The sequence below is a fragment of the Dipodomys merriami genome, unplaced genomic scaffold, assembly GCF_024711535.1.
Source record: "Dipodomys merriami isolate MVZ:Mamm:240054 unplaced genomic scaffold, mDipMer1.0.p SCAF_275, whole genome shotgun sequence".
NCBI lineage: Eukaryota > Metazoa > Chordata > Mammalia > Rodentia > Heteromyidae > Dipodomys > Dipodomys merriami.
The window spans coordinates 50,861-175,000 of NW_027204215.1; the positions used below are offsets into that span (position 1 = coordinate 50,861).

General features: G+C 48.9%; 2 protein-coding genes across 4 annotated transcripts; both read right to left on the reverse strand.

The window, feature by feature from the left end:
- Positions 1-15,928: 15,928 nt before the first annotated feature.
- LOC138837743 (protein-L-isoaspartate O-methyltransferase domain-containing protein 2) lies at positions 15,929-41,168 on the reverse strand. 2 transcript variants are annotated; one of them, XM_070036684.1, is made up of 6 exons: positions 41,043-41,168; positions 33,570-33,900; positions 29,791-29,893; positions 29,095-29,266; positions 22,119-22,242; positions 15,929-19,453 (listed from the first exon to the last, which is right to left on the reverse strand). In XM_070036684.1, the coding sequence occupies exons 2-6, from the start codon at positions 33,874-33,876 to the stop codon at positions 19,074-19,076; spliced, it is 1,086 nt and encodes a 361-aa protein (XP_069892785.1). In that variant the 5' UTR covers positions 33,877-33,900; positions 41,043-41,168; the 3' UTR covers positions 15,929-19,073. The 2 variants fall into 2 exon arrangements, with proteins under 2 accessions (XP_069892785.1, XP_069892786.1); XM_070036685.1 differs by having other exon boundaries at positions 41,021-41,168.
- Positions 41,169-53,357: 12,189 nt separating this feature from the next.
- Positions 53,358-121,542, reverse strand: LOC138837742 (myelin transcription factor 1-like). Of its 2 annotated transcripts, none has more exons than XM_070036682.1 (23): positions 121,276-121,542; positions 98,072-98,172; positions 92,486-92,540; positions 90,317-90,347; positions 85,809-85,871; positions 84,377-84,624; positions 81,817-82,734; positions 79,415-79,549; positions 78,794-78,884; positions 77,696-77,809; positions 74,831-75,045; positions 72,961-73,085; positions 71,958-72,227; positions 69,452-69,606; positions 68,556-68,618; positions 68,378-68,446; positions 65,912-65,974; positions 65,433-65,516; positions 61,466-61,687; positions 58,670-58,761; positions 58,081-58,184; positions 53,935-54,078; positions 53,358-53,550 (listed from the first exon to the last, which is right to left on the reverse strand). In XM_070036682.1, exons 3-23 carry the CDS (start codon positions 92,538-92,540, stop codon positions 53,410-53,412), a joined length of 3,402 nt encoding a protein of 1,133 aa, XP_069892783.1. In that variant the 5' UTR covers positions 98,072-98,172; positions 121,276-121,542; the 3' UTR covers positions 53,358-53,409. The 2 variants fall into 2 exon arrangements, with proteins under 2 accessions (XP_069892783.1, XP_069892782.1); XM_070036681.1 differs by having other exon boundaries at positions 72,961-73,166.
- Between the last annotated feature and the right edge of the window lie 2,598 nt (positions 121,543-124,140).

The following is a 124,140-nucleotide window of genomic DNA, read 5'->3' on the forward strand; positions in this document are numbered from 1 at the left end:
CCGGCCTGAGGAGACCCTGCGCTGGCCTGAGGAGACCCTGCGCCGGCCCCTCAGCAGAGCCCCGCCGGCCTGAGGAGACCCTGCGTCGGCCCCTCCGCCCAGCCCCGCCGGCCTGAGGAGACCCTGCGCCAGCCCCTCCACATAGCCGGATCCCTTACCACACTTCTCTCCTGCTCGGCTCCACAGACCCCGCCCTGCGCCGCTCACTTCCTCTCCCTAACCCCGCCCCTGTCCTGCTTGGCCCCACAAACCCCGCCCTGCGCCGCTCACTTCCTCTCCCTAACCCCGCCCCTCCCCTGCTCGGCTCCACAAACCCCGCCCTGCGCCTCTCACTTCCTCTCCCTAACCCCGCCCCTCTCCTGCTCTGCTCCACAGACCCCGCCCTGCGCCTCTCACTTCCTCTCCCTAACCCCGCCCCTGTCCTGCTCTGCTCCACAGACCCCGCCCTGCGCCGCTCACTTCCTCTCCCTAAACCCGCCCCTCTCCTCCTCGGCTCCACAAACCCCGCCCTGCGCTGCTCACTTCCTCTCCCTAACCCCGCCCCTCTCCTGCTCGGCTCCACAGACCCCGCCCTGCGCCGCTCACTTCCTCTCCCTAACCCCGCCCCTGTCCTGCTCGGCTCCACAGACCCCGCCCTGCGCCTCTCACTTCCTCTCCCTAACCCCGCCCCTCTCCTGCTCGGCTCCACAGACCCCGCCCTGCGCCGCTCACTTCCTCTCCCTAACCCCGCCCCTGTCCTGCTCGGCTCCACAGACCCCGCCCTGCGCCGCTCACTTCCTCTCCCTAACCCCGCCCCTCTCCTGCTCTGCTCCACAAACCCCGCCCTGTGCCGCTCACTTCCTCTCCCTAACCCCACCCCTCTCCTGCTCGGCTCCACAAACCCCGCCCTGCGCCGCTGACTTCCTCTCCCTAACCCCGCCCCTGTCCTGCTCTGCTCCACAGACCCCGCCCTGCGCCGCTTACTTCCTCTCCCTAACCCCGCCCCTCTCCTGCTCGGCTCTTCACACAAACCGAGAGGATGCAGTGACCACTGATTCCCACAGGATGGTGTTCTAGGTGTGTTCACCATGCTCCTCTCCTCAGGACCAGAGGGTACAGTGACCACTGATTCCCACCAGATGGTGCTCTAGGTGTGCGCACCATGCTCCCTTTCTCAGGACCAGAGATGCAGTGATCACTGATTCCCACCAGATGGTGCTCTAGGTGTGCGCACCAAGCTCCCTTTCTCAGGACTAGAGGGTGCAGTGACCACTGATTCCCACCAGATGGTGCTCTAGGTGTGCGCACCATGCTCCCTTTCTCAGGACCAGAGGGTGCAGTGACCACTGATTCACACAGGATGGTGCTCTAGGCGTGTGCACCGTCCTCCGGACCCGGTGTCCTCCCACAAGCCCTGCCCCTGGGCCCTCACTTCCGCTCCTGCTCCACTCTTCCGGTACTCTGACCCCACCGGCCCCGCCCTTCTTGAGCATCAGCACAGGAAGGCATCTGCACTCTTTGACCTCTCACCTTCTGGCCCTGTCCTGCCCACAGGCCCACAAGGCCCCGAGGCTTTGCTCCCAGCCCCGCCCCGCCCGGGAGCCAGGGCTGCGGCCCGCGGGGGAGGCCGGCTCCGGGCTGCTGGGCGCTGCCACGGGGCTCGGGGTCCGGGAGGGGCCGGGGGTCCTCAGGCCGATCAGGGCCGGCACCGAGGACCAGCAGGACACAGCTGCCACCACGAGCACCCCGGGCCGTGCACGGGCCGAGCGTCGGGAGCGAATGTGAATGGGATGGTTTCCCTGACTATGGATTGTTGGTGTACAAAGGCCCGTCCCTGTGCATGAAATCAGCCTGGTTCCTAGGACTCAGATCACACACCTGGATGCCCGTGTGTACAGACACAGATCACACACCTAGATGCCCGTGTGTACACACAGATCACACACCTAGATACCCTGTGTACACACAGATCACACACCTAGATGCCCGTGTGTACACACGCAGATCACACACCTAGATGCCGGTGTGTACACACGCAGATCACACACCTAGATGCCGGTGTGTACACACACAGATCACGCACCTAGATGCCCGTGTGTACACACACAGATCACGCACCTAGATGCCGGTGTGTACACACACAGATCACGCACCTAGATACCCTGTGTACACACACAGATCACGCACCTAGATGCCCGTGTGGACACACAGATCACACACCTAGATACCCGTGTGTACACACACAGATCACGCACCTAGATGCCCGTGTGTACACACACAGATCACGCACCTAGATGCCGGTGTGTACACACACAGATCACACACCTAGATACCCTGTGTACACACAGATCACACACCTAGATGCCCGTGTGTACACACACAGATCACGCACCTAGATGCCCGTGTGTACACACAGATCACACACCTAGATACCCGTGTGTACACACACCTCGGCACAGGCGATGCCAACACCAAGGAGACGCGCTGGCTCACCCTAGGAAGATGCAGAAACACACACACGCCCCTAGGGGATGTTCACCCTCCTAATCACATGGAGATGGACAGAGAAAACAAAATAGTGTCTACTTCACCAAAGTAGTGTGGATATGTTTGTTAATTTTATGTAATAGTAATAAGGCAAGGAAACAAAACAGAAGCTCCCGGCAGGGTCATATATTAGTGTAAAATGTTTTGGCAATCAATCTAGTGGTTCTTCAACTGGAGCTACTGTAAGACACATAAATTCAACTGTAAGCCTATATACCGAAGAGAAATAAAAACATATGTCCATGAAAATACTTGTACACACATTTATAGAAACCTCCTTCGTAATATCCAGTCTACAGGTATTTGCTTGACATGGATTCTATATGGTGTAAAGCTGAGGAGACATTGCAGTGACCTTCACAGAACAGTTTTCATGCTGCTTCATAAACTCATGGTGCCCCTAATTCTTCTGTGTTTGGGTATTTTCAAATACTTCTGCCCCGTGAGCAAACTTCAGAAGCCAATTACTCCAATTAAACCGTGAGGCTAAAGGGGGTGTGTAACCAACACATATCAATATGGCAGAAGTAAGTCCACTAACCTCAGGCACAAAGACACAGGTCACTCTTTGCATACACAATACTTTCTCTAATTACCTCAGAACAAAGCCCTACACATGTGCTGTCCAAAGTGTCCTTGTCTCTGGTTGTTATCTCTAGGTGTCTGCAACTGAACTCTGTACTTACCTAGAGCTAAGCAGGCTAACCAACCACACTGCCTTTACTTATGCCAGAATGGGGCCATCTTTTACCTTTTCTCTACACAAATGCCTGTGGCACAGCTATTCAACTTTCCCTGCACATCTTACCACATACTTAACTACTCTATACAATACTATTCTGTACTCTTTAGTACTACTTAACATTTTTCTGTACTATTATTATATATTGTTTAGTACTATTATTCCATTCTCAAATATACACAAATGCCCAAGTTCATACATTTATAGTCATAGTCCTTTATATCTGTATTATCATTAATTATTTAACTAGTAATGAATTTACCACTTACCCTTTCTTATCTCCCTTTTGTACAGCAAGTGAATTAGCAACTTGTGCAAATATGAGCATTACAAAAATGATACACACTTCTGAGTCCTAAATTTTTTTAATATTTTCCCAACTACTAAAACATTATAGACATAATGGTCTGTGGTATTATATAGATAGATAGATATACACACATATATATTTATGTATATGCACTTAGCTAATAGTGTTTAACATTTTTGCATCTGGGTGCATGAATAATATGTCCTGTCATGTTCCTTGGAATATTCTTTTCTCAGTTTGGTATTAACATCTTATTGAACTCATAAAATTGGGGGGAGTCTCTGTTCATCACATTTTGTTTCTAACTTAAATGTGAAAGCTGCAATATAGGAGTCTTAGGTACCATTCCCTGGAACTAGATACTTAGAAAAAGCAATAATTGTCATGAAGTTCTTGAGGTTATGTCCTCAGAGAAACCTGTGTGCATGTATGTAGGAAGGTAGGAAGTCAGAAAAGGGAGACAGCCACTCCAGAGTGTGATCTCTGGGGGAAAAAGAAAAGAAAAAGTGTTCTCTCTGCAAGGGCCCTCAGCTTAATCCCACGTGTGACTTCGTGTAGATCCTCAGATTCACGAGGGTCTCAGGCCATACAGCTGAGTCCACCACATCACTCCACTTGGCAAGACCTAGGTTTTGACATTTTCAGAATCTTGAGCAGACAGCAGGGCATCTCATGCAGGGAGTCTGGGGGCATCCCTGACTGAGCTCCAGCTCTGTGGACTCTGTAATTAGCTGGCATGGCTGGCAGACAGTCCACTCACTGGGCTTTGCAGTCCCTTCTGGTCAGGCAGAGCAGTGGGGCCAGGCCCTCACACTGTGCGTAGCCACTGCAGGCAGCTGCAGCCTGGCCTCCAGTCAGAGAGGACAAAGGCTGTGTCCAACAGCTCTGCAGGCTGCTGGCTGTCTTTCGTGGTTGGTCAGTAATTAATCCTATTTAGAATTAGCTCACAAGTCCTGGCCTACATTTATCCCAATGAGAATTCAATTTTCAGACACTTTGCTATTCTATTTTGAACAGATTCATGTGGCTCCACTCAATGTCATACTGGTCCCTGCTACACCTTTGTTTGAGGGTATAAAAAGCTTACATAGCTGGAAACTTAGAACTTACACCTGAATTCCTAATAGCTCCTGCAAGTAGAAGGTAGTAGGATAAGAATGACAAGTAGCTTTCATTATTGGAAGTTATGGGAGGATTTATGGCTATTGTACTCAGCCACCCATTACCTCCAAGAAATGGGAACCTGAGCTGCAATAGGGTTGGAAATATGCCAGCGACGGTGATTATATCATCCTGGGGCCACCTGCCCCTCGATATCTTGTGGCTGAGGAGGGGGTCTCAGGATCATGAGGGGAGGAAGACCTCAGTTTGAGGTTCTTACAATGCATGTGACGACCAGTCCATTCTTACCTGCTGTGTTTTTGGCACACATGGCATTACTGATGACACTCCCTTTCAGTCTCAGGAAAGGTAACCTGTAGAGGTTACCATTGGTTGGCAGAAGACAAGTTTTATGCAATTTTGTTTCTATTCTGACTGAAATAGCAGGTGGAATTCAGAGATAAACATTACATTAATGAATACATTGATTTAAATACAGACAGGCATGTTTTCTTAGGCCTTGTCTTGCCTCAAGATGCTGAAACGTAATTTTCTTTTTTTAGATTTTACAATACATTGCACTCACCAGGAGCTGGTGGCTCACACCAGTAATCCTAGCTACTCAGGAGGCTGAGATCTGAGGATCATGGTTCAAAGCCAGCCTGGGCAGAAAAGTCCGAGAGATTCTTTTCTCCAGTAAACCAACAGAAAATCGGAAGTGGTGTTGTGGCTCAAGTGGTAGAGCGCTCGCCTTGAGCTGAAGAGCTGAGGGACAGTGCCCAGGCCCAGAGTTCAAGTCCCACGACCAACAATAACAACACCAACACCAACAAAAACCCAATGCATTGCACTCAGAGCCATGAGATCACAGTAGCCCTAACAACTCTAACCATTAACATCATCTTTGAACACTAACAACCCTATTCCTGTACCCTATTTCTCAACAACCATAGTCCTTTACCCAATTCCTCCCCTAGCACTGGGAGATGGATTAGGGTTGCTGAATGCATTAGGTTAACAGTCATTCTATGGATCTGAGTTGGTAAATGGCTTCAAGTTAGGCCTAAGATTGTGGCTTAGAGGACATGTTAAGGGTACAGGTACCCTAAGCAAACCTTGACCCTACCATTAACATGAACATGAACTCAAACCCAAACCCAAACCAGACCAACCCTAATAACAGTAACCCTAATAACTCTTGTCCCTATTGTCACCACCCCAGACTCCTAGCAACCAAACTCCTTAACCTAAATCCCAACCCCAACCCACACCCTGATACTTACCAGACTTACCTAATCCTTGGAGGTAGATGGCCTTCTTTTATCAAACCTTCTGAATCTGGGTCTAATTTCCAAACTGAAATACATAGCACTCAATCCCCACGTACATATGGCAGGTGTGTGAACAGAGTGAAAGCACAGCTGACTACTCATTCCAGTCTCCAGTCTCCCCCAAAGTTAGGCATAGCAGGGCCCACACCATCAAGCAGGGTAGGGCAAGGACTCTGAGCAAACCAACCCCACCACTGATGAGGCCATGAGAGTGGCCTACCATACACTGTAAAGTACACAGGTTTGGAATCATGAACACTAACATGTGCCTCAAACATGCCCTAACTCTAACCCCAATCATAACCCTAAGTGATATGCTGTGTGCTAACCCTCACATGTACCTTAACCCTAACACGTACCCAAACCCTAACAAGTACTTGAACATGTACTGTAAACCACACAAGTATCCTTACATGTACCCTAACATGTATCCCCAAATGCACTCTAACATGTGCCCTAACACATACCTTAACCCTAATACATACTCTAACCCTAATGCATACCCCCAATCACTAACACATTCAGTAACAACCACCCTAACAAATGCTCTAAACCACACGGGCACCCTTACATACACCTGAACATCAACATCTTTTGTATCTTAACAAAAACCCTAACATGTGCCCTTAATATTTACTATAACACATATCTAAACTCTCACACATACCTTAACTCTAATACAAATCCTGCCATGTACTATAAATTTTACCCTCACTCTACCATGTTTTATAACATACACTCTAAACACTAACATGTACGGTAACAATTACTCTTTACATGAACTTTGAACCATACAGATACTCTTACATATACTCTAACATGTACCCCAAACACTCTAATGTATACCCTAACAAGATAAAAATTAAGATACTCTAACATGTACCCTCCATACATGTTCCCTGCCCACTGTCACATACTGTAAGCCTTACATATACCCTAACAAGTACCCTGAACTTATGAAAACACACATTCTAACATGTTGCCTAACCCAAACCATAACTGGAACCCTAACACATACTCAAACATGCACTCTAACACATACTCTAAACATGTTCATGTATCCTAAAAAGTACCCTAACATGTACTTCAAGTCATATATGTACCCTAACATGCACAAAACATATCGTTTCCTAACATGTACTCTAAACACTAACTCATATCCTAACAAGTACCCTAACACTTGTTCAAAACCATGCAACTACCCTTAAATGCACCCAAACGTGTACCCCAAAGTAATCTAATATACACCCTAACATGTACCCTAACTTTTACAAGTATTTTAACCCTAACAGATTTCCCAATAGTACTCTAACACATTAAACATACTCTAGATACTAACATATCTGGTAACAAGTACCCTAACAGATACTTTATAAAGCATACAGGTAACCTTACATGTACCCAGAATGTACCCTAACATACTCTAACCCTGACCTTAACATGTACCCTAACATATACTCTAACAAGTACCCTGACATGAACTCTAAAAAATACAAGTACCCAAACATGTACCTTAACATGTGGCTCAAATATACCCTAACATGTACCTTAACCCTAACATGTACCCTAACACATACCCTAACATACCCTAACAAGTACTGTAAACCACAAGTATCCTTATGTGCACCCTTAACATGTACCCCCAATGTTCTCTAACACACAGTCTAATATGTGCCCTAACCTTAACAAATCCCCTATGAAGTACACTAACTCTGACACATACCATCATATGAGCCCTAACACACACTCTTAACATTTGCCATAACCCTAACAAATCCCCGGTCAAGTACCCTAACTCTTACACACACCCTAACCTGGACCCAAACAAATACCCTAATCTGTGCCATTAACATGTATGTTAAACATAACAGATTTACCAATACTACTGTAACACACTAAACATGCTCTGGACACTAACCCATATGTTAACAAGTAACGAAACATGTACTCTGTAAACTATGTGTACCCTGAATGTACCCCCAACAAACTATAACCCATACTCTACTAACAAATATGGTAACAAGGACCCTAACATGTACTGTAAACCATAGTTATACATGTACCCTAACTCATACCTTCACACAAAAACTAACCCAAACCTTAATACCCTTACACATACCCTGACACATACCTTAATCTTAACATGTGCCCAACCACTAACACACAGTAACAAGTACCCTAACACATACAGGTACTCACTCTTACAAGCACCTTAACATGTATCCCAAATGTAGCCTAACACTAACCCAAACCCAAACCCTAAGCAATACACTAACACATGTCCTAAACCAAACACAAACCTTGACATGTGCCCTGACACGTACTCTGAACATTAACCCATAGCCTGAATAGTTCCCTAGCATGTGCTCTTAAGCCTAGGTACCCTTATAAGCACCCTAACATGAACACCAAATGTAACCCAATACATACCCTAACACATGCTTAAAAATAAGCAAAACCATAACCCTAACCAATACTCTAACATATGACCTAGCCCATATCCTAACCCAAACACATACTCTAACACATATTCTAGTAAATACCCTAACCACTAATAATACATTGTCTAAACTATACAGGTAAGCTTGCATGTACCCCAAATGTATGACACATGCCCTAGCAATGGCCCTAGTCCTAACACATACCTTAACCCTAACAAGTACCTAAAATGTTCCCTAATATATACCCCACCATACACCCTAACTCTGGCCCTTACTCGCTTCCTAACATGTACCCTGACCAAAATCTATATGCTAACATGTACCCTAACTCTAACATTTTATGTACCTTAAAATGTACCTAAACCCTAAAATGTATGGTAAACATTAACACATATCCTAACAAGTACCCTAACATGTACTGTAAGTGATCCTTACATGTACCCTAACATGTACCCAAAATGTACCCTTATACATACTCTAATATGTGGCCCCTAACCCTAATACACACCTTAACCCTAACAATTTTGAACACATACCATAACCATACCATGTACCCTAATGTATACCCTAATCACTAATATACACAGAATCAAGTACTCTGAGTACTCTAAACCATAAAGGTTTATGTGCACCCTAACAGGTACCCCAAACCTACCCTCAATGCATTCCCCAACATGTACCCTAATGTACCTTAAACCCAAACACTGTAACATGTTCCCTAACAAGTACCCCACCATACACCCTAACTCTGACTATACTCACAACCTAACATGTGCTCTAAGCCAAACTCATACCCTAAGACATACCCTAAGCCACTAAGCAATGCTATGCCTCACCCCAAACCAGCTGCTGACCCAAATCCATACGTAACTGCATGATTAACGCTTTCTACAATCCTAACCCCCTCCCCAAACCTACATTAACCCTTTACTACCAAGTTCCCTAATCCTTCTTGCCCCTCCATTCTGGGCTCTGCACCCCCCCCCCACAATCCCACCCCTGGACTGCTCCGTTCCTCACTCTTGTCCCACCACTCTCCTCCTTTGTCCCTCCCACAAGCTGTGTCCCTGGACCGCTCACTTCCGTGCTCTTGCCCATCCCTCTCAGACTCTGCCCCTCTACAAGCCCCGCCCTGGGACTGCTCACCTTCGTGCTCTTGCCCTTTCCTTCTCCAGCTCCGCCCCCAACAAGCCCCGCCACTGGATCACTCACTTCCATACCCTTGTCCACCCCTCCCATCCTCCATCCTCCCACAAACCCCACCCCTGGACCGCTCATTTCCTCGCTCTTGTCCCACCCCACATCCTCTATCCTCCCACAAGTCCCACCCCTAGACAACTCCATTCCTTGCACTTGCCCGCCCCTCATGTGCCCCGCCCCTGGACCTCTCACTTCCATGCTCTGCTCCTCCCACAGAACCAGAGGGTGCAGTGAGCATTGGTTCCTGCCAGAGAGTGCTCTAGGCTTGTGCACTGTTCTCCTCTCCTCAGGACCTGGGGTGCAGTGAGTACTGATTCCCACCAGAGGGTGCTCTAGGCAGGCACACCATCCTCAGCAGGACCCGGGGTGCAATGAGGGTTGTTTCCCACCAGAGGGCACTCTAGGCATGCTCACCATCCTCTCCTCAAGACCAGAGTATGCAGTGACCACTGCTTCCCACTAGAGGGCACTCTAGGCATGCTCACCATCCTCTCCTCAAGACCAGAGTATGCAGTGACCACTGATTCCCACCAGAGGGCACTCTAGGCATGCTCACCATCCTCTCCTCAAGACCAGAGAGTATGCAATGACCACTGCTTCCCACCAGAGGGCACTCTAGGCATGCTCACCATCCTCTCCTCAAGACCAGGGGATGCAGTGACCACTGATTCCCACCAGAGGACATTCTAGGTGTCCACACCATCCTCTCCTCAAGACCAGAGAGTATGCAGTGACCACTGATTCCCACCAGAGGGCACTCTAGGCATGCTCACCATCCTCTCCTCAAGACCAGGGGATGCAGTGACCACTGATTCCCACCAGATGGCGCTCTAGGTGTGTACACTATCCTCCTCAGGACCCCCGGGCCTCCCACGAGCTCCGCTCCTGGACCTCTCACTTCCATGCTCTTGCCCCTCCCTTCTCCTGCTCTGCCCTTCCACAAACTCCACCTCTGGGCTAATCACTTCCAAACTCTTGCCCCTCCTTCTCCTGCTCTGCCACCCCACAAGTCCTGCCCCTGGACTGCTCACTTCTGTGTTCTTTCCCTTCCCCTCCTGTGCTCTGCTCTCCCACAAGCCCCACCTCTGGGGTTCTCACTTACCTGCTTTGCTCCTCCCACAGAACCAGGGGTGCAGGGAGCACTGATTCCCACCAGTGGGCGCTCTAGGCTTGTGCACTGTCCTCCTCCCCTCAGGACCTGGAGTGCAGTGAGTGTTGATTCCCACCAGAGGGTGCTCTAGGCATGCACAACATCCTCAGGACCTGGGTTACAATGAGAGCTGCTTCCCACCACAGGACAATCTAGGCATGCCCGCCATCCTCTCCTCAGGACTAGAGGTGCAATGAGTGCTGATTCCAGCCAGAGGGCATTCTAAGTGTGCACACCGTGCTCTTCTCCTCAGGACCAGAAGTGCAGTGACCACGGATTCCCACCAAAGGGTGCTCTAGGTGTGTGCACCATCTTCCTCAGGACCCTGGGTCCTCCCACAAACCCCACCCCTGCACCACTCCCTCTCTCTTGCCCCCCTCTGTAGTGCTGTGCCCCCTACAAGCCCCAGTGAGTGCTGCTTGCCACCACAAGGGGCTCTAGGTGTGCGCACTGTCCTCCTCAAGCCCCAGGGTCCTCGCACAAGCCCCACCCCTGCACTGCTCACTTCCTAGCTCTTGCTCCACTCCCCAAGTGCTCCACCCCTCAAGTGCTGAGCCCCTCTACAAGCCCCACCCCTGAACCACTCACAGCTCTTGCCCCACCCCTCTAGTACTGTGCCCCCCACAAGCCACACACCTGAACCACTCACTTCCATGTTACAGGCTCCTCCCATCTCGTGCTCTGCCACCCCACAAGCCCCGCCTCTGGGGAGCACACTTTTGTGATCTTGCCCCACCTCTCTTGTGCTCTGCTCCACACACAAAACGAGAGGGTGCAGTGAGCACTGATGGCCACTAGAGGGCGCTCTAGGCTTGTGCACTGTCCTCTCCTCAGGATCCGGGGTGCAGTGAGTGCTGATTCCCACCAGAGGGTGCTCTAGGCATGCACAACGTCCTCAGCGGGACCCCCCCCGGGGTGCAATGAGGGCTGCTTCCCACCAGAGGGCACTCTCATGCTCCTCATCCTCTCTTCTAGACTAGGGAGGGTGCAGTAACCACTGATTCCCACCAGAGGGCACTCTAGGTGTCCACACCATCCTCGTCTCAGGTCCAGGGGATGCAGTGACCACTGATTCCCACCAGGTGCCGCTCTAGGTGTGTGCACTGTCCTCAGGACCCCCGGGCCTCCCACAAGCCCCGCCCCTGCACCACTCACTTCCTCGGGCTTGCTCCACCCCACCCCTCCCAGCTTCTCATTGGCTTGCTCTTGCCCCTCCTCTCTTGTGTTGTGTCCCGCCCACAACCCCTCCCTTCTTGAGCGGCAGGGCCTCTCACCTCCGGCTCTTGTCGCTCAGCCGAGCCGTGGGCGCCCGAGGCTGGGTTCTGCAGGCCTCTCCCGAGGCCCCCTGGGCAGCGCTGCCGCCAGGCCCCGGGCGGAGGGCGCTCGCTCCCAGGTCGGAGCCCGGACCTGCTGGAGCCCCGTTTAGCCAGCGCCGGGCGCCATGCACGTGTCACAAGGCAGCCTGAGCAGGCGTGAGGGGCTGGGAGGAGGCGCGCGGGCGAGGCCCCACAGACGCAGGGAAAGCCGCAATGGCGCCGTGGCTCTGAAGGGCTGAGGGCGGCGCCCAGGCCCACGACCACGACGACAGATGTGAGTGTGAAGAAGCTATTTATTTTTCTGAGCCCATATAATTGACAGGATAAGAGTTTCATTGCCTTACTACAAAGTTGATGATCGAAGCTTTTGTGTCCTGAGCCATTTATACCAGGTAAAAATGTCTATGCCAGTCATTTACCAGCTTAATTTGGTTATTTCCCTTCTGAGTTAGTTTTTTTAACTGTAACTTACATACCATCCAGTTCACCCATCGAAACTGCAACTTCGTTTGTATATAGCACATTTTTAACAACTACAGTGAAACACATGAACTAAGATTTATAGAGGGCTGGGAAGGTGGCTCAGTGGTAGAGCGCTTGCCTTGCTTGCCTGAGGCCCTGGGTTCGATTCCTCAGCACCACATAAGCAAAAAAAAAAAAAAGCCAGAAGTGGCACTGTGGATCAAGTGGTAGAGCGCTAGCCTTGAGCTGAAGAGCTGAGGGACAGCGCCCAGGCCCAGAGTTCAGGCCCCACGACCGGACCCAAAAAAAAAGATTTATAGGAAGTCATTCCATGTTCATTAAATCATTTTGTTTCAGGAGCATGAGCCCTGAAAAGGCCCCAAAAGAGCAGGTAGGCAAGAATGGCATCACTCATGCTAGTTTTGCAAACAGGAAGCTGTTAATTACCCACCAAGGGGGCAAACAGCCAAGAAAATCCCCTGAACTGGCTCGTGTCCCCACTCAGCTTTCCGTAGTGCTGCCCTGAGGCCTAGCCCGGCCACCACCCAGGGGCTGACCGCTGGGCCAACCCATCTCTTAGAAGGCCTGCTGCTGGGTCCACAAAAGTCACGCCGCTCTCTCAACTTCATTTTATGACATTTTATCCCTTGACAGATATAACTAAGTATTTGATCTTAACCACTTTTAGGTTTGCAATTGTGTCAACTACATGGATCCTAAGGAATGGCTTTCATACTGACCTACTAGGCATCAAGCCCCAGGCTGCACTCCTAAGATAAGGAACAACTCTAGACGTGGGCTCAGCAGCAGAAAATGGAAATGAAGCTGGGCGGGCAGCAGTGGGCTCACGCCTGTAATCCTAGTCACTCAAGAGGCTGAGATATGAGGATCACAGTTCAAAGCCAGGGCATGGAAGTCCATGAGACTCTTATTCCCAATCAAACACCAAAAAGCTGAAAGTGGAGTTGTGGCTTAAGTGGTACAGTGCTGTTTCTTGAACAAAAAGCCCAGGGACAGCATCCAGGCCCCGAGTTCAAGCCTAGCATGAACACAACAAAAGAAAAATGGAAACACATCCCTCTGCTTCGTTTTCCCTGAAAGGCAGTGTCAGAGCCACTGGCAGTGGACATGATCTTGGCAAAGACAGTTGATTTCAGTAAGACCTACCAAGCTTCTAGAACTCTAGGTAATTATCTAAAGCTTCTTCATCTGTTACTAAAGAGGACTTGCAGGTTCCCTGATGAGTCAATGGCCACCTCACTCCCTCTACCAGTGCAGTTATGTCTGAAACCTCCCCACTGAGCTAACCAAGGGGGAGGAAACAGGATATCTGCACAGTGCTGCAGCTCCCTGGCTGGACTGTCATCCCGTTGACAGTCACAATGGCCAGGTCAATTTCCTGTAATCCTAGCTCCCTCAAGAAGTAGCAGCAGGGGCCCAGATCCTGGGGGATCTGAACAGGAGCATGTTCAAACAGTTGCTGAAGCTTGTGGTCCACAGCCTGCAGAGAAAGGACTTGTGAGAGGCAGTGTGGTCCCAGCACCCATGTGTCCATAGAGCATCTCCTCACCCTCCTCCTGGGTACACAAACCCTGCTCCAGCCTGCCCTGCCAGGGCAAAGCCAGACACCTTCAGGAACCAGCTCTAAGAGCTCAGCATCCCTCAGGATCTGGTCAGGGACTTGGCCAGCATGGCATTCATGGGCCAGTGGCTCCTGGGCCTAGCTGCCCCACACTCCCAGCTTCGAGGCAGGTGGACATGGCCACCTCCACCAGCACCCTGGTCCACTCTTTATGCCTACGCATCCTAATGCGGCTGGAGATCTCAGATGGGCTCATACACTGCTTCGAGCTCCCCACAGCCAGGTTTCAGGATGTGAGCTACAACGTGGCCCTCGCCCTGAGGGCAGGCTCCTGAGTGGGGGGTCTGAATGTGAGGCTGTAACCTTCTCTTTAAGTGAAAAGCACAGTTGTGCTTTTTTTTTTTTTTTCTTTTTGTCGGTCACGGGGCTTGAGCTCTGGGCCTGGGCGCTGTCCCTCAGCTCTTTAGCTCAAGGTGAGCGCTCTACCACTTGAGCCACTGTGCCACTTCTGGTTTTCTGGTGGTTTATTGGAGATAAGAGTCTCACAGACTTTCCTGCCCAGACTGGCTTTGAACTGTGATCCTCAGATCTCAGCCTCCTGAGTAGCTAGGAAGACAGGTGTGAGCCACCAGCACCCAGCGTGCCTCCTTTTAAAAGTAAAACAATGGCTGGGCATGATGGTGCATACCTATAATCCTAGTACATGGGAAGTTAAGGCAGAAGGGTAGGAAATTCAGGGCCAGTCTCGCAATGATTCTTCATAAAAACTATAGAAATAACTGGGTGCCGGTGGCAAACACTTATAAGGCTAGCTACTTGGGAGGCTGATATCTGAGGGTCACAGTTTGAAGCAGCCTGGGCAGAAAAGCCCTTGACACTCTCATCTCTAATTAACCACCCAAAAGCAAGACGTAGAGCTGTGACTCAAGTGATAGAGTGCTATTCTTGAACAAAAAGCCCAGGCACAGTACCCAGGTTCAAGCCCCAGAAAGTAAAATGACCACTCAAAACATGCTGATTAGATGTTAAACTGCACTTTCCACAGCTGTTGAGTCTTTGCTCTAGGGCGTGGCCATGTGCACACAGTGGAGGTCCAGGGTCCAGGGGAGGTCAGTCTGCAGACACCCTGACCCAATGGCCTCTAAGCCATCTGCTCAGCTGTTTTCTCAAACTCTGTACTTTGGCATGGATGTGCCCCTTCTATTTTCAACCCCTGATCTCATGGAACTGGTATCTTAGCAGATGAGGAGAAACCATTACACAGTGCAAATTAAACTTGAGCACAGACTTTTGGAGAGTGGTGACCCCATAAACAGCAGGGCCACATGAGAAGAGGCAGGTGGGGGGCAGGAGGCCACCAGAGTAAGATGGGGGGGGCCTCCTTGAGGGCACGGTGTCAGAGCAGAGGCGTGAAGGCAGCCAGGGAGCACGGTGCACGGGGCAGGGGAGCAGCTGGTGCGTAGGCTGTGGATGGACATCACAAGCAGAGCTCCCCTCTGGCTGACGGCGAGTGTTAGGTTGGGAAGAGTACCTTCAGAGGACACCGACTCAGTTCGCCATTGAAGATGCTCTGGTGATTATTTTAGAAGGGTATCACTGGCCGTAGTATTGAGAATAGCATGGGGGGGGGCGTGAGGAGGAGGTGGCTGGCGAGGGCAGCCCTCTTTCATGGGCCTATTGCACGAACCTCCTCTACCACCGTCTCTTTTCTGCACCTCCCCCAACCCCCACTGCTCAATAGCTTGCAGCGAATTTTCTTACACCATCTTCACACACAGACACATTTTATTTTGCTATTATTCACCCTCCATAATTCTTTACATTTCCCTCCTTCTCCTCATCCCCCCACAGTTACAATCACGTTGCATTCTACACCTGATAGTAAGCTGTTTTTAAGAACAGGACATAACTCTGAATTACGGCATATAGGTGCACAATAGCAATAAAGACTAGGTGTTCCAAGAGGGTTTGCTTCAGGACAAGAGAAGCCAGCCACAGGGCTCCAGGACTTAGGACTGACTTTGGTTCTTATCTTTCTCTCCTCTCTCTCTCTCTCTCTCCTCTCTCTCTCTCTCTCTCTCTCTCTCTCTCTCTCTCTCTCTCTCTCTCACACACACACACACACACACACACACACACATACACACACACACACACACACACACACACACACATCTTTTTACCCCTTTCCTGGAGCTACTCATTTTTGATGCTCCCTACCATTTCTTTTTGTTTTTCCAGGTTAACTAGTTTCTAAAATCTGATTTGATCTTCCTTACAGCATAGACTGAAATATTTATATAAGAACTATGCTAACTGAAGCCAATAATAAAGTATTTTCTGCATCTTGAGATGGGTTCCTTTCTTTTAACATTCTCAAAATATGGGGAAATTGTATTAAAATATCAAACAAAGTTACTCTTCAAAGTACTTTTTAATTTGCCTATCCAATTTCACATTTATTAATTAGAAACAATGACTGAACTTTCTATCTACTTTGAATGTTAAAGAATTAAGCAACACAAATAACTAGTAAAAGAACACATGTGTTAATAAGGAAGGCAAAGGTATATTTCCTTAAAAGTATATTCTTTTAAAGAATATACTCAGGAACTTAAATCTCATACAAAACACAGAAGCAGTGCTAAAAATAAAATGCCTTAATTTTACCCATTTTTTATCCACCTCATTAAAATCACTGTTTCAAATTTCTACCAATTTTCCTTTGTAAGTTCTAGACTTGCAAAAGTACTTTTATGTACATTTGATTCTTACATTTCATACTTAATATTTATAAATTTGAAATTTATTTTGCACAGATCTATGCCTTTACTACTTTCAGACAAGAGTCACATGGAAAAATATTAACTGCTCAACACATAAACAGCTGTTTACAATAAAAATCTTGCCGACAATATAGACTACATTATGACTGATCTATTTGAAAACAGAAAGTAGTGTATTACACTGAATTATGGTTGCAAAGTGCTTGCTCACAGGAAAACATATTTTCCTTTCTTTTTATAAAATAAACACCAACCTATTTCTTACATATATTACAACTATATTAACCAAACTCTGGTTTAAAAATCACCCTATAAAATGTTAAGAAAAGTTTAACATAAAGGGAAGACTTGTCTTATTTATTATAATCCATAATACTTATGTTATTTTTAATCTACCATAAAGGCAAATGCATTTTAAAAATGCAATCCATATTCAATTATAGGAAAAAATTTAGTTAACCCACATACTATAACAAATTTCACATATATCATTCATTTAATATTACATCCAAAAAATTCAATATAACATAGCAATTGGAATAATTTCAACAAGAATCTGAAAATTACAAAAATATTAGCAAATAAACTTAACTCATGCATTTTTCTATGAGAGACAGAAGCCTGACTTTAAGAAGCAGGTAAAAGAAAGTATGAGCTAGCTTCCCGTTACATCACCAATCTAGGGATAAATATGTGTATGTATATATATATATACACGCACACACATATATATATATGTGTGTGTGTGTGTGCATACAGACTGCCTTGTGTGATAAAACGATTCTGCTAGCTAAAAAAGCAAAAAAGAGACAAAACAACCATTTAAGCTGGCCAAACAAAAGCGATATTGAATCCCTGGAGGTTAAGGTGAATCATAAAATCTCATAACTTAATCCTATATCAGGGAATTACTTACAAGTTGCACTACTCTTTTCTTTGGGCTAAGAAAGAGAAATATTTAAAAAGAGACAATGTTTCACATCAGCAATGTAACTTAAAATCTGCTGACTACTAGATTGTTTTTTTTTCCTAGACCCACAAATTCATGAAAAGCTATTGACACAAAGGCATGGAGAAAATGGATTTTTTTCACAAGCCACTGAGTTACAACGTCTAATATAATGGGGCTACTAAAATACATATATTATTCTTAAGAAAATTTACAAAACTAACAAATCTTTTTCTCCAGAATTATAAAAGATAAAATCTATGAATCAGTACTCTAATGCAATCACAGAAAGATAGCAAACTGAAGTCAAAGCACAGGATGTCTATCACATTCTGTATTTCCTGCAGTCTTTTAGAGAACACATGGTCAACGTCTTAGAAATCATCTGTTATGGTCTTTAAAGCTGGGCATTAATCATCCCTATGGACAGGGGAAGAGTAATTGAGCTTTTTACACAATTTTTATAAAAAACTTGTCTCCTTTTCAGGAGGTTATTTGACAGTGGTTCTTTTAAAGGTAAGGTGAGCTGCGGGGCCAGGGACTGCTTGGAAGTCATGGAATTCTGGCAAGACTTCCTGCAGTTTGATACTTTTACTCCTCCCTTAATCCCATTTTTTTCTTTTAAAAATTACAATTGGCAATTTTCATAAAATTTAATTATTTGAATTAAAATAAGGGAGAGTTTTTCAATAGCATTTATTTCACGCTCTAGAATATTAAAAAAAAAAGTTCAGTGGAACTCAGAGCCAATAATTAAGAGGTTGATATCATAAAATTCAAACCTGGAGGGGCGTATGTCGCACATTTGCGGATGTGTGCTTTGCGGCACACAGTGCGGTCAGACTCAGGTGTGTTTGAGATATGTAGGGTGTTCCTGGCATCAGGGACAGTTTTGACAAGAAGGCTCTAGCTTTCAAGAGAGTTTCATCAGAGAGGGACCAGCTATTGCCTACGGAAGTAGAACATTCTTCTCTGCAGTATGTGTCTTGTCAGATTGTTTACATACTCTGTCACACCACTGGATCAGTTTTAAAGGACAATCAGGAGCCAGAAATGGGAAACCACACGTGGATGAAGCCAGTGGCCCTCAGAGGCATCTGTTTCAAAACACCTAGCAGCAGGGAGTGGCAGACTAGGCTGGCTTTGCCTCTCCCTCACTTCCCTTTTTAAACAAAACTTACTTTTCTCTGTAATAAAGCAAGTAATACTTCAGGGGGTCTGGCAGCGGGAGGCCTAGGACCCTCTGTCGCAGGGAGTTGACCGGAGGCTCAGGTTTGACTTCCCGGGGGGTCCTCTCTGCTGCCTCCTGCTGCTCTTCTTCCAAGTCCTCACAGCTGGTGTCATCAGAGGGATTGGAAATACGACTAGCAAAGACCTCCTTGTCCAAAAAGACGATGGTCTCCATCCGTCGACAGCGGACCCTCCTTCGCTTAAGCCTGGGTGTGCTCTTCAGTCCATTTCCACCTTTGTTCACTGCTTCCTGGCAGATGACCTTCTTGATTGTGCTTCGGATGGCAATGCGGGCCAAGTCTTGTAGGCTTCGAACAGCTGGTGGTGCTGTAGCCGAGTGAGGGGCAAAGGCCTGTGAGTGAGGGCCCCACGGATTCAAAACCCTATGGCTATTCTGATTTGCTGGAACAGTGATAGACCCTGACCAAGAGCACAAAAGCTTTCTAAGCAAATGTTAGTGAGCGCTCTAATTTATATGTATATGTTACCTTTCAAGAGGTATTTTTAGACACACTAATTCTTAACTCCAAAAAGGAAATAAAGCATTCTTAGTAGCAGAATTAAAACCTTACAGTTTCCAACAGCTTCATTCATGCATTAATACCCATGTAGTAGCAATATCTATCTCCAATACTCTTTTATCTATTTTACGACTGCCATAGCAATTTATAAATTGAACATCTGTTCTCTTTTTTTTTATTACAGTCAGGAAAATGCAAAACTTTTTTTAAGAAACACAAAACTTCACAGGACACCAAAGAAAAAAAACACTGGCAATTAAAATTCACTATGTAACGCAGGCAACGTACGCCTATAAGGGCTTGTCTCAGTCAGAAGGGAACTGATGGCCATTTTTTAAATATACCAAACAAAAAAATCTGTATCACTTTCCCCATCCAGTACCCAATTTGTCTAGCTAGCAGTTCACACTATAGGAAGTCTCTAGTGCTGTCTACATTGACTAAAACCAAAAAGCTTGTGCACCAAACCCCCCAATCTCTTCTGTCCTAAAAGAGGCTTGCAACTGAGGCGCTCACCAGAAAACAGGGAGCAACTGTTCCCACTTTTATCAATGCCAACCTTCCTCTCCTGCTTTTCTGTCTCTAGGATGGCTCTCACACTGCTTCCGCCTGAAGTCCAGACACTTCACTGAGCACCTGTGCCGTGTCCCTCACCACTCACAACCTGTTGACTAGCCTGGCCTTACCAATTCACTTCAGGGAAGGTGAGCTCCTGCCAGCCAGCTGTCCCCTAAAGATGCTGAAATGGCCCTTCACAAGTCAACTGCTTTGGCTTCTCCAGTCCTCCCTGGGATGTTGCAGGAAATGCCCTCCCCTCGGAGGCTTCTTTCTGGCCCTTCCTCTTCCACCCAGCCCTGCAGTGCTCCCGAGGCTCCCGTGTTCGCCGTCATCCTTTCTTAGCATACCTAGTGGATCTTGGTTGCACACCCACTTTGTGGCTGTAAGGGGCACAGCCAACTTCCCAGGTGTCTATCGAGTCCTGACCAGATCCTGAACCTCCCCTAGAGCCATGTCTATGAAAGACACAGACACCTCAGACTCTCACATCCTTCCAGAAAGGCCACTTGTCCCTGAACCTTTCCCATCATCAAGACCAGTGTTCCCATATAGTGCATGATAAGGCATATGGCCTTACTGTACACATTACTCATGCAGCTTCTCTATTCCACTGTCTTCATCAACTTTCCTACTCTAGGAAAATCTGGCCTAGGAAAATGAAAGGTACAAACAACCTGAATTTCAGGAACCCTAACTAGCACTCATGAAAGTTTATCACCCAACAATGGCTTAAAAAGATTCACCTCCAAGAAGGCATCATGGGGGCCAACTATAAATGGTTCTTATCCAGGCCTAACCTAACCAAGCCCTCACAGAGAGTCACTCCTTTCCAACTCAAAAGGTCTCATAAACACCCTGACACACCCCTTCCTTCTGACTCTGCAGTGTTTGCTTACAGAACTTTCTTTGTGCTATTTTCAGAGCTCTCTGTCTGACCTCTAAGATAATACAGGGTACAGGGGTACTGAGTCTTCTTTTAAGAAACTGTAGCTCTCCTAGCCCAGTGACAAATTGGAACCTACATACCCATCTAGTTTTGCCCACAAACCCTAATTCTGACCACACTGGGGGACTGTGTACCGTTGAGCATGCCCTGCTTCTGCTCACACTTTTTCTCCACATCACTATTCTCTTTTTAGGGAATTACTTTTCACACTGATGAACAAAAACAAACATCATCCTCCAGCTAACCAACTTTTCAGGGTCCTTCCAAGACTCTCTGCATGCTCCAATACTGCCTGCCATCCAAGTTCACATGACTTATACTGAGGAAAGTGTTTCTATTTGATAAATGATTCCTTGCAAATTAAGAAACTTCAAAGGAATTCAACAAAATGTATTATCTTTGGGTGCTGGAACCATGTATGGTAGTTTTTATTTCTTCCAAACTTTCACAAATAATCAAGAGTGCATGCAGGGTATTTGTATTTTGAATCAACAGAATTCTCATTTCCATGTAAATGGTTCAGATGATAAAACATTAAGATGGATGCTGCTTTGAGGGAATAAACAACAGGGCACAGACAGGGAGGCAGCACCGTCTCCCATCTACACACAGCAGATAAAGGAAACAGGGTCTCAATCCTGTGCAGCAGCGAGAGACAGCAGCGAATGCCATCACATTCTCCTAGTGCAGTCTCTCACACAGGAGCACTAGGTCTTTTTTTGGTGAATCTACTATTCTTGAAGGTCTGAATAGTAACAGCTCTTTCTAGACCTAAAAGATGACTAAAATAACTTAGGATGGTCTAAAAAGAGATCATTTTTAAATGTTTACAAATCCCTTGTACAATTTTAAGGTTTTAATGGAGTGTAAACATTCTTTAATATCAAAATGTTTCTTGTAATTTCATTTCTTTCTAACTTTAGTGAGATTAAAAGGTCTAAAAGGCAAGTGTGGTACATGTACTCACGTAGTTGGACAAGTCTAGACTTTCCCGACTCAGAGTGGCAAGGCTGGACCAGAGGGGCAAAGGAGACCGCCAGAATCTTCTTGGTTTCCCAAGCAGAAGGACCTATGCGTGTTATCTTGGTCAACTATCACACAGAAAAAAATGAAAATGGTACAATAATCCCTATATAAAATAGAAAAATCTACAAATACAATAAAATGAAATAGTCTGACAATATGGCCCCCAAACGTGAGGTGCATGAAGTACAGCTGACTTACAAACAGTTCTGCAAAAATGCCTAGCCTGAAGATATCCAAACTTCTAGACCTACCATTTTTTTTCTATTTACAAGAAATACATATGATAAACCAGTTAAAGGACTACAAGAAGTAGCAAGCAAATCAAGAAAGTACAAATTCCGGGCTGGGATGTAGCTCAGTGGCAAAGCACTTGCCTAGCAAGTGCAACGTCCTGGGTTCGATCCCCAGTACCAAAAAAGACAACAAAACAAAAAAAAAAAGAAAGTACAAATTCCTATCACAGCAGTTTTTTGGTTTTCCAAAATAAGCGAGTAGTTGGGTATAAATGTGAGGAAGGGCTTAGATAAACAATACTCTAAACATACAGAATCTGCCAACATGTGCACTGCTTCTGGGAACACTACACAGACATCCATGCAACCAATGGGACTGTGGGAGAAGCCTGAACACTGCTTCAATTCTACTGAGACTTTCTTGACTGCAAACCACTGTCCTAACTCTCCCAAGAAGAGTATACCTGAGGAGCACGAGGCGATTTTTTGGCTAACGCACAACAATGGAAGTCATCAAAAAGAACGTGTGTGTGTGTGTGTGTGTGTGTGTGTGTGTGTGTGTGTGTGTGTGTGTGTGTGTGTGTGTGTGTGTGTGTGTGTGTGTGTGTGTGTGTGTGTGTGTGTGTGTGTGTGTGTGTGTGTGTGTGTGTGTGTGTGTGTGTGCGCGCGTGCGTGTGTGTGCGCACTCCAGTCCTTAGGTTTGAACTCAAGGCCTGTGTGCTGTCCCTGAGCTTTTTTGCTCAAGGCTAGCATTCTACCACTTCAGCCACAGCTCCACTTTTGTTTTTTTTTTGGTGGTTAACTGGAAATAAAGAGTTTCACAAACTTTCCTACCCAGGCTGGCTTTCAACCACAATCCTTGGCTCTTAGCCTCCTGAGTACCTAGGATTACAGGCATGAGCCACCAGTGCCTAGCCAGAGTATTTTTTACTTCAGTATTAGCACTGAAGAATCCAATTAGACAACACAGCCTCCATGTATTTGGTTTGACTAAGCCAGTCTCCAGTGTAATTAGGTCATAGCACTGCTAAGATTATATACTAGGTCTTTTCTAAAAATACCCAATCCAGCAAATCCTCTGAAACTGATTCTTTAAAAGGCTTACATACCCATGTACTGTAAATATAAACAGTCTACACACATTACTGCATATCAACAAAGAATTGCAATGAACACCAAATATTTAAACATAATCATTTAATGACATGTGAGACCTAAAATGAAACTATAAACTCTTACTTTATATTCTAGAGAAGCCTATGAAATATTGTAAGAATGTCCATAATCCTCAAATTAATCTAGAGAAGAAATGATTGCTATCAAAAGTCTAATTCAATATAGAACACAAAGATTTCTAGTACCATTTGTTTAAGTAAAAACAAACTCAAAGTAATGATCTGAGAATGAAAACCAAAAATGGGACTGCTCAGTGCCATCACAATCTACAGTCCAGGCAAATAGCAGGAGTCATACAGCAGTCAGAAACACTTGTACCAGCTCCTTTTTATTCTGCTAATGATGGTATTACCTTTGAAAGTGTGGTTTTAAAATGTGTAGCCTTTGACAACGCACTTCTGCTCTTACATGGAGGTTATAATTGGAGATAATGAATACAAAGATTAAGATACAAGAATAGCCAGGTGACAGTGGCTCACACCTGTAATTCTAGCTACTCAGGAGGCTGAGATCTGAAGATCGTGGTTCAAAGCCAGCCTGGGCAGGAAAGTCTGTGAAACTCTTATCTCCAATAAACTACCAGAAAACCGGAAGTGGTACTGTGGCTCAAGTGGTAGAGTGCTCACCTTGAGCTGAAGAGCTGAGGGACAACACTCAGGCCTCATGACTGACAAAAAAAAAGATACAAGAATATTCACAAAAAAGACATACAAAAGGCTCTCCCTGAGAGGGCTATTTATTACAGTAAAAATAATAGTAATAAAAAAGGCTATAAGGAGATAAATCACCCATCATTAAAACCTGTTTTTATTCACCAACAATTAAACAGCAAAAGACCAGAAGACCCAAGAACACAAGGCTCTCAATTCAAGCCCCAATTCCAGGGGGGAAAAATTGGTAAGGGGGGGCAACATGGGGGAATTTTTTTTATAAACGTACTAAATATCCAGTATTAGAAAACCAAAAAATACAAGATCTATAAGAAAACTATAAACCTTTATGTCATATAAAGAGGTATATTTTCTATTTATTTATTTATTTATTTTTGGTCGTGGGGCTTGAACTCTGGGCCTAGGCACTGTCCCTCAGCTCTTCAGCTGAAGGCAATTGCTCTACCACTTAAGCCACAGCGTCACTTCTAGTTTTCTGGTAGTTTATTTGAGATTAGAGTCTCATGGACTTTCCTGCCCAGGCTGGCCGTGATCCTCAGATCTCAGCCTCCTGAGTAGCTAGAATTATGGGTGTGAGCCACTGGCATCTGGCTCTGCTATATAGTTTTAAATAATGATAAACCAAAAGCAAATAAAAACAGTCACCTACTTGATAACTGAATTCAACAACTAGTCAAAAAAAATCATCAAATTATTCTCATCCTAAGGATGGTTCAATACAGATAAAGCAGTAAGCATAGTACAGTACATTAACAGAACCAAAGACAATAATGAAATAATCATCTCAATAGATGCAGAAAAAGCCCTTGGCAAAATTAATATCCTTTTATAATAAAAGCCCTAGAGAAGCTAGGAACAAAAGAAACATACCTCAACATAAGAAATGCTATTTATAGGGCTGGGAAGGTGGCTCAGTGGTAGAATGCTTGCTTTGCATGCATGAGGCCCTGGGTTCGATTCCTCAGCACCACATAAGCAAAAAGAAAAAAGCCAGAAGTGGCGCTGTGGCTCAAGTGGTAGAGCGCTAGCCTTGAGCTGAAGAGCTGAGGGACAGCGTCCAGTCCCAGAGTTCAGCCCCACAACTGGACCCAAAAAAAAAAAAAAAGAAAAGAAATGCTATTTATGAAAATCTACAGCCAACACCATAGTAAATGGTTAAGGACTACAATAATTTCCTCCAAAATCAAGAACAAGGATGTCTATTTCTCTCCACTCCATTTCAATATAGCACTGGAATTCCTAGCAAGAGCGATAAGGTAAGAAGAAGACATGCTGGGCGCCTGGTGGCTCACGCTGTAATCCTACTCAGGAGGGTGAGATCTGAGGATTGCGGTTCAAAGCCAGCCCCGGAAGTAAAGTCTGTGAAACTCTTCCAGAAAACTGGAAGTGGCACTGTAGCTCAAGTGGTAGAGCGCTCACCTTGAGCTGAAGAGCACAGGAACTGTGCTCAGGCCCAGAGTTCAAGCCCCATGACCAAAAAAAAAAGAAGAAGAAAGAAGAAAGAAGAAAGAAGAGGAGGAGGAGGAGGGGGGGGGGAGGAGGAGGAGGAGGAGGAGGAGGAGGAGGAGGAGGAGGAGGAGGAGGAGGAGGAAAAAGAGTGATCCAAATAGGGAAGAAGTTAAAGTATCCCTATTTCAAGAAGATATGATCTTATATCCAAAGGACCCCAGAGAGTCCACCCCTAAGCTCACAGAGCTAAACAATGAATTTGGTAAATCAACAGGATATAAAATCAATTTTTTAAAAAAAGCTTTTCTGTATACCTACAATGAAAAAATATAGAGAGAAATCAGGAAAACAATTCCATTTGTAAAAGCCTCAAGAAACATACGTAGGAATAAACCTAACCAAAGAAGTGAATGGACCTCTACATGAAAAACTAAAAAACTTTGAAGAAAGAAATCATGAAGATACCAGGAAGTAGAAAGACCTTCCATGTTTGTGGATTAGCAGAAATAATATCATGAAAATTGCCATCCTGCCAAAGGCAATCTACAAAATCAATGCATTACCCATCAAAATCCCAATGCCATTCTTCACAAAGATAGAGAAAACAATGCAAAACTTTATCTATAATCACAAAAGGCCTTGAATAGCCAAAGCAATCCTGTGTGAATAAAAAGCAATTCTGGAGGTATCACAATTCCAGACCTCAAACTTTATTACAGAGCTACAGTAACAAAAACAACTTGGTACCGACATAAAAACAGACTTAAAGACCAATGGAATGGACTAGAAGATCTAGAAATAAACCTATACGCTTAGATCCATCTGATATTGACAAGAGAGCCAAAAATATGTTGAGAAGAAGACAGCCTCTTCAACAAATGATGGTGGGAAAATTTGATATCCATATGCAGCAGACTGAAAATGGATCCCTGTCAGCTTGTACTAAATACCAATTCAAAGTGAATCAAAGACATCAATATAAGACTTGAAACTTGGAACTACTACAGGAAGGAGAAATATTAAAACTTCTTGGTATAGGCAAGAATTTCCGAATAGAATCCCAGGAAAGAGAATTGACAAGTAGGATTGTATTAAGCTGAAAAGTTTCTGCACAACAAATGACTTAGTTACTAAGCTAAAGTGACAGCCTACACAACGAGAGGTTTTTGCCAGCTATACATCTGATGAGGGCCTAAAGAAACTAAACCCTAAAGAATCAATACATCAACTAAAAATGGACAAAAGAGCTAAAGAGAGACTTATTCGAAGAAGTAAAAATGGCCAGTAAACACATGAAAAACACTCAACATCTCCGGCCATAAAGGAAATGCAAATCAAGGCAGGCACTGCTGGCTCCTGCCTGTCACCCTGTCCACTCAGGAGGCTGAGTGAGATCTGGGGTCATGGTTCAAAAACAGCTCAGAAGGAAGCCTGTGAAACTCTAATCTCCAATTAATCACAGAAAAAGTTAGAAATGGAGCTTCAGCTAAAGTGGTAGAATACTAAGCTTTGAGCAAAATGAGCTGAGGAACAGTGCCCAGGCCCAGAGTTCAAGCAAAAAAAGGAACTGCAAGCTGGGTACCGGTGGCTCACGCCTGTAATCCTAGCTACTCAGTAAGCTGAGATCTGAGGATTACAGTTCAAAGCCAGCCCAGGCAGGAAAGTCTGTGAGACTCTTATCTCCAATAAACCACCAGAAAAAAACAGAAGTGGCGCTGTGGCTCAAGGAGTAGAGCACTCACACCTAGCTAAAGACCTGAGGGGCAGTGCCCAGGCCCAGAGTTCAAGCCCCACAACAGACCCCAAAAAAAAGGAACTGCAAATCAAAACAACATTGAGGTTTCATCTCACCCCAATAAGATTGGCCACCATCAAGAATACAAACAGCAGCCAGGCACTAGTGGCTCATGCCTGTAATTTTAGCTACTCGGGAAACAGATCTGAGGATCACGGTTGGAAGCCAGCCCAGGCACGAAAGTTTGTGAGACTCTTATCTCCAATTAACCACCAGAAAACTGGAAGTAGAGCTGTGGCTCAAAGTGGTTAAGTGCTAGCCTTTAGCGCACAAGCAAAAACTCAGGGACACTGAATTTAAGCCCTACTTCAAAAAAAAAAAAAAAAAAAAAAAGGAATAAGAAAAACAACAAATGCTGGTGGGGAAATGGTGAGAAAGGAACCCTATTACACTATTGGTGGCAATGTAAACTAATGCAACCACTTTGGAAAGCAGTCTTTTTGAGATTACTCAAGAAAGAAAGAAAAAAAAAAAAGAACAGAACTACCCTATGATCCAGCAACACCATTCTTGGATATATATTCAGAATATTACAAGTCAGGATACTGTAAAGACACAATCATGTACACTGCTGCACTATTCATGATAGCCAAGCTATGGAAGCAGCCCCGATGCCCTACCATGGATGAATGGTTCAAAAAAATGAGAGATATATGTACACACACACACACACATACATATATATACATATACATAAATATGGACACACAATGTGTTTTTATTTACTCATTTTTACTCATTTGGGAATCATGTTAAGAAGTAAGGTCAGAGAGCCAAAGCAAGCACATTTTCTCTCATATGTGGAATCTAGATCTAAATTATAAACATATATGAGCACATACACAGGGCCATACATACACATACATATACACACACACACAAACACACACACACACACACACATCAACTAAAGTATGGTACACGTAGGGGAGGATTCCGATGGTGTAACATTGAACACCAAACTTATAGTTTAGCAAAATGAGTAGCAAGAAGCTGAGACATGTTTTGTCAGGGGAGGGGGAGAGACAAATTAGAGAGTATGGGTGGGTGAATACAGTCATATATTCAATGTATCTATGTGAAAATGGTATCAGGTAATTTGAGGGAATGGATAGAATTCTGAATATATATATATATATATATTTCTGATTTATTCATATACAACAATTCTGATAAGCCAGGTGTGGTAGCACATGCCTGTAATTTCAGCACTGCAAAACCTGGGACAAGAGGACCATGGATTTATAGATAGCCTGGACCACATAGCAAGTTCTAGACAACCCTGGGCTACAGAATAGCTGAGTAAAGAAAAGGACGAAGGGAAAAAGAAAGACAGGGAAAAAAAGAGAAGGAAGAAGAGAACAGGAGTTAGAATAAAGGTGAGGGAACATAACACGTGAGCCAGGTTCTCGCTTCACCTAGAGTCTGTGTAACTCAGGCACGCTTCCACTCCTATTCCCTGTCTCCTTGTTATACATCAACTGGGAGTAATACATCAAGTGGGAGTGGGTGTCACAAGAGTAAATAAACACAAACTGCCTGGAACACACCATGGTAGAAAGTAAGACCTGTCAGTTATGAAGAGAATCTTACCTTCTCCTCCAAGGGCATGACAAGGATCCCTCCAACTTTGAGAAGATTCTTCATGTACTCTTCATGTTCTTTCTGCACACCAGCCCCACAATACACTCGATCATACTGACAACAATCTGGAGAGATTTCCAGGCAATTGCCAGTAACAAAGGAAGGTTCACAGAAGTCGAACCTGAAAGGAAAAAAAAAAATCTGTAACTAAATGCATTGTTGCAATGTTGCAACAAGTCCATCCAGCAAATTTTCAAAATCCCAGAACAATCTAATAGTTTCCAGAGATAGGAGCTAAATCCACACTTGTATATTACATAAAGAGAACCCTATAAATTCCTAACAAAACAGAATGGGAATGAGTGCTATACGCACGATCCAAAGTTAAAGTAATCTCTAGTTGTTCTTTACTGTTTTTATAGCACTCATATTCAAGATGTTTTCCAACAAGTGAGAGGAAGACAGACCCCATTTTGTTGCTCTAAAAATTTGAACCCCCTTATTTTAAAATGGCAACACTTTAAAATCACAGAATATTAAAATAGCAATTAGCATAAGCACACAGATAACCAATGATCATGACCACAGTTCAACCAAGTTAACTAGGCATATGAACACTAATTAGCCGATGTCCTTATATTTGCTCAAGTTTGTAATAAATTATAATTTACATCCTCTGACTTAATGGCCAGCATCTGATCGTACTTGTCAAAGCTGTCACTTGTTCTGATGAAGAAGTCCAGTTTCTGCTTTGCATACTCTATCACATCTGAATGAAGCTCCACCCCATGGTTCACACCAAAAGGACCTGAAAGTTTTGAGAATAACAAAGCTTTTAGAACTCTTGCTTGTTTTGTTTTACTGCTTCTTTAACTGCACAACTGACTTAGCAGAAACTCAGAGGGCTATGAAATCTTAGCATATCTAAACTACTCAAGAGAACATTTTCAATACACATAATAACCACTGCTCAAAATACAATACTCGTTTGGATGCCTGGTTATCTATGCTATTAAATGTGTAAAGTATCATTTTATGGAAAAGAAAAAAAAGCCAAGAGTTCGGGGTGTTACTGATAAAAAAGAAACACATATTTGTAACAGTACTACTGTTAAAATGTCATCGAGACAAAGCCTCCCTGAGAAATCCTATACTCACTAGTTATAACACCAAGTCCAAAGTTATTCTGAACTTCCAAGACCTGCTACCAACTTGCTTACTTAAATCCTCATTACTCTGGTCTGGCACATTGTGCCAAAGACCAAAAACAGCCCATGGTTCTCATTCTCCTGAGCCCTGCCCCTCTTATTTTCATTAACACCTCACTTCACTGTCAAACATCAACTGAGCAATAACAATACTAAAACAAAACAAAACAAAACAAAAAGAACAGCCTGCTGCCAGTGTCTCACGTCTGTCATCCTAGCTACTCAGGAGGCTGAGATCTGAGGATCATGGTTCAAAGCCAGCCAGGCAGGAAAGTCTGTGAAACTCTTATCTCCAATTAATCAGCAGAAAACTGGAAGTGGTGTTGTGGCTCAAGTGGTAAAGTACTTGTCTTGAGCTGAAGACCTGAGGGGCAGTGCCCAGGCCCAGAGTTCAAGCCCCAGACTAACAAGGGAAAAAAAGTCACTAACTAGTTACTTCTAATGACAAATATAAAACATGGTCCCTATTTCTTACCAGCAAACAGCAATAGAAGAGATGCTAGAAAACAGGGGGTGGAGCTGTATTGAGGCACAGCAACAAGGTGCACTGAAGCCAGACCTCAAGGCCCCCTCCCACCTCTCTTTTAGGCATGAATCACCACTCCCTGGCCATCATACATAAGACCAAAGGAAAGAGCCTAGGAAAAAGGAAAGAATCCCAAAGAAGAACACAGAGATAGAGCTAACATGAGATAAAGCAGAGACTTGATAAAGGCAGGCTCAGAGAGGCTATCTCTGTGTTAGTAGAAACTTTCAATCTCACTTGTATAGGCCCAAAAAGGCCAATGAAGTTTTCATTCTGTAGTGATGTTTTTAAGTTGGCAATAAGGTGGAATAAACTGTAGCATCTAGAAACAGACCACAGTCCCACCAAGACACTCATGCGAGGGAGCACATCCCAAAGCGTCTTCCTCCAAATACACCACAGACATGACAGGGCTTTCTTCTTGTACATTTCTCCTCTCCTACAGCGAACACAATTCCCAGTAAGCAGAAGGTTCAGAAAGGCAAAGCAGCGGCAGTAATCATAAGCCCTTTCTCCATCACCACCCACGCCAAGCACAACAGGACACTCCAACTTCTCCCAGGCATCAGAATTCCTAATCTAGTCAGTTTTGTTATCTATTCCTTCCCCTCCACACACACAAATACCCTTTCACTAAGCCTCTTCCAACTCTTCAAGTACAATCAACAGAAACGTGCTACTACCTAGACACTTTCTTCTCAAAGCATGGCAACCATGACAGTCTAAATCAAAGACAAACTAACTTAAAAAACATACCTTTTCTTAGAAAGAAAAGCATACAAATTAAAATTTTAAAGGTAGCAATTTATAGCCTAGAGTTTAACGAGTCTCAAAAATTAATCAAACTTTGAAGGACACAAAACTCAATTGAAACCAAAATCTTCCTTTTATATCTACAAAAATCAATGTGACTGTTAGGATTTTCTGAAGTCATCATAGTAACTACAAAACGAGAAGATTATGATATACACGCCAATGAATTCTGCATATAACACATAAACCATAAAAATGAAAACTCAATACTCAGAATTTCATACTGAAAATGCTTAAACTCACCATGAACATTCTTGTTAACATTATTGTTTTGTTTCATTGTGCTGTGTTGTGCTTATACCAGGGCTTAACCTTGGGGCTTTGGTCTCTCCCTGGCTTTTTTACTCACAGCTAAAGCTGTGCCACTTGAGACTCACCTCCTATATGGCTTTTTTCTAAAGATGGAATCTCTCAAACTTTTCTGCCCATGCTGGCTTCAAACCACAATCCATAGATCTCAAACTAGTGGGTAGCTAGTATTACAGGCGTGAGCCAACCACACCTGGCTTTTTTTTTTTTTTTTTGAGACAGGCCCAGGTTGGGCTGCTCTCAAACTCTTGGGCTCAAAGGGTCCTCCCGCCTCAGCCTCTGAGTAGCTGGAAATCCTGTGTACCCTGGCACACAACATCCTTTGGCTGTTTGGGGGTGGTGAGTGCACCTGAAAATGTGTTCAAGTGTGTATGTGCACATGCTGCTTCTGGGCGCTGTCCCTCAGCTCTTTTGCTCAAGTATGGCACTCTACCACTTGAGCCACAGCTCCACTTTTGGCTTTTTTTTGTTGTTGTTGTTGTTGTTGGCTAATTGGAAATAAGAGTCTCATGGGCTTCCCCCCTCAGTAAGGCTTCAAATTGCAATCCTCAGATCTCATCCTCCTAAGTAGTTAGGATAAAGAGTGTAAGCCACTGGTGCCCTGCATCTTGGACATTTTTTTATATTTCTTCACAACCAGATCCAATCCATCAGTAACATTACAAATTCCAGTGCCGAAAGATACTAAAGGCAGGCAAGTCACACAATCCGATTCAAGCCCATCCAGCCCCGCCTGACTCCTCTTCCAAAGGGCTCCTTTAACACCACAGATGTGTTTCACTCCTCTGCAAGTCCCTTTCACACCTCACTAAGAGTAAAAGCAGATTTCACTCTCCCACTTAACACAAAGCTGAAAATCAATAAACCCTCATTTATCTGATATTGCTGTTGTTACATCCATTCTTACAATTTCTTTGTTGTGAAAAATAGCTTACATGATTCCTTTCCATCCCTGAAATTTATTTGAAAATACATAAACTTACAAGTATCACTCTTTTTTTTTTTTTTTTGGTCAGTCGTGGGGCTTCACTAGCCATGAACTCTGGGCCTGGGCGCTGTCCCTCAGCACTTCAGCTCAAGGCGAGCACTCTACCACTTGAGCTACAGCAGGAGTCTCACGGTCTTTCCTGCCTGGACTGGCTTTGAACTGCAATCCTCAGATCTCAGCCTCCGAGTAGCTAGGATTACAGGCGTGAGCCACCAGCGCCCAGCCTATATCACTCTTTTAGTATTAAACAAAAAACAAAAAACAGAAACTGATTGGAAGAAATCAACTACCAAAGGACTTTAATAACCTTCAGTGGAGAGAAAGAATGAAGGGACGATGTTGCTTAGATTAAAAAGAGAAATTACATGAGGTCAAGATTTACACATCTTTGCTGGTCCCATTCAGCTATAACAGACTGTAGTGGAGCTAGACTAGAGGAGGCAGGAAACAGGGGAGGCACCCACTATCCGGAAGTCAGGGCCCACAAATGTACGTAATCCAGCCACCCACAAGCCAGTGACTTTGCTTCAAGCAAATTGTAGGAGGTCATGGTCTTTTCTAGAGTATGCAACCAGCAAACTAGTTTCTGTCCAAGAAGACATTTCATGCACTGACCTTCAGATTCTCCTTTCACACTCACCTAAAATTAGACCCACCATAGAGCTGAGGTAGCCAGTGCCACTGCCCAGGTTCAGAAATGAGAGCCCAGGCTGCAGATCAAGAGCCTCCATCACCTCCGAGTAGATGCACGGGGCCGAGAGATGAATGTTTCCATGTTTCCACGCCAAATCCTTGTATGCATTTTCCTTAAACTCTTCCAGATAATAATCTGCACGGTCAATCGCACGGAAGGCCTGCTCCACCAGGTCGGTCCGGATATACTGCGCTTCTTTCAAGTTATCAATCAGTTCATCGTTGTCCTCACCTGCACTCACAGCACCGCCCATGTTCAAGATTACACTCAGGCAACACTATAATTAAAATTTAAAGAACTAGTTTAGTTATGAGTAAGAGAATAATAATAAAAGCTCAAAATATATACCAATGTTAAGTTCTGAACTCTAAAACTAATACAGAAGCTGCAAAATTTTAGAAGAACAAAGTATCAGTTCGGCCGGGCACCGGTGGCTCATGCCTGTAATCCTAGCTACTCAGGAAGCTGAGATCTGAGGATCATGGTTCGAAGCCAGCCACGCAAGAAAGTCCATGAGACTCTTATCTACAATTAATTACCTAAAAAGCCAGAAATGGCACTGTGGCTCAAGTGGTTGAGCACTAACCATGAACAAAAGAAGCTCAGAGACAGTATGTAGGTCCAAAGTTCAAGCCCCAGGAACAAGAAACTAATTAAATTAAAAAATACATATGTCCAGTTTGAAATTCAAGACAAGTACTAGACTTTATTTAGTGCTTATCTGTAATTCAAATTTAACTGGTGTCCTAAATTTAATTGGAACTCTACACCAAACACATACATAGATTCTTACCCAAGTTCAGCAAGCCATCCAATTCTTGATTTGGATACTTTGATATTCAATGATAAGGCAAAAACAACATCAACAAAAAAATTAACAAATAGACCACATTGTGACAAAATCTTATTGCAACAAACATTACATCAGCTTTAAGACTACAGTTTAGCAGTAGGAGCTATCCAGCCTTTTCAAGTACATTTCTTTCCTTCTTCCAAACTGCCTTTAAGGAGGAAACATGCAACCCCACTACTACAACCCAATTTGGCTTTATCTAGTGCACAGGGAAATACTCTTTTGCCTGGAGAGTTCTTACACTGAAACTATAAAAAACATCCTTCTTAATGTAATACTAACTCCAATAACTTTTCCAAAATAATGGCTTTACTTCACACAAGATGATGATGATGATGATGATGATGTAAACTTCTGGAGGAAAGATCACTTAGTCTACATGAAGACTAGCACACTTCATCAATTAAGATAGCCTCCTGACAATGTATTACAATGCTATTGTTTATAGTTACACTAGGCTCTCTCTCTTCTCTCTCCTTCACAGTCCTTTGACTCTCTAGCTGCAGAGTAAGGATAATGAGGAAACACTAGGGGAGAGATACCAGTGCACAACTGGCCACAGTGGTGGAAGCAGCCTAGGGAAGGGAACAAACCACCACCTGTGTGTCTTCTGCTTTATAGAAACAGGAAACTAAAGGTGTGCAGGGATGTCTTGACGCAAATTACCTCCCACTTTATGGTAGAATCTCAATCCTCATGATCAACATGTGAAAATTGAGACTTAGAATTTTTAAATCATGGTTCAATTATCACAGTTTTATCTTCTTTTCAAGCTGTTCTAAAGCCCTTGTTAGATGACAGAACCGGCTCTGGCCCTTCAAGGGATAGAATTAAGTGCTAATGAGGTTAGGGTTAATCGTGGGCAAGCCACTTAGTTCAAGGGCTATACTGCTAGCCTAGCACAGTCAACTTAAGACTTCGGTCACTGGTTGAAAGTGGAGTCATGTGTTTAGATGTTTAATGTCTATTTTAGGAAAAGAACTTACAATCATATATCCTCCTGGGTTCAGATCAAGAAAGACACCTATTACTCCAGAAGCCTGGATAGAATCTTGTCATGCTACCTCAATTCCTAAATTTAAAAATCTATAGAAGGTAGCTCATTGGGTATATTTCATTTTCTACTAATATCTACCATTTATTTCCATTTTTCCTCACTTTGAAAGCACCTCCCAGATCAAAAGGACAGCATTTTAGTAAAAATAGTTACAAGTGCCAGCCAAGACCTCATTCAAACTTCACAATGGGCAACAAATTAGTGCCAGAAAGTTAATTCACTCAGGATCACATAGTCACTGTGAAGAATGGCTGGACTCAAAACCCCAAACTTATGTCAAAGGCCTGTGTCTTATAAAAAAAAAAAAATTCTCAAGGGATCAGTGTGTGTGTGTGTGTGTGTGTGTGTGTGTGTGTGTGTGTGTGTGTGTGTGTGTGTGTGTGTGTGTGTGTGTGTGTGTGTGTGTGTGTGTGTGTGTGTGTGTGTGTGCGCGCGCGCGCGCGCGCGCGCACACGCCAGTCCTGGATCTTAAACTCAGGACCTAGGTGCTGTCCCTGAGCTGTTGTACTCAAGACTAGCACTCTACCACTTGAGCCACAGTTCTACTTCCAGCTTTGTGGTGGTTTGCTGGAGACAAAGAGTTTCATGGACTTTTTTTTCTTTTTTCTTTTTGTCGGTCATGGGTCTTGACCTCTGGGCCTGGGCGCTGTCCCTCAGCTCTTCAGCTCAAGACTAGTGCTCTACCACTTGAGCCACAGCGCCACTTCAGGTTTTCTGAATGGTTTATTGGAAATAAGAGTCTCATGGCCTTGGCTTTGAACCATGATCCTCAGATCTCCTGAGTAGCTAGGATGACAAGCGTGAGCTACTGGCGCCCGGCTCAATATTCTTTATATGTAACATATTGTTAATCTTTTGGCAATCAGAGTACCCTGTTGCCACTGTTAGTGTGTAAACATGTAGGGTATGATACGCACTATTAGCTGCCAATCTAACACCAAGTCATAAAAAAAAAAAAAATCACTGCTTACTAATGACATGTGAGATCATGCTATCCAAAACACCCAGAACCACTCGCCTCGCCCATCCACATCCTCTCACTGGCCCAGACTCTGCAATCCAGTGAAATCAATTTCTCAAAGCAACAGTGAAGTAAGTAGCACCCTGCAGATGTGGCTCCTGATTACACACTGCTCTTGACTACTGTCTGTAATGCTTAACAGAGTTCCTACCCAAGAGTAGCCACTGCAAGACACTGAAAAAAGAGGTACTGAGCCACGGCGGTGGCAGTATCACCATGAACACAAGAAGAGGTACTGAGCCACTGCAGCGGCAGTATCACCATGAACATAAGAAGAGGTACTGAGCCACGGGACAGCAGTATCACCATGAACACAAGAGAGGTACTGAGCCACAGGGCGGACAGTATCACCATGAACACAAGAGAGGTACTGAGCCACGGGGCGGCAGTATCACCATGAACATAAGAGAGGTACTGAGCCACGGGACGGCAGTATCACCATGAACACAAGAGAGGTACTGAGCCACGGGGCAGCAGTATCACCATGAACACAAGAGAGATACTGAGCCACGGGGCGGCAGTATCACCATGAACACAAGAGAGGTACTGAGCCACGGGACAGCAGTATCACCATGAACACAAGAGAGGTACTGAGCCACGGGGTGGGCAGTATCACCATGAACACAAGAGAGGTACTGAGCCACAGGGCGGCAGTATCACCATGAACACAAGAGAGGTACTGAGCCACGGGACAGCAGTATCACCATGAACACAAGAGAGGTACTGAGCCACGGGACAGCAGTATCACCATGAACACAAGAGAGGTACTGAGCCACGGGACAGCAGTATCACCATGAACATAAGAAGAGGTACTGAGCCACGGGACAGCAGTATCACCATGAACACAAGAGAGGTACTGAGCCACGGGACAGCAGTATCACCATGAACACGAGAGGTACTGAGCCACGGGGCGGGCAGTATCACCATGAACACAAGAGAGGTACTGAGCCACGGGACAGCAGTATCACCATGAACACGAGAGGTACTGAGCCACGGGGCGGGCAGTATCACCATGAACACAAGAGAGGTACTGAGCCACGGGGCGGGCAGTATCACCATGAACACAAGAGAGGTACTGAGCCACGGGGCGGCAGTATCACCATGAACACAAGAGAGGTACTGAGCCACGGGGCGGCAGTATCACCATGAACATAAGAAGAGGTACTGAGCCACGGGACAGCAGTATCACCATGAACACGAGAGGTACTGAGCCATGGGACAGCAGTTATCACCATGAACACAAGAGAGGTACTGAGCCACGGGGCGGGCAGTATCACCATGAACACAAGAGAGGTACTGAGCCACGGGACAGCAGTATCACCATGAACACAAGAGAGGTACTGAGCCACGGGGCGGGCAGTATCACCATGAACACAAGGGCTTAACTGTGGTTGTGCAAACAAACACCAAGCCAAGTGTTGGGAATGAGGGGCCCAACTCTGGTCTGCTCTGGTTGGCAGACTGCATAAGGGGGGTGACTATCCAACCCTATGTCACATCTTACACAGAATGTCCTGCAGAGAATGAACTGGGAAAAGAGGCCTAAACGCAGCGTCCTGGGGGCGGAATGATGTGAACGATGAGAGAGAGGGAGAGAGACAGAAAGACAGACAGAGACCAAACAAAGGGCAGAAAGGGCCACCCCGCCCAGCGTCACGGCCAAGGTCCGCACAGAGACGCTGCAGTGCGGAGAGGAGGGTCCCGGAGTGCGCACCGGGCCTGGGGCTGGAAGGGGGCCGGGGGAGGGGGATGCAGGGGGCCGGGGGGAGAGGGCTGCGGGGGGGCCGGGGGAGGGGGCTGCGGGGGGGCCGGGGGAGGGGGATGCGGGGGGCCGGGGGAGGGGGCTGCAGGGGGGCCGGGGGAGGGGGCTGCAGGGGAGCCAGCGGGGGAGGGGGCGCCAGGGGAGGGGGTGCCGGGGGAGGGGGCTGGGGGGAGGGGTCGCCGGGGGAGAGGGCTGGGGGGAGGGGGCCGCCGGGGGAGGGGGCGCCGGAGGAGGGGTCTGGGGGGAGGGGGCCGCCGCGGGAGAGGTCTGGGGGGGAGGGGGCCGCCGGGGGAGGGGGCTGGGGGGGAGGGGGCCGCCGGGGGAGGGGGCTGGGGGGTAGGGGCCGCCGGGGGAGGGGGCGCCGGGGGAGGGGGCCGCCGGGGGAGGGGCCGCCGGGGGAGGGGGCTGGGGGGAGGGGGCCGCCGGGGGAGGGGGCTGGGGGGAGGGGGCCGCCGGGGGAGGGGGCTGGGGGGAGGGGGCCGCCGGGGGAGGGGGCTGGGGGGAGGGGCCGCCGGGGGAGGGGCCGCCGGGGGAGGGGGCCGCCGGGGGAGGGGCCGCCGGGGGAGGGGGCCGCCGGGGGAGGGGGCTGGGGGGTAGGGGCCGCCGGGGGAGGGGGCTGGGGGGAGGGGGCCGCCGGGGGAGGGGGCTGGGGGGAGGGGGCCGCCGGGGGAGGGGGCCGCCAGGGGAGGGGGCTGGGGGGTAGGGGCCGCCGGGGGAGGGGGCCGCCGGGGGAGGGGGCCGCCAGGGGAGGGGGCTGGGGGGTAGGGGCCGCCGGGGGAGGGGCCGCCGGGGGAGGGGGCGCCGGGGGAGGGGGCCGCCGGGGGAGGGGCCGCCGGGGGAGGGGGCTGGGGGGAGGGGGCCGCCGGGGGAGGGGGCTGGGGGGAGGGGGCCGCCGGGGGAGGGGTCTGGGGGGAGGGGGCCGCCGGGGGAGGGGTCTGGGGGGAGGGGGCCGCCGGGGGAGGGGGCTGGGGGGAGGGGGCCGCCGGGGGAGGGGGCTGGGGGGAGGGGCCGCCGGGGGAGGGGCCGCCGGGGGAGGGGGCCGCCGGGGGAGGGGCCGCCGGGGGAGGGGCCGCCGGGGGAGGGGGCCGCCGGGGGAGGGGGCTGGGGGGTAGGGGCCGCCGGGGGAGGGGGCTGGGGGGAGGGGGCCGCCGGGGGAGGGGGCCGCCAGGGGAGGGGGCTGGGGGGTAGGGGCCGCCGGGGGAGGGGGCCGCCGGGGGAGGGGGCCGCCAGGGGAGGGGGCTGGGGGGGTAGGGGCCGCCGGGGGAGGGGGCCGCCGGGGGAGGGGCCGCCGGGGGAGGGGCCGCCGGGGGAGGGGGCCGCCGGGGGAGGGGGCTGGGGGGTAGGGGCCGCCGGGGGAGGGGGCGCCGGGGGAGGGGGCGCCGGGGGAGGGGGCTGGGGGGAGGGGGCCGCCGGGGGAGGGGGCCGCCAGGGGAGGGGGCTGGGGGGTAGGGGCCGCCGGGGGAGGGGGCCGCCGGGGGAGGGGGCGCCGGGGGAGGGGGCCGCCGGGGGAGGGGCCGCCGGGGGAGGGGGCCGCCGGGGGAGGGGGCCGCCGGGGGAGGGGGCCGCCGGGGGAGGGGGCCGCCGGGGGAGGGGTTCGCGGGGGGGAGGGGGCCGTCAGGGGAGGGGGCCGCCGGGGGAGGGGGCCGCCGGGGGAGGGGGCGCCGGGGGAGGGGCCGCCGGGGGAGGGGCCGCCGGGGGAGGGGGCGCCGGGGAAGGGGGCTGCAGGGGGGGTCGCCGGGGGAGGGGGCGCCGGGGGAGGGGGCGCCGGGGGAGGGGGCGCCGGGGGAGGGGCCGCCGGGGAAGGGGGCTGCAGGGGGGGTCGCCGGGGGAGGGGGCGCCGGGGGAGGGGGCGCCGGGGGAGGGGGCGCCGGGGGAGGGGGAGCCGGGGGAGGGGGCGCCGGGGGAGGGGGACGCCGGGGGAGGGGGCCGCCGGGGGAGGGGGCCGCCGGGGGAGGGGCCGCGGGAGGCGGACGCCGGGGGAGGGGCCGCCGGGGGAGGGGCCGCGGGAGGCGGACGCCGGGGGAGGGGCCGCCGGGGGAGGGGGCTGCAGGGGGGGCCGCCGCGGGAGGGGGCGCCGGGGGAGGGGGCTGGGGGGGAGGGGGCGCCGGGGGAGGGGCCGCCGGGGGAGGGGGCTGCAGGGGGGGCCGCCGCGGGAGGGGGCGCCGGGGGAGGGGGCTGGGGGGGAGGGGGCGCCGGGGGAGGGGCCGCCGGGGGAGGGGGCTGCAGGGGGGGCCGCCGCGGGAGGGGGCGCCGGGGGAGGGGGCTGGGGGGTAGGGGCGCCGCGGGAGGGGGCGCCGGGGGAGGGGGCTGCAGGGGGGGCCGCCGCGGGAGGCGGACGCCGGGGGAGGGGGCTGGGGGGTAGGGGCGCCGCGGGAGGGGCCGCCGGGGGAGGGGGCTGCAGGGGGGGCCGCCGCGGGAGGGGGCGCCGGGGGAGGGGGCTGGGGGGTAGGGGCGCCGCGGGAGGGGGCGCCGGGGGAGGGGGCTGCAGGGGGGGCCGCCGCGGGAGGGGGCGCCGGGGGAGGGGGCGCCGGGGGAGGGGCCGCCGGGGGAGGGGGCTGCAGGGGGGGCCGCCGCGGGAGGCGGACGCCGGGGGAGGCGGACGCCGCGGGGACGCCCTGCGAAGGCGCCCGGCGCTCGCGAGACCGGGGAGGGTCAGGCCTGCCCGAGGGAAGGGGCCGAGGGGCGGCCGCAAGCGCAGCTCTACCTCCGCGCTCCAGCCCACCGACCTGGGCCGCGACGGCAGCTCCAAGGGCGCCTCCCTTACGGGCGCGTCCCTCGCGTCCGCGGCCCCGGCACCGCTCGGACCTCCGCCGCGGTAAACATCCGCCACCGCCTCTGCGCCTGCGCGCCCAACGGCAGGACTGCGCGTGCGCCCTGGCGAGGCTGCTTAAAGGGCTACGGCAGCGGCGCCGCTACCCGTGCGCTTGTTTCTCCCCGCAGGGCCCGTCGCCGTCGGCGCACCGGCCCCCACCTTGGGTCGGCAACTGTCCCACACTCGCCTCCCTGTGAAGCCGCCCCACCCCTCATTTGTTTCTCCCTCGGGCCAGTCGCAGCCCGCGCACTTGCCCCACGTGGTTCCGCCTCTATCCGTGTACTGGTCCCCACCATAGGCCCGCCCCTTCGGATCGCCCCAAGGAGCGCTTATCCCTCGCATGGGCCCGCCCCTGTCAGAGCACTCGGCCCCCAAAGGCCCGCCCCTTCGGATCGCCCCGAGCGCGTACTTGTCCTTCACATAGGCCCGCCCCTATCAGAGCACTCGGCCCTCCTCCCCGGTAGGCCCGCCCCTTCGGATCGCCCCTAGCGCGTACTGATCCCTCGCATAGGCCCGTCCCTATCCGAGCATTCGCCCTCCATAGGCCCGCCCCTTTGGCCCGCCCCTTTGGCCCGCCCCTATCAGAGCACTCGGCCCTCCCTCCCCGGTAGGCCCGCCTCTACACGCACTGATCCCTCGCTTAGGCCCGCTCCTATCAGAGCCCTTGCCCCCCCGTAGTCCCGCCCCTTTGGCCCGCTCCTATCAGAGCCCTCCCTCCCCGGTAGGCCCTCCGCTTTCGGCCCGCTCCTATCAGAGCCCTCGGCGCACCCGTTGGCCCGCCCTTTGGCCCACCCCTCTCCGCGCACTGGCGGAGCGCTCACGCCGGTCCCTGCTCTCCAGGGGCCGGACGGGAAGGGTTAGGGGGCCGGTGTCTCGGCTGGCGAAGGGTCTGTTGGCTGAGGGCGCTGCGGGCGCGGGACCTAAAGTGGACGGATGTCTGACGAGTGTCTGCTGCAGGACAGCACAGCCCAGGCTAGTGACGGGAAGGAGGGCAAGGCCGAAGAGAGAAAGCTGTTGGGGGAGGACCCCGTCAGGCCGGCGCCTACGTTGGCGGGACCGGAAGGACGGACGGCGCGAGGCCCCGCCCCTACCAACCGCTCACCGGGGTGCGGTGGGGTGCGGTGGGCTGGGCGGCCATCTCCGAAATACGGTTGGCCGCTGTTTTCCGGGCCTGGACTCCGACCCACCTGCGAAGTGCCGTGGGTTAGTTCTCCCCGTCTGAGCGAGAAGAAGCCATCCCTGAGGGTTGTCAGTCCGTGGTGCGTCGCCCGCTCCAGCCTCCCGCCGTTGCTGCGTGCGTGCGCAGGGAGCTCGCACTCTGTTGGAGCGCCGCTCGGCCTGCGGGCATCGCGATCGGAATGAGACGCCGCGGGACCCGCATGGGAAGGCAGACACTGACTCCTGGAACTGGTAGGCCCACGCAGAAACAATTCAGGGACAAAAGGTGGTATTTGAAGTGAATGACACCGAAACAACTAGCTATTTTTTAAAAATAATAAGCCAGGCGCCATGGCTCACACCCATATTCCTAGCTACTCAGGAGACTGAGATCTGAGGATTGCAAATAGGAGATAGGAGAGATGAGGGTTCAAAGCCAGCCAGGGCAGGCAGCCTATGAGACTTGTATCTCCTAATTAATCATAGAAAAAGCCAGAAGTGGCGCTGTGGCTCCAGTGGTAGAGCGCTAACCTTGAACAAAAGGCCCTGAGTTTAAGCCCAAGGACTGGCAAAAAAAAAAAAAAAAAAGACGTAAATAATTTTTTTTTTGTCGGTCATGGGGCCTGAACTCTGGGCCTGGGCGCTGTCCCTCAGCTCTTCAGCTCAAGGCTAGTGTCCTACCACTTGAGCCACAACGCCACTTCGAGCTTTTTTCCGCTCTGTGTGGTGCTGAGGAATCGAACTCAGGGCCTCATGCATGCGAGGCAAGCACTGTACCAGAGCCAACTTCCCAGCCCCAATCAAATAATTTTTAAAAGTCCTAACACTTTCCACATAAAACTTCTAGACCATAACAGGAGACAATCTAGATGACCCTAGGGTTTTGTGATGAGTCTTTACATGTATCAATCCATGAAAGAAAAAGAATAGTAATAAGTTGATTTTTATTATAAACTTCTGCTCTGTAAAAGACACTGAAAAAATGAAAAGAGAAGCCTCCCACAGAAAATAGTCACAAAACAGGTATCTTACAAAGGATTCTTTAGGAACTCTCAAAATTCAACAATAAAACAAACAGGTGGAAATGGACAAAAGCTCTCAACTGATGCTCAGTAAAGAAATATACAAATGGAAAATGAGCTGGATGAATAGATGCTCAGGATCATGTGTCATTATGGAATTGCAAATTTATAAGACAGTGAGATATCCATACACATCTATTACAAAACCAAAATCTAAGATTCTGGAAACACCAAATGCTGGTGAGGATGTGGACCAAACAGCATCCTTGTTCATTGCTAGAGGGAATGCAAAGTGTTACCTCCACTTGGAAAGACAGTTTGGGCAGTTTCCTTCTGAGCTAAACATAGTCTTATACTATCTAGCACTTGTGCTGCTAGGAATTACCCAAATGACCACTATGGGTACACACATACATATGCGCACCACACACACACACACACACACACACACACACACACACACACACACACACACACGAGGCACATAGATCTTTATAACAAATTCATAATTGTCAAAAACTGGAAGTGACAAGGATATACTTCATTTACATTGATGAATGATAAACAATTATGGTATTAAATCAATAGGATATTAATCAGTGATTTTAAAAATAGTAAGATATTATTCTGCCAAGAAAAGACATAGGGGAAACTTAAAGTGTCTTTTGCTAAATGAAAGAGCCCAGTGTGAAGATTGTAATATCTCAAGGATATGACATTATGTAAAAATAAAAACTATAGAAATAGTAAAAAGTTTAGTAATTGCCAAAGATGGGGAGGGTAAACAGGTAGACTCAGAAGATTTTTAGGGCAGTGAAATGATTATATTATTACACATTTATCAAACCCCACAGGAACAGGTGTGTAGCTTGGTGGTAGAGCATTTGTATAGGTTCCATACCTAACACACACACACACACACACACACACACACAAACACACACACGTTCAGCACCAAGAAGGAACTGTATGCTAAACTGGGATTTAGTGAAATGTAATATATCAATATCATACATCAATTGTAACAATGTATATTAATGCAAACAAATGAGAGAAAAGATAAGGGAAGGTCATATAACTATATGCTCAAGTTTTCTGAAAGTTTATTATGCTGTATGTGTGTGTGTGTGTATGTGCATGTACACACTAGTACTGGGGCTTGAACTCAGGACTTGGGTGATGTCCCTTAGGTTTTGTGCTGAAGGCTGGTGTTCTGGTGGTGAATTGGAGATAAGAGTGTCATGGACTTTCCTGCTCAGGCTGGCTTCGAACCTCCGTCCTCAGACATCAGCCTCCTGAGTAGCTAGGATGACAGGCGTGGGCCACCGGGACCTAACAGGGTATTACTTTTTGAAAAGGTGAATGGTTTTGTTTTGTTTTGTTTGCCAGAAATATAAGCTTTGCAGAAGAATTACAGTGTAATATGTTAAAGACAGAAAGCAAATGATACCAGATGGAAATATAGATCTGCACAAAAGAATGAATGGCACTGGGGCTACATAAATATAACTATGTAAGACAATTTTCTTAGTGCATCTTAGCCCTGGGTAGGGACACTACTTCTTACCTTGGTGACCTTTGTATTGTGGTTGTTGTATAATGGGCAAGTGCTGCTTTTGCAATTACAATAATTGTAAAATAATTTTTGTCCTCCAAGAATTTTACATTCTTCTTTAGGAAGAGCTCCTTATCCCAGTAGTTGCCATGGCTTTGTCCTGCTCAGGATTTGATGGGCACCAAAGAAGATGCAACAAGGTTGGGAACAGAGAGCCATGAGAACGAGTCCAATAGATGATGCACCAGGGGGAGTGCCCATTTTACAGAGGAAGGTGACCCTTTGGTAGCCACTCCACAGTCTCAGCCCCCTCCCCTGCACCGTTCATCTGACATCTTCTCTGGGTACTTTGGGCCTCAGCCTTCAGGATACAGGGCTTCTGAGAAACTTGCTCGCATATATAAAACACTGCTCAGCCTGGCACTGGTGGCTCATACCTGTAATCCTAGCTATTCAGAAGGCTGAGATATGAAGATCATGGTTCAAAGCCCAGGCAGGAAAGTCTATGAGCCTTTTCTCTCCAACTAACCAGCAGAAAACCAGAAATGGCACTGTGGCTCAAGTGGTAGAGTGTTAGCCTTGAGCAAAAAAAGCTCAGCGACAGAGCCCAGGTTTTGAATTCAAGCCCCATGACAGAACAACAACAATAATAACAAGCCCACTGTTCAGCTTTGTTAGTGGTACTGTGGTGGAAGTGTGCAGTTGACCCTAAGGGAGGACCTCACACCTGATCCAGGGTCAATACTGGGCAGAGGGATGACAGATTTTGACCTTGGCCACAAGGTGTCAGCATTACACAGCTGCTGTGTTAGGAGAAAGTGCTAAACTAGGTCAGAAAGGAAGAAAAGTAGCTCTTCTTAAAGAGAAAAATAGTAGTTCTTCCTCCTTTTATGCTAGAAGAGAGAATAACAGTCTTTAGACAGGTGCCACATCTCCTCTGCTACCACATAGTCGCATGGTGATGCTTAGCAGGAAATATTGGTGAGCTCAAATGCACTCATTGAAGTATACAGTTGGAAAGGATTTCTTTAAAATAGTCTCTCATCTTAAACTATTTTAATAAAACATTAGCAATACTTGGACACAAGAAAGGCATCGGCAAATATCAATTTCATGTCACTTTGAATAAAAGCTACATATGTTTGACTCTGGAGAACCTGCTGACCCAGGGTAGAAGTGGTATCAGAAGGCGGTCCAGGTCCCCTGGGGTGGATTTTCCCTGATACATTTCTATCTCACTGACACTGTTGCCAATGACAGAAGCTCAGGATACCCCCAACACACCACACTCACACACACACACACACACACACACACACACACACACACACACCAACTCCTCTGCTACTGCCCACTCACTCCTCACTGTTTTTGTGAACTGTAAGAAACTCAAGGCAAGTGTTGCCTAGCAGAATTAGGGTCCATACCAGAAAATGCTACCTTAAAGCAGTAGCAGACCTGACCTGACTAAAAGGAAGTGATTGTCTCAGATCAATCCATTCTCTAGGCACCAGGTAAGTGGCAGTCAGACTTGAGATTGCAGACAAGACTGCTTTGACTGGTCCTCTAAACCCAGGGGAAGCTGTGGTCAAGTCATCAGGTGATTGGCACCCAACAGGGGTGGACTCCGCTGACTGTGGCAGAGGCGCAGATGAGAAGTGCAGAGAGGGCAGAGTTAGGCAAATGTCGAGGTGCTGAGTGACTTTGGGCTACTGTCTTTATGTGGTGAGCAGGAGAAAGGAACTGGGAGAGGTGTCCAGCGGTCAGATCTCATGAATCCAGCTCCCAATGGGCTGGCCTGAGGCAATCCAGTATGCTGAATGTGTGGGAGCAGGTGTGCTGTGTGGGCCCTCTCCCCTCTCCAATGGCGTCCCCAGCCACTCAAAGCTGGACCAGTAACTGCCCTCCTGCCCACACACCCCCTTGGTCCTGCCATTCACTCAGCACCCTGTGCTATTTCCTACAAGGAAGATCTGGTTATAGGTCCTACCGTCCAGTGATAATGTCATGGGACCTTAGTACTTTAGGCCAACAATAAGCCAGAAAATAAGTTGGCAACGCCACTTCACTGCTCATTCCCCAGCATTTTTGTATCTCATACAAAGTCAGGTTATAATGACACCCTACTCACCCCTCACTCCGCCATGCTGCAATGGCCAGCCCTATGAGTTACACATACTTGCTTACATCAGAGCTCCTGCTCCTGCCCTAGACAGCTATGAAACTTGCCTTCACTTCCCTCTGGCACAGTGAGCATTCACCGACCACCTCCATACCCCTCCCTGCTGTCTCGGTAGTTCCTCTTACCAAGTATTTCATTCTCGGATGAACAGAGAGTTAGGACTCACATCAAAGAGGCTCCAGTGTCTCTGGCCGGCCCAGCCTGCTCTGGGGCCTCGGCCTGCCCCTCCCCTCTGCTACCTGAGGGTCATGGCAGCTACTTCTCTAATCTTGGAGTCACCCACTGTGTCTGGGAGACACAGTGACTGCTCTGTAGGGATCCATCTGATCCGGTACCACCCCCTCTCCTCTTTCTGGAGCGACACATCCCAGAGGGTTGTCATCATGTGGGATCTGAGGAATCAGCCCTGGGGCTCAGTGTCCCCATCTGTAGATAGGGTGATGGAGAAGTGCATGTACAAGGGCTCAGGTCAGATGGCCCATCCTCACCACCATCAGACTTGACATATTGGTTTTGACAACTTCTACAAAGAAAGCTATGTTAGAATTAAAGATGAAGAAGACACATTTAGCAGGATGTGAAATAAACAGGCAAGAGAAGACACCCCTGGAGCAGAGGGGACTATGTACAATGAGGGTGGCAAATGCTGGGGGAGTAGCTCAACCTGTTCTTCCTGGTTCCATGAGGAGAGAAAGGCTGCCCAAGCCCCTCCCTCCCCTGTAAGGCAAGACCTCTGAACCACGGCAGCTCCTCAGGACTGAGGCTCCTCCCCTTCGGAGGCAGGATCTCCGGATGAGACTTTCAGTTGGGATTGTAAGGACTGGACCTGATGAGCCCACAGGGGCCAGCCTGGCTGCAGCCACTAGGCTACTCTGAATACCAGGACACAGGTCTTGCTGTCAAAGTAGAGTTCCAGAAGGTGCCAGGGCTAAGAAATGTAGGCGTGGGAACAGTATAGTATTCTCCATGCACAGCAAACATCAGCCTCAGAGATGAATGAAAGAGGGCCAGAATGTAGGCTAGGGAAACTACCCAGGAGTACCAAGGGACAGCTGCCAGGAGGCAGAAATAAAAAAAGAAGCGAGGTCAAGCTTCACACTGTAGACACTGAGAAGAAAGCAATGAGGCAAGGTAGCCACCAGCAGGCTAGAGAACAGTTCTGCAAAGTCAGCAGCCCAGTGTTGGCCCCAGGTCCTATAATAATAGAAAAAGGGCCCCCGTGGGCTCTACGGTTCTATCTTTAAACTGGGGCTCTTGTCGAAGTCCAAATTCCTTACAGCCAAACTCATGGAGGAGCAAAGGAACATGGTGCAGAACTTCTAACTCCCAGGGAGTGTTGCCAGCCTGTGTTGCAGGGTCCACAGCCAGCTGACAGAAATGGCTCCACACCTGTGCCTGCAGCAGTCTACGGGGCACTCAGTCTCATCTAAGCTTGAGCTTCCAATCAGTCATGGGGCAATGCTGACCTGGCCCTGAACTGCTTCCTTCTGTAAAAGGAGGTCTTGTATTTGTGAAATTGGAGCACATATATCTGGTTTTGTTCCCTCCCAAAACCCAGCTAAAAGGACAGCTTTTAAAGCATAAATTGATAGGAACAGGGAGATAGATTAGACCACACAGATGCAAGATAAATGGCCCAAGAGACCCAGAACACTGAATTCTAGCCAAAGTACAGGAAGCTCAGAACCAACACAGCCCACCCCCACACACACACACACACCCTGAACCCCTAAGAACTGTCAATACAGGATTCTGCTGGAGATGAACAACTTAAAAAAAAAAAAGACATCAAGTAGAAAGTATTTTCAGAAGCCAGAAGAAACCCAAGACCCCCCTACCCTGATCTAGGTGCTGGTAGAGATGACAGAAGCCATCCCTTCTGTCTCTGGAGGACACCTCAAGCTTCATTCTCTGGAAAGGATCAGAGAGAGGGTCTTCAGGCTTGGAGAGAAGGCCCTGCCCTGGGAGGAGTTCCTATACAAATACGAAGTAAGTCCTGAGGCACCGACACCTGTGACATCAAGACAGTACTAGCCCAGCACCCAGCAGGCCAGTGGCCCAGACAGTCCCCCTGAGAAGAAGAGAGCATCTTCTCAGGGGTGGCCAGCTCATGCCACTATCACCTGTGGAACTAACATCATAGGAATAGCCTTGGTCCCACCTTCTTGAGGCTGGATGAGCTGTTGTGCTCTCTCTGTTCTGCCACATATAAGTGAGGCCTACCAAGTCCTGTGGGCCTACCCTAAGAATCCCAGGATATTATGGTAAATGAAGAGTGAATATTTATCTGAAGGGGATAAGGACTTAGAACCCTAAATCCAGGCTCCCAGAACCTCTCAGAATCCTGAAGCTGGAGGAACAGAGCTTGGCAAACCTAAAAGTCCTGAAGGTCAAAGTAGTCTCCTTAAACTTGAGGTTCTTTAAAAATCAAGAGTTCTCTAGGGCTGGGAAGGTGGCTCAGTGGTAGAGCGCCTGCCTTGCATGCATGAGGCCCTGGGTTCGATTCCTTAGCACCACATAAACAGGAAAAAAAAAGCCGGAAGTGGCGCTGTGGCTCAAGTGGTAGAGCACTCGCCTTGAGCTGAAGAGCTGAGGGACAGCGCCCAGGCCCAGAGTTCAGGCCCCATGACCGGACCCCAAAAAAAAAAAAGTTCTCACCCCATCATTCCTTGTACCTGCTGCTCCTCTCCAGGAACTATCCCCATGCTATGCTGCCAGCCATGCCTCAAACACTGTCTCTCTTAGAAGTCTTGATAGAGCCCACATTGGTCAACTCTCTTCGGGTCACTGTGGTCACAGTAGTGCAGCCCTCACCTGCTGAGGGGTTCCACCGTGGCCAGCCCTGGGCCTGAGCCACCAAAGGTGACACTCCTACTGGAGACCCTGAGCAAGGCAAACCAGGACTCAATTTGGAGCCTAACTGGTCTCTGCTCTTGTTTTCAGCTGACCAACAGTCCTCTGCTTATGAGTAGACATCTTATCTGGGCTGTGGCCCCGCATCCCTGTCCCAACTTCCATAGCCCTCCATGCTTTCTGACTACACCCCAGCTGCAGCTGGAGACCAAATCTCCAGCGTCTTTCTCCCACCCACATCATGTTTGCAGTTCTTTAGACCACTTAGGAATTTCCCAGAGACTGTAGGCAGACCAGTATGTTGTCAGACCCCAGCAGAGCTCACTGATTATGAAGACCAACACACTGCTTTCACATGCCTCTGTGGTTCTTCATTACTATCCTTTGGAATTGTGTGGAAGCCTCTTTTTTGGGGCAGTGCTGGGGATTGAACTCAGGGCCTCACATTTGTTAGGCAGGTACTCTACCACTTGAGCCATGCCCCCAACACATGGAATCTGTTTAAGTAAACCCTACACCCATGCCCTTGTGCCATTGGGAAGAAACTCTGATCTGAGGGGCCTGAGGTGGTTGACTTCTCTGATGTGTAGTGTTTCAAGGTCTGATGGACAAAGGGAAAAGAAGCAAAGACTGTGGGCAGGACTAAGGAGCCACGCCCCCGCTGGAGCTGGGTAATGGCCCTTCACTCTAGGGCATCTCACATCTACAGTCCTGCCCTTGGTTACTTACCGTCAGCAGGCAGCCACAGTGGGTCTAGGCAGCTCTCCTTCCACTTCTTGCTCCCAGGAAGGACTGTGACAACCCCTACCTCTCTGGCCAGCAGCCCTGCCACTAGAATGATTCTCCTCTGTTAATCAGCCTTCCCTGGACATGGCCCCCATCTTAGTGCCTACTAGGCCAGCATGAGAGATTACAACTCCTGACCATTAGCTCTGTCTCCAGTGGGGCCTCAGCAAAAGGCCCTTCTTCATGGATGACCCACCAGTTTGGGCTAGCACTAGGCCCAGCCACGCTCGACAGTGAGTGCCCCAGTGCCTAGGCTCTGTCTGACAGGAGCAGAAGTGAGAAACACAGCCCAGATTTTCTAAGAATTGATCAGGGAAGATTGATCATTTGTCTTCAGACCAGAGGAGACGCCAACCTGCTTCCAGGTCCAGACTCACAAGGAAAAAACTTGACTGCGGTTCAGGAGGATATGATTTGAAGACTCACATGCAAATCTGACTCTGTCCACCTGACAAAAAAGTGTGATGACGGGAAAAGTGCTTCTGCAAGACAAAAAACTAACACACGTGAGCTCAAAGATAAAAGGGAGTCATTACCTCACACTCGGGGAATCCAAGTGTAGACTACCTTCAGACATAGGTGGGTCCAGGAGCTCTGAAAAAGTCATCAGAGATCTCTATTCCACTTTGTTTCCCAGCTCCACATCCCTCCATAATATCTGAATTCTCATCTATTCACGACTAGGAGAGATGGCATGACCAGACCAATTGTGTAATACTTTTTCCCCAACCCTAAAGAAAACTAGGAAGAATCCTGATTTGCACATGCCTGGCTTTATGGAAAGGGCTAAGATACAATGTCTTAGACCTAACAGAACCACACCTGGGGGTTAGAAATGTTAGGTGAACCAGTCCAGGAGGTCCCACATATAGAATCAGGGACAGAAGACCCCTACCCACAATGACCACCCACCCACCACTCCCAGTGGGCAAGGAACAGAGTAGCATCCTCCCTACAGACCACAGCACCAATTCACAGTCAGACTTTTATTAGGAAATCACCCTCCAAACACACCACAAAGTGCTGTGGGTCCAACGCATTTCCTGAGGAAAGAGGGTCACAGTATTGGAGCGTCAGGGGACCGGACAGCGGCGCAGTCTGTGAGTCTTAACAACTCCGTGGGGCTGACTGTGGCCAGCACTCTCTCACAGCAACATGACTCAGCCAGAAGAACCGCCACAAACGCGACACAAGAAGCACACCAGAGCACACACATCTGCTCTACAATTAAATAATAATAAATACAGAATTCTGCTTGCTGTTATTGGCCTGAAATAACGGAACCCAAAAGGGAAAAGAAAATCAGAACATCTTTCTCTCCATTTGACCAACGGGGAAAAAAAATCCCCAAATTATCAAAATTCCTCAGTTACAAAATACTTTTTTTTAAAAATTCCATTATTAAAAGAATAAATAACAAAATATATAAAAAATAACTCGATTGCATCAAAATTATAACTAGAGGTTATCAAGATTTTTTTGTGGCCTATCTTATAGTCAAATAGTTGGTTTTGCCTTGATTTTACTTATTTTGCTCTTATGGTACCCTAGTGTGGAGTCGATTTGAGATAGTATAAAATTAATAAATAAAAATGTTAAATAAATAGCAAATGTTAACATAAGAAGGTGTGAATATAAATACTTACATCCCGACAAAATTAAATAATTTACAGAATAATTAAGCTAACTACTTTCAGTGTTTTCCAGGAAGTGCAACTTCTCTACTTTTAAATACTAATTCGAAATTGCTGTCACAATCGACTTGGACTCTATTTACACAGTAGGAACATTGTGTTTTTAACATTTTAAATTAAATTTACCTTTTTTCTTCATCTTGAATGGATCTTAAAAGAAGTGAAACCTTGGCGATCTCCCACTAGGAATTTACTTCCTGACATTACTGTCTCCACCTTGATCCCCTTGGACACAGAGATGGACCTCAGCCATGACCCAAGTAAGGTGGCAGTAATGGGCCAGGGGCCTAGGTAGAGGGAAGGAAGCCAAAGTCCTGGCCTGGAGCCCAAACTCAGGGACTTAAACACTGAAGTCAGGAGAAATCTGTGCAGTCTCTGGGCACTAGCTGCCTGCATAGGAGACTTTTTAGGGACCTCTGGTTTAAAATCCCTTGAACTGACTGGGCCATAATGCTCTTCAACTGTCTGGACCATTGTCTGGAAGGCCTGTTCCTAGCTTCACCTCTTAAGCAGAGTGTTGCCCACCCTTGACACAAAGCTGAATTAAATAAAAAGAGAAAAAAACATGCCACAAGGACCTTGCTGAGCACAGACACATGGCCCAGGTATGTCTTCCAGGTATGAGACTCCCACCCACTGAGCCAATGGCTACCCTCCCAGCCTCGACAGACAAAGGAATACTGTGGCTGCAAACTCCAAAACTTCCCTGAGAACTTTGTCCGTGAGCTTCCACTGGAGACTTTGAGCTGTTCTTCAAATTTCTTTCAGAAAACAAAAATAAATCACTTTGTAACACTTCGGTACCCCAGGCACTCACGTGGGAGGTGTTGGCCTGAGCCTGGTGGGGCATCACGAGAGACACTGGTTTCCAGGTGCCCCTTTGGATAAATCCACGGAAGGCTGCACGGGGCTGCCGACGTGGACTGACAACTAGAAGTCACCAACAAACAGTCAGGTGCTCTTACTGTGAGGGGTAGGGTGGGAGCGTGAGCACCGGAGCAAAGGAGGAGTGCACCTCCACCCAGCATTGCCTAGACCTGGATGCCCCTCACAGCCTGCTTGATGGTCTCCAGGAGGCCCTTGTTCTCGGGATTCTGGTAGCAGTCCTGGTTGGAGTACATGTCAGTCAGGGTGCTCACATAGGCGTCAAAATTCTGCTCGCATATTGGCTCCTAGAGGATAGAGTCAGGTTAGCAAGCCCTGTCCACAGAGTCAGCTCCAGGAAGCAGAAAGCAGTCCCCACACTACCCTAAAGAAAGCCCAGCTAGGCAGTGCAGCAGCCATGGCTGCTGAAACACAAGCAATCTCAGCCACAGTGACCTCTTGCCACCAGAACCACACTCTGCTCCAGATTTGAGCCAGTCAGGAGGGCTGGAGCCATGGCGTACAGCTGCCCAGGCCAGTTGGAAAGTAGAGAACATCCAAAAAGGGCCCAGGACTCTTCCATTAAGACCCAGAAGCAGAAGGGCCAGGGGCATACTGTCTCCCTGCCCTCCAAAGCATCCTTCGGGTAGCTACCAGCTTTGGGGTAGTGCCAGCAGGCTGCTGTTACCTACCATGTGAGGAAGGCGGATATTGGCAAGACTTTGGATGAGGGCCTGACTCAGCCCAGACAGCTCCAGAAACAGAGCTTCATTCTGCTCCTCAATGAGTTTGTTTTCCTCCTCGATGTTCTTCAGGTTCCTCTCCATGGAAGAGATCTGCATCAGAGGGATGAGAGGTGCTGCCTGCCCTGGGCCCTGCTGGGCACACTGGCCGTACCATACATGTCTCTGAGAGAGGATGGGTTCCAGAGGTGGGAACTCTCTACCCTGTGGGGGTCCCTCATCCAAGGAAGGAGCAGTCAGTACCCAGCTTCCTGGATGGGTGAAACAAAGGCCCTCCAGGAACAACATGAGTCCAAGGAAATGGGAATGAATGCTGACTGTGCTGGGAAGTATAGGAGGCCCCACCTATCCTTAGAGCAGGACAAGGTCACAGACTCTTGGGCGTCCTGGATTCAATCTCAATCTACACCAGTTGTGTTTTTACTTCATCAAGCTCCCTATTTCTGTCTGTAGCTTGGTGGGGCTAGCTTTCCTTTCTTTGTGGGTGACCTCTGCCTCTGAGTCTTTCCATCTCTCAAAAGATAACAAAGGTCGCCCAAAAGGCTAACCTCTCCCAAGCCTCCAGACACATCTTCTCCAGGTCTCAGCCCAACCATATATTCCCGAGGAGCTCAGGGGAAGAGGGGAGGAGGTGCTGAGTTCAGTCGAAGGCCATGTGTGGCACTATACAGCAACAGCAAACTCTCTTTGGGAGTTACAGATGGGCCCAAGTAGTTTCCTACCACTGCATGATAAACATATGGCTTTAAGGACTGCATGGGATACAAACTTGCTTTCTCTTCACCTTGGTCCTTCCAGAGATAGCATGGGACTTCCTCGGGGGGATGGCAAAGAAAAAGCGATTCTAATGAAAGGCAACACAATCTGGGGTGTGTGTGTGTGTGTGTGTGTGTGTGTGTGTGTGTGTGTGTGTGTGTGTGTGTGTGTGTGTGTGTGTGTGTGCGCGCGCGCGCGCACATATGCACACATGCACACACACACCAGTCCTGTAGCTTGAACTCAGGGTCTGGGCATTGGCTTTGAGCTTTTTGCTCAACGCTAGCACTTTACCACTCGAGCCATAGCTTTTTGGTGGGTAATTGGAGGTAAGAGTCTCATTGGCTTTACTGTCTGGGCTGGCTTTGAACTGTGATCCTTACTTAGGTCTCAGCCTCCTGAGTAGCTAGGAATCCAGGCGTGAGCCAACAGCATCCAGCTAAAATCTGTCTTTTGAAAGGTATGTTATAGAGAGGGAAGGAAGGAGTGACATTACCCAAAAAGAAATGTACTCTTTACTTGACTTTTGTCACTGTAACCCCTTTGCACATCACTTTTATAATAACAATTTGAAAAATAAAATAAAAGGTATGCTTGGCTGCATTTTGTTCTGGTTTTTGTTCCATGGTATAAGTTCCTATGTTGCCCAGGCTGTACTTGAACTCACAGGCTCCCATGATCCTCTTGTCTCAGCCTCCTGAGAAGCTGGGACCACCATAGGTGTGCACCCACCCCCATGCCTGACTCTAAAGGTGGAGTTGAAGAAATAATAGGTACTCTCCCAAGGGCACTACCACTGACAAGAGCCCTGGAGACTCGGAGAGGAAAGGAGGGAGTAGCCAGCCCTATCTCCCAACCAGAGATACCGGTAGGAGATTGGGAAGATGTGGGACAGGAGGCCCTATCCCTCTTGTCCTCACACCCAAGTGGCCTGGGGACTCCACATGAACATACAGAAGGCTGTGAAAACACATCCTGAGCTCCAGAATTGGTGCTATCCAAGCTCTTGAGCACCCAGATGTCATCATGCCAGAAGAGAAATAAGCTGTGGAGCTAAACATGTCATATATCTGCTGCTCCCAGGAAGGGGCCTCGCCCCCTCACATCCATCCCCGCTGATCTAGAAGGGGCCTCGCCCCCTCACATCCATCCCTGCTGATCTAGAAGGGGCCTCGCACCCTCACATCCATCCCCGCTGATCTAGAAGGGGCCTGGCCCCCTCACATCCATCCCCGCTGATCTAGAAGGGACCTGGCCCCCTCACATCCATCCCCGCTGATCTAGAAGGGGCCTCGCACCCTCACATCCATCCCCGCTGATCTAGAAGGGGCCTCGCACCCTCACATCCATCCCCGCTGATCTAGAAGGGGCCTCGCCCCCTCACATCCATCCCGGCTGATCTAGAAGGGACCTGGCCCCCTCACATCCATCCCCGCTGATCTAGAAGGGGCCTCGCACCCTCACATCCATCCCTGCTGAGCTAGAAGGGGCCTTGCTGCCCTCACATCCATCCCCGCTGATCTAGAAGGGACCTCGCCCCCTCACATCCATCCCCGCTGATCTAGAAGGGGCCTTGCACCCTCACATCCATCCCCGCTGATCTAGAAGGGGCCTCGCACCCTCACATCCATCCCCGCTGATCTAGAAGGGGCCTTGCTGCCCTCACATCCATCCCCGCTGATCTAGAAGGGGCCTGGCCCCCTCACATCCATCCCCGCTGAGCTAGAAGGGGCCTCGCACCCTCACATCCATCCCCGCTGAGCTAGAAGGGGCCTCGCACCCTCACATCCATCCCCGCTGATCTAGAAGGGGCCTCGCCCCTCACATCCATCCCCGCTGATGTAGAAGGGACCTCGCCCCCTCACATCCATCCCCGCTGATCTAGAAGGGACCTCGCCCCTCACATCCATCCCCGCTGATCTAGAAGGGACCTCGCCCCCTCACATCCATCCCCGCTGATCTAGAAGGGACCTCGCCCCCTCACATCCATCCCCGCTGATCTAGAAGGGACCTCGCCCCCTCACATCCATCCCCGCTGAGCTAGAAGGGGCTCTACCCCCACTCCCTAGGGAGACTAGCCTGTTATTTATTCCTTTGCTCCTACAGCTACTCAGGAACATCCCTTCCATGCCACCAGCTCTACTTGGGGACATTCTTTTTTGCTTTCAAAATGAGAATGTTTTTCTTTCTGATTACAAGTGTTCATTTGGGGAAAACAGAGCAATAAGATACACTTATCTAAGGAATGTGTAACACCAGTGGGTACTCACCAATGCTCAAGCTGAAAACTTCCCTCAGTGAAGTGAGTCCCTGAACAACATAATGGAAAGGGACCTGCACTCATCTGTGCTCCACAGAGGAACAAACAGGAACAAAGAAGTGTGTGTCTGTGTTGGTCCAAGCCCAGGCACCACCTGAATTGGCTATCAAAACTAAAAGACTAAGCCAAGTGTTGGTGGCTCATGTCTGTAATCCTAGCTACTCAAGAGGCTGAGATCTGAGGATCACGGTTCAAATCCAGTCTGGGCAGGAAAGTCCATAAACTCTTATCTCCAATAAATCACTCAGAAAAAGTCAGAAGTGGTACTGTGGCTCAAGTAGTAGAGCATTAGCCTTGACCATAAAGAAACTCTGGGACAGTGCCCAGGCTCTGTTCAAGCCCCAAGACTAGCAAAACAAACTAACTAACTAACAAACACCTCTGAAGACTGGGAACTTGAACAGGATTACTAAGGTTAGTGCTAGTGGATTCACACTACTCACACAAATGAAACTAACTCAAGAGAATAACTAATACTAATGGGTCAGGCCACCTGTGGAGTGAGAGCCCCTCACACCACCACAGGATGGGTGGACAGCCTACCAGCACACATTGAGTACTGTGTGATGGGCATGGTACTGCCAGGCAGCTCAGTCCCAACCACACCAATGGATTCACAAAGTCACTAGGAAGACAATAAGCTCAGTCTCAACCTCAGAAGTGGACTTTAATGCCAGGTGCTGGTGGCTCAAGCCTATATTCCTAGCTACTCAGATCTGAGGATCGCAGTTCAAAGCCAGCCTGGGCAGGAAAAGCCATAAAACTTCTATCTCCAATAATCCACCAAAAAATAGGCAGTGGCGCTGTGGCTCAAGTGGCTTGAGCTGAAGAGCTCAGGGACAGTGCCCAGGCCCAGAGTTCAAGTCCCATGACTGACAAGAAGGAGGAGGAGGAGGAAGAAGAAGAGGAGAGGGGGGAGGAGGAGGAGGAGGAAGAAGAGGAGGAGGGGGAAGTAGACTTCCCACAGTCCCAAGGTTGGCTCCTGCTAGAAAGAGTCAGGCAAGGCCAGTGCCACCCACCTGGGACTGCAGCTGCACCATGGCAGCCTCCATCTCTGAGTTGGACTCATTCAGATCTCGGATCTCCTGGTTCAGCTGCTTGATCTCCTCGTCGTTTTCCAGCACTGCCAGAAAGAAAGCTTAGCTGTGTCTCTGGTCTTAAACCCAGACCAGCCAGTGGGATATAGAAGCCCCTGAGGCCCACCCGCCTGCCCCAGATGAACCCCGGGGCCTGGGCATGGGAAGCTTCTGTGGAAGCACAACGTGAGGCTTGCGTGGCTCCTGGCTGGAGCCAGTGGGGGGACACAGGTCTCTTTGGAGGTGTTAATGTCCAGAAATGCTGTCTCTACACTAGATGAGGCACGCTCTCCAAAAACAGATTGGCATGGACGCTGGCGCTACCAACAGATTCTCATACCAAAAGTAACCAACTCTGAGGTCAGTGCTGCCATGACCATCGAGGCCAGGTGTCGAGGGCTTTCAGAGCCAAGGTCAGTAGGCCCATCAACACATGCAAGGACATGTTCCCAGAAGACCTTGCCCTCCCCAACCCCTTTCCTGCCAGTACAAAAAGGTTAGTGAGCAGGGACATCCCAAAGCGTACCCTTACCTTCACTGGTTTTGAATTTAGGATTGAGAACCTCATCCCCTGAGAGTTTTCCCTTTTTTCCAGCAAACGTTGCTCTGGGACAGCCAGACAAACTGGAAGCAGAGGTCACACATCACTAAGCGATCCGGGGGCTGAGTCCACAGACCAGTCCAGGGTCCCACAAAATGACCAGGATCAGCCCAAGGCACATTCTCTCTCCTCCAGATGACCCTAAGGACCTCCTTATGGCAGATGGTCTCCCACTGCTCCTGCCTGCCCTGCCTGAGGACAGCACAAATACCCAGGCAGGTACCCTCAGGGCCTGTCCCATCTGGCACAACTGTGGCTGGCCACAAGGATCTGAGGGACCCGGATGTTATTCTCCCCAGGAGCTTCTACCCTAGGGCCTGAGGCATTGCTTGCTAGTGCTTTGCAGCACTGACCTCTCACAGACGACAACCCCTCACTCTGGAGAGACCCTAGGGTGCGGGAGCACTAAAATTCACGGATAATTCCTTAGATACCGATAGTCAAGCAGAAAAATGAATTGAAAGTGCAAATTTTCAAGCATGATTTCCTTTTGTCTCAATGACTTAACATCATAAAGGGACCTACCTGGTCTAGGCCCCTACAGCCTTCACTCTGGCCTTTCAGGCCTCTCCCCTGCAACCTGGAACCTACAGCCATCCTGTGGTCCAAGGGAGATCCTGTCTCTCTTCTGCTCTGCCAGGTTACCAAGGCAGCCTGGTCAGACCCTGGCTTACATGTTTCCGCCTCCTCTCCTTTGACCCTCCTCTACTTGACCCAGCAGGCCATCCTTATCCAGCTCTAGCCACTCAGACAAGCTTCTTCTCAGGATGCCTCCTTGCCTGCTTCCCTGTTGTTTTCCCCAGAACCATGACGGATATCCACCACACTAAGTAACTTCCTCTTTCATTTATAGTCTGTCAGCCTGTCCAAAACACTCTCCAAAAGGGCAAGAGCTGGTGTCCTTTTGTTCTCTGCTCTATTTCTAGCTCTAGGTTCTAGGTAGGCTCACAGTAAATGTTTTTGTTGAAAGAATGCATTTGCTGGGTGCCAGTGGTTCATGCCTATAGTCCTAGCTACTCAGGAGGTTGAAATCTGAGGATCACAGTTCCAAGCCAGCCTGGGCACAAAAGTCTGCAAAACTGTCCTCTCCAATTAAGCACCCAAAAAAGCTGGAAGCAGAGCTGTGGATCAAGTGGTAGAATGCTATTCTTGAGCAAATGAACTAAGGGGCAGCACCCAGGCACTGAATTCAAGCCCCAAGACCAGCACTGATTAATTAATTAATTAAAAATGAATAGATAATGCATTAATTATATAGGTGAAGGAAGGAGGTGGAGAGGAAAAAGAAGTATGGAGAAGCATGGGCACTGGCCCCAAGACCGTACACAGATTTGGACAAGATCTGGCACTGACGCCATGTCCTTGACCATCATTGTGACTGCCCAAGACAGAGACAGAAAGGGTGGGGGTTGCTGATGAAACCACACACACACACACACACACACACACACACACACACACACACACACACACACACACACACACAGAGTCCTGGGGCAGATAGGGGCAGGTGAGAACCAAGAGCATTGCCTAGTTCTACTGACAGACATGCCTAGTTCTACTGACGGACAAGAGTCTATTCACCAAGTTGTTAGCAAAGCAGACAGGCACCTCTGCCCAAAGTTCAAGAACAGACCCCAGTTGGGGAGGGTCGGGAGTGAGGTATGAAAAACAAACTTTTTCTGAAAAATTGGCAGTCGGTAAGAAAACTTGAACACAGACAGGGTTGTAAGAGGCAACTTAAACTGAGCTTTTAGTCAGGTGCCAGTAGCTCACATTTGTAATACAGCTACTCAGAGGCTAAGACCTGAAGATCAAGGTTCAGTGCCAAGCTGGACAAACAAATCTGTGAGACTCTTATCCCCAATTAACCAGCAAAGACCAAGAGTGGAGGTGTGGCTCAAGTGGTAGAGCACTAGCCTTAAGCAAAACAGCCAAGCAAGAGTATAGTATAGTATGAGGCTCTCTGTGTAAGCCCCATTACCAGCACATGCGCGCACGCGCGCACACACACACACACACACACACACACACACACACACACACAGAGATGTTTTTGCAGGGCTTGTGAATTAACTAAAAGCTAAACACTCAACACACCACCACTACTACCACTACCACCACTTTGCCTATCTCTGCCCTTTGATCTGAGCCATTCCAAGCTCTAGTCACTTTAAAAGCATCTCCTAGAAGAACAGGATTCACTGATAAGCATCTGAGACAAAAGACAAATATGCAATACTATCTGAGATAAGTTAACTAAGCCGCACCTATGACCTTAAAAAGCTTTAACTGTGCATATCACTCTGACCCCTGCCCCCTGGGGCCAATGTGTGGCACCAGCAAAGAGGTGGGAGATTTACTGAAGTGCTGTGTTCCCATGGCTGCTATGTAGTAAGTCCCCTCTCTCTGCCCTTTGCCATGTCTCTTTATGGCCATGTGGGGGGACAAGCAGCTACATCTGAGACTCCTGGAGCGTGGGTTTCAAGGGTTCTGGTCTGAACTTGGTCTCCAGGTACAGTGTGATACTCCCTGGAGGAACATCACAGCCTGGAGGGAGGCTTAGGAAGCAGATAGATCCTTGGCTCCCCCATTCAGTTGCCCACTTGGGCCTTGCTTTTTTCCTTCCACACCCAACTCTAGTCTTTCCCGGATCCCACGGGTCATGTCCCAACAAGGCCACACCCCTACTTGCTGACAGAGAGAGCAGGGCCTTGGGGCAGGTACCTCCGGTGGGTGAGGAAGCCACCATTGGCATGGCCAGAGCCGTCACAGCCTGGAGTAGGGCAAGTGGGGCCCTCGTTCTTCAGTGATTTCCAGGAGAAGGACGAGCCGTTGAGCGAGCCCTCTTTCTGCCGCCGGGCAGCCAGAGGGCAGCCAGATGCACTTCTGTGAGAGGCATATTTGCCGCTGATGTGGCCAAGCCCCACACAGCCTGGAACCGGGCACCTGGACACAGAAAGGCCAAAGTAACTACAGGAGTACAGGGTAGAATTTATGGAAGACCGGCCAAGCCAGACCCAGGAGACCCAGCCTCATACAGAGAGGGCTTCTGAGAAAGTCAGGAGGATAGCAGAATCCCAGAGCCGGGGGAAAGTCTGGCCTTCTTTCTCCATATACAGCAGAAAGGCCTGGAGATCAGGAAAACAAGGAGGGAGACCTGAGCTAACTAAGCAGCTCAGGGACAGCAGGGGCTGCCATCCACAATCTAGGGCTGACTGGCCAGCGTGTGGTAGCTTTTACAGCAACACAGCGCTCAGGTGGAAAACTTTGCTGAGACATCCCATAATCATCCTGCCCGTGGCTGGCCAGGGGCAGCATTTTCCTTCCTGCCAGGTATTCAAGGTAGGGAAAGAGTGATTGTCCTTGCACCTTAAGGAGGGCCTGGACTAGTGAGATCTGGGGGACAGGGCCATCCAGGGTAAGACTCCAGTCTGCACACTTCCAGTTCTCCCAACAAATGAAACCAATGAGGCACCACGTGTCACACACTGACTGACAGAGGGCACTGCTGGCCCACTCACAGAGAAGCCATGAGGTAACGAGAAGTCAAGGGCAGGGTCCCTTCAGGAAGAGTGAGAGCCAGCAGCAGAGGCTTCTGCTGTGGGACCCAGGACCAGCCCTTGAGGATGTAAGTCAACAGTTCTAGGTCACCCCAACCTCCAGTCCTGACAAAAGCTGCATGAGGGCTTCAGGCAGCTCATGTTCAATGCCCAGCCCCTCAAACCTGGATGACTCCTAGCTGTGGGCCCAGGACACCTGGGACAAACACAGCCAACCTCAAGATGAGAGTTTGACATGGAAAAAGGTTATCTGCTGATGCCCTGACATCACAAGTTCAAATGACCAGATGAGAGGTGGCTCTTTGGTCACTCTGTGCAACAAATTCAACTTCTTCTTACCCACTTCTTGCAAAACTCTGAACCTCCCTGCCAATGGTTGTTGTTGGTGTTCACTGGGATTGCTTCCACGTATTCAGGTGTGGTTCCCCTCTCTTTATGCCTGCATTGAATCCTCAGAATCACCAGGTAACATCACGTTGAGCCGTGTATGGGGCATGAGCTGGCAAACGTTCCTGCTACTCAGGAAAGCTGCCATGTACTAGAGCACATGGTGGGCTGCAGTGTGTAGTGACGTGAGATCTGGAGCAAGAACAGCAGGAGCCAGAGAATTTTACGTCAGACACAGGGCGCCGGGCAGTGACGGACCTTCTCAGGGGCAGTAGGGGGTACAGCAGTGTAAGTATCACTACCTGAGTCCCACACTAGAACATACCATTTATAAAGCTTTAGCACCTGGGATTCACCACAAAATGCTGACATAAATCACAAACAGTACAAACATGAGAAGTCAAGAATTAAAACTCGTCAGCATCTCCTACAAAATCACAGCTCCAATCAGCTAACAGAACTCATCCCTCAAGGAGACCTGGTGCACCCATTAGGATTTCTACTTTACTTGGAACTAAAGATGCTAGTGAATTGTAAATATGACTGGTTTATGGCTGAGAGAAGGCCCTACAAATTGGGGGTACTAGCAGGCACCCCGCCTTTTGCCGTGGAGCCATTAAGAACTTTGTCTATCCTACAAACACTAGAGCACCAGTCTCCACTTGGCCTCAGAACTCTTGCTTTTTGTTTTTTTTAATCAAGGCTGACAGCACACTAGAGAAGGAAGACAATTTTCCCAGTTAATATGAAAAGATGCCAAACTTTGTAAGGTCCATTCCTGGATGGCGAACAGACCCCGCCCAGTACCTGCATTACCTAGGCAACTGGGACACCTGGAAGAGGTCACATCTGCATCCACTGAGGTCACATCTGAATCTGATGTGGCCACACCTTTCTCCCACCTGGTCCCACCTCTTACCTGGTCCCATTTCCCTTTACCTGGACACACTTCCCCCCACCCCCACCCCTACCCTATATAAGGCCTAACCCAGGGCCAGACTCCCTCTTTTGCCAGCCACGTGGAGTGCCAACCTTGCCTGGTCCCAGCAGGTCTACTAAATAAACCTACCCCTTACCTGAATACCACGTGCGTGGTGCTGTTCTTACTTGGCTACCTCTTTTTAAAAACCTAACAAACTTAATCTTATCATTTGCAAATGCAGCACAATTCATTCCTATAATTCTTACCAGTAGAATTCTTACTCTGTCCATAAAGGCATTACATTCCTATGATCACAGAAAATTCTTGATTCTCGAGAAGAAAAATAATTTTTATATAACCCAGAATATAGTAAATAGCATTCATAATACCAATAACCACATTTTTGCACCATTAATTGAACATTCACTGTATTATCGTGGTAAAAATTTATATATATAAGCTTTCTTAGGCCAAACAGCAGTTAAAGGGATGAGCCCTTCTGAAGACTGTGATGTTGGCTGGCCCTTCTCTATGTCCGGGTAGATGGTGGGCACAGCAGAAGCAAGCTCTGAGGAAGAGTGAAATCTCATGCCAAGTTGCTCCTCTTTACAAGTGAATTCTTTTGCTGCCATGAGCCCCTGTGAAGACAGTAGGCCTAGCCCCAAACAAGCCAGCTCAAAGCACTGGACAACCAAGAAGCCCTGGGCAGCCAAGCCTATTGACCTACTGTTGACCCATTACCCACTCTGCTAGCAGTCAGCTCTGACGTTCCCATGCCCTGGGAAAATTAGCCAGTCGGTTGCCTTATCTGAGACTATGACACAGCCTGGGCCCCTAAACACATACTTGCGAATGGGTGCTGAAGAGGACTGGTTCCCTACAGGGGGAAGAAAGAACCCTGCGATGGCGTTAAGTCCCATCCAAGTGGGTCACACAAGGAGCCAAACACCTTTCTCAAAGACATATCATCCTCTACCCTGCCCATGAGAAGGACAGTTTCGGGCTACACTTTTTTGCCTTAGGAGTTTGGGCCATGCAAAGCCAAGGGTGTCTTCTGTCTTCCCTAGCAGGATCCAGTTAGAGACACATAACTGTTCTATCTGATCTTTCCTACCATGCAGTAGTGCACATTGCAAGCCCTGCAGGTGTCCTGGAACCATCCTTAGGCATCAGAGTAGTTAGTCTCCTCTCAGCCTCATCAAACACCTCTGACCTGAGCCTAAAAGGACCAGCACACAGGATATGATTGTAACACCCAGACATCCATATACCAGGTTCAAGCACTTCAGTAAAAAAAAGAAAGTTCCCATTATTAGTTTGGTGATTAGGTATAAGAGAAAGGGAGTTTGGTTTTTTGTTGTTGGTGGTGGTGGTGGTTGTGAGGCCTGGGCACTGTCCTTGAGCCTCTTTGTGCTCAAGGCTAGCACTCTACCACTTGAGCCACAGCTCCACTTCCAGTCTCTGAGGTTAATTGGAAGTAAGAGTTTCACAGGGACTTTTCTGCCCAGGCTGGCTTCAAACTGCGATTCTCAGATCTCAGCCTCCTAAGTAGCTAGAATTATAGGGATGAGCCACTGGCCACGGGCAGAAGGAAGTTTTTTGTTGTTGAAGTTTTTTACTTTTGTTTTTGTTGTTGAGGATCTCACTACATAACCCAGACCAGCATCAGAATCCTTGATTCTCCTGCCGCTACCTCCCAAGTGCTGGAAGGCTTGTAACTACTATGCAGGGCAGGGCTCTGCTCTGCTTGTTTTGTTAATGTAACACACAGGAAAATCTAAGCTTTGAGAAGCATTGAGGGAGCAAGCATGGCCCAACGTACTTCATCAGTTCTGGGTCCTCCTTGTCGTCCTTGGCCGGTGTGACCTTGAGTCCACTCTTCTTGGCACGCGGGCAGCCTGACAAGCTGGTTTGGGAAGAGGAAAACACGCCACCTCAATCCCAGAACAGCAGCTCCCTCACCCATCTGCCTCATCTTCCTCCCTCAGGAGAGAAAGATGACAAATGAGTCGATCTGTCGGTGAGTCAGTCCTACAGGTCCTATGGAGCAGAGTCAGCAGATATAGACTGTTCACACAGGACAGTGGATGGGGCGGGAGGTGGGGGGAAGCATCTCTGTGAGCCTCTAGCTCTGATTCATTTATTCCTGCAAAAGGCCACATGACAGGTTCTGGAAGCATCAACAATTTGGAAAAGTTGAGAATGTGTTCTAGTTGTTAGCGATATTCATGTCTTACCCAGAGCCTTGGAACTTTGTCTAAGGCAGAGACCACACACACCTTGGAAACAAGTTGCGCTTACCTCCGGTGTGAAGCATAGTTCCCTGTTATGTGGCCGGAGCCATCACAGCCAGGGGTAGGGCACCTGTAGAGGAAAGTGGGATGAGACCAGAGCCGCAGAGAAGTGTGACTCTCTGGACTCAGTTCTCACCACATCTCATACCACCCCGTCCAGGACCCCAAACCACTACCCACTGGAAGTGCCTCTTTGCAGAGAAACATCGCCAATACTGCCAGCAACAGGTATCTGACAGGGTTATCCCAGGGCCTCAGTCCTGACCCCAGTCACGCCAGGAGGGTGGGGGACTGAGGGGAAAGAACTCTGTGGGGCTCAACTTTATACCAGTTATAGGCCAGCATGTTGGGACCAGCCTTCTGGGTCCACTGCACCCAGAGAAGACCACAGGCTCTAAGTTCAGCCTGGACTAGAAGCATCCAGAACTCATCTGAGCCTTAGCTTTGAGCATGTGAGTTTAGGAAGGATGTTTATGAGTATCTTCTAGGTGGCCTCAGCAGAACTATCTGAGCTGGTGGCATTCTGGGTCTGCCATCCCGGGAGGCCTTCACCTGCCCTAAGCAGAGCCTACACCCCCTAGCAGTTCTGCAGTTGTGCCCAATGCCCTACATGAATGGGAAGCTGAGTGTCCTGAGGTAGCCTCTGGCCACACACGAACAGGAGAGTGAATGCCCCTTGGATTTGCTTACAGTACAGAAAACATATCCCAGAGTCTCAGCATCTGACATGGACAGAGAGGCCACCCAAAGAACCCTGTCTTCCCCAGCTTGGCCAGCATGACACCCACTCAGCCAGAACAAGGAGCCAGAGGAGCACCGGTATACCAGAGAACACAGGGGAGCTGGCCAGTCTCAGCAAACCCACCCACCGTTAGTGATACCATGGGATCCTCAGAAAGAGCTCTAGGACAAAGAAGAGCTTCAATATCTCAGCCAGCCAGCCACTCATTTCACAAAAAGGAAACTTTCCATTGCTATTTCTCTGTAAGTTTGGGGTTAAAGTTCTTCCCCGGCATTGGATCAGGCAAACTTCCCTCTGTCGGCCGTAATGTTCTGATTGAAGGACCACACCACTAGCTCTAATGCTATTGGAAAGCTATGAAAACTAGCCATAGTTAAGGGAAAAAAAGCAGAATTGGAAAGAAAAAAAAAAGAATACAAGGAAAATGGCAAGAAAAGAAATGGGGGCAGACTACAGGACTGAGTGTGCAAAATTTGGTTTGGGGACCAGACAGAGCGGGACAGTGAGGACATGAGTGTGAAGCTGTCAAGGTCTGACCTTCGTATTCATAGGCACTCCCAGAGAGGAAACAGAGGTGACGAGAGTTAGGCAGAGATGAGTTATGGGGGTGCTAGAAGCCCAGGAATTTGTCCCAAAGAGTCCTTCAGTATTCCCATTCCTCATCCCAGAGGGACCAGTACCCAGTTTCTTTCTGGCTCTAAAACAAAGCTCTGGCCTGGATTCAGACCATAAAAATGCAAAGGAGGAAGGGCCAGACCTGCTGGAAAGACTGAGTAACAAGAGAAGTTCTTCTCTCCAACATCTCTGCTTAGCTCCAGGCTAAAGCTGAGGCCCCCACAGCCCTGGGTCACAGCTCAACAGCAGGCATGAAAACCAAAGGCAGTGGGAACCCCAACCAGCCCCAAGAGCACAGATGCCCGGAAACCTCTGGGTGCTTACACTCCACTTGTGCAGGGCTGCCAGGCAGGCCTAAGGGTGACCACAGAGCCTGCCTGCCCATGTGTCAGGACAGGGACTCAGAAGCCAAAGGGGGGGTCAGCAAAGAGAAGGCAAAGACATGGACAACTGGGAAAGCTCCTGAAAGAGACAAAGCAGCCAGAGTGCAGGAGGAGGAAGAGAAGAAGGGGGAGGAGAAGGAGGGGGAGAAGGAGGAGGGGGGAGGGGAGGAGAAGGAACTGCGGGGGGGGGGGGGGGAGGGGAGAAGGGGAGGGGGAGGAGGGAGAGGAGGGGGAAGAGAAGAAGGGGGAGGAGAAGGAGGGAGAGCAGGGAGAGGAGGAGGGGAGGAGGAAGAGGAGGAGGGGGAGGGGAAGGAGGAGGAGGAGGAAGAGGAGGAAAGCAAGACACTTTCAATCATGAGTACCAGTTCATTTGGCAAGAGCACAACAGCCTGCAGCCACCAAGCCCCAGCCAGTGCCAGGATTTTCCCGTTCAGGACAAAGCAAGCATGCTAGGGGCCTTAGGAGAGGCTGGGGGAGGGGTTAGGCAATGCAGGGGCCTGAGGCAGCCCCACCACCACCAAGGGGAGAGGGAGCAGGGTCAAGGCAAGGGTCATAGGCACTGTAGGCAGCCCAGCCAAGCAGTCAGTCTTTCCTCAGCCCTGCCCCTCTGTCCATCCCAGGAGAGAAGGGGCCAGCCTGGGGCGGTGCCTCGGAGAAGCCTGGGAACCTCATGGAGGAGAGAGCAAAGCAAGGGTGCTGGCCAGAGACAGGAGGTCAGGGAGCGCAAACATACTTGAGGTCAGCAGAGTGGGCAGCCATGAGGTTTCTGAGGCTCTTGTCAGCAAGAGGGCAACCAGAGAGGCTGAAAGAGAAGAGATGGGATAGGGGTAAGCCACAGAGGGGGAGCAGAGGAGGACAGGAGGAAGACCCCCCACAAAGCACCGCGGCCAGGCCAGGAGCAGGGCACGAACCTGCGGTGGGAGGCATAGTTCCCGGTGATGTGGCCACTGCCGTCACAGCCGGGGGTGGGACAGCTGGACAAAGGAAAAAGAGAGTCAGGACAGAGAGTGATGCACACCTGCAGGCCTGCGCCAGGGTGAGCCAGCTACAGGCAGGCGGCTAGCCCAGGTCCCCATCCTTGAAAGACCACAGCCCTCACCTCTTGGACTGGCACACTCACACACAACTTAACTCAAGAAGGAAAAGTAGAACTTGAAGTCAGGGTGCCTCTGAAGCTTGCGCTATGTTTGTACCTGTGTGCGGTGTGCACATGTGTGTACCCACGAGCATGTCGGTGGGTATACCTTCCCTCTCCAGACAGTGAAGCAGCATGACCTTACCTTAGGACAAGAGCCAGAAACAGCCGCCCTTGAGGAGCACCAGCCCCAACTCAGGTTCTGAACACAGACCTGAGCTGGGCCACTAGTGGCAAAGGTGCCAGACATGGAGAGCCCCTCACAGTCCCCTAGGGAAAGGGTTAGTCCTGCCTGTTTCAGCCCTAAAAGGATCTTCTCAAGAGAAGGGCTGGAGTCCGGAGGCTACTGCGGCTGAGGACGGGTCTCTGTGCCTGGTGAGGGCATCTTGTGGACCTCTCTGCTCCTGCGTCCCCATCCCCCACTCCGCCCTGCACTCTGCTTTGCAGCCTTGGGTAGGAGTTCTCCCTCATTCTTAATTGATTTTAGAGGGTTGTGTTATCACCCAGCACAGCACAGGAACAGGAAGCTTCCATCACTGTGTGAGCTGCCTGGTGAAAGGCAGTCAGCTCAGGCAGGAAAAGCCCTGAACTGAGAAAACCTATTGGCATGGGCTAGGACCAGACTTATTCTTCCCAGACTCTTAAGAGGCCAGCAACTGAGGCAGAACTTACGTAAGCAGCTCCTTCTTTATGTCCTTGGAGAGAAACTTCAGCTTAAAGTTGGTCAGGGTAACTTCCCCCGGGTACTTTCGCTCCTCAAAGTTCTCTTCTGACACTTCCTGGTCATCTGCTTCAGAAGAAGCAAAAGAATGTGCTGCTGGCTCTGACTGCAAAAAACCAGCAAGGAAAGGTTTTAACAACTGTCAGACAGATACCCAACCTGGTGGGCAAGGAAGAAGGGCCCTGCGGGTAGTGTCCATAAGGCGTTTCTTATCATCTCCTACCTTACAGAGAAAGGAAGGCCAAGCTACACGCGCATGTGCGCGCGGACACACAGACACACACACACACACACACACACACACACACACACACACACACACACCTACACCACAGCTCCTAAGCCACTTCAGAGACAGGACCTTTCCTGGCCTTGGGCCACTTCCACCAAGTCACTCACAAGATGAACACCTGACTGTAGGGTCCTTTGGGGCTGGGATGGTTCCATGAAGCTAAGCTTGATGACAGTGATGACAGAGCTTGTGAAAAACTCAGTGACCTTGAGAGATAGCCCCTTCCTGGGCCCCCTCATGGTGGCTTGGCCACAGCAGGCACGTCACAAACGCATCTAAGCACTAGTTCTGGGGGACTTTTGTTCACCATGGGCAGCCTTAGCACTGAGGCACAGGGGCAAGGGACAATTCTTCACATAGAGGTCCAAGCATCCCACAGAGTCAGAACAGTAACGTCCTATAGGACGGCTGCTCAGAGGTACATTACCGCAGGTCCTGGTAGCTTGTTCAGACTCCATCTCACAAATGAGGAGGGCCTGTGAGACGCCAGCCAGCAGGCCAGCTTTGGGTAGTTAGTGCTGTCAGGAGTCCTGTCACTGAACAAGGCTCTGGGAAGGTGATTCGTTTTTCCCAAGCAATTAAATAAAGCTCCTCAGAGAGCATACTTGGCTAAGTCTCCAGGATAAGTGAGTCTCCAGGAAACAGAAGAGGGGTTCTAGAGGTCTTTGGAAATGAAGGGCCTGGAATACCTAGGGACAGTATAGAAGCCTTTAGCAGGGCTGGTTGGAGCATTTGAAACAGGAATCCAAGGCAGTGGACGAGGGACAGGAAAAGGCCTGGCCTAGGAGGCATTTCTGGAGCTGAACTGTGCCTAGGAGAGGAATGGGGAGAGAGAAGGTTTAGGGATGAGTCAAGGCTGCTGACTGCAGACTGTTAGACATTGCCAGAAGGTGGAACCTGGGGCAGGCTGTGGTGGTGAGATCTCAGGACTTCTCAGCGATCAGCCTGAAGATGGGCAACAATGCTCTGAGGCAGAGGTCTAAAGCAGTAGGGAGAGATCAGAATTGAGCCAGGGCCAACACACAGGCAAGGAAGGGGCCTAGAACATCTATCCACCAAGGAGACCAAGGAAGACCTAGCCAAGAAGTCATGACAACTAGGCTGGAATAGAGCAGGAATGTTAGAAGCTTCAAGACCCAGGATGAGAAAAGACAACAGAGACATTACACAGAGAACACCCTTACCTCTAACAGAGCCCCAACTCACCAGACCCAGGCAGACATAACTCCTGGTATGCTTCCCTCCTTTGAAGGATGAGCCCAGGACCCCTCTTCTGAGGCCTACCACCCAAGGGTACTAGAAGTTTAGGTCAGTGACTGAGCCACATGATCTAAACTAGAGACGCAGTCTTCCCCTCCAAACATGGGGTGACCCTGAGACCCACGGAAGGATGGTGTGAGGGTCTGATTAGGGGCCTGCCTCCCCCTCTCAGGGTGTCTGGCCCTTCTTACCAGAGATCCTCTCCAGAGGAGCCTGGGGAGGGGAGGAGTGTGGAGCACTCAGGCTTCACACAGGAGGCCTGGCCTCTGCTCCTGGAAACAGCCCGCTGCGGGGAAGCCCTGGGCAGCCCATATCTGAGACTCTTCACGTCATGGTTAGGAAGATAGAACAATTAGAAGAGGAATGCTCCACAATTCTGACCCTGATGCCTAGCCTATCATCGCCTCTTTCCCTGATTCTCCTTGTCTCGGGAAGTCAGGGCACTACCTGTCATGGGGACCCCGAGCCCAAGCCCCTGAGCCAAGAGTTTCCTTACTGCCTTTGTCAAGGAACCAAGTGGCCAAACCTGTCTGGACACCAGATAGGCTCCACTGGTTGGCGGAAACCAAGGGAACCTGAGCCTTTCTCAAGTCCTCCACACCACCTGAAATGAATCTCTCTTCCCCTATAGCCTCAGGAACTCACACAGTACTGGATGCCCTGTTCTCCGGGGCAGAACACCTCTCTCAACGTACCATATGACCCCCCATGACCCCCTCCCGGAAGTCAGACCCTGAGTCCCAGCTGTCCTGACAGTGAAGGACCCTATGTGAAAAGGGATGGACTCCAAAACAGCTGCCTGAATCCTCCTAGGAAGAGTTTCCTAAAGAGCAGGCACAGTCCACAGCAGCCCTGCACGCAGGAGCCACCAACCTGCTCTCCCGGCCCCCAGCCCCGGCACCCACCTCCTCCACCTCCTCTTCTCGCTGGCGGCTGGGCTTGGTGTAGTCTAGCGGCCGATCCCACTCATCCGGGCGGGAGGCCTGGCTGGACTGGGGTGAGGTCATGGAGCTGCTGGGGGCACTGGTGCTACTCTGGCGCTGGGAGACATCAGGAGACTTGAGGCCAGGGCTGCTGCTACAGCTGCTGCTGCTAGGGAAAGCATTTTCCCGTTTTCGGTGTTTGTGCATACTCAAGTCCAGAGTTCCATTTTCATCTACCTCAATATCCACAGACTACAATTGCAAAGGTGAAGAAATATATGTTAGAGAGCCCAGCCCTTCCCACCTGTGCTTCTGGTACCGCTACAGAGCTACAGACAGCCTCAAGCACGGACTCTCACGGGAGGAAGCACAGCAACCGGACGGACAGTGCCCAAGAAGGAGCCATCACGTCCCGAGGGCAGGCGAGGGAGCCCTCTGATTCCTCTCCCTCCAGACAGCACAAAGCTAGCCCCAGGAGACATGCTGCCAGGCTGGGTGACACTAGGCTCTTCTGTTGAAAAGCATGGCATCTACATGACCCTCGTAGCACAGTACACAAGGCTGTCTCAGGGAGACCCATTCATCCTGTTTGACTATTTGGACCATGACCAGGAGGGGGCAAAGTTAAGAATGGGAAGTATCGCCAGGTGCCAGTGGCTCACGCCTGTAATCCTAGCTACTCAGGAGGCTGAGATCTGAGGATCACAGTTCAAAGCCAGCCCAGGCAGGAAAGTCCATGAGACTTTTATTTCCAATAAGCCACCAGAAAACCAGAAGTGGTGCTGTGGCTCAAGTGGCCTTGAGCTGAAGAGCTAAGGGACAGTGCCCAGGCCCAGAGTTCAAGCCCCACAACAGATGGGGAAAAAAAAGAAAAAGAAAAAGAAGAAAAGAATGGGAAGTATCAACTAGACCCCACTGGAAGCCAGTGTGCTTAACTGAAAACTACCCACCCCCTCCTTCGGAGGCTCTACGGGGTCACGCCCACCTTGCTGGGGAAGTCCTGTGGCTTTGTGCTGAGGTTCTCTGGCATCTCCCAGCACCGCGTGGAGAGGTTCAAGATGGCAGTGGCAGCCATGTGGGCCGCCTCGGCGTCGTGCGAGTAGTCGAAGCCTGCAGAAGAGGGTGAAGTGCTCCTCAGATAACCACTGGGGGGAGTGCTCCCCCGGGAGGGGGCCTGTGGGGAAGGTTTGGCTGCAAAAAGGGAACAAAGCTGCGCTGACATGAACCTGAACAGACACATCAGACGCATGGTGAAGTACGGGGTGCGGTGACAGGGGCTTGTGGCCAGCCACCACCCCCCGGGTCCACCCACGCCTCTCTCACCACCCCCTTTACCAATACAAAGGAGGCATCTCACTTCTGACCTGACCAAAATTTGGAAAGAAGGAGCAAAACTCTACAAAGCACACCATGAGCACTGACCAAAAACCGTTCCTGCAAATCTAGGGCAAACAAAAATAACTTGCCTACCAGCAAATGCCTAAAGAAACTAAGGAATTCCTAATAGAGTGTTGAAAGGTCATGCACATGGAAACTTTTGTCACCTCCTCTCCATAGGCATTACATCTAGCTAACTTTGTGTCCCCAGTAATAGTCACTGCTACCTTAATAAAGCAGCAGTAGGACTCCACAATGAAGGCATAAAATGTTATCCTTTCTACCAACTAGACTTCAGCCTAAAAAAATCACTCACCTGACACCCTGAGTATCTAGGAAACAAGAAAGATCCAAGTATATGGAAAGTTCACTGTAAGTCCCTCCTTAGAAGCACTATCCATCGCACATCTCCATGTGGACCCCAGCTTCAGCCTCACTAGCAGCATCTACTGACATCAGAAAGAGACCCTCCAGCCCAGGAGCAACCAACCCAAGGAATTTTACTAATTTAGAAAATTCATTCCTGCTCCCTGGGGTAAATGCCTGGCCCAGTCCCATGTGTGTACTGGCTATTCTTCTATCTCATATGCATTTCCAAGGCTGATGGGCTTGTCATTCAAAAATGTGTATGGTAAGTTGCAAGAAAAGGCCAGGAAGCCAAGCACCAGTGGATTGCACTTGTAATCCCAGCTCCTCAGAAGGCTGAGATCTGAGGGCCATGGTTTGAAATAAGCCCAAATATTAACGTCGGTGAGACCAAAAAGCTGGAAGTGGAGCTGTGACTAAAGTGGTAGAGCACACTAGCTTTGAGCACAAAAAGCTCAGGGGCAGTGCCCAGGCCCTGAATATAAGCCTAGAACCAGCACACACATACACACACACACACACAGCACACACACACAGCACACACACACAGCACACACACACACACACACACACACACACACACACACACACACACACAGAGGGGCAGGGAAGATTGCCGTAGATTTGCAGGAATGGTTTTTTGTCAGTATACTTGTCTAGAAAATGTGTTGCCAATGTCACAAATAACATTACTTCCAGTAACAGGATCCTTCCTTCCAGGATCCTACCCTACTTAGTCCTTCAGCTTGATTCTTCCCAGCAACAATGTTAGGGAACAACTGCACTGAGAGAGAAGTTCTCCCTCGTGTCAGTAAGTTATTCACATCTATAACAGATCTGGTGTTTGCTTCACGAATCATTAGGAAACAGATGAATGTAGATGGAATGTAAGCCTTGATTTTTGCTTCACAAATCATAAAGACACATACACACTAAGTGTGTGTGAGTGAATGTGTAGCCCAGGGAGGCCTCCACAGAGCCTCGTAGGGCAGCTGAGCTTAAGGTGAAACCTCAGGTCTGCAACCCAATCCCTCCTATCTTCTCAGGGCATTCCTTCATCCTCCGAAGCAACATGGGAGGACAGACAGACAAGAGCATTCTCCCCAACTTACACTGGAAGGCTTTGGGTGAGGTTTCGCTGGTCTGAATCTTTGGGGCAAGCATACGTTTGCCAAAAACCTGAGCGTCAAAACTTGCGTAGTCGAAGGTAACCTTGGAGAACTTCTCCAGCTCCTTGGCCAGGTTGGCCCTGGGAGTGGTGGGAGCTACATTGGGACGGTAGCTCCCATAAGGAGGGACCTCGAGCTGCTTCACGAAGCACATGGGTCTGAAGAATAAGATAAATGAACAGCCTGTGAGGACGCAACCCAGAAATCCCAGGTTAACCCCTCCCATCACACCCAAGCAAGAATGGAGACCCATCTCCCATATCCTGCTCCTAGAAGCTGGTTATGAAGTATGAAGAGTATGAAGAACCCCTGAGACAGGCCTATAAACAGTATGACAAAGGGCGGCCTATAAGGAGGAAACAATAGCAACCTGGAAGAAACCATAGTATGTCCACTGGCAGCCAAAGGAAAGGCCTGAGACTTAGGAGAACTTAGGCCAGAGCTCAGGCGAGCAGGCGTCCAACAGCTCAGCAACCATTAATGAGGTCTTGGCAGAAAGCCCAACGGCAGCACAGCTGAGCACCACAGCAGACCACTAGAAGGCAGAATTCTAGGGGCAAAATAATCTAGCACTTCAGCAAAAGCAAGAATTAGGGCATGGTGGGTTAAGAGCAGAGGTTTCTATGTCCTTCAGGCAATGCCTCCGTTCTTGAAGTGGGGAGCTGCTGGAATGGTCACCAACAACAAAAAGGGACATTGTGATTACCCAGTTCATTGTTACTGGTTCAGGGAGAGTTGTTGGGAAACAATGCACCCAACACAGGATGTAGAAAGGAAGATGAGCTGTGAGGACTGAGACAGGAGAGCACAGAAGTGCTTTGGAACCAACTGGCTCAGAGAGATCAGAAAGAAAAGGGGCCCAGGTGACTTTCTAGCTCTCATTCTTTCTGACTGGACAAAGCAATACCCTTGAGCATGATGATGAAAACCTCTGAAGACTGAACACTTATAGAACTTCAGTGTGGTCTGAGAAGAGAATCACTGGGCTGGCCCTGCAAACCACAGAGCCCACTCTAAAGGACCTAGGAAGACCAGATACCAGCAGGGATCGGGTGAACCCATGGTCCAAGAAGAGTGGGAATCCATACTGGACACGCCCAGCAGGATCTGGAGAGGCTGCAAGAGCAAGGTCAACTAGCCACTGGCACAGAGACATTGGCTTTGATCTTAACAGATTCTCTTGGCCAGGCTTGAGCCAGTATCTGCACACTTCATGTTGGAGACATGCAAAGCTTTGCAGCACTAACCCTTACAACCTAGGTTAGGACTCCAGAAATATAGGCCCCAGATAGAATCAACAGTTTCATGAAAGGTTTCTGTGTTGTGCTGCCATTACGAGTCCTGGCAAGTGTTCATCACGGGGAGGAAGGCAGAATGTCACTGGAGTCTCATGAGACTTTGTTTGCTGTCTGCTTTTCACAGGTGGATATTAACGAAGGCCAGAGTCCCCGAGAGTGAAGTCTCAGAGCCTGTCCTCTCACGGACATCAAGCAAAGTCACGTCCAGGCCTCTTTTGACATTTCTGTCAGTGTCTTACACCAAAACACGGGGAAAAAATCAAATAATAACTGACAGGAAGCTAGAAGTAAGAGCATAAGACAGAGTAAAAACCGTCTGAGAGCCAACTGGTGGGACTATGCCACCGGGGACCAGCAGAGTTAAAAGTGCCAATGGGTAGGACTTGAGTGCTCCAAAGACTGGGAATACCAATGTGGCTGGAGAGCCAGAGCTATAGTGCGGGGGAATGTTCTTTGGGAGAGGGCCTCTGAAACAGGCCGGAGAAGAGCCAAACATGGCAAAGCCTAAGTGGGCAGCTCCCATCTGGCTGGAGTGTGCCAGGAAAGGAAGAGGGCGGTAGCTAGGGGGGCCTACAAGAACAGAGCAGTGGCATGCCACCCTTGTCTCCCACTCATGTGCGAGGAGACAGAAATGGAACAGGTGTCCAAAACACAGGAAAAGGAAAACATAAGTCAGTCCTAGTTTCTCAGAGAAATGAAGAGCAAAGTGTCCTCTGAGTGAGAAGAGCAAGTAGGGAAAGGAAGGAGTGTCCTCCCAGCCAACTGCACCTGTGCTTCCAGGACTCATACCCCCACACCTACAGAGACAGTAGTGGACTGCACTCCAGAGACATCTCTGAAGACAGGCTGGAGGGGGAGCCTCAAGTGAGTCCCTCAGGCTCTGATCTTATGTGTGACATCTACTTTCTAGGGTTTCCTGAATGGGGGACTAAGCAGATGTGCTCTGGACAGCCCTTCAGAATGCTCCTTGTTGGTGGAAGTACATTTATTCATGCACTTGCACACTTGTCTAAACACACTCACATGGATGCATACACAGCAAATGGTTACTCAGACACACATACACATACCTACCTGCACACAGGCCAGCAGGTGACCATACAAAAGGAGTACTTTGGGGAGCAAGGCTTATGCCCCCCCTCATCTTGTGTATGGTCAACTCTGGGATGGGAGAGAAAAGAGAGCAGCCAGATGCTTCCTGCTTAAAATGCTCCTTCCCACTGGCACAGTCTCTCTCTGCACATGGTTCCTCCAATAAAGGAACTGGTCGGGTTAGATATCTTGAAAGAGGGCAAGGTCTAAGGCTAAGGCCAGGCAGCCAGGCAGATATCTACACCTTGGTTGGGGCCCTAGAGAGCTTGACAGATGTGAGACTGGCCCTGTATGCCGAGGTACACATGTGTTTGTACACACACACACACACACACACCCCACCTGAGACTGAGCGAGGGACCCTGCCGGCAGGCATCTAGGAGGTAGTCCTTTCTATTTTGTGGCTTATCTCACCCACCTGAGAATCCGATCTGAATTGGAGCTATTCTTGGAAGGGTCTCCCGCCTGTGGCTGCTGCTTCTCATGAGACTTGGCCAATTTTTCAGCAGCAGCAATCGGACATCCAGACAAACTAGAAGAATGAAAAGGACAGACATTGAGGCGTTCCCCAGCCCAGGCCTGTTCCAGGAGCTGCAGGCTTGTGAGGCCCAGAGTCAGGAGCATAACTGACATTCCAACAGGACAGGGCTTTTTGTCCAGCTTTGTCCTATGTTCTCAACGTACAGGCTTCTCAGTCCATTTTTGCTTAAGAAAGTGCAAGCCTTGGGCAGACCCCCTCTTCTCCATGGGTCAGTCACTAAGCTCGCTCCTCCCCTCCCTCCTCCCAAGGTTGGAATCTGGAGCCAACTCTGAATCACACTGTCAAGGAAACTGACCACAACCTGGACACAGTACTTGCAAGATGCCTATCCTTCCCTGGAAAGCATCTTCCCCTCAAAAGAGAAGAAGGGAACAGGTTCATCTGTCAGTGCCAACTCCTAGACTGTGGGGGTCACACAATCACACTGACTCGGGCACTTGACTCTTTTTGAACAAAGTGGTCTTGAAAGCCCTGGCGACTCTCCCAGCTAAGAATGTGCCCACCGGGGCTCAGACACACCCTACGAGATTACCACCTGCTGCTCTCCAGGTGGGTATGGGTCTGATCCATTCTCACGGAGGAAAACAAGACAACTGAATGGACAGTGAACAGAAGCCTTGTGACCACTGGTCTTGGAATTCCTCCAAAGCAGCCCCAGAGTGCAGCCTTGGCCACTGAGTTTCCTGCTTATGTTCTCAATTGTTTCCTTCCACCCACAGACAGGAGATTTTCCAAAAGTGGACAGGCTGTGACGCCCACAAGGGCATGAGACTTCTCAGAAAAGGTGCACGTGTGCCCCAGCTCACAGGGTGCTAGCTACAACACCCTGATCTGGTCTCACCAGCTGCCACCTGCCCAAGCAAGGACACAGCATTTCTCAGGAGCTACACGTCTGCCCAGAGCCATTCCAAGACAAGGGCCCTGGGACAGATCTGGCAGCCCGCATCCCCACCTCAGCCCAGCTCAAACCAGTACCTTCTATGTGTGTTTCGGTTGCTGTTCACGTGGCCCTGGCCTGTGCAGCCAGGAGTGGGGCACTTTAGCACGTTCTCATGCATGGCCAAGACTGTAGAAGAAGCAGGGAGGACAGATGTGAGCAGGTGTGCTTAAGGGGTCAGTGCAAGGAGATCCAGGAGCCCTCCAAAGGCTTTGTCGGCAGAGGGAAGCCGTGATGGCCTGAAGCAACAACCCTGGGCAGCTCCAGACCAGAACCACAAATGCGAGCACTGTCTCCAGCCGACTTGGGTATGTGCCTTCCCGCTGTTTTGCAACTCTGAACCTAATTTCCACAATTTCTTCATCCAGACCAAGGGTTAAGCTTTCAGACACAGAGGTCACAGAAGACATAGCCATTGCCTTTCACAATATGCGTCTGTATCTATCAGGGACTCTGATCCAACCTGGAATTTCTAGGTGGAGATCTGAGCCAGTTACATCCCCTGCCTTATATGGCTCAGATTTGGGCTTATGACGCTTGAGGGAATAAGAATGAGCATTTGGGAATCCCAAAGGGACAGGGCTCTGGGCAGGCTGCCCCTTCCAGTGGACATGTCTAATACCACAGGAGCCTGAGCCTCGGGCTGTGAAGCTACTTACTCTCTGGCGGGATTCTGTCCTTGTGGGGACAGCCAGACAAGCTGCGGTGGTGAGGGTACAACCCAGTAACATGGCCAGTTCCATCACAGCCAGGTGTTGGACACTTGATCTCACGCTTCTCGGTTCTGGAAGAATCTAAAACATACAAGATACACCCCCATAGAGCCAGGAGGCTGGGTAGTGGTTGTAAGAAGAAAGAGACAGATAAAACTTCTTCCATCGTTCTAATATCCAGAAGCAAGGGGTGTGAGACTGCTTAGGAGCCAAGAGGGGCCAGAGCGGGAAAGCGGGAAAGATGGAATCATCTTTAGATAGGCCTAAGCCAGTGGCTCTCTCCTACCCTAAATGCAGGGGGGCAAACTTTTGAAGAAAACAGCCCAGGTCGTGGCTGCAAACAGCTATGGAGGCCTCGTAGATGAGTGCGTTTGTCACTCTCCCTGACAAAAGGTGACTTTGGGCTTTGATGAAGTGAAGAGAACAGAGGTTAAGTCATTTACTCAAGGCTGTGTGACAATTAAATGCCTGAACAAAAAAAAAAAAGTCAGTCATAGTTACTGACCTCTCCTGGCACTGATCAGCCCAGGCACAGGCACACTGTAAGTATGGGGACTAGAAGAGGATCCTCAGAGGGTGGCTGGCATCTGGATAGGCTAGTCCAGAGCCAAGCCCAGAAACCCAGCACCACAAAAGGCAGGCCTGGCGGAGGGCTCCAAAGAAAAGAAGCCCTGGCTCTGCCCTTCCAAATTTGAATGGACAGGGATTCAGGTTTCCACTCGTCTGGGCAACAGTGTCCTGAGGAGCCCCCAAATCTGTACCTCATACGTGCCTTGTCCAGAGCACTTACTTCATCTACCCCTAACATCAGCCCCACTGTCTGCCCTTCCACATGTGTGCAAATTCCTACAGCCAAACGGCCCTGTCTGATATTACCAAATCTACCCTCCACGTCTTCCTGGGTTATGTCCTCAAAATCTACCCCTAAATGCCGGGCATTCTATTTCTTGTCCACAAGTCTAAGTCCTTCACATACCTGGGCTCACTAGGTGTCCCACCAGAGTCTTCCCTGTTCTACAGACCCAAAGCCTCAAACCTGGCTCTGAGTCTGTCACCTTCAATCTGTGTTCCCTGATGCCCATGACCCCAAGCCTAAGCCTTCAGTTTCTATCCCCTTGTCTCATAGACATGGATATTCCCAGAAGGTATATCTCGGTATCTGTACCAACAGATCTCCTGGCTGAGATGACCATGTGTGTAGCCTATGGGCTCCCCATATATGCATCTCTTAACTTCTTGGCCCCTGACTCCTATCTGAGTCTCACACATACTCACTGCATTCCCACCCACGCACGCACGCACACACACACACACACACACACACACACACACACACACACACACACACACACACACACACACACACACACACACACACACACACACACACACACACACTGCTGCCCTTCCTGAGAGCAGGCTGTATAAGAGCACAAGGACTCCCACTACCTAACTCTATCCAGAGAAAAGAACCTAGCCTTGGAGAGGGAAAGAAGAGACTGAGGTCAAGGTAACACCCTGAAATTAGGAGAGTAGAGACATCAGGCTCAGAGAAGTGTAAGGGTCAGAGGTGGCATTTCCAAGGCCTGGCCTCCTAGCATTACAAGCTAGTTCACTTATGGAGCAGCCCCAGGCCCCTGTCTGGGTTAAGAGTACATGACATGGGCAGAAGAACACACATGACCAGCCCGTCCTTCGGATGCTGGTGGTCACAACACTTCCTCGGACCTGAACTGCTGTGTCCATCCCATCCCCAACATCAACCCAGGCCCAAACCCCTTCCAGAAGTCAGGCTGGGCTGACTCCCCACCACAGCCATTCTGTGAGGCCGAGGAATGCCATCCTCGCACCTAGGTTCTTTAAAACTAAAACCCAGGTGCAAATGCAGAGCTGTCCACAGGCTGCTACCCCCAGAGGAGCAAGAACAAACTAATAACCCTGTGTCTGCCTAATGGTCTCAACCACACAGAGGAGCAGGAGATGACTGAAGGCTGCCCAGTGTCAGGGTCTATCACCGTACGACCCCTGCCACAGACTCAGGGAGGGGTGGCACTGACCAGCCGGCAGCACACGAGCTGGGACACCAGCCCTCCTACCGCCGTCTCTCTCTCCCACCTAGCCCCTTCTACACAGCTCACCCTCATGTGTCTCTCCAGATGACTCTACTTGAAGGAGTACAGCCCATTTCCTTCCTCTTTGGCACAGTTCTGTGTGTATTGTTCCATCTGCTTTTCTATTCTTCCCTCACCCCAGCTGTAAGAACCTGTGGTCATGTCTCTCCCTAGCCTGCATGCCTGGGGTAAGGCTGCACTCCTTGGTAAAGTGCCAGGCAGGCCACACCAGCCTACCTTTGCTGTAACAGCTCTTCCGAACAGCATCCAGAGTTTTCAGCGCCTTCCCTGGCTCACTTGGGCCCATCTGGCTCTGCTCAACTGGCGGACAGCCTGGCTCACACACAGCGCGCACCTGCTCAGCCTTCAGGGCAATGGCTTGTTCCAGAAGACCCAGGTTTCCACGCGTCATCATGTCGTACATCTCTGACTCATCTGTGACCACTGACTTCTGGGATCGAGCATCTTCATCCTTGTCGTCATCAGAGCGAACCTCCACAATGACTGAGTACTCAGGCTTGGGACTGTGTGGTTCTGGACACTGGGGCTCAGGGCCCTTCTGGGCAGAAGTATGAGAGATGGCCTCCCTGAAAATCACATCAGGACCTGCCTCCTCTTCCCTGTCTTCCTCCTCTTCCTCCTCCTCCTCCTCTTCCTCTTCCTCCTCCTCCTCTTCCTCCTCCTCTTCCTCCTCTTCTTCTTCCTCTTCCTCTTCTTCCTCCTCTTCCTCCTCCTCCTCCTCTTCCTCCTCCTCCTCCTCCTCCTCCTCCTCCTCTTCTTGACTCAGAACACCTTTCTGATTACTGAACTCCTCTCTGGCCACATCCTCCAGGGACTGGGCACAGGGCTCTTGGGAATGGTCACTGGTGACCTCAATGACCTCTTCTGCATCTTCTGGCTGGATAAAGAGTTCCTTCTCACTTTCATCACTGGTAGCCCCCTCCGTAGTCTCCTCCTGGAGCAGGTGCACAACACTGGGGACTGGCTTGGCCACCTGGACCAAGTCCTCCCCAACCAGGGTCTCTTCAGCAATTTGACCCAAGTTTAGAAGAGAGGTTGCAATGATTCCCTGGTAGCTGCTGTAGCTGCTCTTGGAGGGACCAGAGGGGCTACTGGTGGGGTTAGATCCAAAATGAGGCTTGATGGGGCTCCTTCCTGCATAAAATCAGAAACACAATGGGGGCTGGAGGAGAACAGACAGAGTATCTCCAGGTCTCTGCTCTTAACCAGAAGCCACCTTTCCACCTGATTGCCCAGATACCAAAGTCTAGGAAGAGGTACAGGATCTAGGTGTGGCCCTTCCCATCAGCCCTCAGCCTGGATGCAAAGACCAGGGAGATCCTGCATGCCTCTGTCCCCTGAAAGCCAAGAATTAAGTCACTTTGATATTTTTCAGCTCCAGTTATTTCCTAACGAAAGCCAGGTGCTAGCGGCTTTCACCTATAATCCTAGCTATTCAGGAGGCTGAGATCTGAGGATCTGAGATTCGAAGCCAGCCCAAACAGAAAGTCTGTGAGACTCTTACCTTCAATTGACTGGCAAAAAGCTGAAAGTGGAGGTGTGGCTCAAATGATAGTGTGCTACCCTTGAGTGGAAAAGCCAACCAAGGGTACAAAAGCTGGAGTTCAAGCCTCAGTATCAGCATACACACATGTGCACACACACACACACACACACACACACACACATCTGTAATAATATTTAAAGGAACCAAATTTATAGCTTTTAACTCCAATAACTAAGATGAGTTGACTACACACCAGCCCCGTGGGACTCACAGTCAGTAGCAGGAGCATGTGCTGCTACTGTATGCTCACACACACTGAGGAGGCCCAGATAGCTCCAGCCACGAGACCTGACCCAGGGCTTCAGCTCCAAATAGCCTTCTCCTAACAAGCATGCATATCAGGGTCTTTTCTACCTGGAACACAGAAGCTACCTTGGTTCCATGGACCATGCTCTTGCTCCAGAGGACTAGAAGAAAATCAGAGAGGGATCAGCCTGGATGGCTTCCAAAATAAAAGGGCTGGAACCTTACTCAGTGATACAGCACCTGCCAATAAAATGGGGGTGAGCTCTACCCAGCTCCCCGGCCCCAGTACTGCCGCAAATGGCGAAAGTCCATCTCAAAGTCAGCTGATCCCAAAAGCTTGTGGGGAAGGAGGTTGAGAAGGATTGGGCCTCAATTTTCATTCCAACTCCCAGAACTCACTCTGAACTCTGCCGCTCTGCCAGGGCTCTGGGGGAATGATAGAAACTCCTCTCTGGAGATCAAGAGACTACCCCTTCCTACACTCGCCAAGGTCCAGGTCCTCCCTGTGGTTAATCCTGTGGTTCCCACAGCGCGGAGCCCCTTGACTCCCTCTCTCCTCCCTCAGCTTCCCCACGTTCCTCTGAAGCCCCCTTTGGAGTTCCCACTCCGTCCTTCATCATGTGATGTGCGACCTGAGGTACTTCCTCACGCCTCTCCTTAGTGTCTGAGCCAACGTCTCCAAAATCCATCTGAGAGCCCCCACAGACACGCCATCTTACACATAGCACAGACACTGGTGCACATGCACACCAGCTCAGGGTCTGCATGCCTTCCCACTTCTCCCTACGTGATACTTGCACACACCACAAACCCCTGCAGCCCCGGCAGCTCCTCTCTCAGGAAGCGGCCCGTGTTGGCACAACACATGCCTTGTTCTCGGGAAGGCTCTACTCACTCAGGCTAGCTCCCTCCCTGCTCACAGGCTGCAATTCTCCAGGCCACACTAAGCAGCCTTTATTCAGAGAAGAAAGAGCGACAGAGCACCTTCAGCTGGCTCCAAGCGATGAATCTGCTCCTGTCCTGACATCTCAGCATCAGCCTCCTCCAGAGGGCCTTCCGATTCGTCTGAGACAGAGGCTTCCTTCACCCCCGCATCCTCACTGCCGTCACTGTCCACACGATAGCTCTCATCCAGAGCCAGCCTCAGGGGGTGCGACTTCCTCTTGGACACCAGGTGCTCAGCCTCAGTGCCCTCCTGCTTCCTCTTCTTGGCCAGAGGACAACTCTGTAAACTGGGAGATAGAGAGGGTGAGGCAAAAGGCCAGGCCAAGGCCACAGAAGCCTCTGAGCATCTGTGAGCATCTGAGCCCTGTGAGCATCTCCTGGGGTTTTTCTCCCTCTGCTGCCACTCTCAGCTGGAAGCCCCAAGCTCTGATATATTTAAAATCTTACATCTAATTGTGTATATGTGTGTATGTATTTATGTATGTACGTATATATGTATCGGACCAGGAACTTTTAAATGTGTGTGTATGTATATAAACACACACACACACATATATATGTATGTATACATACGTATCCGTTTAAAAGTTCCTGGTTATATTTTAAATTGCATTGCAGTGGGACACCTCTACCCTTGCAGCAAGGATTCCTAGTCCTTCAGGGCCTTGCTGACCTGGGCTGCTTCTCTCCAAGTCATCCCACCAGATCCAGCCAGTATCCCACAGATACCCTAACCCAGTCTCCAATCATTTCCCCTCACTCTCACCCCTTATGTCTCATCTTCTGCCTTTTACATCCACACCAATCCTGTGAACCTGGCATGGCAGTGGGGACATCTAAGGAGATCAGGAGGATCACATGAAATGACCACACTGATAGCCTTAGCAGCAGTTCACATTAGGGCCCAGGTTGGCCCTCAGACCTGTCCAGTGCCTAAGACCCTGTAGGTCTGTCAGGGCTCTGGGGGATGATGCAAGACCCTCACTCCAAAGGCCTGCGTAGTGTCAGAGGCCAGTGTTTACCATGGTTCAGGTTCCTGTGTGCTGAGACACACCCACAGTTCAAGGGTTGCAAGAAGTTGCCAATACCCCATGCTACTTTGGACCAGCAAGACAAGGGAATTGCAAGGCATCCTGATGGGAGGAGAGGGGCAGGCTTGAGTCCTCCTGGGCTGCACCAGGCCTGCTGTAAACACTGCCACATGAACACACCCCTGTCTTGAAGCAGCCCCTGGTGAGAAAACCAAGGCACAGCTGTCTGGCTGCTTCCTCCTGGCTCACTCCCACCCAGACTCATCCAGGCAAAGGCCCCACAGGAGTATGGTCCAGAGTGAAGACAACTGGGGCCAGCCTGGCACCAACAGCCACAGACGGAAACAGAAGATGTTTAATCCATAGAAGGGCCTAGAGTCAGGGAGGGAACCCCAAATTTCCTTCACAAGAACCTCTGAGAGAGCCCAGGGGCCTCTTACCTTCGGTGCCTGGAGTACTTTCCCCGAACATGTCCAGAGCCTGTGCATCCTGGGGTGGGACAGCTGGGGGACAAGCAGAAAAGGTCACCACAGGTGTCAAGAGTCTAAGGACCCACCAGGACCAGCCTGGGGAACAGGAGATGGTCTCTGAACCATTTATCTCAGGATAAAACTGGTAGTTTGTTAAGAAAAATTAGCAAAATAACTCAGCCCATTTAAATAAATGAATAGCTCATTACAGTTTTATGAGTATGTTTAATTAAAGATCTGTATGTATAAGAGCAGGCTTCTCACACTGGCATCTGCTTGCTGGACAGCTTCCTTGCCCCCAGGCAGACATTCTGCCAGCTGCCAACAGGCATCCAGGGGCTCAGAGACAAGCCCCCCTGAGGCACCCAGAAGCAGCATCCTCTCCAGAGAGAGCTCGTGCTCATCTGGCGCAAGACCAGAGCACAAAAGTCGGCATTCTCCAGGCCCATCACCAAGGCTAGAAGGCCTGTGCCCACCAAGGGCAGTCTGTGCCCCCTTCCCTGCAAGCCGAATGGCTGCCAAGCAGGGAAAGCGCTGTGTGGCCCGAGCCAACGCCCCCAGTACCTCTGGCCTTGTACGGGTCCCGGCTACCACAGAGCAATGAGAAGCCGGGAAGGCTGCCCCCTGCCAGGTGAAGGACGTGCCAGCTGTTCTGAGAAAGGCACTGCCCCCCATGACGGAAGCTATAACGGTGTGAGAGTAAGACCCCAAGTTCCTTCCTTCAGCTATCACCTGTCTAGCAATGTGTCTAAGTCTGTGGGGAGCTCTGGAAGATTCCATTCATGGGCACTGGCCACACTACCCAACCATGGCAGCAAGGCCAGGGTTCTACAAGATCTGTCAAGTGACAGCAGCCGCAGAGGGGCCTGGGTAGTGTGTGAAGCCAGCATCCACCACACCACCGGCTCCTACGGATTGAGACATGTTCACAGTCCGCAGGCTGCAAGGCGTTGCAATGACACCATGCTACTGCGAACTGGCAAGACAGGGAAACCTCCACACTGCCTGAAAGATGGAGCTCCCCATGGGTTAGGGACAGAAACCTCCCTGTACTGGTGGAGGTACACAGGATGGGGGTCTCAGGTCTGAGCTCCTGCCTATGATCAGGCTGGGCTCTCCTAAAACATAGCACATCTACCCAGGGCCTGTACAGGGACAGGTGAAGGGCAGCTTCTGAGAGCCAGGTAAAGGACACTAACTCCTCCTGTCCGGATAACACCAATGGTAGCTAGTAGATTGGCTATGGCCTGACTTCAGATACCAGGGACCCAAAACTGGCCTTGTAGGCCACAGTTGTTGACCTCCCCAGAGCCGGTCCCAGTCCAAACAATGTCAGTAGCTGGGGCTCCTAAGGGCTTCCCTCCCCCACAGGCCACTCTTAGAAGGGCATTAAGGGGGCAGCTGCCCTTAGTGCTGGACTTTGATGCGTTAAAAGGAAGATAGAGAGGCAGAGCAGAATGGAAGAGAAACTGAGGCCACCAGGAGGGAAGGAGGAGGGAAGAGTCCGGAGGGATTTTTATCAGATTTCCTTTCTAGACAGAGGGAGTTGCCGTGACCCTGGCCCGTCTATTGTGAAACCCAGGCTCACACTTACTTTACCGTCTCAAGAACTAGCTTAGAGACTTTTCACAAAAAGCTCCTTGTTATGTAAGGCTTGAAGCTGAGGTCCCAATTAGCTGATTAATCGCTGAGTTAATCGGGCAATTAGGTGACAGCTGCTGTGGAGGCCTGTGGGGCGCTGTGTTGCCCCCTCCCCACCCCATGTCACCTGCTCTAAGCAACTCCTCCGCTGCTCAGAAGGGTCCTGGTCCCCAGCCAACACCTCTCCACCCAACCTCAGGGCATGACACTTAGCTAAAATCCAACATGTGTTGAACTGGCAAGGCCACTCTGGGACAGGATACAGGAAACCCCCGATACCCAGCAGCTGAGAACACATCCAGCCAGAGGCTCCAAAGTCTGCAGTGGTAGTAGGCATCAACCTTGAGATTCACAGATTCACCTGTCAGTGCCCATAAGCACCTATGACCACCTACAAGTTCATATGAGCAACTGTGTGCACAGGAATACATACAAGCACACACGGTGCCTATAAATACCCTGAATACATGTGAATATACACAATCAATAAACACGTGTAAACACATACGGCACACGGGGCTATGAATAGCTTATACGCTCATGTGTGCATCTGTAATATGTAGGAATGCCTGTAAGCCCAGGCTCCATGCCTCCGTTACCATGGAAGAGACAGACCCTGGCTGATCCCTGCCTGGTCCTCAAGGCGCTCAGTCGTACTCCTGAACTTCCCAGCCTTGGCTCCTGCGCAGCTGAAGTCGGTGGCAGAGATGCAAGGGGGCAGAACAAGCAAGGCGGCAAAGGGCTGGGATGCACTTCTCAGCAGCCAATCTGACGACCCAAACATTTGCCTTGTGTAACTCCACTTGGGAGGAGAGTCAAAGCCTCGCTTGGGGCCTCTTGCTTTCGTTACCATCCTCTCAAGGGACTGGCTTCCTTCCCACCCCAGGGGCACATAGAAGACCCCCACACTACCTGTCCTCTAAGCAGGAGCTGGCCCATGGCTCAGAGACGAAGGCCTTCAGGAATAAAGCCCTGGCTATCCTAACGATGTGTCTCGACGCTGATAACCCTAATCCTTGGCTTTGACAAAGCCTTCCGAGGTTGTGTGGCAGCTGCTAGATTTGACCAATATGAGACTTGTAGTATCTGTCAGTTTTCCACAGGTGCCAAGGGCAAGTCATTCCCTTGGAATTAAATGCACAAGGAAATTCAACCAGTTCCTAGGGGACAAAGAGGCAGGGCAGGGTTCTGCTATATCCAGGCCCCTCTACTCACCTCGTAACAAGCACCCTGCTACCTCCCAGGGAACAGGTTCTTCCTGAGCTACGCGGTTATCTGGGGGTGTGATCAGTGCAAGCAAAGGGGTTACAAGTCACTCGTCTACTGAAGAAAGTCAAGAACACAGGACTACACCCAAGTGATTCTGCACCAGTTTGCCTAGTAATCACGACTTGTCCTTGTAACATAATATCCCTCTCCTAAATGGCAACAGCAAGCCCTCTGTGTATCACGCTCACAATTCTTGCACCCACAGTGTGAGCCACCTTATCTGATTATCTGATCAGATCCCAGGGTAAACTGGCCAAGGGAGGGGACAAACAGCAAATGCCAAGGAGGCATAAATGCTTTCACCACAAATGATGTACAGGATGAGCCACACATGCACTGCAGATCATCGCCATGTGGAGGCTGTGGACAAAAACCATGTAGGAGCACAGGAATGAGTGTCATCACCTGTGGAGCTGGGTGGACTCCTTAGCATAAGTCTCTGTTCCATTTTGCTCTATGCATTCCTTTTAAAAATGAAGAACTGTGGGCTTGTAGTTCAGTGACAGAGCACTTAGCTAGAATGTACAAGGCCCTAAGTTCAGTCCTTCCCAACACTCCTCCCAAAAGAAACAGGGGAAATGCTGAAGAAACTGTTGGTAGAACATTAGACACCAATGTATTTGCCCACCAGGTGTCCCAAGTTAAATGCCATCCTCCTGGGCCCTTTGAGAGTCACAAGGCCTCATAGCCATGGCTTCTTCGGGCCTATCTGAGGGGGCTTCCCTCTAGGGCGCTTCAGGGACGCTTCCTGGGAAACCCTGAAGCGCCAGTGCCCGGTCTTGCAGCTGTCCGCTTGTCACCCTTTCTACCCTGACCCATCGCCGGGCTTCCAGCAATAGAGAACATGAACCAGCTCTTTTAGTTGGACAACGCTTAACCCTAAGGCTCACTTTACACACTTCACAGGTAGGGTAAAAGCACTACCACGCGGTGCTTCCATGAGAATCCCTGGGGTGGCAACTATCCTCTGAAGCCTTCACAGCCTGGGACTACCTCCCGTGCCCTTCCATTTCCAAATTAAAGCCTAAAGTATTGTTCCATCCGCTTCACAAGAACCATGGAGTAAGCTCTGAGGTACTTGTTTTCCTGACTGGTAAAGAAACATCCGCTTAATAATTGTAGCATGAAGAAATAAAACAGGTCCTGACCCATCTGTTCACAGTTTAATAGTAATCTACCCCTGAACAGTAGGAAGAAACATCAAAAAGCTGCCAGCTGCATCCACCAGCCCATGAATCGACCGTACTGACTCAGGTTGTGGAAACCCTTTCTCTCATCTGTGGGCAAACTGCAACATTTGCAGGATTCAACCAAGAGCACCTCACCTCTGGTTTTAGGGACCTTGGTGACAGACCAGATCCTTGGTGGTGACCAGAGCTTCGGTCACTGACGCGAGGATGGGACGCCTTTAACGGGGCCATTCAGAGCTAAAGAAGAATACCTGGGATATGGTACACAGAGAGGCAGTCCACCCCCAGAAAGAAAGGACCCTCAGGGAACACTGATGACATCTTCAAGGTCATAGGAAAATGGGTGGTGGTTGCCAGTGGAGCAGGAGAACTTCTCACCTGAGATCTGCACTCGTAGTCTCCGGGGGTCCTGAGTAGGGAAAAAGAAACAGGAAACACACGTAGGAATTAGAATTTTAGAAACCAAAGAAAACAACTAAGAGCTTGCCAGGGATGGGGGTGGGGAGCCTCTGAGCTCTGAATTGCTCCTCTGGTGCCACCCTTTGCTAACCTCCAGGAAGGTGCTCTTAAGTCTGGGTGTTCGTGACTAGGGTCCTCTATAATGTATCAGATCCAGCGTTGTTTATTTTAGTCACGCAGCGTGTTTACTTGTAGATGTATAGGCATTTCTAGTTGCCACAAATGAAGGAAAAGCATGCAGCCTATGTTTCTTTGGCTCTGGCTTACTTCACTTCATATAATTTTTTCAAGTCTTTCCATTTCCTTACAAAAGATACAGTATCATTGGCAAAGGCAGCGATGCATAGGAGTGGAGGACAAAGGCTCAGTAGCTATGTACCAACGATCACATAAAATACTATTCTATGAAATAAAGTCCAAGAAAAGGAAACAAGAGACTTTCTTTAGTCACCTTTGGTGCTGTTTTTGTTTTCTTTTCCTTTTGTCTTGTTTGTTAGTTTGTATTTGGGAGCGTAAGGAAGGGCACACAAAGCGTGGGACAAGGATGAACAGCTACAACAGTGATACTAGTCACTACCTGGAAAATGAACTGGATATCTTATGGGTGGGAACAGGAGAGGGAGACAGAAGGGGAGACATGATTCAGAAAGAATTACACTCATTACTCATTACCTAATGCGTGTAAGTGTAACCTCTCTGTATATCAACTCTACAGTAACAATATTAAAAAAGAACTGTCTCCTCAGCCACATGCTTGCTCTAAACCTACCCCTGAAGGACTTGCAGAGTGGACCTGATCTCTGAGCCCATAAGGCCCAGGGTGCTATCTCTTTCTCTAATTGTAGATAATATCAGCTTTTGGCAGGAGACATGACCCATCAGATCCAGCTAGAGATGAGGAGAGACGTGCCCGCGCCAGTCCACATGACGGGCACTGATTGCAAAGATATGCAGAGGTCCTACCAGGGCAGGCAGTCCCGCAGATACTCATAGCTTCTGACACTATGGGGCGTGACAGGATGCCCCTGCAGCTGTGAGGGAATGGAGACAGCCAAGGGGTTGAAGCTCAGTAACTAGAACCCCTGCTCCGTTCTGTGCAACAAACTTCCAGTCCTCACCATAACCAGTACTAATCTCTGGGAGGGAAAGGGCTAGTGGCTACGGAAACAATCCAGATGCCCCCTATAGATCAACGGATCCAAAAATTGTGCTACCTATATACAATGGAATATTATGCAGCCATTAGAAAGGACAAAATAATGGCATTCAAAGGGAAATGGATGGAACTAGAAGAAAACATGTTGAGTGAGGTACGCCAAGAGCAAAGAGACAAACAGCACATGGTCTGGTCTCCCCAATAAGTGGATGTTAAGTCTAAAACATAAGGAGATACGACAAAGTAAACAAGACTCAAGAAACAAAGGCTCCACTCATCTGGTCATATCATTACTAAGTGACCCCATGCTGTTGACCACATATATGATAGATAGATAGATAGATAGATATACATATATACATATATATATATGCACATGAGAGGGAAACTAGGAAGAAGACATAGAATCAGAGGGAAACGGGAAAACATACAATAGCGGGACCCATCAGCTGCACTGGTCACTGATGAAAGTGAACCAAGCAACTCAATGGCAGCGATGGGAGGGAGGGAATGAGCGGGAAAGAGGAACAGCTGACACTAAGCACCTGATGTGGAAGAAATAAGTGTCAAAGCTCATAGAATTTACAAACTTTACAGACCCCAATAAAGACAATTTTCCCCAGGAAGGTTAGAATGTATTTGTGTCTTTAACTAAGTATCACTATCTCACAATACTGTGAAATTTGTAAACATTTATGTAATCACAATAAAAAATGTAAAAAAAAAAAAAAAAAAGCTTCTTAGATTCTGAACTAAGGATGAAAAGGGTGAGGAGTCCTGAGGGCTCCAGGTGCTCCACTAGCAAGGGCTACCAAAGAACTGCATTTGTGATGGGTGTTTTCTCTTGAGAACCACTGAGCAGATTGGCATTGACAGCTCCAGACAAAGCAGCTAGTAAGACAGGGACTCACGCCAGACCAGACAGCACTTACCTCGGAGGGCCTTTGACCGTGTGCGGGCTCTCTTGTCATCACTTTCTAAGCTCATCTGCAGGCAAACAACAACTTATATGTTAACAAGAAATCCAAGTCAGGACATCTGGCCAAAGCTTTGACAGTGAAGGTAAAATGGTGACCCAGAACAGCAAAGGTGGACCAGGAGCAGCAGGTTGGACAGGGTATGGGAGGGGTTGCCCAGAAGAGAACACTGTGCTCCATGCCTGTCTCTCAGCCCTAAGCTGCCTCAACTTCATATTTGCCCACAAAAGCCAAAGCACAGTTGGGCACCAGTGATTCATGCCACGATGCTAGCTATTCATAGCTGGGCACCGGCAGCTCACGCCTACTCAGGAGGTTGAGATCTGAGGATTGCGGTTCAAAGCCAGCCCAGGTAGGAAAAGCCGTGAAACTCTTATCTCCAATAAGCCACCAGAAAACAGGAAGTGGTGCTGTGGCTCAAGTGGTAGAGCGCTCACCTTGAGCTCAAGAGCTTAAGGACAGCACCCAGGCCCAGAGTTCAGGCCCATGACCGACAGAATAAATAAGTAAATAAATAAATAAATGCTAGCTATTCAGGAGGGTGAGCTCTGAGGATTTGAATCCAAAGTCAGAACAAACAGAAAACGTACTGAGACTCTCCTCTCTCCTTAATCAGCAAAAAGCTGAAGTCAAAGTGTGGCTCAAGTGGCAGAGTGTCAGCCTTGAACAGAAAAGCCAAGCGAGAGTGCCAAGGCCCACAGCTCAAGCTTGACGCGTACATGTGTTTGTGTGTGCGTGACACATGCACCAAGTCAAAGCGCAGGACCTGCCCTGCTCACTCAGAGAGTGTTTTATAACCGCAGGGGGCCCTTGGCACAGCACTGTTCAACTGGCGAGGGGATACTGAGGCACAGGGCAGGTTGTCTGCCACAAATTCAGCTGCCAAGGATGGGGCTGGGTCGGACCAGCACGGCCCAAGCTTGGCTTTCCCCAGACCCTGCCCTAACCTACCAGGGTAACGGGAAGTCTTGGCTCATATGTTCTCTGGCTTCCCAGGTAAGGTCTCACTGGCCTGTCCGGCTACCCTGCCCAAACCCATTAAAGACTGCACATTTCTGTTCTCACTAAACCCAAGAGGCTTCCATGCAGATGCTGCCCACACAGGGTCCTTCAAGAAGGCAGGGGAAAACCCCCAGGAGACATGCTTGAGAATGAGGGCACCCAAGCACTATGGCTCATCACACAGAACCCTAGCTGTGTCTCTATGATAAGTTTGGAGACGCAGAAAATCTTAGTGCCCTGTGTAGGAGCCTGAAGAATCTCCAAGGGTGTCTGAGGGCCTGGTGGGCACCTGGAGAAGACTGGCTGGCCTGGGATTCACCATGTATCCCTGTGATCAGGTCGGAAGTGAGACAAATCCACACCTGGGGCAGATCATTGACCTTAACACCCAGGGGTCCATGTGGAAGGCTGGCAACGGGAAAGCATGGAAGTGGCAGAAGTAACAGAAGGAAGGAGAGCAAGAGCGGGGCCCAGAAGCCCCCATCTCAAAGAAACTTTAGTCCTAAAAGCCAACAAGAGGCAAACCTATATGTTAACACCTGGGAAGAAAGAAAACGGAATTCCTCTAGATAGGTGAAATTCGTAAAGTGAGCTTTCCTCATACATTAGCATAACATACAATGATTTATGTGACTTGTTAAGGAAGGAAAAACAAAATCTGAGTAATGTATGCAACCTGTCCACTCTAGACTGTAGATCAGTGCTATAAGCTATGCATTTACTACAAAAGCATAAAGCAGAAGACAATTGCTGGGCACTGGTGGTCACAACTATAATCCCAGCTACTCAGGAAGCTGAGAACTGAGGATCACAGTTCAAAGCCAGCACAGGCAGGAAAGTCTGTGAGACTAATCTCCAATAAACCACTCAGAAAACCAGAAGTGGTACAGTAGCTCAAGTGGTAGAGCACTAGCCTTGAGCTGAAGAGCTGAGGGACAGCGCCCAGGCTCAGAGTTCAAGCCCCACAACCAAAAAAACAAACCAACAAACAAAAAACAATTACTATGCTTTTTAAAGTAGGGGTTCCCCCACAAACCAATGGCTCATATTTAAAGTGAAGAGAGGAGTAGGGGTCACTTTATGAGGCACTTCTGAGCCTTTAGATATCAACAGCATTGAGCGTGTGTGCAGTGCCCATGTAACTTGCACAACAGAACTGGTACATCTGGTTTGCCTCAAGCTTGTACTGAGTTGAAATGAAATCTATAGCTTTCTCTTCCTCTCCTTCATTTTTTTCCTATCATTTTTCCCAAGGAAATTGGCAAGCAATTCTGCTAAGTTAAAGAGTGCCAACTAGCCAGGCACTGGTGGCTCACACCTGTAATCCTAGCTACTCAGGAGACTGAGATCTGAGGATTGTGGTTCAAAGCCAGTCCAGGCAGGAAAGTCCATGAGACTCTTATCTCCAATCAGCCCCCAGAAAACTGGAAGTGGTGCTGTGGCTCTAAGTAGTAGGCACTACCTTTAAGTGATAACACTCAGGGACAGTGCCCAGGCCTTGAGTTCAAGCCTCACAATTGACAAAAAAAAAAAAGCTAACTATACAACTTGTGGGCAGGACAGAAGGCAAAAACTTGGAAAAAGTGAAAGAAGGGCTCACATTGTCCAAAAGAAATGTGCTCATTACCTAATTTATGAAACAGTAACCTCTCTACACATCACCTTTATAATAACAATTTGGAGGAAAAAAAATTGTACCTTGGCAGCTGGGTGCCAGTGACTCAAGGTGTAATTCTAGGTACTCGGGAGGTTGGGATCTGATGATCATAGTTCTAAGCCAGCCCAGGCTGGAAAGTCTGTGAGACTTTTTTTCCCCCAGTCCTGGGGCTTGACCTCAGGGCCTAGGCACTGCCCCTGAGCCTCTTGGCACTCAAGGCTATCATTCTATCATTCGAGCCACAGTGTGACTTCAGCTTTTTCTGAGTAGTTTATTAGAGGTAAGAATCTCATGAACTTTTCTGCCTGGGCTGGTTTCAAATGGCAAACCTCAGATCTCCAGCTCCTGAGTAGCTAGGATCACAGGTGTGAGCCACCAACAAGCCTGTGAGATTCTTATCTCCAATAAATTACTAAAAAGCTTGAAGTAGAGCTATGGGCTCTAATAGCCTTGAGCCAAAAGAAGCTCAGGAACAGCGCCCAGGCCCTGAGATCAAGCCCCAGGACTCAGGGTATGAAGGATGGTTATTTGTTCAAAGCACAAATGCAGGCACTATTTGGTACAAAAATCTCGATGACATTTCACCTTAAAGGTGAAGGGGCTTCTTTGTGGAGATAAACTAAGCTCACATCCTAAAGCGGCCAAGCCAATCACTGTGGAGCCAGCAATGTCCTCAAAAGCAACATCTGAAACTGGCAGATCCCTTTCCCAGTAAGCAAGAGGCCCTACGTTCAATCAGTAATACAGCAAAAAGGAAAAAAGGTCATATCTTCTCTAACACCAATTTCAAATTGCCACCTGAGCACATCTCACAGTGTTAGTTTTTCCAATAGTTGCATCTTCCGTAGGAAACTGTGAGGGAAAAAATTCACAAATGCAAAAACCTCTGTGCTTTGTCCCATCTATTAGAGAATTATCTCTCCATCCATCCACTCAACTTTCTTTATTGGTACTGTACAAACAATCTCACTCAAGAGTGTTTTTGTTTGGTTCTACTGTGTGTGTGTGTGTGTGTGTGTGTGTGTGTGTGTGTGTGTGTGTGTGTGTGTGTGTGTGTGTGTGTGTGTGTGTGTGTGTGTGTTAGCCCAATCATGTAAGCTCTTTTCAAACAAATACAGACTCTCACAATAACCAGATCCTCTTCAGACACATCTGCATAGTGTCCTTGCTAACACAGAGTTTCTTCAGTTGGACCTTTGCAAATTCAGGTGCCAAAAGAAAAATAAATGCAGCAAACAGCCTTAAAATCTGCAGATTTCTCTTAATTCTGTCAGTTGTCTGAAGAATATACTCAGAACACTACTCAGCCAAAACCAACAATTTGCGTTTTAGTCTTTAAAATTCGTGAACTCAGCTTCCCAAAGAACTAGATTCCCTGACTCTGGCCCTCCGTGCAGAGGCTGGTATGTGGGGGAGCTAGAGAGAGGTGGGTTGGTGGGTGGCTGGGAGAAGGCTTGGAACTCACAATCTTCACGATTCCTAGGACGACAGGCACCCAGCCATATCACATGGGTGGCCAGTGACATGTCCCTCCCCTGCAGGCCCCTCTGTCTAGTTGTTCTGAGCGGATGCTCCCACGGGGCAAGAAGTTCTGATTGAACGCTAGGTCATTGACCTTCTTCTCTGATACGTAATTCTGTCATTCACTGACTATTGTCAGATTTAAGGACCAAAGGTTTCATTCTTCCAGATCAGAAAAGGTTTCAAGGACTGCTTTCCACGCCTGTGTTTTCCCTCATCACCCTCCTCTTCTGACAGCCCCCACGATCCTGCAGGGTGCTAGGCAACCACATGATGCTCTGCCCAGATCCTGGCCTCAGATCAGGTTCCAAGCACGGTCAATGCCACTCAGAACCCCGCAGGCTAGGGTAGGGTGAGGGGAGTGAGGCCAAAAAGTCAATAATCAAGATGAATATTATTTAAATGTAACATTTTAAAACATCAACAATAATGTAATCAAATCCATAATAGACAAAAATACCAGAATTCTGAATAAAGGCAATCTCAGTACTCTTGATGCCTAAAGCTCACCTAAAACACTGATCGCCCACCAGAACCAAGGTGAGTGGGGTAGCAAGACAACCACAGTGGGCCCGTGACGATGCACATCTTCATCACCACACTCACCCGTAAGCATAGTAAAATGCAAGCACTTTCGATGTAGTTCATAGTTGGGTACTGGTTCTCACGCCTGCCATCCTAGCTACTCAGGAGGCTGAGAGGTGAGGATTGCAGTTCAAAGCCAGCCTGGGCTGACACACCCATGAAACTCTTATCTCCGATTAACTACCAAAAAAATAAGCAGGAAGTGGAGCTATGGTTCACGTGGTGGAGTGCTGACCTTAAACACAAAGGCTCAGAAACCCCAAAACTGGCACACAAATTGTGTGTGTGTGTGCGCGTGTGTGTGTTCTCAAAGTGTAGGATTACTGTCTGCAACTGTGCCACCCCCACCTGGGTTGCCGTGCTGGATGGTGGCTGGACCTTTCCTGAAGAGCCTAAACATAAAGGTTGAGAGGTCAGCATCAGAGCTCGAGAAGGGGCTGCACGTGAGCTGTACTTAGGAAGACGAAAATAAATTCATCAGTTCCTGTAGGAGAGTCCATACCAGACCTGTATTCTGGGCCAAGGCAGGAAGAAAAAGACAGGTATTGAGGTATGCCACAGGACACATGTATGAGCACAATTCAAGGAAGGGAATGGCTGAAAAGTGCGACTGTACTGTCACAGGTGAGTTTCACTCTGCTCTTTTGACCCTCTAATTTTAGTAGTCCCCACTTCCCCTTCGCCCTGCCCAGGCTCTGATGATGACCATACTCTCTGTGCTCATGCCTAGAACGATGAAGAGTTGGCATAGGCAGCACGTGGGGTGAAGATTTCACCTTGCTGTGTTGGTCCAGGAGATTTCTTGAGGTCGTACAACTGCTGGCCTTGTCTCCGTGTGTCCACCTCTGGGTCAGCAGTTTGCCCCGGAATTCATTTTCTGAAGAGTTTAAAAGATACAGGATCAGAAAAGGAGAGCCTGACAAGTGTTAACCAGGTATGCTCAGGAACAGAAAGGAACTTGGGGTATTTTTACCAGTGTTTATCTAATCTCTCATTTTCAGAATCTACCAGGAAAACAGACGAGGTTATGGCCTTTATACTGGATCCAAGGCTCAGAGGAAATTCCTCTGCTTTAGAAACAAAGGCTGTGTGTGCACAGTCACCCCAACTCTGGCAGTGACTTTATAGAACACACGTCAGAGGACTGTGACATCTACAAACACAGTGTTTCAACCAAAGACACCGGGACAAGTGAAGTGCAAATCTCCTTTAAAAAAACAAAAAAACAAAAAAAACCTATACTTAGACTTGAAAATTGGCTGACTGATGAGTAAATTATTGTTACAAATACATCCTTGCATCCCTATTGCACCCAAAGGAACATACAGCCTAGATCCACTTGAAGGAAGGAAGGAAGGAAGGAAAGAAGGAAGGGAGGGTGGGAGGGAGGGAGGGAGGGAGGGAGGGAGGGAGAGAGAAAGAGAGAAAGAAAGAAAGAAAGAAAGAAAGAAAGAGAGAGAAGGAGAGAGAGAAAGAGAGAGAGAGAAAGAGAGAGAAAGGGAAGGAGGGAGGGAGAAAGAAGAAAAGAAAAAAGAGAAAAAGAAGAAATAGCAAAAGAAAGAAAGAACTGAAGGAGAGACAGACAGAGGGAGAGGGAGAGGGAGGGAAAGGAGAGAGGAAGGGAGAGGAAGAAAAGGATGGAAGGAGAGGAGAGAGGAAGGGGTGGAAGGAGAGAGAGGAAAGGGAAAGAGAGATAGAAGAAAGGAAGGAAGAAAGGAAGAAGGGAGGGAGGGAGGGAGGGAAGGAAGGAAGGAACGAAGGAACGAAGGAACGAAGGAAGGAAGGAAGGAAGGGAGACATGGTGATACAGGTCTGTAATCCCAGCACCAAGGAAGCTGAGGAGGAATAAATTCAAAGATAATTGAGCTAAGCAACATAGAAAGACTACTTTGTTTTGTTTTGTTTTTAAAAGATAAGAGGGGAAGGAGGAATAAGAAAAAGAAAAGCACATTGTTTCACTCAGCTTCTTTGGAGCCCATTGATTGAGGAAAGTCAAGTTCACCCGGAGACCCCAAAGCAACTCTGCTGATACTCTGCCTCTCACAAGATTGCATGAGGGTCCTCCGTGCACCTCCCTGGATCACTATTACATGAGGGTCCTCCGTGCACCTCCCTGGATCACTATTACATGAGGGTCCTCTGTGCACCTCCCTGGGATCACTATTACATGAGGGTCCTCCGTGCACCTCCCTGGATCACTATTACATGAGGGTCCTCCGTGCACCTCCCTGGATCACTATTACATGAGGGTCCTCCGTGCACCTCCCTGGATCACTATTACATGAGGGTCCTCCGTGCACCTCCCTGGATCACTATTACATGAGGGTCCTCCGTGCACCTCCCTGGATCACTATTACATGAGGGTCCTCTGTGCACCTCCCTGGATCACTACTACATGAGGGTCCTCTGTGCATCGCTCTGGGATCACTATTGCATGAGGGTCCTCCGTGCACCTCCCTGGATCACTATTACATGAGGGTCCTCCGTGCACCTCCCTGGATCACTATTGCATGAGGGTCCTCCGTGCACCTCCCTGGATCACTATTATATGAGGGTACTCTGTGCACCTCCCTGGATCACTATTACATGAGGGTCCTCCGTGCACCTCCCTGGATCACTATTACATGAGGGTCCTCCGTGCACCTCCCTGGATCACTATTACATGAGGGTCCTCTGTGCACCTCCCTGGATCACTATTACATGAGGGTCCTCTGTGCATCGCTCTGGGATCACTATTGCATGAGGGTCCTCCGTGCACCTCCCTGGATCACTATTACATGAGGGTCCTCCGTGCACCTCCCTGGATCACTACTACATGAGGGTCCTCTGTGCACCTCCCTGGATCACTACTACATGAGGGTCCTCTGTGCACCTCCCTGGATCACTATTACATGAGGGTCCTCCGTGCACCTCCCTGGATCACTACTACATGAGGGTCCTCTGTGCACCTCCCTGGATCACTATTACATGAGGGTCCTCCGTGCACCTCCCTGGGATCACTATTACATGAGGGTACTCTGTGCACCTCCCTGGATCACTATTACATGAGGGTCCTCCGTGCACCTCCCTGGATCACTATTATATGAGGGTACTCTGTGCACCTCCCTGGATCACTATTACATTAGGGTCCTCCGTGCACCTCCCTGGATCACTATTACATGAGGGTCCTCTGTGCACCTCCCTGGATCACTATTACATGAGGGTCCTCTGTGCATCGCTCTGGGATCACTATTGCATGAGGGTCCTCCGTGCACCTCCCTGGATCACTATTACATGAGGGTCCTCCGTGCACCTCCCTGGATCACTATTGCATGAGGGTCCTCCGTGCACCTCCCTGGATCACTATTACATGAGGGTCCTCCGTGCACCTCCCTGGATCACTATTACATGAGGGTCCTCTGTGCACCTCCCTGGATCACTATTACATGAGGGTCCTCTGTGCACCTCCCTGGGCTCTACTAATGCCATTGTCATTTTTTCATTGTTTTTTTCTCTCCCTATGCTCTCCTTTCTCCAGAGCAATGCTTCCAGTTAATATTTAATTTCCCACATAAATTAATATGTCTAAGGAAAGGCTGAATGCATCAGCTGGACATGACAAAGAAATGCATTGTGTACCTATTCCCTTCACGTCATTCCCTGTCTCCATGACAACCTGCTTTCTACAACTGCTAGTTTCAAAGGAAGGTCATTAGTAACCAACAGTAAGAACAGGAAGTGAATATTACTGCGTTCTCTCTCTGCTTTCCCTTGGAAGTGCATTTGGACTCTGCCACAGGCAGATCAGACACATAAACATTTTTTTCTCTTTCCCCTGTGTCTTTGGTCCACGACCGCAGACGCTGTCTTCCTCTAGAACTCCATCACTCCTGGCCCCAGGTAGCCCTATGGCTTGGCAATAGCATCTTCCTGTACTTGAAAATGCCTCCATCCCTTTAAAGGGTTCTGACTGCCTTTGGGAGCCAAGACACAGAGGAAGTAGATGTGGTTGTCTAGGATACAGCATATTCAAGTTCTCCAAAGGAATCTAAATCTATAGGACTTTGCACCTAGTGCTGCACCTATTATGTGTCTTCTCCTTACTGACCTTTGAGCATAGTAGGGTGACACTGGGCGTAGGCCCCAGCCTTCTCTCTTGACTATGAGGCATGAGCTGTAGGATGCGCCCCACAGCCACACCTGCCCTGCAGAGAGCTGAGTCCTCAAGCCTCCAGCCGGGCTTAGACACCCAGGACACTGGGACAGCTAGGCAGATGCTGCCAACCACATGAGATTAAAAAAACAAAGATGTTACGCAGGGAGGAAAGTATGGCAGCCTCACACTCGTGGGAAGGGAGGGAGGAAGAACATGCCCAGAAGAGACCAGGGGAACAGGGAAGAACTGTGCTCGTCACTACCACGAGTTCACTTTGCCCTTTGACACTAGGATCCGCGGGCCCTCCTTGGCTAGGATACAGCCGAGGCCTGAAGTGCTCAGGACTCCATTTCTGAGTGTCCATCCTGGGAAAGAAGATGCTCCAGGAACCTGTACCCTGCTAAGGAATTGGGATACAGCTAGCGGAAAGGAGCTGAGGTCTCTGTCATACCCGGTACCCCAGAAGACACCCCTCCTGGGGCTTCTCCTCTACACCGCTCCTGCTTCTCAGAATATTGGTACATGAATTTCCTAAGTCTACAAAGGGACCTCTGGTTTTCTGTTTGGCGGTAGATAACCAACATACTGCTACTTTTCCACCCTCACCATCTCAGGAATCTGGAAACAAGCGCAGTGGAATTACCTATAACCACTGAGACTTATGCTCCTGCCCCAGGTCAGCTGGAGGCTTCTCAGTGTACTGTAAAGCACTGGAACCTTAGGGCCATCCGTACCCCCAAAGGACATCACTTTGTTGACACCAAACCAGCAAGCGTTGTAAGGCAAGACCAGAGTAAGAGCTTCTGTACAACACCAGGGCCAGGCAGTTAACTCAAAGTGCTAACTCACAGCTCAGAACCTCAAGAATAAAGGTCTGGCTCCTCCACACTACAGTTGTGCTCATCCCTTTTCAAGGAGAATCACCATCAGGCACCCAGTACAATGTGCTGGCCACTTTAGTCTATACCAAGACCTACATGTGGCCAGTTCCTGCCCCACAGATTTAACACGCTCTACCCTGGACAAGAGCCTTCCATCTAGATGTTCTGCAAAACATGCCTTCCTGGTAAGACACTAAGTCCCACACTCCAAGCAGCATGTAGGACTCACAGGCCAGAGGAAACCCCACAGAGAAGCGTGGAGCCCTTCTGAGTTGCCCTGCTCCATGGACATGCAATGTATAGCCAAGGGGCCCCAAAGCTCATGTGCACCTGCTCCACAAGTCACCTGGGCCCTGAGGCTTAATACCCTCATAAAGTTTGGAAAGTTGCTTGGTGGTTGAGGGTACACATAGGAAGAAATTTCCACCAGGAATCTGGCAGAGGAGATTTTGGTCAAAATAAGACCATATTTGGAGCTCTTGAGTTTCTAATGTGTCCATCCAAATCTATACAAACAGAGAGCCTGCATGTCTCAAGTATGAGCCACTCAGAAACAGCTCTCCGTGGCCAGGCTTGTGGCACTGGCTCTGAGCCCTTCCTGCTGAATTGGCCCCAACATCACCGTGGCAGCCAGGGTCCATGTTCTGGACTCTGGTAGGCAGATAAGCTAAGCAGAGCAACCAGAACAAGCCATGGGAAGGGCTGGGCCAGAGAGCCCCAACACAGGCCAGGGGAAATCCAGAACTGAGAAAGCCCGGCTGATGGAGCCCATTTCCTCCTGCTTAGTTATCCTTCAGGCATAGGCCGAGGAATAGCATTTCCAAGAAGAGCTCAGAGACAACAGACTGAACACCAGCCAGGCTGGTCTCTAGCAGTACTGCAATCTACCTCAGGGTGAAGACACAGGCACTGTGGCTATTCCTACACGTACAGCCTTGCCGAGGAACCATCCCTTCTGGTGCTCTCTGGATCACAGTGACTTTGGCCAAGCCAGCTGACCAGACAATGTGTCTTTATGCTGGGCTTAGAGCACCCTGGTGGTCAGTGCTGGCCCCACCTTAGCATCAGAAGCTTCCTTCCACATCACTAAAATAAGAACAAATGTCAGGGAGGAGGAGCCCGTGGTCAGACAGTAAATGAGGTGACCACAGGCCACCTCTGAGGCTAGTGTCCCCCACCACCCACCACCCAGCACGAAGCTGAGGAAAGCCCATCTCTCAGCTGCCCTGAAACCCACCAACACATACTCCTCAGGCAACATTAAACACCATGACCAAGACTAAACAGCCTCTCAGGCTTCTCCATCCCTGCTCCCCCCCAAAAAATTAGAGAATTACCTCCCATCTGAACCCAACTGTCACTAGACATTGGTAGAGAGCCCCAAGAATATCAGTACCATTTTCATTTCTCTAATATGTAACCATTCTTTTTAACTTTTCAACAGCTCGACACGGGAATGTTGATAAAGCACGGCACTCTGACCTCTCTCCCCTCTCTCCCAGTCGGTCCTCAATCACAAGCCTGAGTGACAGCCACAAGCACTCTGTGGCCATCCCCCTCCCAGCCTCTCCCAGTCTCCCAGACAGGCCCCTCCTGCTCAACCAGGCCACTAGATATTAGAAGCCCTCTCTTTTCCAACCCACTCTGCCCACAAAAGCTACTTTTCACGTGGTTTGGGTTTTTCCTCTCTTCATCTGTTGAGTCTTGTCAAAGCTTTCTGAATCACATCAAAATATGACCACTTCTGATTTCTCCAGCTGTTTTATTTTGTTTGCAAAAAAAAATAGCAAAAGAGGGGCTGGGAAGGTGGCTCAGTGGTAGAGTGCTTGCCTTGCATGCATGAGGCCCTGGGTTCGATTCCTCAGCACCACATAAACAAAAAGAAAAAAGCTGGAAGTGGCGCTGTGGCTCAAGTGGTAGAGCGCTAGCCTTGAGCTGAAGAGCTGAGGGACAGCGCCCCAGGCCCAGAGTTCAGGCCCCACAACCGGACCCAAAAAAAAAAAAAAATAGCAAAAGAAATTTTGAAAAAGAACAGAGTTGGAATATTCACACTTCTCTGTTTAAAACTTACCACAAGATTACAGTAATCAAAGCAATGAGGAACTGGAGCAGGATGGAGATAGAGAAAAATGGAGCAGACTTGAGGACCCGAAAATAACCTCTACAGTTATGTCAACTTACTTTTTAGTCATTTCACACACATAGTTTAATGAGAAAGAATATTTTCCAAGCTAGGCCCCAGTGGCTCCCACCTGTAACCCTAGCTACTCAGGGGGCTGAGACCTGAGGATTGTGGTTTAAAGTCAGCCAAAGCAAGAAAATCATTGAGAGTCTTATCTCTAATTAACCACCAAAACGCAGGAAGTAGAGCTGTGGCTCAAGTGGTAGAGCATTAGCCTTAAGTACAAAAGCTCAGGAACAGTCCCTGAGTTCAAGCCCCAAGACAATACTAAATTAATTAATTAATTAAAGAATACTCTTCAATAAATGTGCTGGGACAAGTAGAAAACCTTTATGTTGGACTTTTTGTATCACATATAAAGAGTTAAAAACAACTGCATTTTAAAGCAGTAACCCTTCTGCTGCTTATATTAACCTTGGGCCCACCTATAATATACAGACAGTAACTCATAAGGGATTATGGATCTAAGCCAAGGCCTAAAACCATTAGGTTGGACTTCTCATATCCTATAGAGACAATAACACACAAGGGATCACAGATCTAAACATAAGGCCTAAAACACTTAGAAAATGTAGGAACACCCATGGTTTCCCTTATTTGCAATAACTAGTATATGTCTGAGTCAAGCAGAAAAGGTCAGATAAGTTGATATCAGGGAAATGAACCCTAAGATATGTATTCAAATATTTTTTTTTCTTTCAGGTGATTGTTTCTAACACATTTATAAGATTATTTCTTTGTTGCTTTGTATGTCCCTCCCCCATGGTATAACCCCTGCTTTCACTGTATTTGAGCTTGGTATAATTTGTGGAGGGGAAGGGAAAAAACAAATCGTTTAAATAGGGACACAGGTAGATCCATTGCAACAATGAGATGTACAAGTCGTTATGTGGAAAAAGGAACTTTACAACTTTGGTGGGGGGGGAGGATTGGGTGGGGGACAGGGGGAGGATAGAAAGGGATGGGAAGGGGAAACAAAGGAGGAGGCTACAATGCTTGATAAGAAATGTACTCATTATCTTGTCCTTGTAATTGTAACCCTTTGTACAGTATTTTCACAAAAAAAAAAAAAAAAAAGAAAATGTAGGAGCAAGTTCTCCTATCTATGAATTAAGTAATAGTTTCTTAGTTACCATTCTAAAATTGCAAGTTGGGGGGGCTGGGAAGGTGGCTCAGTGGTAGAGTGCTTGCTTGGCATGCATGAGGCCCTGGGTTCGATTCCTCAGCACCACATAAGCAGAAAAAGCTGGAAGTGGCTCTGTGGCTCAAGTGGTAGAGTGCTAGCCTTGAGCTGAAGAGCTGAGGGACAGCACCCAGGCCAGAGTTCAGGCCCCACGACCAACAACAACAACAACAACAAAAAAAAAAAAACATAAAATTGCTAGTTGGGTAAAATGTCACATACCTGTAATCCCAGCACTTATGAAGTAGGAAGCAGGTCACAAGTTCAAGGCTACATGGCTGGGCTACAGAGTGAAATCTGGCCTCTAAAACCATATATGTATGTATGTGTGTGTGTGTGTGTATGTGTGTGTGAATTCTAGACTTCATTGAAGTGCAGAATCTGTATCCTTCAAATAATACTATCAATAAGCTATTCTCAGACTAGGGATAAATATTTGTAAATCTTACATCTGATAAAGGACTTTTATTAAGAATAAAGGACTCTTACAACTCCATAATAAGACAAATGATTTAGTTTTAAAATGGGCAAAGGAACCAGGCACCGATGGCTCACACTTATAACCCTAGCTACTCAGGAGGCTGAGATCTGAGGATCGTGGTTCAAAGCCAGCCCTGGCAGGAAAGTCTGTGAGACTCTTATCTCCAATAAACCACCAGAAAACTGGAAGTGCCGCTGTGGTTCAAGTGGTAGAGCGCTCGCCTTGAGCTGAATTGCTGAGAGACAGCGCCCAGACCCAGAGTTCAAGCCCCATGACTGACAAAAAAAAAGTGGGCAAAGGATATGAATAGACATTTCTCCAAAGACAACATACAAATGGCCAATAAATATATGAAAAGATTTTAACATCTAGTCAGTAGGAAATGAAATCAAATAAATTTTTAAAAGATAATAACAAATGTGGGTAATTATATAGAGAATGTAAAATAGCACAGTCACTTTGAAAATCAGTCTGGCAGTTCCTCAAAATATGAAACATAGTTACTATCTGACCCAGCAATTCTACTCCTTATATATTTACCCAAGAATAATGAAAATGTTATACAAAGGCTCATATTTGACTATTTAAAGCAACTTTAAATAGTTTAAATAGTCAAAAAGTAGAAAAACAAATGCCCAAAACTGCTGAATATACAATACAAAATACAATTACATAGTATTTATCAATAAAAAACAATAAAGGTCTGGGCACCATGGCTTGCACCTGTAATCTTAGCTACTTGGGAGAGAGATCGGAGGCTCTCAGTTCAAAGCCAGCCTGGGCAACAAAGACCATGATACTTTTATCTCCAATTAACCAGCCAAAACCCAGAAGGAGAGCTGTATCTCAAGTAGTAGAGCACTAGCCTTGAGAGAAAAAAAAAAAAGCTCTGAGACAGAGCCCAAAGTCAAGTTCAAGCCCCAGGACTGGCACAAAAACAAATATAGAAAGAAAGAAAAAAGTGCTTATATATGAAAATATTATGGTCAGTAAAAGAAGTCAGACAAAAAGACTACATATTGTACAATTCCATGGTAATGGAATGTCCACAAGAGGTAAATCCATATTTAGAAAGTAGATTTGTGGTTGCCTAGGGCTGGAGGAATGTGTGCAAATGGGAAGTAACCATTTATGATGACGGATTTCTCTTTGGGGTAATAAAAACGTTATAAAATTAGATTGGGTGATGAATGTATAACTCTGTAAATATACTAAGACCATCAGATTTTATACTTCTAATGGTTAAAGTGTATAGTGTATAAATTATATTCCAACAAAACTGCTTTTTAAAAAGAGAAGCCAATGGCCCATACAAGGAACTTACACATGAGTTGCACAGACACAATCTCATACAGACGCCTACAGTGGAGGAGACGGAGACAGTTGCACAAACCAAGGCTCTCCTCTAGGTCAGAAGAGAAGTGATGTCTTTTGCAAGGCTCTGCATGTCTCAGGCAGAGACCGCTGAGGGATGAGGACCACAGGAATTCATGCCAGCACCCAGCAGAGCACACCAGAGGGCAAGGTGGAACAAGAAACCTCAAATTTCAGGAAGGAGGTTGTTGATGGAAGGATGGTCCAGTGAGTTTTGAGTTAGCTTTGGGAAAATCATCCAGCAAATGGACATCCACATCAAAAACTAACTTTCTGTCTGGGTGCCAGTGGCTCATGCATATAATCTTAGCTATTCAGGAGGCTGAGATCTAAGGATCATGTTCAAAGCCAATCCAAGTAGGAAAATCCATGAGACTCTTATCTCATCTATCAAAAACCCAGAAGTGGAGCTATGACTCAGGTGGTAGCCTTGAACAAAAAAGCTCAGGGACAGTATTCAGGCCCTGAATTCAAGTCCCAAGACTGGCATTAACAAAACAACAACAACAAACACTCACTTATTGACAATAAAAATTAGCCAAGAAAAGATGAACTTCCTCTTGCAGGCACATGGACCTTGAGCCTTGAGGCCCACCAGTAGTCAGTGCCCACTTCTGACACTGTGCACACAGCAGAGGGCCACTTTTGGTATTACCACATCATGACTGCTGCCTCAACTTCCTTGGTCGGGGAAGTCTAGGTTCAGGGATAGAGTGAGAGAATAGATCAAGGCAGCAACGTAGAGTGGGCGATGGACAGGAAGTAGGTCTCTCAGGACAAAACCATCCCTGGGGGCAATTGTGGCTACACACAGTCAATGTTGGGCCAGGGAAAACAATTGCTTCTGCATAGCCAAGAGGTCATGACCTAGATTGGCATGCTCTGCCCTTCTGCCAACACTATGTGAGCACAAGTCAGCAGCTAACCTGCTAGAGATCCAAGAGCTGGCAATTCTGCCTGACCACTAACCAAGTACATAGCACACCTCCACATACTCAGGCAGAGCAACATTAAAGGGCTAAACTTACATCTTGCCTACGCTTAGCCCAGTCTCTTATCTTTCTCTCCTTGCTGATGTCCAGGTTTAAGGCCAGAAAGGCAGGAAAGGAAATTTTCAATGACAATGGCGAACAAACATAAAGACCAACGATGACAGCCACAGCTCATAGACTTTGGCAATCACAGTCAAAAGTGCCATTCTCACAAGGCACTAGTGGCTCACACCTGTAATCCCCGCCACTCAGGAGGCTGAGATCTGAGGGTCACAGTTAAAAGCCAGCCCTGTCAGAAGTTAAACATTAAAAATAAAGATGGCATTTAGCATTACAAAGAACAATCTACTGTGGGCAAAGTGGCACAAGGGTCCAGTCCTGAGTGTCTATCACACTTGGACGGTCTGGTCCCAGGTCCCACGAATTCTCACAGTACTGAGCAAACTGGGCCTGGGAGGCGGCCTGGTGCCTCAGTCTGAGAAGGCAGAGTATCTCCAGGGACTGGCCTGGAGTTAAGCGCTGCAGAAGGGCACAGTGAGGAAAGCAGCCAGAAAGTGTCAGTGAGAGGTAATGGTACAGGAAAGGGGTGAATCAATGGCTAAATAAGCAAATATGTCAAGAAGGATGGAAAACAGATTTCTTGGTGTGGTAGAGGAACAAGTTACACACACAGAAAGGCAGAATCTGAAATGACCAGTGGAACCTAGAATCTCAGGCATTGGCGTTTCATATGGTTTCAAGTACACTGGCAGATGGTATCATGTGGATGCATGCATGCTGCACGCATGTGTGTCTGCGTCTTTGTGTCTGTATGTGATCACTCAGGCAGAGTGATCACAGGAGTGTGGGCACAGGAGTGCCTCCTCTCAGCCCTAGGCACCCAGGGCACCCAGCCAGCCCTAGGCCAACCTCCATCTTCCATACCAGCTCTGAAAACAAGGCAGTGAGAAAGAGCAAGAGAGAAAAGTAAGGAAACGAGTAGCACCTGACTCCCACTGGCCAATCAGAAAAAAAATCTGAGCATCAAAGTAAAGCTGATATTCCACTGTTTGGAATAAGAGATCATAAGTCTAGACAGATTTTTTTAAATGAGCAAATCTAGAGTCCATATTGTCTAAGTACTTCCTTTCAAAATGCTTATTAATTGCAAAGGGAAGCGTGACTTTGGGGGTGTGCTGCAGGTCAGCTAAAGGAGCACCAGCACAGAAAAAGGGACGTCACACGGAACATTGCACTAGAGAGTTCCCTTGTGCCCCAACACTGGGCAAATACAAATTCAAGAACGTTTTACAAAAATGCTTGACCAAAGTTGTTCACAAAGCTCAAGGGCATGAAAGACAGATAATTTGGAAAGCCATTCCTATTCCTGACTGACAAAAGGGAGGGAGAACCTATACCGACCTATCCTTCTGGGTGACTAGCACTGACAGCATCCTCTCAAGTGATTCAGGAAAAACAGTCTTGTCCTGTACTTGAAATGTATCTGTCGGTTCAAGATTGTTTTCAGGGGAAAAAATGAACAGTAGGAATGGAGGACATTACCTAAGTTGAAAATGTGAAGCAGAGGTAGAACCTTAGGCCCCCGCTTCCCAGACGCCGCTCCCTGACACACAGGCCTCATACACTGGCCGGCGCTGTCAAGTTCTCTGAGATGGCAGTCTCTTCCTCTGATCTGCTGGAAAGCCAGGAACCTGTCCCCAACAGTCCAGTGCCCATGGGGAAGCGTGACCTGTGCCCTAGGAAGTAGATCTCCTGGGCAGCTGCAGGACACCTCAGACCACGCAGGACCCCTTTGAAACTCTGCTCCCAGGCTTGTCCCTACAGGAGTCCCTGTCCTCCAGGAATGGAGCTCTTCTCCACCCTGGGAAGCGCACAGTAGCAGGAGAGGTTCTGGTCCACCCTAGTGCTGGAGAAGCTCCAGTTGGAAAAGTTTTGACAGGAAACACAAATAGGGCTAAGGGCAAAATGAGGGCAAGTGTTGCTCTTTTTCCTTCCAGTCCTTTTTTTTTTTTTCAATTGTGAAAATACCGTAACAGAGGGGCTACTATTACATGGGCAAGGTAATGAGTACATTTCTTATCAAGCATTGTTGCCTCCTCCTTGTTTCCCCTTACCAACCCTTCCCATCCTCCCCGCCCTCCCCCACTTCCCCCATGCCAAAGTTTGGAAAAATTATATGAAGTGAAGTAAGCCAGGCCCAAAGCAACATAGGTCCCATGGTTTCCCTTATTTGTAATAACTAGTATATGTCTGAGACAAGCAGAAACGGTCAGATAAGTTGATGTTAGGCAAAATGAACCCCAAGATAAAGACTCAAATGTTTTTTCTTTCTTGCTATTTTCTTTGTTGCTTTGTATGTCCCTCCCCCACAGTATAACCCCTGTTCTCACTGTATTTGATGTGGGTATCATTTGTGGAGGGGAAGGTGGACCGATTGCAACAATGAGATGTACAAGAGGTTATGTCCAGTCCTTTTTTAAAATGGGAGTCCAAAGAGGAGTAGAATGAAGACTTGCTGAGTGGAACAGACAGACTGCTTTTGCTGAGTTTAGGTAAAAATGGGAGATGAGAGGTGGGGGCAGGGAAGTTGGCAATTCTATAGCTTTGCACGTTTCCCTTATTGTTTTGCTTCTAAATCAGCCTTGCTGGGACTTTCTCTACTGAATAAAAGCCAAACGCAAGCCATGTCCCTTAATCTCTCCAACAGCAGCTCGCTGCTGAGAAAATAATACAGATGTAACTTCCTGCATCACACACTCTCTTTTCCATTTATATGCAAATAGTGACCTTTCACCCAGGCTGTCTCAAAGAAATATGTCCTTAAAAATGCAAATAGCATGTTGCAGGCAGTTACTATGGCTGAGTCTTTCTTATATTATTATCATTATTTCTTCTAGCCGTACCAACGCTGAAAAAATAACCGCTAAACTGCTCGACAGTAATAATGACTTCCCAAGCCAGATCACAGGACTGGTTCTCCAGAAAGCCTGTCATCTGGAGGCTGTGAGCAGGAAGAAGGTGTCCAGACCAGAGTAGCAGTGTCCCAGAGAAGCAGGCAGTGTTGAACTGCATCCACCCCAGGCCCACTGTGCTAGGGCCAGGGCCAGGCCTCTTCAATAGCAAGGCACCCAAGATGCAAGTGGACCACACAAACCTACTCCTCTTAAACACAGACAGAAGGTCCCTTCCAAGGTGGGAACATCCTCAGCCCCAGCCTCCAACTCAGGATGCTCTTAGAGCCCCTGGAGCCAACACACACACACACACACACACCTCTGAGGATAAGGAATGGAAGGGGGGGCACGAGGTAGCTTCCAATAACCAGTTTACAGCAAAGGAAAGGTACCAAAGGAGAAGCCAGTAATGAAGAAATAGACACAACTCCTTATGTAGTGGCACCACAGGGCTTCCTGCTTATCTGTTTCAGCCAGTTGACCAGGCCAGGAAGCAAGCTTGAGACAAGCCCAGGGGAAATACTGGACACCCACCCACTGCAAAAGAGGAGGACTCAACCCTGAACTAAGGGTGGGGCTAGGGACCCCTCAAAGGTCACATTGGCCCCCAGAACCAAAAAGCAGCTGGATGGCTACTCTACTGTTCTTTCCCTATAGTAGGAAGGCAGGATGGACTAGGGGGAAATGAGGCATGGTAAGCTTACAGCAAATACAGGAGATGCTCATTCATCTACTTCCATTAAGAGTAAGGGATTGAAGTCATGTAGGGGAAAATGAGGCAGGAAAAATCCAGGAAGGTAAGACCTGGTGAAGACCACTCAGCAACAGTATTTAGAAACAGAAGCACCATCTTTGCTTCAAAGAGAGACAACAGGACCGGTTTCTTCCTGAGAGATGCATTTCTTACCCCAAGAACTAACATTGGTCTGGCAGGATGTGTGGCTTCCTGAGAGAAATGTCCCCTGGAAACTTAAGCAACCTCCTACCCAAATGCAGGCAAGAGCCTTCCTTATCTCAAGGATAAGGATCTGTTTTCTGGCAGGATGCATTCTTAGCTGGAAAGAATGCCCCAAACATCCAGAAACTCAGAAAGTGGAACGCCGGGAGTGATCAGAGCAAAGATAAACCATCTGTCTTTGCCTAACTTTGAAGTCAGACCCCTGCCTTTACCTTAGAAATGTGCCCACGGCCAAGGAGCTGTGCGCCTCATGTCCCTCCTAGAAAGCACCTCACTCTGTTAGTGTGTATCCTTTCCTTTGTGTTGTTTGTCTGCATTTTCTCTGCTTGTCTGCATGTTTGCTTGCTTACTTACTCAATAAAGCTCTGACAAGTTTTCTTACCACTGTGACTTGACCAGAAATTCTTATTCTGTAATTAAAGTCAAGGACCCTAAGTGAGGAGTCCCTCCTTTTTTTTTTTTTTTCTGCCAGTCCTGGAGCTTGAACTCAGGGCGTAGGCACTGTCCCTGAGCTTCTTTTGCTCAAGGCTACCGCTCTACCACTTGAAGCACAGAGCCACTTCCGCTTTATCTGTTTATGTGGTACTGAGAAATTGAACCCAGGCAAGGGCTAGGCAAGGGCTCTACCAAGCCACATTCCCAGTCCAAGAGTCCTTACTTTTAAAGGGAAACATCACAAACCTTCACCCGCATCCCATGACAGTACCAAAACATCATAGTCTGAAAGGCCCAGCTTCCCATTCCAAGAAGAGAGGAAAACAGACAACTCTTCCTTCCTTGAACCACATTTTACTGAGGGCCTTGTCAACTAGAAAGAGCTGTCTTCAGGTGTCTATAGGCTCTACCCTAAGGGACCCAGCATTTATCCAAAAAATTACAAATGTCAATACAGTAAAACCACCAACACAACCATGTTCATTGCAACACTATTCACCATAGGTAAATATGGTGATTCCAAGATATGGAATCAGCCCAGCTGACCCTCCAGAGACAAATGGATCAAGAAAAGATGGTGTCTATATACACAATGGAATTTTACTCATCTATGAGAAAGAATGATTTTGTATCATTTGTAAAGAAATGGAAAGATCGGAAAAATTTATGTGAAGTGCAGTAAGTCAGACCTAGAGAGACAAAGGCTGCGTGTTCTCCCTCCTATGTGGGCGCTAGAGTTAGCTTATAAACTTGTGAGTAAATACGCTGGGTGGGATGCAAGTGTAGACAAATGTATCAACTGGAATAGGTAGATTCAAAGGGGAACTCAAATAATGTAATTCCTTAAAAAGACAAAGTCAAAGTTCAACAAAAGAAACACTAGGAAATAAGTTCTCATAAGGGATGGAGTAGGGTTAAGGGGAAAGAGGGAGAGAAATGAAGAGAAGATGCGGGGGAGGAGTGCAGTCAGGAATTCAATGTATGTCCTACAAGATTAAGAAAAATGGGGAGACCGGAGGGGTGGGTGAGAATATTGAAAGGGGTGACTTTGTCAAGATGCTTTATATTCATAAACTGCTTTATTAAATGGCAACTTGTTTGTAAAACTTTTTTCCTTTTTCTTTTTTCCTTTTTTTTTTTTTTTTTTTTGGTCCAAGACCAGGCCTTGAACTTGGTATTTGACACTTTTGCTCCCTGGGAGGTGCTCTACACCTGAGCCACATCTCCAACTCCAGTTCTTAAAGCTAACTTTTTTAAATGTATAGGAAAAAAATATCAAGGTGGAAAGAGGAGTTGCTAATTTCCCAGCCTGGATATACCAGTATACAGCAAACAATTCATAAGATGTAAATTCTTCACTAATGCTAGAGGTGGCCCAGCCTCTGAGTGCTGGCTAAACAGGGTTGTCCAGCAGAAGAGCCTAGCTAGGTTCCACGGTCTCAGGTCCCAAAACCATCAGAAGTGTTAGACTCCACCTCCCAAAAAAGCCAGCATGGGTTTCCTCCCTTGCCTTCCCTTCCCGTCTGGAGAACCGCCAGTCCTGGGAGACTCCGCCTCCAGAAGCAGCTTCCAGCTGTGACTCCAGCCAGAGAGCAAAGTCCACCTGGGGACACAGACCCAGGAAGAAGGGCCCAGACCCAGACTGCTTTCTCATGAATGTCTCCCTTCCGGCATTTTCTTTTTTTTTTTTTTTTTTTTTTTTAATTTTTTTTTTTAGCCGGTCGTGGGGCCTGAACTCTGGGCCTGGGCGCTGTCCCTCAGCTCTTCAGCTCAAGGCTAACGCTCTACCACTTGAGCCACAGTGCCACTTCCGGCTTTTTTCTTTTTGCTTATGTGGTGCTGAGGAATCGAACCCAGGGCCTTGAGCATGCAAGGCAAGCGCTCTACCACTGAGCCACCTTCCCAGCCCCTTTCCGGCATTTTCTAGGGAGCTATAAAACCTTTTTTGATGCAACTCAAATGACAAATCCACTTTTTTTTTTCCCCTCCAGGACTCCTAACAGCATGAATGGGGAAAAAAGAGGCAGCACATTCCCAGCATTCCCAGCTTTTCATATTTCTTAAAAACCGGAAATTTCTTGTCTCTGTATCTTTTTTTTTTCTTTTCTTTTCTTTTTTTTTTTTTTTTTGTCAGTCATGGGGCTTGAACTCTGGGCCTGGGCCCTGTCCCTCTGCTCTTCAGCTCAAGGTTAGCGCACTACCACTTGAGCCAGAGTGCCACTTCCAGTATCTGGTTGTTTATTGGTGATAAGAATTTTACGGACTTTCCTGCCGAGACTGGCTTTGTACTGCGATCCTCACATCTCAGCTTCCTGAGTAGCTTGGATGACAGGCGTGAGCCACGGGTGCCCAGCTTATCTCTATATCTTGACAGGAGGGGACACCTCAGAGTTAGCCTGCTGGATACATTAACGGGAGCCTGAGAAGTCACGGTGGCAGGCATGTCTCACCAAAGCTAGCAGCAGAAATGACTTCCATGGAAATAAAACAGGGCACCACCAGACTCTAGCCAAACCCTAGGCCATCTTTAAAAATAACAGTAAGTGGTACCCTCGAATGAAGATTCATACCTAGATTCATTCCAGGTGGGGCAGTCTCTAGTGGCTGGAGGCAGGCCCCAATCACAGGAAGAAGCAGACCAAGGACAACCAGAACAGAAAACTCCACAGCAGAGCACTCAGTTTCCTCTGATTTCAAAGTCCTTTGCTGGCTTTGAAAATTCCAGCTCTGTGTTGACAGAGGATCCCAGGCTGGTAGGACTTCAGTGCCAGGCAGGCTCTCTAGGAGGCAAGCCTGCTGCAACATTGTAACAGAGTTGCTGAGCAGGTATTCCCAGAATGCATGAAATGCATAAAAACAGAGGTGGGAAATGACACTGTGGCTCAAGTGGTAGAACACTAGTCTTGAACTGAAGAGCTGAGGGACAGCGCCCAGACCCAGAGTTCAGGCCCCACGACCAACCAAAACCAAAACCAAAACCAAAACAAACAGAGGTGAATAAGGAGCCAGGCACTGGAATCTCAGTCCTGTCATCCTTGCTACTAGGAGGCTGAGATCTGAGGGTTTTGATTCAAAGCCAGCCAGGCCTGGAAAAATCCATGAGACACTAATCTCCATTTAACCACCAAAAAGCCAGAAGTGGAGCTGTGGCTCCAGTGGTAGAGCACCAACCTTGAGTGAAAAAGCTAAGGAACAGCATCTAGGACCCAAGTTTAAGCTCCAATACAGGCAGGCAGGCATTCAGGTGTGCATGCGTGCACGCACACGCGCACATGCACACGCGCGCGCGCGCACACACACACACACACACACACACACAGAGGTCAGTAAGGGAAGGACCAAGGATAGCATTTCAACAGGACATAACAGAGACAGGAGGCACATTCAGGGATCTAGGAGATGACCTAACTTGGGATGTAGAATAAAGGTAAAGAGCAGGTTGAGGCAGACCAAGGGTGTCTCTCAGGCTATGAAAAAGAGCCAAGAAAGGAAGTCAGCATATCTCTGCTGTCTAAAAATGTCCTCCAGAATGACTGTGGGCAAGTTGGAGTGGGCCCATAAGAGAAGACTCCTCTTGAAGCATCTTTAAATCCAGCTACACTAGTCCTTGGGCCTCAAGGCCCACATACAATGGCAGACATTCCTATTTGTTCCTGACAATTTAGGCTATATTCCCTACTTGGTCAAAAGTGGCCCTGTCTCAATGAAAATAAGGTTGAATACTTCAAGACCCGCAATTTTCCAAATTCCTACTTTTCCCTCCAAACAAAATTTTGATCAGCATAGAGTATTGGAGAAGGTACAATTCCATGTGCAAATCAATTACTAAGAATGTTTCTTGGGAATAGAGCAGGTGGTTTTAGACCACCCAAACTCAGCTCCCTAGGGTGGCGGATGCACTGGAAAATCATCACCCTAGTTCCCTTGTCCCAAGTCCCTTATTATATCAAGATGAAACTCTAAGTTGGGCTGTCCACAAAAAAAAAAAATGCTCCTAGGGCCTCAGAACTGTGAGCTACAGTTTGCAAGGCCACCAGAGATGACCTGAGTTATTGTTGACTGAGCATCTGGGGCCCCCAGACATCCTCCAGGAGCTTCTAAAACATGTCTGGGAACATCACAGGACATCCAAGCTCCTCCCAAGCAGTGAGAACTTGGGACCCTCCGTCCTGCTGCCAGGCTGCTCTGCTCTGGGTCCTGGAGAGTCAAGTGGGAGAGTTGGGCTCTGGCCTTGCTCTACCCTCTGACCCCCTAATGTGTGTATTTTAGGAAGCTGAACGGAAAATCAGAGAGAGGGCCCAGGTGGCTCCTGCTTGAGCCCTCAGACCAATGCTGAACCGTCCAAGGGTGAGACCAGGTACACACTGAGGTAGGCCCAGCGGTTTGTGCTGTGGGATACAGTCACCTTTCTTCCCCAACACCAGGGTCACAGGTCCTCACCCTCCCCTCCCCAGCCACCCTGCACACTGCCAACACCGACCGCCCCTGGCATGCACACCAGTCAGGAGGCCGCGCCACTCCCCTGGAGGGACACACTGGGTGCCCCAGGGCCAGGGCGACTCTGACACATCCAACCATTCCCAGTTGCTGCCTGAGCATTAAGCTACACTCCAGAAGGCAAGCTTCTGAGCAGAGGTTTTCAGAGCACAGAACAAGAGGGTGCCATCAGGCCACCAATAATCACAACTGTGTCTGGCAACCTTTTGCCTTCCCCAGGGTGGGCCTAATCCCAGCTCAAGCAGATGTTCTCAGCCAGGGCAGATTAAAATGTCCTCTGAGTTACTTTCATCCCTTCCAGTTAAAATAACATTACATTTTTCAAGTGTAAATTTAAAATGCAAAAAAAAAAAAAAAAAGATAAATAGGTCATCCATTTTCTTACAAGAAAAGCAGATGTGCCCATAATGGCATTCACTAAGGGGAGAAGCAGGGTGACACTGCATCGAATGAGTTCCAGAAACACTGAAGACAAGAGTGAAGTACCCTCACACTGCACTCACCCCCACCTGCTAGCATCCATTAACCTGTTCCTTACAGAGCAGACTCAGAGGAAGCCTGAGACCAAACATACTCAGGGGAAAATGCCTCTCACTCACAGTTGTTCTGGGTTTAGTGTCTATGACACTCAGAAAAATACACCAAGAAGTTGTGAAGTGGCCTTGCACTGGGAGCACCAGCGGCCAAGGGGCGCACACACCTCGGCAGTGAGCGATCCGTGGACACTGTCATCTTTTTTCTTTTTCTTCATTTTATTTTTTTGTGACACTGTCATCTTTGAGCAGCAGAAAGCCCTCCAGAGCAGCACAGGGGCAGCTGGTCTCTCCCTTCTAAGACACACACAATCTCTCCATCTAACTTAATGATAGTTACAAAGACCATTTTCTGTAATCACAAAGTTCTGATTAAAACTATATCTACAGACAGCTAAATTCTGGTTGGTTCATAAAGTGAATTTACAAGAAGAGAGCAGAGAGAGAGAGCTATGGCCAGGAGGCTTGAGGAGCTGGAGGAAGAAAAGGAAAAGAAAGACATTCCCGTGCCCTGTTCTTCATAAAGAAAAAGGGACTCGGGCTGGGAAGGTGGCTCAGTGGTAGAGCGCTTGCCTTGCATGCCTGAGGCCCTGAGTTTGATTCCTCAGCACCACATAAGCAAAAAGAAAAAAGCCGGAAGTGGCGCTCTGGCTCAAGTAGTAGAGCGCTAGCCTTGAGCTGAAGAGCTGAGGGACAGCGCCCAGGCCCGGAGTTCAGGCCCCACAACCGGACCCAAAAAAAAAAAGCGGGGGGTAACTCTGGACTAGGTTTCGAGGGTTGAGAGGCAACGCATTACCATCCACTCTGTGTTCCTTGCAAAGGGGTCTGATTGCTCTTAGACCTACCCACACCTACACCTCAGGCAGGGGTGTGCCCAGCCCCAAGCCCCACTCACTCTCTTCCAAAGCAGAGGTACCTTTTGCACAGTCAATCCAGAGAGAACTCAGTCTCCACCAGCCTATCCAGGCAAGCTGCTGCAGACCCAACGGGTCTCTGGCACTTTGTTAGCCTGCAAAATATCTGGCCCACAGTGTATACCCAGTGCTGGCACCGTGAAAGACAGCCTTCCAAATGGCCCAGCCATCGCTGGGCATAGACATGTAGTCCATTGGGCTGTAAGCCTGCTCTTCCTATGTGATTGGTACCAACCTCTTCTGCCCTCATGCCCCTTGCTCACATACAGTCACCCACGTCATCATCTGCACAGTCAGTGACCCTAACCAGAAAAGGATTGAGGACTAAGATTAGAAAGAGCCAGAAGTCCAAGCAGTACCCAGTCGATTACCTAGCCCAGCTAGGGCGCAGGCCAAGCTCTGGCAAACTCCAGGCTGGTCTGCAAGTGTATGCCACCGAGCACCCCAGCCCTTCTGGCACCCGTTGGTATTCGCAGAGCTTTCAAGTAGAGACCATCTGCAACTTGCAACCCAGAGGCTAGCAGGGTCTTCTTAGAGCACACTGTCCCTATGGGGGAAAGGAGCATTTAGGGCAAAAGCATAATCTCCAAACATTTGCAACTGCCTCAGAGCTCTGAGCAGCGCTCCTGGGCGAGGCAGAAGCAGCTCATCCACACATCCCTCCTGGGGCTGCTCCTGTGCCACATTCAGGCTCCATACTCCAAGAGATGTGAGAAGTAGATCATTCCAGGATGGAGATGCCTTCCTGCCAACTCTCAGAGGCTCCTGCATAGCCCTCAGATCGGCAAACACACCTAAGATGTCCAACCCCACCAGGTACGGAGGGGTCAGGGACCTTGCGTGCAGAAGAGTCTGCAAGGGAGTATAACTTAGGAGGAGAGCATTTTACCGCAGAGAGCTGCCTCCTCCTCTCTGAAGGCAGCAGGCCCTCCTCTGTGTAAAGGACACAGTCTGGGATGCGTTAGGGTTAGGGCTGCCTCTGCTGCCAGAAGCTCCACTGAGCACCCAAGACTATGCACCCAGCTCCCTACTCTTTTGTTTACAGTTAATTAATGGAAGGAAGTGATCATCACAGCCAATCAGCAAGGGGAAGGGAGCAATGACACGGAGCTGGAGCTGAAGGGAGCCTCCCCGAAACCTGCCTGTGGCAGGGGTTCGGCGCGCCGCTCCACTAGCTCCACCAGCCCCGGAGAGGAGCCAGACAGACATGGCCCCGAGCAGCTGGGAGCTCCACTCACTTCAGGTCTGCCTAGAGTCTCTCCTGCCTTTTGTTCACATGCCACTAGCCTCAGAGACAGCTTTGGGTCTCTCTATGATCCCTTTTTTAAACCATCAAGACAAAATTCCTCACATCCCTCCCCCAAAATAACAATAAAATCATCACTACCATTACTAGCATTACGTGACAGTCTAACGCACCAAGACCAAGCCATTTACAGCACCAACCCACTCTCAGATGTTTGTGGATTGTTGTTGTTTTCCCAGAGCTGAGGACCGAACTCGGGCCTCAAGTGCTCTTTCATGAGCTAAATTCCCAGCCCCTCTCAGACGTTTTGTTTCAGAAACTGAACACCCAACTTTACCAACCCCTGATGTCCACTGATTCAAAGGTGATGCTAAGCAAGCAAGCTTTGGTGACTCAGAGAAGGCAGCGAGCAGCTACAGCATCAAAACAAAACCATCCAGTGCCTGTTTATTTTCCTGACTTATAAAGAAGATGTGAATTCAATGGACAGAACCAATCCTGTGACCCCAGGAGCTCCTAGGCAGGCCATAGCCTGACAGCTCAAAGCTCAGACTTGCTGGTTTTAATATGCAAATCCAGTCACTGGCACCACAAACAGCCCCACACTCAGCCCCACAACAGCACTAGGAGAAGCTAAGAGGAACAGTGGCAGCGTTCTGCGCATGGATTCCACAGACACACTCACGCTTAGCGTGTGTCTCTTGAAGTTTGGAAGCACATGACGTGCAAAGATAAAATGCTTCCAGAAGCATCTCTGTTCTGTACCTGGGGTAGGGGGTCCCACATGAAATACCCAAGCTCCAAGAGAGATCTTCTGCTTAGGGGGCCAGCATCCTCCCCAGACACCCTGACACTGTGTCCTATGACCCAGCTGCAACTGTATTCCTCTCCCAGAAATCCGCACAAAGTTTCTCGCCTTGATCCACAGCGTCTCCCTCCCTAATGCCTTCTCTGTCTGACGCACAACACGCTTATAAGAATCTCAGAGACATAGGAGGGGCAGAGAAAGAGAAGAAGCACAGATCCAAGGCAGAACAGGAAGAAAAGAAAGCCTTGCCCTTCAGAACAGTTTTTAAAGCCACCCCAAACCTGCTTTTCCTGCAAGGAGAGCCTTAGAAATCCTCTCTGTTCTGGCCCTCCCCACCTCTGTCCAAGGGGAAAAGCCAAGCACCTCGTATCTGCCTTTGTCAGCGAAAGAACATAACATTGACTTACCTTTCCCCACAGCTATTGTCTGTCCTCTTTCAAAATGACATCACGGAAAGCAATCATGAAATTTACATGGGGGGTTGCAGGGAGGACGGGGGAGGGGAGGCAGCTGCCTGCCTCACCGCGGTCACATGTAGGGAAGCCTGTGTCCGGGTTTCAATTAAATATCTTCTCCCCTCAGTGTGCGAACTCCTAAGCCAGCTAAAGGCGACGTCTCATTTACTTAATGACCACTCTCGTTAGCAGCGGTGGCACGGGCTGGCGGAGGAGGCTCCTTTGTAAATACGCTACCCATGAACCCTTGGGGCTCCAATATATCTGTTTACTCTCTGAGGTGAAATAAATTTACAGTATAGCATCAGAAGGATGGATCTGCCAAACTGGAGGTGAGAGGTGCCCGCGCCAGTGAAGCCCTACGCACTGACCTCCACACCGCCAACAGAAGGAGCCCACAGCTGCCCAGACTGACCCACAATTAATATGCAGCATGATTGGGTTTTTTAATGCAAAATACACGACAGGGCAGGGAGTACTACAGTCGTCACACTCACTCCCACCCCCTGCTTCCTCTGCAAGTGGTTCAGTCCAATAATTCCTAATAGCAGCGACCGGAATGACAGATGCCCTGGGTTAGCATGGCTCCAACAAAAGTGCTTCACGATATTTATTGGTGGTTAGGAATATGACCTCCCATCATAAAGAAAGTGCTGCAGAATTTATTACCCAAAGAACCAAAAATATTACAGATGCGCTTATCTGCATAGTCAAGTACCAAGAATTTAACAGGATATGTTTTGTTTTGTTTTCTTTTGAGTGCATAAAAGGTACCAGAAACCAAAGACCAAAATGGTAAAGTATACACACAAAGAACAGAATGGGAAAGGAGATTTTTTTCTACTGTCTTTTTGTTATTGTTGTTTTAATTTTTTAATAATAAAACTCTCCCAAAGAATTTTAATCCCTAGGCACTGGTATCTAAACTAAAACAAGGAATTCACCACAAGCAAAGAGAAACACATAAGCTCAACTTTTCCTTCCTGTCTTTCTCCAGGTTTTTTCTAAACTGCCTGCCAGGAACTATCCAGTGAACCTCAAAGGAAGCCTCCGGCACACGCTGGAGCAGGTCCGCTGCTCTGATCGTAACCTGCCTGCCACTTCCCCAGCTTCCAATTCATGGTTCTGCCACACAGTCAGAGCCAAACCCAGGAACTTCCTTCATGAGCACAGAGACAAATCCGAATCAGAACACTGGGAACTGTGCTGGGAAATGCATGGATCCAAACTGAATTTATTCTCTTGGAGACGCTCCCATTGCTGCCAGCTAGAATGCCATAGCACTTAGGGTTCAGAAGTTAGTGCAGATTTCAACCAACAACAAACACCATTTCCTGATAAATCATGCAGGAACCTGACATCCTACTTGATTAACACTAGTCAGTTAAAAGTCAGTTAAAAAGCCATCCCCCAATGTTTGCTTTTCCTGTAAAGAAAATGGTCTTGGAAGTTCTCTCTGGGATAGGGCCACCAAAAGTGTGAATGAAATAGAACTGGAGCATTGAGCTTCCTCAACAAAAGCAAGTTGGAAAAACGTTGGCTGATGCTAGCTGAAACCTCTTTTATGAGCAATTTTTAGTATAAAGTTTATGCTCTACATATTACCAATAAATCTGGCAGTTTCATCCCAAAAGCAAGTATGTTAGAGTCTTATTCAAGCACGCATTCTCAACAAGATATAAAACGTGAAGATTAAACAAAAGGAAATAAATGCAAACCTGCACTAGTCAAACTGAGGATAAAATATTAACTAGCCCAGCAAAAACTGTTTGAAGTTTCTGCAGCGACTGCTTACCATCTTCCTAGTTTTCATGAACGCATATCCGTTAGCATAAAAGGGCACAGTAAGCTGAGACCACTCCTGCAAAGTGAAGTCTATCTCTTCAGGACATGCTGCAAGTGCTGGGTAGCTGACATCCCAAACCCCTGGCATTCCAAAATTCTATTAAACTCTTATCGGCAGACTGCAGCTTGGGGCAGCCCTGCGTGCCATTGTTCCACCGGGAAGGTGGGATCAAAGGGGAGATCTTGCTGAGTCAGCCTTCCTCCCCAGCAGTGCCAACCGCTCTGGAAAAGCCATTTGACTCACATATGTGATAGTCAAACTTAAGAAACAACACAAAACAGGGAGAAAGCAATATGCACAACAAAAGAACTTCATGGAGCATTGTTTTTGAGGGGATGGAAATTGTATTTGCACAAACCTCCATCTGCCAGCATCACATACCCTTTGAGTGACCCTGGGCTTCTGGAGGTGTCACTCCTCCAGTGGTCAGGAATGAGCTCCAGACCCCACCTCTGCCGCGCTTAGAGTGCACACAGAAACCAAATAAGAACATACCTACCGCAGAGCCTACAGCCAGCGCCCCACTGAGAGCTTGGGGCTGCACAAGCGTTTCAGAAGAGTAAGGATACAAGATCTTTAGCTGGCACCATCCATAGAACAAAGTGGGGGGCGGAGCTGGAAAAAAGGGGGGGAGGTGGCAGAGGGGTTTTCAGGCATGTTCCTCAGGCTGGCCGACACCATTTGGCCCTGGAAAGAAGCCGGAGAGAGAGGAGGAGTGCCGCAGGACGGTCAGCACGCTGGACAGCGCTCGCCCTGCTGAGCCTGGCCTTTGTTCTCTGACTCGCAGAAGTCTGCAGCGAGCGGAACCAGGGCCCCAGTGGCTGCACCACTCAGTTGAGAGAAAATTCCAAACCCCAGCAACTCACCCAAACAACTCCTGCCGGTGACAACAAGGTATAATCTAAAACTTTTCTTCTTACACAGACTCAAATGTCGTCAGAATTTTTTTAAATCATATTTTCTTTTCCATA

Coding starts and splice junctions, on each gene's coding strand:
- LOC138837743 (XM_070036684.1), bottom strand. CDS start 33,876: ATGGGCGGTGCTGTGAGTGCAGGTGAGGACAACGATGAACTGATTGAT. Junction 29,267..29,790: donor ACAAGTGACAGCTTTGACAA/GTACGATCAGAT, acceptor TTTTCCTTTCAG/GTTCGACTTCTGTGAACCTT. Junction 22,243..29,094: donor TCATGCCCTTGGAGGAGAAG/GTAAGATTCTCT, acceptor TCTGTGTGATAG/TTGACCAAGATAACACGCAT.
- LOC138837742 (XM_070036681.1), bottom strand. CDS start 92,540: ATGAGCTTAGAAAGTGATGACAAGAGAGCCCGCACACGGTCAAAGGCC. Junction 75,046..77,695: donor AATTCAGATCGGATTCTCAG/GTGGGTGAGATA, acceptor CTTATTCTTCAG/ACCCATGTGCTTCGTGAAGC. Junction 61,688..65,432: donor GAGGACCCAGAACTGATGAA/GTACGTTGGGCC, acceptor TTCTGTGTCCAG/GTGCCCGGTTCCAGGCTGTG.